Source organism: Canis lupus, chromosome 5 (genome assembly GCF_048164855.1).
Source record: "Canis lupus baileyi chromosome 5, mCanLup2.hap1, whole genome shotgun sequence".
NCBI lineage: Eukaryota > Metazoa > Chordata > Mammalia > Carnivora > Canidae > Canis > Canis lupus.
This window is the reverse complement of record NC_132842.1, coordinates 6091367-6235545: the sequence shown is the minus strand read 5'-3', so window position 1 is coordinate 6235545 and position 144179 is coordinate 6091367. Positions and strand designations below refer to the sequence as shown.

The window sequence follows — 144179 nt, the reverse complement described above, 5'->3', positions numbered from 1 at the left end:
TACAAAAAAAGAGAGATTTGAAATAAAAGCCACCACATAGAAACAAACACTATTAACAAAAAGTAAACGGATAGAACTTTGCATAAACTTGGTGGCTTCAAACAACAGAAATGTATTATCTTATAGTCTTGTAGGCCAACTGATATCCAGCTCGTTGGGTCAAAATCAAGGTGTTGACAGGGCTCCATTTCCTTTCTGGAGGCTCCAGGAAGGAATATGCTTCCATGTCTTTGCCAGCACCCAGAGGCCTCCTGCATTCCACGGTTGTGGCCCCTTCCTCCACCTTGAAAGCCAGCGATGTAGCGTCTCTCTGATCCTGTTTCTGTGATCACACCTTTCTCTGATCATAGCTGGGAAAGGTTCTCTGCTCCTGAGGACTCATAAATTATTCTGGGCCCTCCAGGTTAATCCAGAATACTCTCCCCATCACAAGATCCTTAACCTTAATCATATCTACACAGTCCATTTTGCCATGAAATGTAACAAATTCACAAAGTCTGGGGATTAGGACATGGACTTTTGTGGGGGGAGGGGGATCATTATTCTGCCCACTAGATAGACAAAATGCATTTACAAAAATGCAATATATGTTATATTTAAAACGTGTTTAGTTTCACTTAAATTAACAGATTTCAGAATTAATTATTGCAGTGAGAACCCTGCAGTCAAAACTCTGCACCTCAACCAGAGAAGATATTGTGCAAAGTTCTTGCAGTGTGAAAGTAAGCATAAATAAGATTTCCTTATTCTGAAATAGTGATTCATTTCTTTAAAATGGTATACCCTGTAATTGCTGGGTCCATCCCCTTCCTCGCCATCCCCAAAATGTTATGAGCTCATCTAGTTATAGCTTTTGAGTTTCCAAACATTAGGCCTGGTGGGAATGGAAAGGAATCATAACATATTCAGAGTAACAGCTAAGTCTTCCTGCCCCTTCATCTTCTCAGTGCCTGCCACCATGATGGGAGGAAGCTCCGTCAGTCATGCAACATGGCCCATTAGAAGAGGATTGAAGGCCTTGGCTGACAGCCCTGTGGAAGGTCCCAACCAGAGCCAGCACCAACTGGCAGCCAGATTAGCACTGATATTTGGGACCTTCCAGCTATCCCAGGGCTCCAGCCAACATCACCTGAATCAGAAGACCTACTTCGTCAATCCCCCAAAATTATGAGAAACTATAGATTGCTGTTGATTTATGCCACTAAGTTTGGGGGCAGTCTGTCAGGCAGCAATTAAGTCAATGAAATGGTGTGAAGATGCTGGTAGAGACCTAGCCTTAGATAAATATGGAAGAACAAACAATGTGCTATGGCCCAGTTTGATATGTGACAGGCATTATCTCATGTCTGCTCACACCACAGTAATTGTTCCTATCATCCAGGGAGATTCCTATAGAGTTAACACAAACTCTGTGGAGAATGGAAAACAGTGTTGACTGTGAAATTCACCCTACAAATCTTCAAAGGAATCAGCAGATCGGGGGCTCCCCAAAATACCTTTGTCCCTCTGGCCAAGTGCAGTTGGCAGGAAAGACAACTCCCTCTCTTGCTGGATCACATTTTTCAAGTGACCTCTGGTTGTCATATATGAGCTTTTTAAAAATGCCATTATGGATATGCCCTGGGCCCCAGATGGACATGACATTTTGGCCAGCTCTCTTAGTGGCCCTGTGGTCTTTCCTAGATTTCTCCATGGATGAACCTGGAGATCCCCCTGAATGAGGAGAAGAGTCACATCCATACATAGGTTCACTCACAGTGAACCTGCCACAGTGACTGAAGTCCACATTTCTATGACCACTTTGGAGAAAAACAATATTTCTGAGAATGAGCCGGGACAACAAGAGGATCCATATCTGAAGAGTATGATAGAAAACACAACACCTGTGTCACAGTAGCAAGGCTGTCCAGCGGGAAAAGTATTCAAAGACTCTTTTGAAATAACAGGCCATCACACAAATGGCAAAAGTCAGGGAAGGACGACGTATGTGTGCTTTGCCAGATGTCTCTGAGTTCCCCTCTCACGGTCAGCTCTAATTGTCAGCCTTCCCATGGTGCCCACTTGGTCAGCCCGCCTTGCCCTCCCCACCCCACCACATCCCTGGCATCTGCTCAGCCCTGCTCATCCTCATGAGGTACCAGGACTTATTGTCTCACTGCAGAATGTGACCTTTCAGCCCCTGATATCAGTCCTCATGGGGGAATTGTCTGAGGAGACTTTGAATTACTCGTAACTCAGAAATTTAAGTCTTTTATGGCTTTAGCCCTGGACACAGTCATTTATTACCATGCCATGTAACACAGGGGACCTGGCATAGGGGCGCTCATTGGTGAAACCACCAGCCCAAGTATCAGAGAGGGCAGGGCCAGCCCTCTTGGCATAGACTTAACCCAGAGCCACATTCTACCTGATATAGATCTGTCTTTTGAGGAGAGAGCCCAGAGAGCCTCCGTTCCCACTGACCCACTGTGTATTTCAGGGGAGGAAGCCATCAGATTTGTGCCCTCCAGTACAATTGGATGGAACCTGACTTCCCAAGGACAATTTCTGCATCCAGTTTGTGTTGTGTTTCCATCATGTCCCTAGACCAGATACCTGGAAGGATGGGGGCTCTGTCCTGGATCTCTACAAGCTTCCAGATAATTTCTAGGGTGAAGAGCGTGGAAGGTGTGAGGCCAGACCCCTTTGGCCTTTTGCTGAGCAGCACAGCAGGTGTGGTGGGGAGATGCAGCCTGCCTCCAAACAAGGCTGTGCCCATGAGGTGACTAAGCCACATGTGGAAGATAATATGCAAAACTACTCAGGTTTTAATGCATCTAAATGTCTGACCTGTGACCTGTGTAAAAACCAAACCTGTCTTCTAACACTGGCTATTTTTCTATTAGAGTTTACTACCTTGTTAAAGTGGACTTTTCTTTTGGTTACAGTTGAATTTTAGTCACTGATAGAAAATTTAAATTCTAAGGACACTGGGTGGAGCAGTGGTTGAGTGCCTGCTTTCGGCTCAGGTTAGAATGGGACGGGGCGAGGGGTGGGGGGTCCCGGGGTCGAGTCCCCCATCGGGCTCCCCGCATGGAGCCTGCTTCTCCCTCCTCCTATGTCTCTGCCTCTCTCTCTGTGTCTCTCATAAATAAATAAATAAAATTTTTAAAAAATTAAATTCTAATTGTGGTAAATAGGTTGTGCAATAATTATAGTAAAATAATGTATCCATTCGAGTTTGGGGTTTTTTTTTTCTGTTTTGTTTTGTTTTTTTTAACGGTTACCAAAAGAGACTTTCTCTCCTGGAGAGGAGCAAAGACGATGAGCAATTCTTTGTGCAATTTTCACCTGCTGTACGACACCGGTGAAAATTCTGTGAAACCCCGCAGAGGCGTGGAGGGGAGGGAGTCCCCGGGCCCTGGTGGCACTCAGGGCAGAAGCGGCCCTCCGGCCGCCCTGACCGGTGGTCTCGGAGCCCCATGTCGGGGTCCCCCAGCGACCCCAGAGGCTCTCGGCAAGCTCCCGCCTGGAGCAAACCAGCCCCAGGGCGGTTAGGCCGGGAGAGAAAGCAGGGCCCGGCGCGGCCGCAGCCCCGATCGCCGAGCAGGTCCTCCTGCAGGTGTCGGGGCTCGCGTTCCACCCCCGCCCCCGCCCCCACCCCGGGACCCCCCCCCCCGCCGGGCGTGCAGACTCCCCCGCTCCCGCAGCCACCCCGCCTTGGCAGCGGGGCGCAGGGGCCGCGAACTCTGCGTGTCCCTCGGAGGACCTCGGCTCTGGCTGTCCGCAGGCGTCCTAGGTGTGAGGACACCGCTGTGACTGTGGCCTGAGCTGCCGCCCGGGCTTTTGGGGTTAGGACCACCTTGCTCGCAGCCGCAGCCGGGCCTTAGGGAAAGAGCCCCGCTTAGGATTACGCCGCAGGCTCCCGCTTTGCTCTCCGGGCCCACCTGCTAACAAAGCCACTTAGAGTCCAGCCCTTGAAAAGCCAGTGACCTCCACGCCAGCCACCTCAGACGCAATGAGTGACAGCCACCCAGCCCGCCGTCCCTCCCTGGGGACCTGGGACAGACGACTGCCTTTCTGCAGAACCCGGAGCCCCCCCCCCCGCCCGGGGCCGGACACACACACTCCCCACCCCTCCCTGCTGCTCGGACCTGTAAGCAACTCCTGTGTGTATGTGTATTGAGACTTCACCTCCGGTCAAAGCCCCCCCCCCCCAGGATTTTCGCTTCCCCAAAGTGGGAGCTCGGGTGCTGAGGGAGCTACCTGCCCACCGCTGTGGGTGGCTTCCGGTGTCCTATCTTGGCAGGTCATGATCTGTGATATTCTTAACACAATACACCGGCTACAGGCCTCCCACCCTTGGTGGTATCCCATGCCGCCCTCTGCCCCCACCACCCCGGAGTCAGTCTCTGCAGGGAGGCCTGGACCCGCTGCCATCCCCCCACCATGGGCCTTTGCAGAGCTCCTCTCTTGACCTCACCTCGTGGCAGTTTTAGCTTTTGATCCTTTTGCATCACATCCTTCCAGATCACACTCAGTCTGAGGCCAAATCCCTGTACCCTCCACGCTTCCCTGAAATCTCCCTTTACTGATGGTTCCTTGGGGCCACTGCCTCCTGCAGCCCTCTCAAGGGGGAGCTGTTAGCTCCTCACATCAGCCTTGTGGGGCGAAGGGTGGGAAACACACTTCATGCCCCCAGAGCAACCCCAGACCCTTTGCGTTTTCCCTTCTGAAATGGTCCTGTCCTCAGATGGCCACTGCTGCCCTCTTTGGCGCAGCCCTTTACAGAGCGCTGAGCCACCCTCCCCCTCGCTTCTTCACGAGGGCAGCTCCTTCCCTGGCCTCCCTTCAGTGGTGTAACCATCAGCATTCTTGGTGAGTTTGTGTCCACAGATGCCCTGGCCTCTCACCTTCCTCCTCCTCAGTGACCTGGGGGCCCACACTGGCCTCTCCATCACACCCCATAGGGTGTCACCTCGCCACTCTCCCTCCAGTTGCAACTGCAAATGCTACTCTCTGACCACCTCCTCCTTCCCTCTGATTTACCTAGTCTACCATCCTGGCTTCAAGAACTCTTTGACTTTTTTTTTTTTGACATTTCATTTTTCACTTGCTCTTGAGGATTCTCAGTCTTAGATAGAATTGGGATAGATCTGGATGCCCTGGGAAAGTTTGGAAGTTGTAGATGTGTACTTGTTGGTGGGGGAGTGGAGGGTGGTAGGAGTGGTGGTGATGAAGCAAAGAACTTAGAAAAGGGTCAGAGGAAGGTATACTTGGGTTGTGATGGGATTAAGGCTGGCTTGCCTGAATTTTGGGATGAAATTGTGGGAGAAAAATCAGTTATGACACCATCAGACTAAATGTTGGGCTGAGCCCAAGCTCCAATTCATGCATGAAGCATTCTCTGATTATTCCAGTCTCCAGGGCATTTATGATGCACTCAGTGTCATGTGTTTATTATCTGATGTGTGATGTGCTGACTGACCACTGGACAGGGCGAAAGGGGATATGGTTCCTGTGATCAAGGTAACTGAGCATCTATCGGAAATAATAGATCAAAGTCATAAGCACTATCATAGAGATATGTATTGGGGCCATGAAAGAAAAAAGAAGGTTGTCTGAATCAGACAGATAGGTCAGGAAGGCTTCCTGGAGGAAGAGATGTTTTAGCTGAGTTTTGAGGGAAAAGAGGAGTGTGCTTGACAGACCAAACCTCAGAACGCTTGTGACACTCACCTCTCACCCTGACAGAGGCCACCTCCTCACCCATGGCCCTGAGGCTGCAAAGATGGGGATCACAGCTCCGGGCCCCCAGACTCTCCCCCATGCACAACAGTCACAGGAAGCCAGCATCCTTCCATACAACCTGGTTCAGGAAGGCCAACCAGATGGTGGTTCTAAAGTGTTGGACATGGGGGCACCTGGGTGGCTGAGTGGTTGAGCATTTGCCTTTGGCTCAGGGCATAATCCTGGGTTCCTGGGATTGAGTCTGCATCGGGTCCCTGAAGGGAGCCTGCTTCTCCCTCTGCCTGTCTTTCATGAATAAGTAAATAAAATCTTAAAAATAAATAAAATAAAGTGTTAGACATGATAAATACAGAGATAGAGAATCAACAGAGGGGTCAGAAGCTTTGAAGTTTCCATGAGGTGGAGGCCGGGCAATAATGAGCCACAACTTTGGGAGAGCTGCAGGTATGAGGACGCAGAAATGCACATGCCGAGGGAGCCAGCAGGCAGAGAAGGGGATAGGCAGTGAGGAATAGAGCTGCTACAAGGGAGACCTGAGCCCGTGGGGAACATAGAACCTGGGTGGGACCTGGTATTGACACCCCCACCTCTCTGTTCCAGCTTCAGATCCCATGTATTCTTACAAAAACAAAAACAAAAACAAAACAAAAAACAAAAAACACTTTCTTAAGCCTTAAAATGGCCCAACAAATATAGTTCCAAGTATACACTGAATGAAAAATTTTGCATGTGTGCACAAGGAAACATGTAGAATGATGCTCACTGGGAAAAGTGAGTAAAAGCCAACAAAAGAATAAATAATTGCGACATATTTATTTGTTGGATAAGGATTCTGAAGTTAGAAGAGTGAACCAGTTGTCTCAATAGATAGGTGATAGATAGGCATATAAATATTTATATACACATTCAGATGCATCATACACATCACACGTGTATATATCGACAGGGATAGATCCTAGGTTATAATGACAAATGATAAAAATTTCATTTAAGATATGTATAACATCTTTTCTATAAATTTAAAGCAACAGAGTACATGTTGTTTGTTCTGGATACCATTATGTACATGTAACTGTAATAAGCATTAATCTGAAGGTTCTAATTGAAATTCAAAATAGTAGTTGCTTCAAAAGATAAGAGAATAATTTGGGAAAATGAAATATTTCTTAACTGGATAAGGAATTCATTGAATGACTTACTAAGAATTAAAGCAAATGTGACCAAGAGTCAAAAGAGTTAATTCTTGCATTTTTAATGTGTTTTAAATCTAAGAAAATGAACAGGGTGGAAATGAACAGAAGGGAAGCAAGAAAGAAGTGCGGTCATCTGGATGATGAGGTCAGAAGTGAGAGCTAGACGGGAGAGCAAGTGTGGGAGGGGTTAATAGACACACCGAGCAGAAAACAGTCTGCGGCATGTTTGACTGTGGGACTCAGTGAGGGGGAGAAATCTAATTTGGCTCTGAGCTTTCTGGCTGTACTGATTACAGCGAGATACAGCCAGGAGCGGATTCGGGAGGAAGCTGATTAATCTGGCATCGGACACGCTGGGTGTGAAGGCTCATGTTTCATCCACGTGGAAGGTATGCAATAGACACATCCAGACTAGGGGCAGAGGCGAGGGATCATTTGCATCAAAGTTGAAGTTGAAGCCATGGGACATGGGTGACCCAGGGAGTAGAGGTAGAGTAACAACAACAGATGCCAAAGAACGGGACCTTGCACTAAAAATGGACTAGAGGTGGCCAGAAAAGGAGCCGGTGAGGTTTGCGATGACAAACAGTACACAACCTGACAGAATGGTTTTCCAGAAGCCCAGGACAGTGAGCTCCTTAAAGAGAGGGCTTCACCATGAGGAAAGACACAAAGAAATGTGAAAACATGTTTATTCCATTTGGAGGTGCCAGGGGATGCGCCACAGAATCTCTTTCTTGGGCCAGTCTTAGCCAATGGCCTTTAGAACTCCCTTCTTTGTGTGGCTACATAGACGTAAGCAGTGTAAGGACCTAAGGCCTCAGAATGGAGGTGAGGTAAGGCTGTCCCTTGTACATGTCCAGTCCTTCTTTTCTTCAGTTCAGGAAACATGTCCTGACTGACGCTATTATAAATCTTTTCCCTGGGTAGGGAGGTGTTATAGGATAAATTGTGTTCCTCCTCAATCTGTGTGCCGAGGCCCTAACTCCTAGTACCTCAAAATATAACTGTATTTGGACGTGGGGTCTTTGAGGATGGAATTATATGAAAATGAGATCATTACCATGAGCCCTAATCTGGTCTGAGTGGTGTCTTTATAAGAAAAGGTGATTAGGACACACACGGGGACACCAAGAAGAGAACAGGCCACCTGAGGACACAGGGAGAGGATGGCTGTCTGCAAGCCAAGAAGGGAGGCATTGGGAAAAACCAACCCTGTTGACATCTTGATCTTAGACTTTTAGCTTCTAGAACTGTGAGAAAATAAATTTCTGTTTTTAAGCCACCTAATCTGTGGTATTTTGTTATGTCAGGCCTGGCAGACTCAAATGAGAAGGATGTACAAGTTCGGCCAACAGCCATGCCTGTCTGGCTGTGTCTGCTATGAGGGTGCATGTGTACTGGAGGGAGCTGTGTTGGCACACAAAGAGGCTGTGGCACCATTGCACCCTCAGGAACCAAAGGGAATGGAAGAGGGAATGAGGTAAGAAAGACAACACAGAATTAGATTATGTAGATCATTTCAAAAATGATCTCTGTTGAAATGTTTTTTAAGATTTTATGTATTTACGTATTTATGTATTTACGTATTTATGTATTTATGTATGTATGTATGTATTTATTTATTTATTTATTTATTTATTTATTTATTTATTTGACACATGGGGCAGAGACACAGGCAGAGGGAGAAGCAGGCTCCATGCAGGGAGCTCAATGCAGACTCGATCCCAGGACCCCGAGATCATGACCTGGGCCGAAGGCAGACACTCAACCACTGAGCGACCCAGGTGTCCCTGTTGAAATTTTTTTAAGTCCCAATATCTTAGATGGCCAATGGGCACATTAAAAGATGTTCAACATCACTAACTGTTAGGAAACTGCAAATCTAAACCACAATGAAATATCACCTCACAAAGGTTAGGATGACTGCTATCAAAAGACAAGAAATAACAGTGTTCATGAGCGTGTGGCAAAAAAAGAAATGCTCGTGCATTTTTGGTGGGAATGCAAACTGGGGCAGCCACTGAGGGAAACAGTCTGGAGGTTCCTGAAGTTACCATATGATGCAGCTAGTCCACTTCTGGGATCCAAAGAATACAAAAACACTAAGTCAGAAATATTTATGCACCCCATGTTCGTTGGATCAATATTCACATGATATATATGGAAATAAATCTAAGTGCCCATTGATGGATGAATGGATAAAGAGGATATGATATGTATATGACATATCATATATATACATATATATCTATATCATGGAATACTATTCAGCCATAAGGAAGAATGAAATTTTGCCATTTGCAACAACATGAAGTACCTTGAGGATATTGTGCCATGTGAAATAAGTCAGACAGAAAAAGATAAGTATTATATCATTTCCATTCACATACGGAATCTAAAAACACAAAACTAACAAACAAAACAAATGCAAAAACAAGCTCAGATTGATGGTTACCAGAAGGGAAGGAGAGGAGGGTAGGCCTAAAGGGTGAAGAGGGTCAATTGTATGGTGACAAATGGTAACTAGATTTTGGGTGGTAATCACTTCGTAGTATATGCGGTCAAATCATAATGCTGTACACCTACCACCTGTAAAATGTTATATGCCATTTTTACCTCAATAAAAATAAAATCTGGAACAAGAAACATTCAGACAAATCTTAAAAAATTAAAATAAACCAAAAAAATGAAATTATAACACCTTGGCATGATCAACTCCTGGAAAAGAGCAAGCTCAAATATCCAATTAATTGTGCTGATTTAAAATGACATCCATCCTTGGTGCCTCTTCAAAAAAGTGACCAAGGATCAAATGGCACAAATCTGGAATGCCAGGCAGCAAAGTTTTGATATTGTATCAGGAGACTGTCAAGGCATTTTGGCGTGAATAACTGAATAATGCATGTGATTTGAGCAGGATCAAGGAAGGGCAGGATAGAGAGGAGGTGAGGGGAACGGCAGAGGATTTTGTCACTCCCAGGTCCCAGCCATGTCTTCCTGCCTCTTACCTCCTGTCACATCAGCAGTGCTCAGAAATGTGTGCCTCCAACTCCATACTTTACAACTACTCTGCCCTTCCTTAGCTGGGCTTCTCACCACTGGACAGGACTCCAAGGGGCCAAAAAGCCATGGCCCCTGGAACCAAGGCACTCCCTTCTAGACCACACATTCTGAGAGCCTGGGACCCTGGAATTACCTACTCCAAAAGTCTCAAGTCAGCACAGCATCTCTGCCTGCTTCTTCCCAGGGCCCATACTCTGGAGGACCAAGTGGCCTTCCAGTGTGCATACCCCAAGGCCTGAGGCAGGTTGGGGGGATGTGAGGCTGGGTTCGCCACACATTTAGCCACCTCCCCACCTGGGAGGGAGCCAGGCATCGGAAAAGAAAGGGCTATATGGAAAACGAAAGAGCACAGTGGTTGGTTCTCCTTGCAGGTTGGCATTCTGGAGCTCAATATTGAGGAATTTGAGTTCTGAATTCCAACCTGGCATGGCATGTCACTGTGAAGCTACACTTGCCAACAAAGGAGGACAGGATATTTTATATAACACTTTGTAGCTTTATTTCTCATTTTAAGTTTTGGACATAGGGTTAGTCGTCCTCCATTTGCACAGGCTGGGGGCAGCCTGCCCTCCTCGGACGTCTCTCCTCCATAACCCCACCACCAAAACTGCTTGGATCTCACCTGTTTATTCCCTTTTTTATTTTATTTTATTTTATTTTATTTTATTTTATTTTATTTTATTTTATTTTATTTATTTTATTTTATTTTATTTATTTTTTAAAGATTTTATTTATTCATGAGACAGAGAGAAAGGGAGAGAGAGAGGGGTGGAGACACAGGCAGAGGGAGATGCAGGCTCCTGATGTGGGACTCAATCCTGGGACTCCAGGATCACATCCTGGGCCAAAGGCAGGCACTAAACCACTGAGTCACCCAGGGATCCCTATTCCCTTTATTTTAGATCATCGTGTCTACATTTGTCATTTCCTCCTTAAAGCATTAAATGGTGACATTCTCAACTACTTTTTTATAAATAGGTATTAGGATTTGTGATATTTGCCCTTTGTTTATGTATGTGAGGAGGCAAATGCTGGATGCCTTTTTGTCATTAGTTCAAAGATTTAGCATCTGTGTGCTCCTTTTCTATTTTTAAAATCTCCTACCAAGCCACCCCAGACTTACGGTTTCCTATCCTAAGACCACGATGATCGCACTTGAACAGAGCCGTCTATCTTAGTCTGAATTAATCCGGGAGCATCAGCCCGTGGCCCCCCACATGCACCCCCCCCCCCCGGGGGTCAGGCTTTCAGTATTATTTGTAGTGACGGAGTCTGGTCAGCAGATGGCAAGGGGCATCTTGCGAGAAAAGAACAATTACTTAGGTTGGGTTTAAAATAAGGAGAAAGAGAGGGAAAGAGAAAACACCATCTGCAGAACTCCGTCCTCCCCGGGGGGCTGTGGGCGCCCACGGGTCCTGATCCCTGCAGCCCAGCCAGCCCAGCCCGCACTCGTGTTCCGAAGACGTTTACGTGAGATGCTCAATTAATGGCACGGTCAGACTGGGAACTCCTGGACCGGGAGGGAGACCGAGGTTGGGGTGGCTCACAGCACCTGCCTCCCTGCCCCTGCTCCCAGAAGGGCCGCCGGGGGGCGCCAGGCCCTGCGAGCACCCGAGCACCCGAGCATCCCCCCATCCGCACTGACGGCCTCGGGGCCGCTGCTCTGTATGCACCCAGCGTCCCCGTCTGGCTCCCAACTGCAGCAGCGGTCCTCCCCCTGGGCAGCCCCGGGTGACAGGAGACAGCTAATTTAACCTGCGTGTCCTCGGCTCCCTTCTTATCTGGCGGTTGCCATGGCAACCCCCAAGGCTCCTCAGGCCTTTTCTCTCCCTGATTGACCAGGCCCCCCTCCCCAGGCCTCCCCCCTCCCCCAGAAAACCATTCTGGAATTGACGCTGCTATATTTGGGAAGAACTTAATAAAAGGACAAGTTGACCTAGTTTTAATGCTACACAACGAAATGGCAGGGACACGAGGCGGTACCCAACGGAAGGGATGGTCGCCCCTCCAGGAAGATGGGAAGGTGACACGGGCGGCGATCGTGACCTTGGTTGCTTCCTCATCTTCCAGAAAGAAAAGCTCATCACTAAAGTCAGGGGCCAGTTCTCCCAGGTAGTGGGTGGGTGCCTTTCAGGAAATGCAGAAAGGTGCCATTCCTTTCCTGTGTTTTAAGAAAAATAGAAATGTTAAAATGATTCTCCTTATATCTTAAAGATTTTATGTATTTATCTGAAAGTGAGCAAGCGAGCGAGGGGGCAGAGGGAGAAGCAGACTCCCCGCTGAGCAGGGAGCTGGACGTGGGGCTCGATCCCAGGACTCTGAGATACTATCTGAGCCCAAGCCAGAGGCCTAACTGACTGAGCCACCCAGGCACCTCTGCTTCTTTAAAAGAAAAAGAAAAAAAAAAAAAAAAAAAAAAAACAGCATTATCCATTATCCCTGACAATTTGGATCTGAAGTCCACCGGTGTTGAGTTCTGCTCCGAGTGATTTGCCCAGTTTCCAGAGGCTCTTGCAGCTGCGGATCGGCTCTGCCTCCTGGTCCTCCTGCCCCTGCGTGGCCTCCCCCTGCACTTGTTGATTTGCGGCTAATGACTGGAATACAAAAGGCATGTCCGTTCCAGAATGAGGATTACAAAGACTGTGCTCTGCCTCCCCTGCTCTTTGTGGCTGGGAGCAGTAAGGGCCACGCAGTGAGGACAGTGGGGGTGTGGCTGATGGGGAGGAACCAGGCCTGCCAGCAGCCCTGACAGGAGCTGGAAGGACACACGCTCTAGGCCCCGGGGTCCCCAGCTTACAGCTTCACTGGAGCTCCTGGGGGGCCCAGCGAAGCCGCACCTAGAGTCCTGCCCCAAAGAAACTGGGGTTGATGAATGTCTGTCATTTCCAGCCACTAAGTTTTGGAGGATTTCTGTTATACGGCAATAACTAATACAGACATTTGTTTGTTCTCATTCTTCTCTTATGACGGCTTGGATTGTCATATCTGAGGCTGGCCTTCATCTCTTACGGCTGTGTGATCTGGAGTGAATTTACCTGGTCTCTCTGGGCGTCGGTGTCCTTATCTATAAAATAGGTTAATACTTGCAAAGGGCTTAGAACATACATAACTCATAGAAAATGCTTAGTAAACTAGTCATTATAATTACTGAATACAAGTTACATTTCTGTTTAACTAATTTCCCCTAGATTTGTACCAATCATTTGCCTTCTGTACTGATTTCCCATGAAATGTAATAATAACTCATCATTTCAGAGCTTTGTAGATCTTCTATGAAAATGTACGGATATACCCTAAGCGTAGTGACCAGGCATTGTGACCCCCACATCCTTCTAATTCTGTGAGCTCTGTCCTAAGAAGCCTGCCTATGTTCACAGAAGGGCAGAAGCAATTTGCCCCAAAGGACATATAACAGTCAGGTAGAAATTCTGTGGACAGTCTATCATTTTAAAGAACAGGCCAAAAAAAAAAGAAAAAAAAAAAAAAAAGAACAGGCCAGGCAAATATGTCTCAGGTAGATTAGGATTGAAAAGGAGTGGGAGGCCTAAGTCCCGACCAAGCTAGCATTTCACTGAAACATGAATTCAGGGCACCTGGGTGGCTCAGCCAGTTAAGCATCTGCCTTCGGCTCAGCTCATGATCCCAAAGTCCTGAGAGTGAGCCCTGTATTGGGCTCCCTGCTCTGAGGGGAGTCTGCTTCTCCCTCTCCCTCTGCCTTCAGCTCCCCCTGTTTGTGCTCTCTCTCTCTCTCTCTCTCTCATTCTCTCTGTCAAATAAATAAATAAAATCTTTAAAAAAAAAAAAAAAAAGAAAGACCTCCTTAAAAAGAAAGAAAATGTGAATTCATGCACTGGGTATAACAGATTCCAGATCCAAAGGGAGTAGAAATCACCACTCCTGGATTCCTGGGTCCCTGGTCAAATTGAGAGACAACTGGGTAATCCTTAGGAGGAAGGAACCATATATTATGTGTGAAGCAAGTTCAAAGAAGGACTAACGCCTGTTTTCAGAAGTTTCCAGAGGCCTCTTCCAAATGCCAGTTCTACACTTTGGGGATTGGCATTAAAAAATCAGTGACTGTGTCTGCTCACCCTTGTGTCACCTTCAGTGTGCATCCATGACAGATAAAATCCAGGGACTTAATGAAGTTTGTTTGCTCAGAAGCTGGTAACTTGCAGTTGAGTGTCTACCTTCAGCTCAGGGCATGATCCTAGAGTCCTGGGGTTGAGTCCCAGTCAGGCTCCCCTCGAGGAGTCTGCTTCTCCCTCTGCCTGTGTCTCTGTCTCTCTCTCTGTGTCTCTCACAAATAAATAAAATCTTTGATTAAAAAAAAGAAGCTGGTAAATCTAAGAGCATGTGTGGACCTCAAATTCAGGTGTTTGATGCTATTGATGATAATGCTTCGTTGCTAATATTTATCAAATGTTTAAAGTGTATTGACTGAACAAAACCACTGGGCAGGTACTATTAGATCCATTTTCCAGATGAGAAAATTAAGGCACAGGTGGTCAAGCGGCTTGCCCAACCACACACAGGTAGTAAAGGCAGAGCTGGAATACAAAATCCAACTGCCCATCAACAGAGCCTACACTCTTCTCCAGTAGGGGCTACATACTCTGGCCTGCTCATCTACGATTCAACCTCCTTTTAATCTCCAACCTGTACTCTGCTCTGTTGCAGAATCGCAGTCAAAAAACCATGGTGTCACCCATTCTCCCGAGGGTCATATCTGAGTTTGTTGGGGGGCTCAAATAGTGCTTTGGGATCTAGGTAGAAGTGGAAATCTGATCCGTGGCCATCAAACCACAAAAGCTATTTCTGCTTTGTTCTCACACAGGCACTACCCGGGTTTATTCCAGATAAGCCACTTCTATTGGAAGTGGGCCAAGGGGAAAGAAGATGTCCAAGATCCAATCTCATGCTCGCTTGAGAGGATTCAGTGTGGTTGGTTGGGATCAAGGGGACATGCAGGCTGCAGCCAGGATCACAGGCCCAGGATGCCTGCATCCAGCTGCCCAAATCGGACATGCTAAGGACACGCCATCCTCTCCTGAATCTTCATTTATGTACAAAGCCCTAGAGGCCCCTCACCAAGGTTTTCCTTTAGACAGTCCAGGCTCCTGACTGGTTCAAAGGCTTTCGCTGACATTTCAGTTTGGATTTTCCCAAACTGAAAGGTTCTGGGTGTTCTAGAGATTTTTAAACCCTAAATACTTTGAAAGGCGATGGTTTGCTGGAAGCGGGACAAGCCAGTGTTAAAACGTGCGGTGAAAGAAGAGGGAGCAGAACAGATCAAAAATCAGGTTGGTGAGCACTTCACATCACCTCCTTAATGCCCTCACTATCAACCTTCTCACCCCCACCCTCATCAATAGCATTTATGGAATGCCTCCTTGATGCCACGTGTCAGGGGATTTGCATGTGTCACCTCTAGGTCACATAGTGGTGGTCTGACGGCGGGATAAACTTCCCAGGGCAGACAGTGACAGCTCACAGCTGTCCCCTTCCAAGCACGGTATCCTTTGGGATCCTAGCAGGCCCCCCTGGGAACTGAAGGGTACAGACTCTACCCATTGTGTGACCCTGCTGGTATTGGGCACCAGCAGTAGTTGAAGCCAGCCTTCCTTTCCTCTCACACACAGGCACAAACTCATGCACACACTCGTGCACCCATGCATGCACGCATATACACACATAAACACATGCTTCAGCTCCGATGCTGGGGCAGGCTTGTGTAGAGGTTGCACCTGATGTCCATATGCATGGAGTTCACATGCATCTCTGCCCAAGAGTGGACTCCAAACAAAAGTTTGAAAACTTCACTGAAGCAGAGGAAATCCAGGATCCCAGGGCTCATCTCCCTAATGCCCCTTCCCCACTAACTGTCTGTTGGGTGGTGGTCTTATGAGTGAGTCAGAGCTGGTCTTCACTTCACCAGCAGAGGTTAGTGTGGTGTGTGGATGACTCCTCCTCACCCTCGAGAGCAAACAAGAACCAGACAACCACAAAGTACCCTGCTGGTCCTGAGACTGACCCTTTAACCTAAAGTCTTTAGGGGGTATAAAAAAAAAAAAAAGAACCTGAAAAAAAATTTTCTAAATACAGTAATTTGTTTAGGCATTGACAAACTTTAATGTGTCATTAAGAATTAATTTACCAAATTAATCAATCAATTTAGTTGAGTAATCAGATCAAGCAGATAACAGGCCAGTGTGATCTGGTCCAATTAAATTAGATGAGTAGAAAGCCCAGATGATTAGATCGGATTAGTCAAATGCTTTTTGGAAGCATTCACAGATGGAAAGTGCAAGGTCTTCCCAGGGTCTTCTGTATGAGGGTTGGGCTGGTGGTGAGGGGCTGCCTGGGATCCTAGATGCTGTCCCCTCTCAGGTTTTAGGAGTCCTGTAACTTCAGACATACAACTTAGTAACCAGATCACTGAACAGCCATATAAGTTCCCTGTACATGCTGTGATAATTTATCACCACCATAGTAGCTAAAACAACACAACTTTATTATCTTATAGTTCTGGAGGCCAGAAGTCCAAAATGGAGGTAAAATCAAGATGTTAGCAGAACTGCATTCCCTCTGGGGGCTGGACAGGAAAATCCACTCCTTGCCTTTTCCAGCTTCCAGAGGCCACCTGGCTCATGACCACATCACTTGGACATCAACTTTGGCCATCAGCCACATTTCCTTGCACTCTGATGCTCCTGCACTCTTTCACTAATGGGGACCCTTATGACTATACCAGGTCCACCCAGCTAATCCATGATAACTTCCCCATCACAAAATCCTTAACTCCATCACCTCTGCAAAGTCTCTTTTGGCACATAAGGGAACATACTCCCAGATCGGGATTAGGATGTGGACATCTTTGGAGGGCCACTCCACCTACAACAACCTAAGGCCATTGCCAGAGTTTTGGAAGTTATGATGCCATGTCTGGTCCCTTGCAGACACCTCCATGCTTAGAGATTCTAAAAGGCTTAATGGGATACAACTGTATATCCCTGATTCCGCCACAGCAACTAAAACTCTTACAATTAAAGTAATCCGTTTGCATTAAGGCTTGGCTTCTAGAAAGCTCCTATAATCATAAGAATATATGACCTATGAGGATAAATAACATGCTTCCATTAACACCAATCACCTGTGACTAGAAGATGATGGGTTGGTTTACAAACTTCCTATGATTAAGAGGTGCCTTAATTAATTGCATGGCATAATTAATTACATGTTAGAAGGAGATCAGCTGATAATGCTCAGAACTTGGGACTCCAAGTCCTTGCTCTAGACTCTAAAAAAGACAAAATAACATTGCATATACAACAGTTACTTCTGCCATAAAATATGTTAGCTGGAGACAGGGTCCAATAATAGACTCTGCTATACTAAAGTACCTATGTATATACTTGTATCTAATCTCATATTTTTCTAATGGTTTCCCTCTACCGACAAGTATGTGTTTAGTAGACCACTGCTTGGAACAGAGGATAAAGTCCATAAGGGCAAGACAAAAACCTTTTTTAAAATATTTTATTTACTTATTTATTTATTTCACACACGGAGAGTGGGGAATGGGCAGAAAGAGAGGGAGAGAAAGAATCCCAAGCAGACTCTCCCCCTGAGCATGGAGCCCAAGGCAGGGCTAAATCTCAGGACTCTGAGATCATGACCTGAGGAGATATCAAGACTCAGATGCTTAACTAACTCAGCCACCCTGGCACCCCAGGAATAAAAACAGTTTAAAATATGCTATGTCCTGGGTAGGGAATGATATGGCAGTTAAAAGTTGGTTCTGCCTTCAAGAAGTTGTATTTGTTCGCCGGGACTGCCCTAACAAAGCACCATAGGCTAAGTGGCTTACACAACAAAAGCTTTTTTTCCCACAGTTCTGGAGGCAAGAAATCTGAGGTCGAGGTGTTGGCCGAGTCATTTCCCTCTGAGGCCCTCTCCTTGCCTGCTAAGATGGCATCTCCTCCCTGTGTCTTCACATGGTCCTCCGCCTGTGTGTGTCCATGCCCTCATCTCCTCTTGTCATTTCTATCGGGTCAGGACCCAACCTAGTGATCTCATTTCAACATAATTAACTTATTCAAGACCCTGGCTCCAAAATACAGTCATATTCTGAGGTCCTGGAGGTTCAGATTTCAACATCTCAATTTTTGAGGAATACAATTCAGCCCATCCCAGAAATGTCATATCTCATGGAGCAAAGAGGAGGTGGCAACAGAGATGGAGGAGGAAGAAATGCATATACATTTGTGGAAGGGAAGACTCAAGAGATGAGCTGTAACTTGACCAAAAGAGAGTTAAATTTGTCCTTAATTGGGAAAAAGACACCAATTACAAGGAGAATAGATAGTAAGGAATCCCACCTGCTTCTCATTGATTCACTAATAAAAGTTTAATTTCAAGATTTTAGGTCTTACTTCATCTGTATTCTGCTCGTCATCGCAGTTTATAGTCCACCCACATTTCAAGAGTACCCAGAATATGTCTGTTTCCCCCATGAATAGAAAACTCCATCTTTAACCTTCAATTATAAGGCAATCAGTCAAAATGGAAGAGATAATAAAGTTTCCACTTTATCTCCATGGGGACAGAAAACTGCCAGATGTCAGCTTTGCCCCTAAACCTCTCTACCTTAAGTCTCTCATCTATAATAAAATGAGATACCCTGGATCATTCCACAATTCCATAATTTAGTGAGGTTGGACTCAAATCTACTTAGGACTCTAGAGAAAATCATTTCATATACATTTCCCAGGGAAATATTAAATTAAAATCATGACCATTTAATGGCTAAAAACCAAATGAGGATAATGAGCATAAATATCAATGAAAAGAAAAAATTAGAAAAATAATCAGTAGAGAAATTGTTTATATTTCTTATTAACATGAATCACGTCCTTAAGGCGATTACTGCCCGTGTCCGTCTGCCAGGGCTGCTGTAACAAGGCACTGCCAGTTGACAACTGAAACAACACAAATTTATTGTCTCACGGTTCTGGAGCCCAGAAGTCTGAGATCAAGGTGTCAGCAGGATTGGTTCCTTCTGAGGACCCTGGAGAAGAACCTGCTCCAGGCCGCTCTCCCAGCTTCTGTTGTTCCTGAGCTTTTGGCAGCATAACCCCCGTCTTCACATGGCATTCTCCCTGTGTGAGTGTCTGTGTCCAAATCACCTCCTTTTCTATAAAAACACCAGTCACATTGGAGTCTGCGCCCACCCGACTCTAATATGACTGCATCTGAACTAATGACACGTGTAACCACTCTGTTTCCAAATATATCACCTTCTGAGATTTGGGGGCATCAGGACTTGAACATACAAATTTTGGAAGAACACCTTCAATCCATAATACTGTCCGTCAACGAATTTAAAAATTAGACTATTTCATTTTCCCATCTCGTTCCTTTCAAAAGAAAGACTCAGTCTTGGCATGTTACCTACATTTTCCATAATGACACTTTTAATCAATAACTAAATCAAAAGCAAATTAAAAAAAACCTCTATGCCAACTAAAATAAGAATCCTGATTATAAGATGGATCCCACTTTATGTGTGCATAAAATCTGTTTGCCTCTAGAAGTACCCTGGTCCTTTTAGCATATCTGTTTTTCTCCTACTCATGTATGTGTTAGGTTTAGCAGTTATTTTCAGAACACCTTCCACTTAAGGAATCCTTGAGGCGATAAAGTATCTAGTGTAGACCATCTGTCATGATTCAGGTATAGGTGAGATACCTGTAAGGAAGAAAACTGGTTCTCACTGGTAGTGCAGAGCAACCACAATTAAGATGTGCTTGATAAAATCAAGAGAAGCCTCCTTGATTCTTGTATAGACTTGCTCGGCATCCTCCAGAGCACATATTTAGAAATAAAATATATTTGTATTCCTCTTATAGCTCACAGTAAACATTGCTAGCACATATTTTAATTCTGCTTCACTTTTAATTAGCTTTTACAGAGAATAATATTGCAGGTGAATGCTATCCTACAGTAGTAACATTTTTCTGATAACTTCAGAATTCAAGGTGGCAGCAAAGGAGTCCCACAGTTTAAGAAAGCCATAGTTTAATATGGACCTTTAAAAGATAAACATTGGGCTGGCATTTGAAGATATGCCTTTAGCACAGGTTTGAAACTGTCTGCTATTCTGAACATTTAATGCATATTAAATTATAGGCGTAACATTTTAAAAGCAGGTTTAGAACAAAAATCTCATTAAACATCACCTGGCCAGCCGTCCTCAAACTAAACCAATTGAACTGAAAAAAAGCCTGTCTAGGGCCACATAGAAAGCATCTTCTAGAGCTGTGGGGACATCTTGTGGCCAATTTTAGTAAGGATTTTAAAAAATGAGATATTTCGACTCCAATACAGTGAATGATTACAATTTGTTAGTAATTGTGGTCTATGTAGAGAACATAAAGATGAACAAAACATAAGCTGTGCTTTGAAAAATCTATCAGAATAGAAAAACAGTGAGCATTTTAATATGGCCAGGCCTCATCTTATTTAGGTATACACAAGAAATACAGGTATCTTGTAAAAAAATGTTAAAGTACAGATGTAATAAACACCTGTGTTTTTGCCTCTCCTCCGTACACCCACGTTCCTTACCACTTCAGTGCAGTGTTATTTTGGAAGCCATTTTGCACTCATCCATTGGCCATATGTTGGTGAGGCTTGCTGGTCAACACCTCTGGTTTCAGGCCTCCCTAGTCCTCCTCATATTCTATCAGGAGCACAGGCCCCAAACTAGGTAAAAGTCGTTCACTTCTGGGAGTGAATTTTTCATTAACCTGTGGAGACAAAGATGACCTTTTCTGCTGGTTGCTTGTCAGCCTACAGCTGCTGCTAACCAGCTAATATCATGTTGGGGGAGCACATCTGGTAATGAAGGAGCCTGGAAAAAGCAAAGGCAGGAAGTGAAGAGCATTTGGGATAGGACCACAAGACCAAGTCATACCACCGTGGACTGTTCAGGAAAAAGGGTTGATCCTGTAAGGAAACCAATTGAATTAATGCAAAAGATAAGCATAAAAAGAAAGAGTGAATGAAAAACATCGAACTAATGGAAAACTAGTAACAACTTTCAGGTAGCTAGGTAGATAGATAGATAGACAAATACATTAACATAAACACAAATAAATAAAATAAATTTAAATATTTTTATTTATTTATTATTTGTTATTATTAAATAGTTCTGAAAATCAGCTTTCCTGGCTAAATACGATGCAAAAAACTTTCCACATACGTGGATGTCACAATGCTCTATACTTAAAGTTTGCAATTTTCCATTCTAGAGAGGCAGCATAATTTAGACAATCCATTGTCATTTGCTGGACCCTTTGAACATTTAGTCTGTTGGCAATCTTTGAAGCTATCAACAATTCTCCAACCTGTCATGCTTTCCTGAAAAATTGTCAGAGTATTTCCTTAGAATTGGAGAGAATTTTTAAGTTCCATCAGCAATTATTTAATTGTATTTGAGATAAAATAAAGATAAATTGGTTTTATTCAGATGGTTTCTATTGCCCTTGGAAAACATAGATGCCAGTTGGGATCATACTAATATTTAAGATTCAGGCAATGATGGGCAGCCCAGGTGGCTCAGCAGTTTAGTGCCAACTTTGGCCCAGCGTGTGATCCTGGGGACCTGGGATTGAGTCCCGCATCGGGCTTCCTGCATGGAGCCTGCTTCTCCCTCTGCCTGTGTCTCTGCCTCTCTCTCTCTCTCTTTCTCTCTCTCTCTCTCTGTCATGAATGAATAAATAATAAATAAATAAAATCTTAAAAAAAAAAATTCGGACAGTGAAACTTTGGCCCCAAGAATTAAAATATCCATTCTGAGAGAAAAAAAAAATATCCAAATCCATGAATGACTGGTACTCTGGTGCCAGAAATGGGAGATGGGGGACTGGGTGAATGGCACCATTTGTTTATTTTTTCTTTTTGCCTACACACCTACAAATAAATTCATGAAAAAGTGGCTCAGGGATCCCTGGGTGGCGCAGCGGTTTGGCGCCTGCCTTCGCCCCAGGGCGCGATCCTGGAGACCCGGGATCGAATCCCACGTCGGGCTCCCGGTGCATGGAGCCTGCTTCTCCCTCTGCCTGTGTCTCTGCCTCTCTCTCTCTCTGTAACTATCATAAATAAATAAAAATTTAAAAAAAAAAAAAAGAAAAAGAAAAAGTGGCTCAAAGTCATTGATTGGGGTAGGAGGGGTAGTGTAAACCACAATAAGATGTCTTCCATGATCATTTACCCTTTAAAAGGGCTAAACTTAAAAAGATTTACCACATCGAATGTTTGTGACGACATGGAGCAACTGGAACCCTCCCAGCTGGTCAGTGGGAGTGTAACATGGCACTACCACATTGGAGAACTGACAGTCTTTCTGAAAGTTAAACATACTCCCATCACAGGACTTAGCCATTTCACTCCTAAGGACTAACCCCAAATCAATAAAAACATATTTTAGAAATCTTTATGAAGATTTATGCATAAATGTTCTTAGCACTTGTTTTTTCATTATAGCCTACACTGGAAACAACTTAGACATCCATATATATTACATTCTCATAATGAAATACTACTCAGTAATAAAAGAAGCTACCGATTCGCACACCACAGGAATGAATTTCAAAATCATTGCTCTGAGTGAAATACTTCATCACAGAAGAGTACATACTACCATAGGATTTCTTTTTTTTTTTTTAGAATTTTTTTTAAAGATTTTATTAATTTATTCATGAGAGACACAGGGAGAGAGAGAGAAGCAGAGAGAGAAGCAAGAAGGCCGATGAGGGACTCCATCCCTGAACCCCAGGATCAATCCCCAGGTGGAAGGCAGGCACCAAGCCACTGAGCCACCCAGGGACCCCCTATAGGATTTCCTTTATACAAAATTCTATTCAATGTAGCTTAATCTGGATTGGCAAAAGGCAGGTCAATAGTTGCTTAAGGCTAGGAATGGTAAAAAGATAGTCTATAATGTGGCATGAAGAAGTCTGGGGGCAATGAAAATCTATATCTTTATTGTGGTCATATTTTCATGGGCGTATGCATGTCAAAACCCATGAATTATACACTTGAACTGGAGAGAACTTATTATACATAAATTATACCCCAATAAAACTGATAAAATAATTTAAAAATTTAAAAAAATTTGCTGCTTGCAAATGCTTCTTTAAAAGTATGTATAAAGCTTGAAGTATTAGCATGGAATATAATATTCTCTTAAAACACCAAAGGAAAATAATATCACAAAATATGGATTCTAAGTCAAGAAGCACTATTAAGAGAAAAAGAAATAATTCGTTATGATAGAAGAGTCAGTACTTCAGGAAGGCACAATTGTAAATCAGTATGTACTCTATACCATATTTTCAAGTTATTTAAATGATATAAAATTTAAAGATAAATTACTCAAATTTACAATCATATTCAAACATTTTTATCACTCCCTTTTCTCCCCATACTAAAGACCGAAAAAAAGTAACGTTATAAAATATTAGAACAAAATGATTAAACAACTTGAATGATTTGGCATTTATAAAATACTGCACCAGAAAATTGCATTATTTTCATAATACTTGATTAAATTGGCCTTTTGGTGGACCATAAGACAAGTCCCAGTATATTTTAGTGAATTAAAGTCATAGGGAATGTGTTCTCTGACCACAGTGAAATTAGTCTAGAAATTTATTACAAAAAGATAATCAGAAAATCCCCAAGTGTTTAAAATTAGACAATACATTTCTAAATAATCATAGATCAAAGAAGAAATAATACTGGAATTTAGAAAATAATAGGAATGAAGAATAATAAAAATACAGTATTTTTCCAAAATGTGCAATACAGATAAAGCTCTATCCAAAGGGCCTAAATAGAAATATTAAAAAGAAGAAAGGCTAAAAATAAATTAATTTGGGATTTGGGTCTTAAGATAAAGAATAAAATTAAGACCAAAGAATATGAAAGTAGAAAAAATATAAAGAAAAGTGTAAAACTTAACGATAATAAAGTACAATAGATAATAAGACAAAAAGTTGAATCTTTGAAAAGACTAAAAAAATTCATAAATTTTTGGCAAGTGTGATTTTTTTTAAAGCAAAAAGTAACCTGGAAACATGGGAAGAGATATGAATCTAGACTCTATCCTAAACGAGCAACGTATTACGGACAAAATGTAAAAATTAAGATATTTATGAGACAATTAGAAATTTGAGCATCAAACATTGGATAATCAAGGAATTGTCACCATCTTGTAGGTGGGATGATAATAAAGTTAACTAAAAGGTGTATGTATCATGTAGAGATGCATACCACAATGTCACTGTATGGGATGAGCTAATGCTTGGGATTTGCTCCAATATATTAAGGAGGGCAGAATTGGTGGTAGGTGCATGGAAGGGAAGCACTGGCTCTGCACTGCTGGTTGTTGGTGGGGTGGGGAGAGTGATAGGTACATGGGATTCATTCAATAACACCATTTACCTATGTGATAGTCAAAATTTCCATAATGAGCAAATTCCTTAAAAAAAAAAAAAATGTACTATGGGCAGCCCTGGTGGCTCAGCGGTTTGGCGCTGCCTTCGGCCCAGGGTGTGATCCTGGAGACTGGAAATCGAGTCCCGCGTTGGACTCCATGCATGGAGCCTGCTTTTCCCTCTGCCTATATCTCTGCTTCTCTCTCTCTCTCTCTCTCTCTCTGTCTCTCATGAATAAATAAAATATTTTTTAAAATACTATGAACCAAACTGACACAAGAAACAGAAAAAATATATTCTTCTGCATATTAGAGAAATAAAAAACCATGAAAAACATTTGTCCCCCAAACACAAAACTTTTTATGCAGATGGCTTTAATTGCAAATCCTTCTAAGTATCTACAATTAGCCAATCTTACACAAATTACTCCTATAAAGGGAAAGTGAGAACAGGGTTGCTTGGGTGGCTCAGTCTGTTAAGCACCCAACTCTTGATTTTGGCTCAGGTTACGATCTCAGGGTTGTGAGACGGAGTCCAGTGTTGGGCTCTGTGCTCAGCATTAAGTCTGCTTGAGATTCTCTCTCTCTTTCTCCCTCTGCCCCTCTCCCAGCTCATGCTCACTCTCTCTCTCTTTCTCTAAAGTAAATACATAAAATCTTAAAAAAAAAAAAAAAAAGCAACGAGGTGCTTGGGTGGCCTGTCAGTTAAGTGTCTGCCTTCAGTTCTGGGCATGATCTCAGGGTCCTGGGACTCAGTCACACATCCGGCTCCCTCTGATTCTCCCTCTGCCTCTGCCTCTGCCCCTGTGCTCTCTCTCTCCTAAATAAATGAATAAAATCTTTTTTTTTTTAAAGTGAGAACAATTCTCAGTTAATTTTATGAGACCTGCATAATTTTGATAGTAAAACTTGACAAGAACATTGTAATAAAGGTAAATCAAACATAAATGTGCTTCATAGACATGGAGGCAAAAATTTTTAAAGAAAGCATTAGAAAACCTAACCTAGCAATATTTTTTTAGAAAAGGAAAAAAGAAAAAGTTGAGTTCATTTTAGGAATGCAAGGTTGCTTTATCACTCAAAAATCCATTACCTCCCCCCCAAAAAAATTAATAATAATATAAAATCAATTACCGCTTTAGGAGAATAAAGAACAAATATCAGGTCCGAGCGAGGCAGAAGATGGGACTCGGGATTCTTCCGCGGAACAAGTGCAGAACAGGATAATCGGTTCAGCAACAAACAGGAGAAGCTAGTGAAGCAGCTGAAATTTGCAGAATGCCTAGAAAAAAAAGGCGGACATGAGCAAAGTAAATTTGGAGGTTATAAAGCCTTGGATAACAAAACAAGTAACGGAAATCCTTGGGTTTGAAGATGATGTTGTGATTGAGTTCATATTCAACCAGCTGGAAGTGAAGACTCCAGACTCCAAAATGATGCAGATCAACCTGCCTGGGTTTTTGAATGGAAAAAAATGCTAGAGAATTTATGGGAGAACTGTGGCCCCTGCTCTTAGGTACACAAGAAAACATCGCTGGAATCCCTTCTGCTTTTCTAGAACGGAAGAAAGAAGAAATAAAACAAAGACAGATTGAACAAGAAAAGTTGGCATCTATGAAAAAAAGCAAGATGAAGACAAGGATAAGAAGGATAGGGAAGAAAAAGAAAGCAGCAGAGAAAAAAGGGAGAGGTCTTGAAGCCCAAGAAGACCCAGATCCAGATCTCCTTCCCCTAGAAGACGATCTTCCCCTGTCAGGAGAGGGAGAAAGCGCAGTTATTCTTGATCTCCCCATCACAGAACCAAGAGCCGGAGTCCTTCCCCTGCTCCAGAAAAGAAGGAAAAACCTCCAGAGCTCCCAGAACCATCAGCGAAAGTAAAAGAACCTTCAGTACAAGAGGCCACTTCTACTAGTGACATCCTGAAAGTTCCCAATCCCGAACCTGTACCAGAGCCTAAAGAACCTTCTCCGGAGAAAAATTCCAAAAAGGAGAAGGAGAAGACCCGACCAAGATCTCGGTCACGTTCCAAATCAAGATCCCGGACACGGTCTCGCTCTCCTTCTCCTACCCCACCTAGACGGCGTCACAGATCCCGATCAAGATCAGACGCACCTAGAAGGAGGCCAAGTCCGAGAAGGCGGCCATGCCTCGCGGAAGAGCCCCTCCAAGACGAATGCCACCTCCACCCAGGCCTTGGCCTGGAGTAGAGCTCCAGTGAGACGGAGACGACGTCCATCAGCATCCTTGTCTGGAAGAAGCTCATCATCCTCTTCATCTCGTTCCGGGTCACCGCCAAAGAAGCCTCCTAAGAGGACATCCAGTCCCCCTCGAAAAACTCGTGGGTTATCTCCTTCAGCAAGTCCTCCGAGGCGAAGGCGTGGGCCATCACCTCCAGCAACTCCCCCACCCAAAACCCGCCATCCCCCAACACCCCAGCAGGCAAATCGTACAAGAAGTCGTGTTTCTGTCTCTCCAGGGAGAACTTCAGGTAAAGTGACAAGACATCAAGGTACTGAGAAAAGAGAGTCCCCTTCACCAGCACCTAAGCCTAGAAAAGTAGAGTTCTCTGAATCGGAAGAAGATAAAGGTGGCAGAATGGCTGCGACACATTCTGTGCAGCAGAGACGTCAATCCAGACGACAGAACCAGCAGTCTTCATCTGATCCCGGCTCCTCTTCTTCCTCAGAAGATGAGAGCCCCAAGAGTTCCCATGTGAAGAATGGTGAGGTAGGCAGGCGGGGGAGACATTCCCCTCCCCGGAGTGCCTCTCCATCACCTCGATAGCGCCAGAAAGAGACTTCGCCTCGCGGTAGACAGAGGAGGAGTCCTTCCGTGGGGACCCACCAGAAGGCGTTCCCCTTCTGCCCCCACTCCTCCTAGGCACAGGTCCCCACACCACTACCACAACCAAGAACTCCTTCTCCCCCCCGCCGGCACTCACCATCCCCAAGAAGATACTCTCCTCCCATACAGAGGAGATACTCTCCTTCTCCACCTCCAAAGAGAAGAACAGCTTCTCCCCCTCCCCCTCCTAAACGAAGGGCATCACCAGCTCCACCACCAAAGCGTCGGGTCTCCCATTCTCCACCTCCCAAACAAAGAAGCTCCCCAGTCACCAAGAGATGTTCGCCTTCATTATCATCAAAGCATAGGAAAGGGTCTTCCCCGCGCCGGGGAAACGAAAGGCATTTTCCCTCACCACGGCCTCGAGCTCCTCAGACCTCCTCAAGTCCTCCACCTGTTCACAGAAGAGCATCATCATCACCCCAAAGAAGGCAGTCCTCTTCTCCAAGTACTAGGCCCATTAGGAGAGTCTCCAGGACTCCAGAACCCAAAAAGACAAAAAAGGCTGCCTCACCAAGCCCTCAGTCTGTAAGGAGGGTTTCCTCCTCTCGGTCTGTCTCAGGATCTCCTGAGCCAGCAGCTAAAAAAACCCCAGCACCTCTATCCCCTGTCCAGTCTCAGTCCCCCTCTACCAACTGTTCACCAGCAGTACCAGTCAAAAAGACTAAAAGCCCAACACCAAGCCCATCTCTGACAAGGAACTCAGACCCAAAGGAGGTGGAAAGAAAAAGAAGAAAAAGAAGGACAAGAAACACAAGAAGCACAAAAAACACAAGAAGGAAAGGGCCTTTGCGGCAGCCGCTGCAGCAGCTGTCACTCCCACGGCCCCTGCGGCCCCCACGACCACATCAGCACAGGAGGAACCGGAGGCAGAGCCTGAGCCTAAGAAGGAGACCAAGAGTGACCCCGACGACAACCTTGACGACTTAGAGAAGCACCTGCGTGAAAAGGAGCTGAGGTCGATGCAGAAGGCTCAAGCGTCCCCACAGTCTTAGGCGGGAATGTGTGTCACGATGTACATTTTATTTGGTTTGTACACAATTCAATTTCAAAATTGCTAAAATGTGTTTGAGCTTTAGAGTGGATGGCCACGGACTAGCTAGAGTTACTAAACCAAACCAAGCTCGGACTTGTGTCCCTCATTTACTCATAAGGCTCAGGAGCCCAAAGGTTGAATAATTGGTTGATGCTTGAGAAAGGGCTTAAGCAATGGTTTCCGGAGCTCGCTTTTAAGTGATCGCCCACATAATACAATTGATATAATGTGTTCTAGCCTGGTGGTAAAGTCAACTAGGGGTCTGTGCTATTCTTACTGGTCTGTTAATCATATCCATCGTCCTTTAAAAAGCGTATGCATCTAGAATAGCATGTTTATCTGTTAACTAAAACCCTCCTGTGTCAGTAGGGCCTGTCATGCATGTGGGTATTCCTTTATCTTTATTCTGCTTGTGCTGTATGATACCTTTAAAACCTTAAATAAAGTTGACACTGCTTGGACATCATCCACTGTGTCCCTCCTGTCCCCATCTCTTTACTTTTCTTTTATTTCCTCATCCCCTTACCCTCAGGACCCTATCGTGTTGCCACAAAGTGCACAACACTTTAGACTATAACATTTGTTGTAATAATTGCTAGGTTGAAGTTCACCATGTAAAAAAAAGGGGGGGGGGGCATGGATTTACATTGCAAAAGGTGTCCACAGTGTATTAGTTACATTCTTTCATTGACAGCTGACGTAAATTCATTTAGAGTGAAATATTTTAAGCCAAAAAAAATCCCCTTTTTAAAAAAGGGGTTTCAATATTGTTGTCATTTTTATGGTTTCTTTAAAGGCCTTGGCTTTTCCCAGAGGTTTTCCTTTCTTGTCATTTTTTTCTTTATTTTTTTTTCTCATTTGAGTCTTAGCACCCATTTAAATTATGATACTTCCAACCTTGTATGGTTTGCAAGCTTGCCCAGAAATAAGACCACTGTTGAACTACCACAAAGTATAAATGAATATTTTAATGCCACAATCTTTCCTGTTGCCTGTGGAGTCTCTGCTGAAATGAATCAGGATTCGAGCTCTAGGACGAGATGGAAAATGAAAGCATGTTGTTTGCCAGGACACTGTGGGTTTATATTGATGTGTAACAAGTTGATTTGGAACACTGGAATTCATTCTATTCTGTTGTGGTTTTTTTTGTTTTGTTTTGTTTTGTTTTGTTTTTTGTAAAGGCAATTAACTAGTCCCAGGAAGGATCCTTCAGTTCTATAAAAGTTTGTTTTATGAAATGTCATGGCTCCATTCATAACTTTGTCTTGTTCTTCCAATTGGTATATACAACTTTCAGAGCTCTCAGATTTGGAAGGCTGGAAGGGTCCAGACTTTGAAATAGTGTCTTGTTTTCACTGTTTTTGGTTTTTTTATTTTTGTTTTTAAACTAAAGCTATATAAAGTTTGTGGATTAAACAGAATAAATTTCTAAATTAAAAAAAAACAAATATCACATGATCATCCCAATAGATGTGGGAAAAGTAGATAATAAAAATTTAGCACTTATGATCAAATTATTTAACTACTAATAGAAGTAAAAAATTAAAACTAATTGAAAATATAAAATATTAAAAAATCTACAGGTATCATCATACAGAATGGTAAAGTACTGAAAGCTTTCCTCCCCCTGAGACCAGAAATGAGACAAGGATGCTCATTATTACCAACTCTAGTCAAGATAGTACTAGATATCTTAGCACCATATGGCAAGAAAAAGAAACAAAAGATAGAAGAATTGAAAGTATAGGAATAAAAGTGCCATTATTTTCATTGGCATTATTAAAATAGTCAAATATACGCAGGCAATCCATTTACATTAGAAAGTAAACTTAGTAAGGTCACTGCTTAAAGTCAACACACAAAATTAGTTACATTTTTATATTTAAATAAGTAATTTAAAATAATTTTCAAATGACACCATCTATAACATCTGAAAAAAGTAAATACAAAGGAATAAATGCAGCAAAATACTTATAAATCATATAGACATATAGACAAAGTGTTACTAATCATTATTATGTCCAATAAAAGAAAATACAGCGTCATGTAGAAATAAAGTTCATGAATATACTCATGAACACACTCAGTGTTGAAAATATGTCAGTTCTCTCAAACTGACCAATAGATTTAATAAAGTCTCCCTCATAATCCCAGCAGTATTTTTTTCAGGAAATTGACAAGATGATTCTGAATTTATCTAGAAATGCAAAAGGCCAGAATATCCAAAAACACTTTTTAAAAAAGAGCAAAGTTGGAAGACTTACACCAGACCCCAAAACATCTTTAAAGAAAGATATAATAGAAACATATTACATTATCTAAAATTCCCATTATATAATTTGTAAAATTTTTTTTTACAATTTGTAAAATTAATAGGCATGCACAATAGCAGAAAAACATGATCCATAATAAAGAAAAAATAATAGAAACTCACTCTGAGATGACAAAAGTTTTGGAATAGTAGTCAAGGACATTAAGGCAGCTATTATAAATAGAGTCAAGAACTTAAAGGAAGTTAATGAACAAGATGGGAAATCTCAGTAAAGAAATAGAAACTATAAAAAGAATCAAATGGAAATGCTAAGACTACAACTCACAACATCTGAAGTGAAAAAAATCCACAACATTGGCTTAACATCTGGTCAATTGCACATGGCAAAAGAAATAGTGTGTTTGAAAATAAGAGAAATGACCCAATCTTAAGAAGAGAGAGAGACAAAAAAAAAAAAGAAAGTAAGAAATGAACAGAGCCTCAGTGACCTTTGAGAGACCATCCAAATATAACATGTGATTGGACTGCCCAAAAGAGAAGGGGATGGAACAGGAAAAAAGTACTTGAAGAAATAATGGCTGAAATTTTCTAAAAAGTGATGAAAACTCAATTTACAGAACCACAAATCACAGAAAATCCCAAGCAGGAAAAACACACACAAAACCACATCTAGTCTGAAAAGCAGCCAGAGAGAAAGACATGATTGAGGGGGAAACATACAAATGACTGCTGATTTGCCAGCAGTAACAGTAGAGGTGAATAAGCAATGAAATGACCCGGGAGCACTTGAGTGGCTCAGACTATTAGGTGGCCAGCTCTTGACTTCTGCTCAGGTCATGATCTCAGGGTTGTGGGATGGAGCCTCACATCAGGCTCTGCACTCTGCAGGTTGTCTGCTTGAGATTCTTTCCTTCTCCCTCTGCCCCTCCTCCTGCTCACATGTTCTCTCTCTCTCTCTCTCTCTCAAATAAATAAATAAATCTTTAAAAAAATGACCCAAACAAACCTGTCATCTCAGCATCTCAGATCCCACAAAGAGGCCTCAAAATGAGATTGAAATAAAGACATTTTCAAATAAATAAAAGTCACAGGAATGTGAGGCCAGGAGATCTGCACCACAAGAAATGCTAAGAATAAGTTATTTGAATTGAAGAGAAAGGTTACCAAACAGAAATATGCATCCACAGAAAAATACAAAGGGCACTGCAAACGAGAAGATTGTGAATGAAGATATGTTGGACTTTCTCCTTTTTCATCTCTTAACTTATATAAAAGACGAGTAACTACTCAATCATAAAAAAACATTATATTATGGGTTTTATAGAAAATTAAAACAAAAAGGTGGGGGGCAGCCCCGGTGGTGCAGCGGTTTGGTGCAGCCTGCAGCCTGGGGTGCGATCCTGGAGACCCGGGATCGAGTCCCACATCGGGCTCCCTGCATGGAGCCTGCTTCTCCCTCTGCCTCTCTCTCTCTCTCTCTCTCTCTCTCTCTCTGTCTATAAATAAATAAATAAAATCTTAAAAAAAAAAAGAAAATATAAAAATAAAATATATGATAAATGTAGCATAAAGGACAGGTGGTGACAAAATTATAGTGTTGCAAGGTCTTTACATTTTGTGTAATGTCATATAATTTTAATTACAGATTGAGATAGGTTAAGAATGCATATGCTAATCCCTAGTGCAGCCATTAAAAATAATTTTAAAAAGAAAACAAAATCCAATAAAATACATTAACTGGAATAGTATTAGTTTTCTAGGCCTCTCATAACACAGGACCATAAACCAGGTAGCTTACACAACAGAAATTCATTGCATTACAGTTCTAGAGGCCAGAAGTCCAAAGTCAAGCTGTCAGCAGGGCTCTATTCCCTCTGAAGGGTCTAGGGAAAGATATGTCCCACACCTCTCTCTCTCTCAGCTTCTGCAGTTTCTTGGTCATGACAGACAATTTCAGTCTTCCCCTGCGGCTCTCCCTATGCGTATCTCTTCATATAATGTTCTCTTTGTAAAGACATCAGTTATATTCAATCAGGGGCCACCCTACTCCAGTGTGACCTAATCTCAACTAATTATAACAACTCTATTTCCAAGTAAGTTCACAATGTGAAGTTCTGTGGCATTAAGACTTAAACAGATGAACGGGGAGGGGGACACAATTCAACCCACAACAAATGCTAAAACATATTTGATTGATCCAAAAGAAATCAGTTAAAAAAGGAACAGAGGAATGGAAATACCCCCCAAAAAAATCCAAATCAATAACAACATGATAGATTAAATACATTCATACCAATAATTGTGATAAACATATAGCCTCTAATTAAAAGTAAAAGATCATTAAACTAAATTAAAAAATCAAGACCCAACTATATGCTGTATAAAGAGATACATTTTTTATTAAAGATTTTTATTTATTTATTCATGAGAAACACAGAGAATGAGAGACAAAGATAGAGGCAGAGGGAGAAGCAGGCTCCATGCAGGGAGCCAGATGTGGGACTCGATCCCGGGACTCCAGGATCACTCCCAGGGCCGAAGGCAGGCGCCAAACCGCTGAGCACCCAGGGATCCCCCAGGGATACATTTTAAATATACACAGGTGTGTTAAATATAAATACTAAGCATAAGAAACCTGTTGTATCTAAATTAATACCAGATAAAATAGACTTCAAGACAAGGATGAATTAAAGAGGTAAAAGAAAGTAATAGCTCATACTGATATACACATTAATTCATCAACGTGACATAATCTTAAGAAAAAATGCATTTAAAGCCATAGCATCAAAAACCATGGAGCAAAAGCAAAATTTGACAGAATTAAGAGGAAAGATAAGTCATCTACAGTCATAGTTAAAGAGTTGTCACTAATCTGCTAATTGATACAGCAAACAGACAATGAACAGTAAGGATCAAACATAGCTAACATTATCAGAAACTTTTTTTAAAAGATTTTGCTTATTTATTCATGACAGAGAGAGAGAGGCAGAGACACAGGCAGAGGGAGAAGCAGGCTCCATGAAGGGAGTCGGACGTGGGACTCAATCCCGGGTCTCCTGGATCACACCACAGGCCGAAGGCGACGCCAAACCACTGGGCCACCAGGGCTACCCTCATTATCAGAAATTAATCCAACTAGCATGTATAGAGTACTATGCATAATGAGTCACTGGGGACTAAAAGTTTATATTCTTTTCTTTTCTTGGGTAATCTTTACTTTCAATATAGGGGTGGCGGATAGGTAGAAGAAAACAAAAAATAATCATTTAAGTCTCACCATATGCTCATTCTACACAGGTAAAGGTCAACAGAAGCAATCCTGAGCCAAATTGAATTACGTAGGGGCACCTGGGTGGTTCAGTGGTTGAGCATCTGCCTTTGGCTCAGGTCATGATTCTGGGGTCCTGGGATCGAGTCCCACATCAGGCTCCCCACATGGACCCTGCTTCTCCCTCTGCCTATGTCTCTGCCTCTCTGTGTCTCTCCTGAATAAATTAAAAAACAAAAACCAAATTGAATTATGCTGATCTTTGCTGAAGTCAACAAACAGTCATTTAATACAATGATCAATTGATTTTGGGCAGCGGCATTTACAAATGGTACCTGAAAAACTGAGTAAACATAGGGGGGGGAGATAGATCTCACCCATAGTTTATAGCACACAGAATATTAATTCACAAACAATCATAAGACTAAACATACAAACTAAAATAAATTTTTTTTAGGAGACAGGATAACATCTCTATGAACTTGGGATAAGCATAGGTTTCCTAGATAATTCACCAAAAACTTACTTACTAAACACAGAGATTACATTGAGGAATTGGACTGTGATATAGTTAAGAATTGCTTATCAGGAGACATTGCTAAGCAGATGAAAAAGTCAATCAGAAAAAAAGAAAAAAAAAGTCAATCAGAAGTTGGAAGAAGACTATTCTCGATAAATAAATCTGACAAAGGACTTATGACTAGAATATATTAAAGATGACTGTAAATTAGTAATAGAAAGATAATCAACCCCATAAAAAGGGTCAAAAGGTTTGAAAGATAATTCACAAAAGGAGATATATAAACAAGCACATTAAAAAAAATGGCTTACATTATGAATCATGAGAAAAGAAAGCCACAATGAGATACTCCTTTACACCCACTAAAATAAAAAAGACAGAGAACCGTAATTGTTGCTGAGGATGCGACGACCCTGGAACTCTACACCTCATTTGTGGGAATGGGACATCGCCCTCCCATTTTAGAGAGCTGGTAGATATAAACCTACCCTCCGACCAGCCTTCCACCCTCAGGTATATTATCCAAGAGAAATGGCAACGTGTGCCACAAGAAGACTTGCTCATGAATGTTTACAGAAGCTCTTCCATAATAGTCGGAAACTGGAAACAATCCAATGTCCAACAAGCAGTGAGCAGATAAATTGCGGTATATTTGCACAATGGAATGCTACTCAATTAAAACAAAACAAAAACCCAAAAACTACTGCCATGGACAAAACACAGGAGCAGTAAATTAAGTGAAAGAAGCCAGACATGGAAGATCCTTATACTCTATGACTCCATCCCTGTGACTTTCTGGAGCAGGTGAAACCAATTCTGATGATGAAGTACGGAACAGAAGCTGCCTTTGAGTGAGGGGAGGGACAGCATTGACAGAGGGAGTTCACGAAGGAACTTTCTGGGCTCATGGAAATGTTTCATATTTTGATAGAGGTATGTACCACTCAGGTGCATATATATTTGTCAAAATTCATCCAACAGAACACTCAAGATCTGTGCATTTTACTACATGTAACATTTACTTCAATAAAGAGCGGAGAAGGAGGACAAAGGCATTTTCCATGCATTCAAAGCAACAAAACATATTTTGCAAGAACATATGCATAAAAATAAAGGGTGACTTAGTCTTCAGAAGCAGTTGTGGCTACAATGTTGAATGATTTCCTTAAATGTAACATTTAGTTACTTGTTCATTTTCCAGGGTGAGGGTCTTAAGCCCCTGTGAGGAAAGAAGAGAGAGGGGGTGGGGAGTGGGGAGAGAAGGAAACAAATTAAAAAAGCAAGAGGGGTGATGGGCCTGGCAGCAATGGAGGGGCAGGACGGGCTCACACCTGATTACGGCTCTCCCTTGTTTTCCTGCTCATGGCAAGCCCTGGACCTCTAACCTACTTCAGTTTCCTTTCCCAGTTTCACCATCAGTCAGGGCCTCTGTATACGTTTAAAGTATCTGTCAGTCCCTTCACTGATGTATTTGTGATCCGAGATTATGACTTAATGTCATTAAGTCATAAGATAAGATTATGACTAAGTCATAATCTTAATGTCATAATCTCATAATCATAAGACTATGACTTAATGTCATTAAGTCACCCTTAACAATTTCCAAACTTGGCATATTTGAAAGCATATTGCATCTTGCGCGATACGTTGTACCATGACGTTGTAAAAATATGTCCCAGCAAAACCAACCGAGAGGGACTGGAGATGAAAACTGCCAAAGCCTCTCGGTTCACTGCTTCTTGTTTCATTGGTTTTTACTTGAATTCCTCCGTGACTGCTTGTACCACAAAAGTACAACCATTCATGGCCACTAGGTGGGTCTCTCCTCAAAAACTCTGGCTTTGTTCCTTTTCCTTCCACAGGGCTGAACAAATTACATTAGTATCTGGACCTGTTCTCTCTCTTCCAAATTGGGTGTGTTGAGTTTTCCTCTTTATGGGTTTGCTAAGAACAAATGTAACGATCCTAAGCACCTAGATACTAGAACAAAGTGTTTATTATTCCAAACAAAGGGAACATTTGTGACAGCAAGAATATTCTACTCAGTCAAGCAGGAGAAGGTATTACCAGCCCTGAGTTCAGGAAAACTGCAATCCCTCCCTTCCTACCTTCCTACCTCCCTTCCTTCCTTCCTTGTCTCCCCTTTTGTCTTTCTATCTTCCTTTCTTTTTGTCTGTCTCTTTCTTTCTTCATATTTTCTTTGTTTCTCCGGCACTTTGAGCTTCTGCCTCCAGAGTGTAGACAAATAGAAGAAAGTAGCTACCAGCACTCTGAGGGGAAACAGCCCTGACCTGCAGTTCCTGCTCTGGCCATGCTAGCCATCTTCTCCTCTTGGCTGGTTTTTTACAGAGCCCGCAGAACTGAAGTCCCCCCCTGTGTTGCTCCCTGACCTCGTGCTCCTTGACATTGTCCAGCAGGTGAAATGCGACTCATGCACAGGGATGTCAGCGGCCAGGTGTAGTTCAGGCAAAGGGATAACAAGGCCCACCTGCTTTGGTCCCACTGTGGTGGGGATCACCCCCAGCTCTGTGCCCACAAGCAGGTTACCTAACTAGGCTGTGTCTTGACTTCTTTATCTATGAAGAAAAGATCATGATTTTACCTACTTCATCTGGGTTTTGAGTAATGAATGAGTAAAGCACTTGGAATTGTACCTGAGACATGGTACATGATTAAATACTAATCATACTAATAATAATAAGAAGGATCCCTAGTATTATTAACACAAGCAGACATGAAGTTAAGAGAGTCAGGATTAACAAGTAGCAGATTAGATGATTTATAGGTATTTTTTCATTGTCTTGTTTTTTTGTTGTTGTTGTTTTGTTTTTTGTTTTTTTTTGAGGCTTTTTGGACTGAGGACCAAGGTCTTTCCCTATGTTACAAAGTCCTGCTTTCCAGGGCAAAGGCCAGAGTGAAAGCACATACACTGGCATTTCAAATGACTCAAACAAGTGTTTCCTTAGGCTCAGGGAGGATGGCAGATGTATCACCAAGTATTTGCAAAATTCTTGGAGGTGGTACATAAACTCAGGATTGTCACCTAGAAGAGAGATGCATTGGAGTTGTGGGCCTTGATCGTATAAAAATATAAGATGTCCCAAAATTGGGCAGCCCGGGTGGCTCAGTGGTTTAGCGCCACCTTCGGCCTGGGGTGTGATCCTGGAGACCCGGATCGAGTCCCATGTCGGGGTCCCTGCGTAGAGACTGCTTCTCCCTCTGCCTGTGTCTCTGCCTCTCTCTTTCCCTCTGTCTCATGAAAAAATAAATAAAATCTTAAAAAAAAAAAAATTTCCCAAAATTAAACCACTGCTGTGGAGAAAAAGTGTTCGCCTTAGAGAATATTCAAAGGAGCAGGAACAGAGCAGCATTGACCCTGTGTCACTTGGTTTCAGGATCTCACAATCTAAAATGGTGAGGACCCTGCTATTCTGCTTCCAAATGATACATAATTGTCTTAAGATTCAAAGAGCTTTTCAACCTAGAATAACACTCTTCATATGTGGGGAGAATTGACTATTATTTCCCACAGAGGGAGTTTCAGCCAATGAAGAAATCTTAGTCCTGGAATGGGCCTTAGGTTTAACACTTCCAGAGTAAGAAAAAAAGGTGAACTTAAAATATTTTTAAGGACGCAACACCATACTTTGTCATAAATTGATGATACCTAAGGCTTCTTAATTAACAGTCTCTCTTACAATGAGAGATCTCCTGTAAGATGTGGCCATATCTGAATTGAAAAGGGGAGGCAGGCATGCGTTATTTTTATCGCATAAGGGACCATGTTCAGAAATCAAAACTAATATTCTAGCCTGTCACACTGTATTATTTCCCGTAATTACTTTCATTGCTCAAGGCTTTCTTGTCAGATTTTCAGAAACTGTAGGTTTAAATTTGCATAAGACATCCTGCTTTGTTGCCAAACCCCGAGGACATTTAACTCTTCTCACCAGGCTTATCACAGCTTTCTTAGGGTTCCTTCTAATGGAGAGAGTTCAGTCTCGAACTTACACAACATATCTGAAGCTTTTGACGCCTCCTTTTTTAAAATTTTTATTTATTTATGATAGTCACAGAGAGAGAGAGAGAGAGGCAGAGACACAGGCAGAGGGAGAAGCAGGCTCCATGCACCGGGAGCCGGACGTGGGATTCGATCCCGAGTCTCCAGGATCGCGCCCTGGGCCAGAGGCAGGCACTAAACCGCTGTACCACCCAGGGATCCCGGACACCTCCTTTTAAAACAATTTCTTGGGACGCCTGGGTGGTTAAGAGGTTGAACATCTTCCTTCAGGTCAGGTGCTGGTCCCAGGGTCCTGGGATCGAGTCCCGAATCGGGCTCCGTGCAGGAAACCTGCTTCTCTCTCTGCTATGTCTCTGATTCCCTTGCTGTGTATCTCATGAATAAATAGATAAAAGCTTAAAGAAAAACCAAACAATTTCTTATTTTGCTCCTTAGTCTTCTGACCCCTTTGCTGAGTACTGCTTCGGATGCACATACGACTTCTCTTTCCTAGTCAAGTCCAGAATTTAGGGCAATGAGAAATTCTGCCAAAGACTTTCTAATCACACTACATGGTCTCTAGTCAATCGCTGCTTTTATCTTCAGAGACAATCACTGTTCTGCTCTTTCTCTACCACAGATTGGTCATGCCTCGTGTAGAACTTCCTAAGAATAGAATCATAGAGTATGTACTTTTCATTTGCAGGCTGGCAAGTGACCTGTAGGTAACAAAATGTTCTATTTCTATCATCTTATTGGAGCAAAATGAAATTCATGACTAAAAAGACTATTGAAGAAGAACAAAATTTAAAAACTCCTACTTCAGGGCACCTGAGTGGCTCAGTTGGTTAAGCATCCAACTCTTGATTTTGGCTCATGGTGTCATGGGTTGTGAGATGGAGGCCCCCAATTGGGCTCTGCACTCAGTGAGGAGTCTGCTTGAGATTCTCACTCTCCCTCACCTTCTACCCCTCCCTCTACTTTCTCTCTCTCATTCCCTAAAAATAAATAAACAAATCTTTTTTAAAAAAAGACTCAGACTTCCTGGTTTCAAGAGTTACTTTAAATCTACAGATATCAAGATAATGTGGTATTTATGAAAGAATAGATATATATATCAATGTAATAGAATAGAGATTCCAGAAATAAAGATACACAAATACAGTCAACTGATTTTTTTTATTATGTCAAAATATACATAACAAAAACTTAACCATTTATTTTTTTAAAAAATATTTTATTTATTTATTGATGGGAGAGAGAGAGAGAATGAGGCAGAGACACAGGCAGAGGGAGAAGCAGGCTCCATGCAGGGAGCCCGACGTGGGACTCGATCCCGGGTCTCCAGGATCACGCCCTGGATAGATGGCAGTGCTAAACCGCTGAGCCACCTGGGCTGCCCAACTCTACCATTTAACCATGTTTCAGCATGAAAGACAGTGGTGTTTGGTATATTCTCAGTGTTGTATAATCATTACCACTATCCATTTCCAGAATGTTTTCATCATCCCAAACTGAAACTCTGTCCCTATTAAATAATAATTCTCCCCCTGCCAGCCATAAGAACCTCTAGTCTATTCTGTCTCTTTGAATTGACTATTCTGGTACCTCATATAAGTAGAATCATACAATATATGTCATTTTGTGTCTGGCCTATTTCATTTCAGTAAGCATAATGTTTTCAAAGTTCATCCATGATGTAGCATGTGTCAGAATTTCCTCCCTTTTTAAGGCTAAATAACATTCCATTACATGTTTACAGTACACTTTGTTTGCCTATTCATCAGTTGACAAATATTTGGGGTGTTTCCACCTTTGGCTATTGTAAAAGACATTACTATAAACATCAGTGTACAATATCAATTTAATCCCTGCTTTCAGTTCCTTTGGATATATGCCTAGGTGTGAATAGAGTATATGATCTACTTCTGTATTTAACTTTTTGAGAAACTGTCAAACTGTTTTCCACAGTGGTTGCATCATTTTACACTCCAGTTTCTCCAACATATGAGGATTTCAATTTCTCCACATTTTCACCAACACTATTTTTATATTTTTTCATATATACTTTTTCAGATATATATAAAATAGCCATACTAGTACATGTGAAGTGGTATGGCATTGTTTTTCATTTGCATTTCCCTAATGGTTAGTGGTGTTGAACATGTTTTCGTGCGCTTATTAACCATTCCTGTGTCTTCTTTGGGGGAATGTTTAAGTCCTTCACTCCTTCACTCATTTTTTAATTGGGCTGTTTATTTTTTGTTGTTGTTAAGTTGTTCTTTCTGTATCCTGGATCTTAATCCTTTCTCAGATATATAATTTGCAAATATCTTCTTTAATTCTATTGCTTTTTTATTCTCTTAACAGTGTCTTCTGATGCACAAAATTTTTTATTTTGGTGAGTACAATTTATCTACTTTTTCTATTGTTGTGTTGTGCTTTTGATGTCAAATTCAATAAATTATTGCCAAATATAATTCATGAAGCTTTTCTCTTATGTTTTTTCTAAGAGTTTTATAGTTCTAGCTCCTATATTTAATTCTTTGATCCCATTTGAGTTAATTTTTGCATATGATGTAAGATAAAGCTCCAACATGTTCTTTTGCATGTGGATATCCAGTTTTTCCAGCAACAATTACGAAAAGACAGTCAACTGATTGTTGACAAAGACGCAAAGGCAATTTAATATGGAAAGGATAATCTTTTCAAAATATGACCCTGGAAAAATTGGGCACCCATATACAATTCATTGAAATGAAATGATGAAAGGGGTGATTTTTTTTCCAACAGACATCTATATGCAAAAAATGAACCTAGATACGGAACTTACACAAAATGAACTAAAAACCAGAGTACCTAGGTGGCTCAGTCAATTGAGCCTCTGACTCTTGGTTTCAGCTCAGGTCACGATCTATTAGATCATGAGATTAAGCACTGCATCAGGCTACCTGCTCACTGGGGAGTCTGCTTGAGATTCTCCCCCTTTTTCCCCTCCCCCCACTCAGGTGCATGCGCCTAGTCTCTCAAATAGATAGATAAATCTTTAAGAAAAATGGGCTAAAAATGGATCACAAACCTTTATTTAAAATAGAAAGCTATAAAACTTCTAGAAAAAAAACAAGAGAAAAACTATGTAGCCTTATGTTTGACAATGACTTTTAGAGACACTACCAAAAGCACAGTCCATGAAAGAAAAATTGATAAGTTAAACTTTTTAAAAATAAGAAAACAATTCTGTTTACAATAGCATCAAAGAATAAAATATCTAGGAGTAAATTTAACCAAGAAAGTGAAATATTCATACCTGAATTGTGTATATACAGCACTATACAACACTAAAAATTCCTGAAAAAAACTTAAAGACCTATATAAATGAAATGACATCACATATTTGGAGACTGAAAGGATGTTAAGATTGCTCTCTTAGGATGGCCCAGGTGGCTCAGCAGTTTAGCACTGCCTTCAGCCCAGGGCATGATCCCTGGAGACCTGGGATTAAGTCCCACATCGGGCTCTCTGCATGGAACCTACTTCTTCCTCTGCCTGTGTCTCTGCCTCTCTCTCTCTGTGTGTCTCTCATGAATAAATAAATAAAATCTTTAAAAAAAAAAAAAAAGATCGCTCTTTTAACAATATTGAGTTTGATCAGTCCTCATCAAAATCCCAAGAGTTTTTTTTTTTTCAGAAATGGAAAAGCCAATCCTCAAATTCATATAGAATTATAAGGGGCTCCGAATAGTCACAACAATATTACAAAAGCAGAATAAAGCCAGATGACTCAAACTTCTCAATTTCAAAAATTGAAAGCCAAAACTATAGTAATCAAAACAGTCTGATACTGATCCAAGGGTAAACAGACAACAATGGAACAGAATTGAGACTCTAAAAATAAACCTAAATATTTACAGCCAGTTGAGTTTCAAGTTTAATATGTCTTCAACAAATGCTACAACTAGATATCCACATGAAAAAGAATGAAGTTGGATACCAAAGGTCACAACCCTAGGAAGAAAACATGGGGGTAAATCTTCATGACCTCAGAATTAACAGTAAGTTCTTAGAGTTGACACCAAAAGCAGGGTAGCATTATTCATGATAGCCAAATAGCCATAACAACCAAAATGTCCAAAAACTGATGAATGGATAAATAAAATATGATATATCCATAAAATAGAGAATTGCTTGGCCATAAAAAGGAATGAAGTACTGATATATGCTACAACATATGTAAAATGTGAAAACATCATTCTAAATGAAGGAAAACAAATTTGAAAAAATACATACTGTAAAATTCTATTTATATGGAACGTTCAGACTAGGTAAATCTTTCAACATGGAAAGTAGATTGGTGGTTGATGGGTGCTGTGACCAGTGGGATTTGTGGAGTGGCTACTAATAGGTATGGGGTTTCTTTGGGGCACTCTGAGAATGTTTTGGATTTAGAGAATGCTGATACACAACTCTGTAAACACATTAAAAACTATTATATACTTGGGACACCTCAGGGGCTCGGGGGTTGAGCACTTGCCTTTGGCTCAGGGTATGATCCTGGTCTGGGAATCAAGTCTTGCATCAGGATCCCTGTAGGGAGCCTGCTTCTCCCTCTGCTTGTGTCTCTGCCTCTCTCTGTGTGTCTCTCATGAATAAATAAAATCTTTAAAAAATAATAAAATAAAATTAAAAATAAAACTATTGTATGCTTTAAAAGCATGAATTTTGTGATATGTGAATGATATATCGATAAAGCCTTTATTTTTAAAAATGGCCAAGAGATAGCCCAAATTTTTAAATTTGAGCCACCTGGGTTGCTCAGTTAATTGAGCCTGTGACTCTTGATTTCAGTGCAGGTCCTGATCTCAGATCATGAGATTGAGCCCCACATCAGGCTCCTAGCTTGAGATTCTCTCTTAGCCCCTCCCCTGCTCTCTCTCATAAATAAGCAAGCAAACAAACAATGGTAAGAGGAGGAAAAGAGCAAAAACCTGACAAAGTCTACCTCAGACAGGTCATCAAGGTTGGCATCAGAGACAGATCATGTTAATAGAATGGCACTTTACTTCTAGAGCATTCCTCCTGAAAACTCACAACCCATTTAATCATGAGAACAACATCAGATAAGCTCAAAGTGAAGGACAGCCTACAAACACCCATCCATTAAGTACTCAAAACTGCCAGGGTCACCAAAAACAAGGGAAGCTGAAAAACTGTCAGAGCCCAGAGGAGTCTAAGGAAATAAGATGACTAAATGTAACATGTCCTCCTGGTCAGGATCCTACAAGAGGAAAAAGACTTCAGGTAGACAATATGGAAATCTGAATTATGGCATTTAGATAATACTGTATTAATGTATTAATAGGGCTTATTAATTCTTACATGTTAAAATAGAGGTATGAATATGAAGTAGATAGGAACTCTATAACATCTTCATCGTTTTCCTGTAAATCGAAAACTGTCCTAAAATGAAAAATTTATTGTATAAAAATAAAGCATATGGCAATGGGCCATACCCTCTAACAATGTTGCTGGATTGGCTGACTTTGCACATAATTGATTTGCCTGAAATGTAAAATTGTGGGGAATCTGCACTGAACAGACCATGGCTTCACGGAGTTCATAAAAGGTAGGTTTCTAATATGGAGTTAACTCTTCACAACAGTTGAAATGCGATTGTTATTGAGATGTGAAAATGAACATAACATAGAATTTTTAGGTTGGAGAGTTAGAAAAGGGAATCATCTTAAAAGTTTCTGAAAACACACTTGAACAATGGTGATAGATCAAAAACCTCATTTTAAGGAAAAACAAATCTATAAAAATGAGGTCCTCTATAACATTTCCTTTATTCTCTGCCACAGTGATTTCCATACATTTCTAGAGTGGGAACTTCATATTCGATTTTGATGGTTAAGTACCTATGGTAGGAATTTCACTGTTCTGCTAGGAGAATGCCAAAGGAAAGAGACAAATTTTCAAAGGTGAGGCCTTTTGAATAAATATGTGTCTATACAAAGCCATCAGTTTGCTTAGAATGTCCTTGTAACTTCCACTAATTTTTTGAGTTATTTGCCAGTGTTTAATCTTCAAGCTAAATTCCAGATGATACTTTCTTCTCCATATTTGTCCTTAGGAACAACTTAAATTCTTTCTCCTCTCAGTTTAAATTTTAATAACTTTCACACTGTTGAAAATGGTGTGATAACTGATTTAATTATTTTTCATCATGATTAATAACTATTCAAAGTTTGTCCATTATGTAAGCAAAGCATCATCTTAAGCATGAGTATCTATTTCCTTTTTCCCAACTCCTCAATGTACAAACAATGAAATGATATTTTTTAAATGATATTCTAGTATTTTACAGAATAGCATTCAGTGGGGTTTTCCTGTTTTTCAGTCAATCCTGACACAGAATTGAGACAATGATGTTAAAGTTGGATTGACAAAGAAGTAATGAAAATTCAAACATTCTTATTTATATGGATGAGCATGGTATTGAATTACGAGAAGTGATTTAATTTCAAATCACTCCTGCTACTTCAGATCACATTGGAATCATATTTTATGAACATTAGCATTAGGATTTTTCAAAAAGATATTATGGTACTATAACCCTATTTCAGAACTGCATTCTTTCCATCTAAATTTGATTTGAACTGTCTGAATACATAAATGCTATTTATGTTCCTCTAATAACTCTATCAGAGTTTGATGACTTGCCTTCCTATTAATATTTAAGCAAATACAACTTCTTTTTCTTTTCTGAGAGAGAGAGAGAGAGAGAGAGAGAAAACATGCAAGCCAGGGTGGGGGTGGGTGGAGGAGCAGAGGGAGAGAGATAATCTTTTTTAATATTTTATTTATTTATTCATGAGAGACACAGAGAGAGAGGCAGAGAGAGATAATCTTAAGCAGGCTCCACATAGAGCTCCACCCATGGCTAGATCTCAACCCTGAGATCATGACCTGAGCCAAAATCAAGAGTTGGACACTTGAGCTACCCCAGGCACCCCAGCAAGTGCAACTTCTTTTTAACTGGATGGCCTTATTCACAGATGAAAAGTTTAAGGCAGATCTTCAAGATAAAAATGTAATTGGGGAAATGCTGAAGATCACGGATAAGTGTGATGTGTTCTTCTAGTGAATGGCTGATAGCAGACTCGCCAAAAATCTGTGATTTGAGGAAAGCTACCTGAATTATCTTTTGGCTATGTATCTTTTTCCAGAAAGAGTACTAAATGTCAAGCACATCCTTCTGCAGTAATACTCAAAGTGATCTGTGTACTTTAGGCCCCAAATATATTTATGGAAATTCGCATGTCAGAATACTGGGGAATTATCCCCAAGAAGTTAGAGTGGAATTGTCTGGCTCATTATTATTATTATCAGTGACTGAGGTCCAGGAAAACCAATTTGCTTCCTGACACATTGTTTGATTTAGCCACTGAATGACTCACACCAAATTGAAGACCTGAGGCTAGCACTGCCTGCTTTAATTCCAAAGATAAGCTAGGCTCTTAGTTCAAAGATAGCCTGTAGAAGTGGCTGACAAATCACCAAGACTATTAGTGAAGCTTAAATTATAAAGTTGAGACCTGTGATTAAATACAGACCAGTCCCGATTAATCACTAAGGAAGTTAGATTTCCCCTGTGTTCCCTTCACTCACTCTGACAGTAGTGATTCTAATGAAGCTATAGGGAGGATTTAAAGAGAAACCTAAACACTTGAAATTTCGTGTTGGAGAGTCGCCTCAGTCCATGGAGGCTTTCAGAGCCTGAGGGATTTGGGCAGCATCTAATTTAGAAACACCTGATTCAGGATGCCTCGGTGGCTCAGTGGTTGAGCATCTGCCTTTGGCTCGGGGCGTGGCACATGAGGGTCAACAGTTTACCCAAGGCCATGCCTCTTTCTCTGTGTCTCTTGTGAATAAATAAATAAAATATTAAGAAAGAAGAAAAGAAAGAAAGAAAGAAAGAAGAAAGAAAGAAAGAAAGAAAGAAAGAAAGAAAGAAAGAAAGAAAGAAAGAAAGAAAGAAAGGAAAGAAGGAAGGAAGGAAGGAAGGAAGGAAGGAAGGAAGGAAGGAAAGAAAGACAGACCTGATTCCTTCAGAGAAGGTGAGGATGTGCCCAACCCCCACCTGTTATCCCTCCCTGTCACCTTTTTTTGGAAAAAGAAATCTCTTTTATTCCTCTTTGCACAGAGCAGGATATGAAGGTGGCTATCTCCTGGCTCCACACCTCTCTGACACAAAAATGCTCCACTTCAGTCTTGGAGAACTGGCAGTTAGTGGGTGGGATGGAAGGCTAAAGTCTCAGGAAGGTTTTTTTGAGACATTTTTGTGGGAAGTTTTGGGTCAAGCAGTAAGATGAGACCCAAGAGTGGGTGTTCCATCTATGGAACTATGAGAACTAACAGCTGGGTTAGTAATTTTGAAGCAGTGGTGAGTATAAGTTATATTTTGAGATATCTGCAATAACTATCTTGTGATTTGAAGATATCTGTGATCTCAATTGGTGACCAAGCCTTGGGTACTGCTAACACAGGTGTGGGCTGTTACCTGCATTCATCATGGAAGGAAATGCTCAATTTCAGTTAATGAAAATAGAGGAATTTTTCCCATCCTAAATGACCAGCCTCTTAGACTTTCTGGACCACAGAACAATGTCCCTGAGCTTTGCCTCCCCAACTCAAATGGGAGCTGAGGACAGAGCTGCTCTTATATTGAATGTCTGGGAAGGGCTGCCTACCACACGGCAGGCATCCAGCACTACTCTGCTGAGTCTTGGATCTTCTAAGTAGATGATCACATAGATTGCAGATGAGAGATTTTCTCTTTTCAATCTTTGTCCTCACTTCTTTTCTGGTCCTTGGGCCTTGGGAAGATGACTGCCAACCTCACAGATTCCAGAAGCAAAGACAAGAATAAAGTTTGAACAGACAGAAATGGCAGATGCAAAGCAAAACTACAAAACGTTTTTTCTTGTCTTACTTTGAGAAACTCTGATAGTCCACCAACTTAGAAACACATTCAGGGGGAAAAAAATGGGACTATTTCTGGGCTGTTGAAGAGCAAGGACTATGAAGTTAGTTAGTTGAATCAATCTGCATGGCTCCTAATGCCCAATTTCCCAGTGTACTCAGGGAAAGATCATGTCAATAAAGGGGAGTGTCCAAAATAATTTTGCAGTCTGAGTCCCTGTGGAAGAATGGATAGGAGTTACAATGAGGTACTCAAGACAGCATGAAGAAGGGCTCAGCAAAGGACAGAGGGGAAAACCAATGCCAGGTGCCCATTTTTTTTTAAAAATATTCTGTTTATTTATTCTGAAGAGGGTTCAAAGAGGAAGCCAAGGGAATGAGATGAAAACTTCGAGGCTTTCCATAAATTCTTCGGTGGTTGATACAAGTCATTGTCAGTAGAGATTTGTGAGGCCCTCAGGTCTGTGCACAGCTCTGGCATGACCGTCATGGGAACAACAATACACATAGTGAATGCTTTGCATGTGCCTGACACTGTCCAGTGTCACTTCATTGAATCTTCACAAGATTATTTCTGGTAAATCTTTGAATCTCCCTACTTGACAGATGAGAACACCGAAGTACATGAGGATCAACAGTTTGCCCAAGGCCATGCAGCTAGCAAGTGACAAAGCTGGGATTTGGCTAGCTCACACTACTTCCAGTGGCCAGGCCTCATTTTCCACCACTAAGATCTGGAGCTTCTAGTGATGAGTCATTCTGTCAATACCTATTTTTTAGAGAACTGAGTCAGGTACTTGGGATGCAAATGGTAAATCAAAACTTGTATTGGTAAACTATCAGAGCTTCTCAAAGATAATTAGTATTAACTGAATGCCGACATGGTAGGTAGTTCCTCAGTGATGGCCCCAGTGAGCCAGCCTTTCTGGTGTCCTCGACCTTCTGGATTCCCCTTCCCACACTGAATGTGGGTTGGCCTGTGAAATTCCACTAATCCTAGGCCAAACACATAAGAAGGCCTGATGGTTTTTATTTTTGCATTTTGGGTAGCCCTAACCCACTCCGTGGACTTACTGCTCTGCTGGAAACACCATATGAAGAAGAATAGGCCCTGAGACTAGATGGAGAGAGAGGGGCTCAGCCGTTGCAGGGACCCAGCTGAGCCAGCTTTCCAGTCATCCCTGCACAGTGGATCATCGTGGAGGATTTAGACCTGCCTGCCATCTAATTGCAGCAGCATTAAAGACCTCAAGACCAGCAGAACTGCCCGGCTAAGCCCCATCAACCATAGAGTTGGGAATGATAATGAAATAACTGGGTTTTTTAATTGAATTATGATTGGCATGCAATATTATATTGGCTTCTGGTATAAAGCATATTGATTCAGCAATTCTGTATGATGGGACACCTGGGTGGTTTAGAGTTTGAACGTCTGCCTTCAGCTCAGGGCATGATCCCAGGGTCCTGGGATTGAGTCCCACATCGGGCTCCCTGCAGGGAGCCTGCTTGTTCCTCTGCCTATGTTTCTGCCTCTCTCTGAGTCTCTCATGAATAAATAAATAAAATCTTAAAAAAAAAAAAAACAATTCTGTGCATTACTCAGTGCTCACCCTGATAAGTGTAGGCACCATCTGTCATCATATAATATTATTACAATATTATTGACTATATTTATTTCCTATGCTGTACTTTTCATCTCTGGGACTTATTATTTTGTAACTGGAAGTCTGTACCCCTTAATCCCTTTTATCTATTTCACCCACCCCCTACCTACCTCCCCACCAGTTTGTTCTTTCTACATAAGAGTCTGTTTGTTGTTTGTTTGTTCGTTGGTTTTGTTTTTTAGATTCCACATATAAGTGAAATCACATAGTATTTGTCTTTCTCTCTCTGCCTTATTTCACATAGTATAATACCCTTTAGGTCCATCCAGAAATGCCTGTTGTTTTAAGCCATTAGGTTTTGGGGTGGCTTGTTATACAGTAATAGTCAGTCTACTTGGAGCTGAAGGTTATAAATATACTAGCACTAATTCTCACAATAATCTTGCCAGTGCTCTTCAATTTACATGATATGAATTAAGACTCTGGAATATTAAATTAGGTGTCAGGTAAGGCCAGGATTTGAACCTCGTCTGTTAGCCCCAAATGCCTGCCCTGCCTCCCATTACCTTTGAGGAGCTCAGAGTCCAGCTGAATAAGTGAGGTTTCTGTCTCCAGCTCTCCGAAGGCCCCTTCAGTGGCCCAGGGCATCAGGGAACAAAAGAGCCCTGTGCAGGCTATCACTTTTACCCCACATCCTCTCTCCATCCTTCTCCACCATGCACCATGTCTTGGGAGGTTTCACACCATAGACTCTCTCATCTGGGCTCACTTGTCCTCTGGTGGTCAGCTGGGTTCGGCCAGCAGTGTGAGGTGCCCATGGATGATGCAAGGATGTGGGAGAGAGAATGTAAGGATATTTTTTCTTTGATTCCTGAGGACTAGTTGTGTCCCTCTCGGCTTCTGTCTGGTGACCCCTCTGGCACTCTGGCTCTCACTGGGCTCCAGTAACATTGCTTTCTCTCCCAGTCCCTCCAGCCCTCGCCATGGTAAGGCCTCCCATTGCTAGTCTCTGTGTTCCTACCAACCCCAGTGTGTTCCTTTAACCCTGCACATACTACTCCATGTCTTCCTTCCTAGGAATAACCTGAGGTACCTCGAGTTTGCTGCCAGGACTTCAACTGATGTAAATGTTTTTGAAAGGTAAATAGCAAGCATGTTTATTCCTGTTACTTAAAGGATAAATGGTATCAACCCAATCCTTTACACCCTTCCCTTCCCATAGGGATATGGTTGTCTTCTGCCTTAATTTCTAGAACCAGCCCTGAGCTCAGGTTAGTAGGATTTAGGAAGCCTCAGACCAAAATGGCAGGGCATACCTCAATGCATTCTTACTATGGGGTCGGCTCTCATCCCTTGAGTCCCAACTAAGTCCTGACCACAGTGCTGCCTTGGTTACATGCTGAGTACCCACTACCTCCCATCCCACCAGTTAGGGAGCCTGGCTCTTTTCTGCCAAACATTCACTCCACCTGAGGACTAGAGTTGGGTTATGAAATACCACTGGCCAGTGAATGAGTGGGGACTTCATATGCTGAAATGTTGCTTGCTTGCTAAAATTTCTGAGTAATTCCTGGGATGCCTGGTAACTCAGTTGGCTAAGTGCCTGCCTCCAAAACAGTCACCATCTCAGGGTCCTGAGATTGAGTTCCACATCGGGCTCCACAGTCATCAGGAAGTTTGCTTCTCCCCTCTCCCTCTGTGATCTCTCTGGCTCTCTCTCAAATAAGTAAATAAAATCTTCAAAAAATAAAATAAAATAAAAATTTTTAGTAATTCCTGACCATCAACTCTTAGAAGAGCCCTAGTTCATGTTGAATCTCCATGAAATCACATTATTATCAAGATTTCTTCCTGCTTCCATTGCTAAATGCCATATATTTTCTACTTGTCAGACCAGGATTTCCTCACTTTCTGTGATGGGCTACCTCTGAGTTCTGGTTTTTAACACGTGGAGCCCAATCAGTCCGGCTCCCCGGCACCAAAGCTCACACATCACTTCCTGTAAGCTAACAGTTTTGCTGAAACATATTGAAAAGAGTCTTCCTGTGATTGTTTAAACCAAGTACACTTATAGGTGCCATTTGCTGCAGCATGACAGTTCTGAATTAAGTAAAAATGGATCAATAAGAGTAATCGTTGGGTTTTTATCATAATGGTTGTTAGAAGCCACAGAGTCACCATCTGGTAACTTAGGTATTTGAGGAAGATAGGATTTCTTGGCTAGAGTGAGGCAAAAATGATTGTTATACATCCGAGAGAGCATGGGAAGTGAAGAAGTATGAAGAACCAGAAAAGACAAATATTCTAGGGAATTTCTTTTTCAAAAGAAACAAAGACATGGAGGAGTAGCTTGAAGGGAAATGGAAATAAGGGAGTCCTTTGAAGATTTTTTTGTAGAAGCATTATCCTTAGGAGGGGAGAGACACTTAGTGATGGGACTCAAGGTCCCAAGGGGAAGGGCTGCCCAGAGCTAAAGACAGTTTATCCATCATCATCGGAGGGAAGGCAGGATTATGGGCAGAGATGCAGATAGTTTGGGAAATGTAAAGATAGGAAGTGGAAGTTTTTTTTTGATGGCTTCCATCATCTCAGGCAAACAGTAAGCAGGAACCAGCTGAGAATGAAAAAGAAGAGTTTGGGAAGAGAGAAGCTGTGCAGGGTCCCATGGGAGTGTGAGTGAAGTGACCAGGGGTGGTGGACAAAGCCGAGTTCCTCAAGAAATTTGGCTCCCTAAGCTCACAACCACACATCCAGCATGGCTGTGTTTTTCCTCCAGCTATATTCAACTCTTTGGATATAAGAGTGGAATAAGCAGAGAAGCGGGTTGGATCCACATGGAGGTCTTGCCGGATGAGCACAATGAGAACAAGAGACCGTGTAACAGAGCAGAGTTATAATGATGGGCCGTGGAATCGAATTTGAAGAAGAAGAGTAAGCAGCAAAGAGCAGAAAATGGAAAAAAAAAAAAGGGATAAAAAGGATAAAATGAATAGATTAGAAATCTCATATTGAAATTTCACAGATTACACAGGGAATTCTAAATGCAAAAGGGTACTAAGATTGAATCCTTCTTTGGGATTAAAGTATGATGTCAGAGAAATTTCTTCATCCTCTCCTTCTGCTTCTCCTTCTTCTTCTAGAAATATCCTATAGGCCTAAAAGTCCTCTTTGAGTAGACTAATTACTGATGGAAAAGCATGGATTGAAATCCTTTGATAAAGAGGCATAAATACTAGTAGGTAGAGCATGAAAGAAACATAAATACCTACCCCTTCAGCCAGAGTGTGAACAACTTCTAATTGGGTTACTTCCAAAATTAAAAAAAAAAAAATTATTTTAAAAGGAGAGGTATAAATTCAAGCAAATAGCACTAGAATGATATTGGGCCTATTGGTTTCTACAATTTTCAGAAAAAGAAAAAAAAAAGTTTCTCCCAGGGAGAAAGAGCCCCAGGAAGTTCAGAGCAGCTGACCAAACTGCTTTGGTTCATTTCCATCTCCCCATGCAGGCACAGCCTGAGTCACAGCTCACTCCTAAGTTGCGTACTTAGAAAAGCAAATTAACTATTTCAAGTCAGCAGGGAAATTACACTTATAGCAATAGTAATTGTAGAAGTGCGAAATTGTGTGGCACTGACCGTATGCTTTCCAAGGGGACTTTGCCACCATGCAGAAGTGGTCCATGGAGTTCTGAGAAGTCAACAGTAGCTTTAAAAATATTTAAGCAAAGTAGAAGAAAGTGGTAAACCGGGTTTCCCCAGATATGACCTAATCTTACGTATGGTAATGAATGGCTCAGATAGACTTGTAAATAAGCTATGAATCTGATCTAGGAAGACCTTGGTAGCTTTTCTTTTTATCTTTTATGGACAGCTTCTGTGTTTTCCTCAACTGCATTCCCAAGAGTATAGGAATTAGATCAGAGACATTTGTGGAAGGGAACTAATACATTCTAGGCAGGTGTGCAAAGGTATAAATTGCATACTCTATGCAACCGTGGCATCCCCAGTAGCCTGGGTGTGTTATAAAAATTCCCCTTGGAGAAATTCCAGGTTCTGTAGCTTCATCTTTGTCTGGATTTGATACTCATCTCCCATGAGGGAGATAGAAGAAGGGAACTAACATGTTGGCTGCCCCACCATGGACCAGACATTCCTCACACAAGTCTGATGCATAGTAGGGATGGGTTTTATCATCAGAAAAGGAAACTGGGTTTAAGTAAGTGATGGAGCTGGGATTCAGACCCAGACTATAAATCCAGTTGCAACTGATTAATAACACCTTGTTCCTTTGAGTGAACCAAACAGTGCTTTCATTTTAAAGCTTTCTGACCCCATGGGGCTACCTCCAAAGGCATAAAACTACCTTCCCTAGCATCCTGTGGCCTTAAAGCTTATCAGCTGTGAACAAAGGCAGCTTCCTGCTGTTGAGTGAACCACTCTTGGTCTTGGCTCAGGTCATGATCTCAGGTTGTGTGATCCAGCCCCGGGTCAGGCTGCACTCTCAGAGCAGATCGGCTTCAGATTCTTTCTCCTGCTCCCTGCCTCTCTGCTCCTCCCTGCTCCTGCCCAATCTCTCTCTGCTCTCTAAAATGAATATTCATTAAAAGATTAAATGAATATTCTAAAATGAATATTCATTAAAAGATTAAAACATCTTTTTTTTAAGATACACTAGTACTTTTTTCACAGGGTTACTTGTACAGACTGAAAGAAATTACAAATGTAGAGGATTTTACACTGTGCCTAAAAAATGATGTTGTATGTATTATATTTTTAAAAATAAGCTACGCGGATTAGAATGTTTTATGGTGTTATCTCTGGTGACATCTATTAGTCATTTGTATTTAACCTTCAATCCACTCTTGTCTAACTTGTTTAAAAGCCTTTAAAGTCTTGGAACGTGTTCTATTTCTTTGTATCCCCTACATAGCACGGGACTTTGCACAGAGAAGATTCTCCGAAGATATTCATTGAGGTGATTTCATTTCATAAGATATTCTCTTTAAATAGCAAAGGGAAGGACGATTCAAGATATACTGTGGATTTTGATGATGTGTTTGTTTCTTTTTTATGCTAAGGAGCTCTTTGTTTTGCCTTTTCCCTTCTGTGCTCACGTTTTGAAATGCCACTCGGGGGCAGCATTGAGTCAGCTTGCACGTGAACTAGAAGAAAATACAAACCTCCCAAGGTAAGAGGCTGACAGATAGGAAGTGAATAATTCTCAAAAGACGTCACTGGCTTTAAAATGACTATGCACTTTGCTACAGAAATCTATTTAAAAGCAGCACACCCTTTCCCATGCCTCATGGGAGCTTTTGAGGATAAATGATTTGTTGTCTTTATCACCCTGGGTGGCAAAGCAAACTGCAAGACATTTAACCGTTTACTCACACAGCCAAATGGAGCCAATGTGCGTGCCACCTGGGGAAGGAAGACACATTTAGTATACATTTATGAAGTGAAAAATGTATCTGGACTGTTCTGGTTAAATACTATCTTAGTGACTAGAATCAATTAAATCGGTTCAACGAAACACAGGTGTAAAATGCTCCATTAGTCAGATTCTTGCCTTGCAACACCAAAGAGAAAAAGTTAAGGGTAGTGGCACAAGTTAATAGCAGAGGTTTATTTAGCCAAGCAGCCCCCTAAAATGCTCTATGCCCAGTACAATCTCCTACAGCTACATTTACGTCACTGCAAATATATGCTTAGAAGCTCTATTGATGCCCAAAACTTTTGTCCCTGGGTAATGCAAGATCCTTACCAGACAAAACCAGACTTTTTTTTTTTCTAGATTTGAAAAAGGTACAAAAAGAAAGCTTCATAGAGAAGCACCCTGCCCAGTAACTCGGCCCCACCTCCATCCTCACCAGAATCTGAGGAAATAACTTATACTTTCATACCAATAAGGTTTCCATGAAAACCAAAAAGGAAAGTACAATAGGATATGCCAGTTTCTTCACAGGCTCACAACCTAATTTCTGTTATATCTATTCCCTGATTTATTAGAGAGGCATTTATTCTTCACTTACTCATTTAACAAGCATTCACAGAACATCCAATATGTGTCCAGTACTGGGAATATAAGGATGAAAGGCAAATCTGTGTTTTAAAGAAGTTCATAGTTGAGGGAGAAATGAACACATGCCCACACAGCCCTGCCAATAATTGCAATCATATTGATTTATTTTAGGTTTGGAATCTATGATTCTTCTCATACTGAAACAAAATTGCACATCAGAGTATAGTCCCGAAGAGCACAGATCTCATTTGACAGATGAAGAAAGTGAGTCCAGAGATGTTAAATGTTGTCCACTGGTATTTGTGTCCTCCTAAAATGCACATGTTCAAATCTTAGCTCTAGGTATGTTGGTTTTAGGACGTAAGGCCTGTCAACTGAAATAAAACCAACTTCAAAGTAGGTTAGTAAATATTTTATTCATTGTCTTACCACAGACCACAGCCTGGGAGACAGTCTTCAGATTGCTCCAGAGAGCTGCTCCCAAGCTTGTTAGCTATGGAGGATTACACATATATACAGAAGGGTAAAGAGCTTCCCACTGGCAAGCAGCTCTCCAAATACTTGCACGTCACAAGGCATAATCTGCTAAGGTTATAAAAATTCAGGTTTACCAATTTCCACGTGGACACAAGAAAGACTTAGGTCACCTTAACACATCATGTTTCCGTATCTGATTTTTCAAAAATATTGCTTTCATACCTCAGCCTAACTGGCTTTCCATTTCTTCTTGCTTTTTATTTCTCCTTGAGGTCACTTGAGATGGTCACAGAAGGCTGACACCAGTGGCCTATATTATGCATCACAGTTTTAGCACACAGGCTTTTGGGAAATGATTAGGTCATGAGGGTGGAGCCCTTGGGAAGGGGACACAGGAGAGCTTGTTCTCTCTCTCCCAGGTGAGTACAGGGCAAGAAGGCCGCCATCAGTAAATCTGGAGGCCATTCTCATCAGAACTGAATCTGATCTTGACTAAGGACTTCCCAGATTCTAGAACAGCTAGAAATAAATGTTGGTTATTCAAGCCACCCTAGTCTATGGTAATTTGTTATAGCAACCCATACTGAGTGAGACAATGGGTATCTACTGAAAATCCATTTTTGTGTTTCTGTGACTTTATATATTTAGAAAGGGATTTCAAGTAATGTAGAAGAATGAAAGAATTTACACTAAGATATCCATCTGTTGAAAATTATACAAATATGATGCCTATTCTCCTCTACCTCAGGGGGTGTGGGGAACCACAGGACAGCTCTAAATCTCAATCTGTTCTGGTGGCTCCAACCAAATGCTGGGTTACCCGGTGCCCAGGAGAAGCGCCCCTGCCTCTTCCCAAGGGGAAGTTCATTATTACCACCACCAGCCCGACCTGTCCGTGGGGAAGCCACAGTCCCCAGAAATTCTCAAACCTCAGGCTGGGTTTAAGTATTTATTCAAAACCAGAAAATAACCTTTATTTATTTCCTTTCCTGACTCCTCCCAGGCTTCCATCTGCTTGGGGTAGTTTTTCCAACAGTGTTATCTACCTGGGGACCCATCAGACCTGTTTTCAACCCCTTTCCTACCGTGTTCCTTTTCTATGGGCAGTTCCTGAGTGTCCTGGTATCATGTGCTGTAGTGATCCTAAACAGGCTGCTTTTCTTCCAAATATGAGCAAACTGTAAAATGCACTGTGATCAAAGCTATGTAACGCCCTCATATGTTTGGCTTCCATTTCTTTTTAAGATTATATTCATTTATTTGAGAGAGAGTGAGCACAAGCGGGGGGTGGGTGGAGAGCAGCAGGCAGAGGGAGAGAAAGAAACAGACTCCCTGCTGAGCAGGGAGCCTGATGTGGGGCTCAATCCCAGGACCCTGGGATCATGACCTGAGCCAAAGGCAGACACTTAATTGACAAGCCACCCAGGCGCCCCTGGTTTCTGTTATAACTTTTTTAAAATCTACCTTTACATTACATCCCTAAGCAGATATGCCTGGTGTTTTCACTGTCCTTATATTTTTCACTCTCCTTTTTGAATTTAGATTATGAAGTACGCATATTATCTAAATACAAGTGAATATATTTTATCACAATGCTGGGCCTCATGCTTTTAATCCTTAATAGCACATGTTAACATTGTTATGTATTCTGCTGGAACATGGGGAGGTGCTTTGCCTCCCCTGCCATGTGTGGATGCGCCCCCATTTGACAGCTAAACCAGAGAACATCCAGGGTTATACAGACTATTCCACATGCTTCAGCTTGTTGAGGGGACACTTGAGACATGACACAAGAAAAACCTGAAATGAAGGAGGGAGATTTTATGGAAGAAATTCTGTCTTCCACCCAACCCCCTCAAATTGTTGCAGGGACAGGAGGCTGGAGGGACAGCACTCTACCAGTTGAAGAAACTACCAAGAGAATGAATGTCTCTTCAGTTCCTTCTCTGGGAGTTGGCATCCTACAGAGATATCGATGAGGGGATTATGGGGCAATGTTGTGCCTGCTGACAACCTTGAGTTTTCCCCAAGGCTCAGAGCCTCAGCCAGAACAATCACCATCTATAATGGACAACATGTGACTATGGACTTCCATCTGCACTGATACAAAACGTTCCCCGGACCTAAATGTCTTCCTCTCTCCACCCTCCAGGAAAAGGTGTGATAGAAGCAGAACTTCCACTTGACTGTGTGTGAGAACTGTGCGATTAAACCATGGATTGGAACGAATAAGAGATGAATAGTGTAGAAATAAGATGTAGAAATGGATTGACAGAAAAGTTTCTGGATTCAATACAAGAAACATCTCAGAGATGACTAGATTACATGTTCTGCCAAGAACAAAATTAGACACTGAGAATTGAAAATCAAATCTGATATAACTCAATAGAGTTTTTGTTTTAAGCATATTTCCAGATACCTGGAGTTTTGTCAATTATTATGATGATAAAAATGTATGTCTATCATGCAAATAATCCATTGTAAATATAGTCAATTAGCACTGTGTCACCCAAAAGACTTGCCCCCACTATCCTACTCCCTAGGATGAATGTGGCCTGCTGAATTTTAAATCTGTTTTTATCACTTAAAATCCAGATGTGATGGTGCTATTTAGACACAGACCTAATTGTTCTCTTAGTATAACTTGATTCTTTCCAGTAGGTGGGTGTTAGGCCTGAGTCTAAAAGCAGAAAAGAAACACTTATTGAAATATATTCATCTTCTATGGGGTGCCTGAGTGGCTCAGTCGGTAAGTGTCTTCCTTTGGCTCAAGTCATGATTTCTGGGTCCTGGGATGGAGCCCTGACTCGGACTCCTTGCTCAGCAAGGTGTCTGCTTCTCCCTCTCTGCCCCACCCCCGTTTGTGCTATCTCTCAAATAAATAAAATCTTAAAAAAAAAAAGCCAAGGCATTTTTATATTATTATCAAATATGCATTTAAATTCCTTACCCATTAGGAATTCTCAAACCTCTATATGGATTGTCTTCTAAGAAGAAAACACCCAGGGAGGGGGTTGGATGTAAGTTGGTGAACCTAAGTGATCCTAGGGAGTCTGAGGTGTCCACTAGAACCAACTGTTAGCCAAAGCATGGTTTCCAGAAGGTCCTGGATGTGCAGGACTCCTGTAAAAGGGCTTATGTTTATTGAGTTCCAAAGAGAAGGGAGATGAGAGAGATAGCTGGTGGAGGTGGGGATGAAATGAAAGGGGAAACCTTCTATGTGGTACATCAATGATGGCTTTTTAAAAAATCCAACAGTAATCCATCAAAGTAGAAGAACTGACTGCTTCCATAGCCTTGCTTCTATTGGCAAAGGTAGGACGATAAACCCGGATGAAGCGAAATCATCCCTAAGTGGTGTCTGAGGGATCAAAGTCATGAGACAAGAGAGGCACAAAACTAATGTTTTTCCAGGCTTCAGATATTCCCCCCAAATTGGCCACCTCAACTATTTGACCACATGTGAAATATCTGCTACTTACAAATAATTTAAGACAACGTTACAAATAGTTCTGGTTTGAAAATCTTTGTTCTGCTTGTCTGTAGTCTATAGAGTATCTGTTTTAGGGGGAAAGCATTTAAAATTGTATCCCCACTACAGCCACCCTAAATGCATGCCTAACTTGTTTTCTGTTGAGGTGGAGGGTCACCTGCACTTGGCACCTTATTACCACACCCACGCCAAGGATAGTCAGGAATTACAGATTGTCCCCCTAGAATATGACAAAATTCCCACCTCTCCAGTCCCCCATCTTCTTCTTCTTTTTCTTTTTTCCAAAGAGGAAAGACACTGTGGGCTTGGGAGGACCATCCCTCACTGTTGGGAGCATCACCCCCTCCCCAGACCTCCCCACGGTGCCTCTAAAAGTGCTGTCTGTAACCAATTGTTCCTGTTGAATGACAATGCGACCTGCAGGGCTTTTCCCGCCTGCCTGCAAATAGATGAGGCTGCGTGCTTCCCTGTGTGTGAAGAAGCAAACGCGAGCCCCCAGGAGACCATTATCAGCCGCCAACAGATGGAGCCTATCTGCGCGCTGACAGTCATCCGCACCTGTGGATTGCGCGCCCCAGCCAAAAAATTAATTGCTTAGAAATATAAACTCGGCAGACTCGGATCGGAAGGGATTAAGAGAAAGATGGTTAAGCAGAGGAAAGAGGAAAAACCATGCTCTGCTAGGAAACCTTATCAAGGCCCGCATATCTACATGTATGACGTGTGCAGCAGTCGATTTGGTTTCCAAGCAGCAGAGAAACGCAGGATTAGAACTGAAATGTTTGGAAAGGCAGGGGGAAAAGGCAAACTTAAAAGAAGGCATAATGCCCATTGCTTCAAACTGGGTCATCCACATGCATTCTGAAGAAAACACCCACCCCACCCCCACCCCCATTATTCATTTTCTATTCTTCTATTTTGCTAGTGAATTTCACATTTAATCTGCTGGTTTCTTCATTCTTCTCAATTCTCATTTGCCATGTTTTTCAGTTTTTCATATTTTACTGCTTCTAAGATTTCAGTACCAACAGGGAGAGCTTTTCAGATTTCTTTTGTTTTCCATAATGGTTTTATGGGCCTATTTTTGTAACTCATGTTTTCTAGCTTTCCTTAAAGAGTTTTATGCAAAAAAGTAGTCTTGATTCCATTCCAAAAACCTTCCTTACTGTGTGACCTTCGGTTCTTTTATCTTTTTTGATCTCAGTTATCGGCAAAATGAAGCTTGATTGCAAAGATCCTTTGCAGCTCTGAAATTGCAGGACTCTATAAAATCAATTTCCTCCAGTATTTAGAAACGGCTTAGACAAAATATCAGGAATATGGAAATAAGGGATATGGGGGGAAAAACCAGACTAGGAGGAGTGTATGTTACATTGCTGAGCACCGCACTCTTCTTTGAAAATCTCTCCAATGAAACAACAGATCGTTATTACCAGGGTCATAGGGAGGAAGCATCGTTCAGTAATTATGGTGTAGTAGTTGGGGTTATCTTAATTGGAAAATTAAAAATACTTTTTACTTGTCAACATTTTGCCTTATTTTAGTTTTAAAATAAACGTTATCTTTGATTCTGGTACAACAAAGCAGTTTTTAGTCTACGTTTCGAATTGAAATAATTTTTTTTTTCCCTCTGCAAATAGATTTTTTAGGGGCAATTTAATTCAATTAAGAACAAATTAACTTGACAAACTTTTTTCATTTACCATGTGTCAACTTCTAGTGTATACTGGAAATAAAATATAGTGCCTTTCCTCAAGGAATTTGAAATCTAGAAGTTTGAATAAAAACAAGTGTGCAAATAAAAATGCCAGAAATAATACTAGACGCCACTTATCAAGCACTTACGATGTGTATTTAGTCACTTGATTTATCTCCACTGTATCTAATCTTCAGAACAACACTGCAAAATAGCATTATCCTTTCTTTTTTAAGACTTCAGTCTTTAGAGCCATTTTGGATTCATGACAAAACTAAGAGAAGGTACAGAGATTCCCCATATGTCCCCTACCCCCACACATACCTAGCCTCCTCCATTACCAACACCTCCAATCAGACTGCTACTTTTGATACAACTGATCCACCTACAGGGGACACATCATCATCACCCAAGCCCACAGTTTACATGTAAACTATGTATCCAAATACAAACCTATGACATGTATCCATCCTTAGACTAGTTTTATTGTCCTAAATATTCTCTGTGCTCCACCTACTCATCCCTTCCCCTACCCCATCCCTGACACAACTGATCTTTTTTCTTTTTTTAAGATTTCATTTGCCTATTTGAGAGAATGTGGGTGCACACAGAGGGAGAGGGAGAAGCAGACTCCCTGCTAAGCAGGTAGCCCAGCCTGGGGCTCAGTCCCAGGACCCTAGGATCATGACCTGAGCCAAAGGCAGACGGTTAACCAACTGAGCCACTGGCCACCCAGCGCCCCTCCACTGATGTTTTTAATATCTCCATAGTTTTGCCTTTTCTAGAATGGCATATATTTGGATATATATGGTACATGAACTTTTCAGAGTATATATTTAATAATATGTACTTAAGGTTCCTCCATGTCTTTCCATGGCTTGATAGCTCATGTCTTTTTAGCACTGAGTGATATTTCATTTTCTGGATTCCATTGGTCACAGTTAATTAATCCATTCACCAACCCAGGAACATCTTGGTTGCTTCCAAGTTTTGGCAATTGTGAATAAGGCTGCCATAAACATTCACGTGCAGATTGTTGTGTAGACATGAGTTTTCAACTCCAGGGGTAAAAATCAAGGAGAGCGATTGCCGAATCATATAGTAAGAGTATGTTTAGTTTAGTAAAAAAACTGCCAAATAGTCATTCGAAGTAAGTGTACAATTTTGCATTCCTACCAGCAATGAGTGAGATTTTTTTGTTGCTCCGCATCCTTACCAGCATTGGATGTTGCCAGTATTCTGGATTTTGGCCATTCTAAAAGGTGTGTAGTAGTAGGTCATTGTTGTTTTAATTTGCATTTCCGTGCTGACATGATGTGGAGAATCTTTTCATATGCTTATTTGCATTCTGTATATATTCTTTGGTGAAGTGTCAATGAAAGTCTTTGGCTCATTTTTTAACCAAGTTGTTTGCTTTCTTTTGTTTAGTTTCAAGCATTCCTCATATGTTTTAGATAACATAGTCCTTTATCAGATATGTATCTTTTGCAAATATTTTTTCCCAGTCTGTGGCTTGTCTTCTTATTTTCTCAGCATTGTCTTTTGCAGAGTTTTTTAATTTTAATAAAGTCCAGCTTATCAATTATTTCTTTAAGGGATCATGCCTTTTGAGTTATATCTAAATAGTCATCACCATACCCAGGGTCATTCAGGTTTTATCCATGTTACCTCCTATGAATTATATAGTTTTGCAATTTATATTTGGTTCTGTGATCCATTTTGAGTTAATTTTTGTGAAAGGTATAAGGTCTGTGTCTAGATTCATTTTTTTTCACACGTGGACATCCAGTTGTTCCTGAACCATTTATTGAAGAGACTATCTTTGCTCCATTGTATTGTCTTTCTTCCTTGGTCAAAGATCATTTGGCTTTACTTATGTGGGTCTATTTCTGGGCTCTCTTCTGTTCCATTGAGCTCCATCATCAATACCATATGGTCTTGATTACTGTAGCTTTATTGTAATTCTAGAAGTTGGGTATTATCAATCCTTCAACTTTATTCTTTTCCTTCAATATTGTGTTGGTCATCTCAAGTCTTTTGCCTTTCCAAATAAACTTTAGGTTCTGCTTGTTAATACCCACAAAATAACTTGCTGGGATTTTTATTGGGATTGCACTGAATGTGTGGATCAAGTTGGGAAGAACTGACATTTTGACAATATTGAGTTTTCTTATCCAGGAGCATGGAATATATCTGCATCTATTTAGTGTTTTTTATTATACTCAACAGAGTTTTATAGTTTTCCTCCTAGAAATCTTGTACATATTTTGTTAGATTTACACCTAAATATTTTATTTTGGGGCTGCTAATGTAAATAGTACTGTTTTTATTTCAAATTCCACTTGTTAATTGCTAATATATAGGAAAGCAGTTGACTTTTGTATATTATCCTTATGTCCTGCAACTTTGACATAATCAACTATTAGTTCCAAGAGATTTTTTTTTGCCAATTTTTTTTCTACACAATCATGTCATGTGTGAACAAAGACAGTTTTATTTTTTTCCTTTCCAATATTTTATTTCCTCTTCTAGTCTAATTGCATTTGCTAGGACTTCCACTAGGATATTGAAAAGGAGTGGTGAAGAGACATGCTTGCCTTGTTCCTGACCTAAGCAGGAAAACCCATTTCTCACCATTAATTATAATGTTAGCTGTAGGTTTCTTGTAGATATTCCTTATCATGTTGAGGAAGTTTGCTTCTATTCCTAGTTCACTGAAAGTTTTTTTGTTTTTTTTGTTTTTTTAATCATGAATGGGTTTTGGGTTTTCTCAGTTGCTTTTTCTGTATCTGTTGGTATGAATACATGATTTTTCTTTTTCAGCCTGTTGATGTGATCAATTATGTTCATTGATTTTTAAATATTGAACCAGCCTTGTATACCAGGGATAAATCCTACTCAGTCATGGTGTATATTTATTTTTATACATTGTTGGATTTTATTTCCTAATATTCTGTTGAGGATTGTTGCATCTGTGCTAATGAGAGATTTGTCTGTACATTTCTTTTTCTTGTAATGTCTTTGTCTCATTTTGGTATTAGGATAATGCTGGCCTCACTAATAAATTGGATATTATTCCCTCTGTGTCTATCCTCTGAGAGAGATTGTGACAGCTGGTACAATTTTTCCCTTAAATATTTGGTAGACATCAACCAGTGAACCCATCTGGACCTGATACTTTCTGTTTTGGAAGGTTATTAGTTATTGACTTAGTTTCTTAATAGAAATAGCTCTATTTAGATGTCTACTACTTCTTGTGTAAGTTTTGGAAAATTACATCTTTCAAGAAAGAAGTCATCTAGGTTATTAAATGTGTGGGTGTAGAGTTTAGAACTGTTCATGGTATCCCTTCAGCGTCCATAGAATCTGCAGTGATGTCCCCTCTCTCATTTCTGATAGTTCAATCAGTATCCTGTTTTTACAAATGAAAACACTGAATTCAGTAAGATTAGGGCCTTGTGCAGAGACAAACCACCTGGCAAGTGTGGGAGCTGCACGTTGAGTTCAAATGTCTTTGTAGACCACACCCTGCCTGTAACACCAGGTGGTATATTATTTCACAAGAGAGATATAAAATGGGTTTAGAAGTGGGATACAGATCAGTGCTGAGAACATCTTAAGAAAGAATATAACTGATTTTAAGAAGGGATGTAGCTGATTTTTACTTTAAGCACCCTGAGATAAGCTAGATCTCCTTGTCACACTCTTACTGCATCCTCTACTTCAACTTTTCTACTGCTCATCACTTCTAATTATGTTATATTATGTTAAATGTTTTTATATTATTTTATGATTATGCCATAAATTCCTTTCTCACTACAGTGTAAGTCTTACAAACATGGGAATCACTAACACGCTGCTAAGTGTTAAACAATCAGTCCTCTGAGTTTGTCTCTAGGGTTAAATACTCACAAGCTCACAACATGTTGACTCCCAGCTTGTAAAGTTCCTGAAAATTTAACAAATCAGCTATAGCATATCACTGATGGGAACTGTCTATATCGCTTATCAGTATATCCCCAGTGCTGGCACTTAGTAGACATTTGACATTTCTGTGGAATGAATGGGGTTCCTTCCAAGCTGAAGTTTCTAGAAGGCCATATTTCTTCAGTGATCTTGTCTTTGGTTAGGAGGTCACAATCCATATCTGCCCAGTGCTAACAGTCTGAACCTGGGAAAAGCTGTGAAGAAATTCCAGGAGTTATAATCACATCATTGTAAGCATATTCACACAACTGTTGCCAAAACACTCACCAGTGCTATGGATCTGTTACTGAACTCAAACTTGTTGGGGCACCCAATGGGCAGCAAAACAATGCTGGAGACATGAATTTTGAAGCAAAGGAAGCTTTATTGTCAGAAGGGAAGCCCAAAGAGAAGGCAGAGGAGCATTTCCAAAACTGCGTTGCCCTCTTGAGCCTAGGAGTGGTGTATGCATGTTTGGAGAAGAAGATGAATACATGAGAGGAGAGTAAGGGGTTTCTTGAAACCTGGAGGTGGGGGGGCTTAAAACAATCTGGAAGTGTGTATTCTCCCAGAAAATGAGGTGCCATTTGGGACCTGGTACACCTCAGGTACATCAAATAATTTCAAGACAAATGTTACCATCTAGTCCCCATTAGGTTTCTACAATCAGCAGGTAAACAGGGAGTAGGTGTGAAAAAGGCAAAGTTAATGACAGACGGACAATGAGGACCATGAGGTTAGGAGGTACATAAAACATAGTTAAGTAGGGACAAAACAATGTGGAGCTAAATTAACAATGCAGCTGATATAACTAAACTTCTGCTTCATGCTTTCAAAACAGATGGTCCAGGCACCAAGCATCCAGCTGCAGACCTCTTAGGTCTGGATGGATGGGAGGAGATGAGAAAAACATAGCTACTATTTACAATCTTCAGGAAAAAAACTAATGTGCTGGATTTATTAAGGTTGAGTCATAGCCACTGTAAATGATGATATTTAGATTTACTACTCTTAAATCTCATAGGCCTCACCAGCATAATTCCAAAGAACTTAGCTAGTACCTTTGCTGGAGACGATACCATTCTCTCTCAATTTTCAAAATGCATAGGATTAAAAACAAGGACATAAAGCATACCCAAGACATCCCTCCAGGCATTGCATACTATTGATCATATCAGCCATTCTTGTTGTCTTTGTTATTACCAGAGGCATATGTGCACATCACCTCCATGGAATTGTGAGGCCCTGGAGAAAAAAAAGTGTAAATATTCTTTTGTGTGTGTCCCTTATTTCCTTCCCATGTGGTTTCCTCAAGAAGTCCTCAAATTAAATATACTTTTCCATCGTGAATTGACTATACTAACAATCTTATTAAGGCGTATGTCCTCACACTGTCCAGGAAATAGCAAACAAAACCTACATTTTGGAATCCATTATAAGTATGTTTAACTGTGACCTTTGTACTAGGCTTATAGATAGAAAGAGAGATCAGGGCTTATATTCAGGGCCTTACTCTTAAATTTCTCAGCTATTCCTTTTCTCTTTTTATAAGTCCTATTTCTCCCCATTGTTATTAAGGGCATAGACTAGGGTGCCTGGGTGGCTCAATCAGTCAAACCAAGTCTGGCTCTTGGTTTCAGCTCAGGTCATGATCTCAGGGTCCTGGGACTGAGCCCCATATCAGGCTCTGCACTCAGCACAGAGTCTGCTTGTCCCTCTCTCTCACTCTCTCTTTTTCCTCTTCTCTCTCATTCTTAAATAAATAAATAAATAAATAAATAAATAAATAAATAAATAAAATATTAAAAAAATAAAAGAAAGAAAAAGAACATGGACTACAGAGCCAAACTGTCTTGGTTAAAATCCTGGATCTGCCTTGGTCTACCTAACTTAAACTCTATGTGCCTCTGTTTCCCTATCTGTAAAGTATGGGAAATAATTATACCCACCTCATCAGGCTACTGTGAAGATTTAACAACATAATGTGTATAAAGTGCTAACACAGTGAATATGCTCAGTAAATGCTAGCTATCTTATACATATTTTATTCTTCAATCTGCCCTCCCACCTTAAAAGTATTTCTAGATTTTTTTTTGAGATGTGATTGATTTACTACCTGGATGTATCTGAGCTTTTGTGTATATTTATGATCTCTCATACGAGGCTATAAAAATCCCATTTAAGCAACATTTGACATCTGTGAAAAACCTGTAGCTTTAAGCTAGAAAAAGTCACTACCCTTCTATAAAACATATCAGAACTTTGATGATACAGGTCATGCTGGAAAATGATGATCTTTAAGTTCTTTAGAATTAACTTTAAAGGGTGTTTTATAATACTCAAAGTGAAAATGACCCATCAGAGTGGGTAAAAATACATTTCACAGAAAGATGGCATTTTTAGATAACATGTTATTTACTACACCTGCCACCCAGGCTCATTTGCTAGGGTGGTGGGGACATTCCATGACTACATACATAAATGAAACAGATCAAATAAGACATTTCTCACTACAAACCAGTGTGTTGTAGTGGAATGAGCATGGCCTAGAAGTGAGAAGACCAGAATTCTCATATCGATTACTATTAAATTGTTGTGTGATCTTGTACAAAGGCTCTTCACCTCTGCAGAGTCTGTTCTTTCATCTATAAAAGATGATGATTGGGAGAGACAGTTTGTGAAGCCTTTCCAGTTCTATGATGCTATAGTTTATTTCTATTCAGCATTGTCAGCCTTAGGATTATCTGGATTTAATGAAACTGGGAAGGCAGGACAACCTGATCTTTGATTAGCTGATGATGTGCTCAAGGTTTATTTTTATCTCTCTCATTTCTCAAACTGACTCATTTGATGTAAGCAAAAGCCTTTCATGGACAGTTTTCATGAATTCAAGATCAGATAAATTAGAATAAATAAGCATATGATGAGTGAACATTTTTTTCATTACCTAATTCAAATAGATTATTTCAAAGCCCATGTCCAGGTTCTGCACCTGATAGACAATGTGAAGAGAGGACTCTGTTGTTTCCTGGTGCCACAGGCTTCAATTTTTCAGATATGATAGGGCATTCTCCTTCTTAGATAAACATTCACTCGTTATTTATTTATACCTCTAAGTGGCATTGACCCAGAGAGCATACTTCTCAACCAATTAATGCAAGGCGCAAAGAATTGGCTCTTCTTACTTGCTTCATGCCCCTGTCCAATGTAGGTAACTACATTCTGAGTCCCTGGTAGGAAGAGACCCTGTGGCATTTCTCTGTTATCCCCTTAGGGATTACATACTTAGACACCATGAAGGGATAGCTCCCTAATTAAGGTCCTTTAGGAAATAATGTTTACTGCCTTTCCAATTAGAAAAATATTTTAAATAGCATTTATGGATTATAAAAGTAACACCTGATCAATAAGATTCATGCCATATACAGTTTTGTGACCTGATCTTTTCACCTAAAATTATACAGACGGTATTTTCCAACACCCTTAGGTATTAATAAAGGCATTTTTTGAAGTGGTGGTGTAGTGTTACATATATAAATTTATCATATTTTGAATTAAATATTCATATTTAATTCATATTTGAATTAACCTTCCATTGTTAAATACTTAGGCTATTTCCTTTTCTCACTGATAAATAAAACTATAGTGTATATTACTATATATAAATTATAGTTTACATCTATGATTATTTCCTTATAACAATTTAATATCAATGGATATTAAAGTTAGTTCTTTTCTCCCTCCAGCAGTCACTGGGAGGATCTATTTTATTGCATGTTCATCAAGATTCCAAATTATCACTGAAAAAACATCTGTCAACTTGATAAAAAAATGAAAAATTGCATTTCTACAATTACTAACATAGTTTTATCTTGTGTATGTAGGTCTTTTTTTTTCTTGGTACGTGAATTAGCGACATGGGTTCTTTTATATTTCCAATGAACCTGCTTAAAGAGTCTCAAAGAACCGATGAGTTGCCACATGTTGTAGCCATGTTGTAGCCACTACGTGAGTGGTAGCTTCTAGCTCCATGAAGAAATTCCAGTTGAGAGAAACTCCTACAACAAATCTTTTATATCACTGTCCTGTAAAAGGTAGGACAAGAAGGCAATATATCAGATGGACAGTTGATAAATAGTGTCTTGGACTGAATATCTGTGTCCTGCCAAAATGCATATGTTGAAACCTAATCCCCAAAGTGATGCTTGGAGCTCAGGCCTTTGGATGTGATTAGGTCATAAGAGGGGAGCCCTCCTGAATAGGATTAGCGAGCTCCTTTGCCCCTGCCACCATGTGAGGTTAGAGCAGAGAGACTACTGTCTATGAAACAGGAAGGGGGATCTCACCAGACATTGAATCTGCCAACACATTGATCATGGACTGCCAGCCTTCAAACTGTGAGAGAGAAATTTCTAAGACAGATTGACAGGAGTTTTACTCTCCAAAGTTTTACTATGTGCACACGGAGGCCCAGTAATGAAATTAAGACCCAAAGAAATGGGCAAGGCAGGCAGTTTTTATACATTTTAGACAAAGAGATAATAAATTTGTGAGGAATTTACAGTAAAAGGAAAACAGGTGTTTGGGAGTTTCAGTTAAAGAATCTGAAGCAGAATTTGGTCTGAGGTAGTAGATTAGTAAAATGTAACGAGGTTAGAGGTCCCCGTTCTCTGTCCAAGTCACCTTCTTCACCTTGCTCTCTAAGTGCACTCCCTTGTCTGATCATCCCAAACTTGCTGCTCTGACTGGTGACTCCTAGGCAGGAGAAGAAGAAAAGAACCAGAGGTCAGATGGTGCCGTTGATGAAAGAGGAGCCAGAGAGGTCAGGTCTTAGCAAGATTTTTCTATTTAATTTCAGGTAACTGCTCATATGAATGCTTTGACTCATGATGGCACTGGCTTTAATGTTTTTAGTTTGAGCTCCTGTGTCTGTGTTGGGGCGAAGGGCAGGCCACCCCAAGACCAGCCACTTCGGCATGGAGATGATTTTAAGTGAAAAAGCAATCAAAACCCGGCAGATTCGGGAAAAGATCTTTACCTCCCTCGGTACTGCCTAAAAGACTTTAGATAAAGGACCTGCTCCAGGCAGGGAGCTAGCACCAGAGAACCACACTATACTATGTACTAGGTGGGTAGACAGGTAAGAAGCCAGCAAGACCTGTTTGATCAAAAGTCTTTTAGGTCCCATTGTTTCTGAGGGCCCAGCAAACACTTGATTACCAAACATTTGCTCTTTTTCATCTTCCTGTGAACTGCATTCCTTTCCTGTAGAAGTCCCAGATCTTTACTTCCTTCTCCTTATTTCAGGATGACATGCATCCTTAATTTTGCCTGAATTCCTACCCTAGGAATGTCTCTATCTGTGTGGATTCCTTCTACATACAAAATTAAATTTGATTTTCTCCCATTTACCTGTCTCTTGTCAATTTGATTCGTAGTCCCCCCAGGACTTGAAAGGGGACAGAGAATTCTTGATCCTCAACATATGCATTCCTGATACTATATTTTGAACAAAGCCATGGCTGATTTCATGGATCTGGACACAATCTTTGCATAAGAAAGAGTGATGACATTCGCCTGTTAAGAGAATATCCGGAGATAATAAACATCAATGCCATAACAGAGAATGGGATGTTTTCAGAACCAACTCTGAATCAGTTCCCACTGTCATTTATTACATAATGGATAAAATCCAGTGGATTTATTAAGCAAGTGGCATTCTGCTTGCATGGCTAACATTAAGGAGCACACCAATTTATTGAATGTACTCATTTGACAGCCATCTGTTTATCCTTTGACGTGTTTCATCTTAAAGGAAGATCTATACTAATTAAAAAAGTGAAACTGCCAATAAAAGTTACACTAATATATCCCCACATGCTCTGTCAAACTTCTGTGTGTAATTTTTAAGGCCTGTTTAAATGACCCGAATTGGATTCATTTGAACAAGCCCGCACCTCCCACTCACTGTTCCATCTGACCTTTTTATGAAGAATTTCCCGTTTAACCTCAAATTTCCTCTCTGGTGATAACGGCCACAATAGCAGTGTAACTCCAGAAACACCTGGATATTTACCACCTGTTTGGTTCTCTTCCATTTGGTTTCAGATCAAGTCTTGGCACCACGCCTTACGAGGAGGCTGTGTCGATCACAGAACAGATCCTGACAAACAGTCCGTGAAAAACAGACAGCAGCTGGCTGACTGTGAAGGGAGCTCTGTCCCCCTGCCAATTGATACACGAGCCCCGGCAGCAGGTATTCAGTAAGCGCCTACTTAAAGCGTTGAATCTGGAACATCTAAAACGTGGTGCTTGCCCAGACGCCTGGCCTGGGACTGTGCACCACGCACCGCAAGGCTGGTGGAGCTGCCCGTCACTCCAGTCTCTGGAGGTGGCCTCAGGTGACCAGTGGCAGATCACGCTTGTCCCCCGACGCCATCCCCACCACTGGTCCTCAGCTCGTTACAAGGAAGCGATTGTTTTTTTTTTTTTTTTTTTTATTGGTGTTCAATTTACTAACATACAGAATAATACCCAGTGCCCGTCACCCATTCACTCCCACCCCCCGCCCTCCTCCCCTTCTACCACCCCTAGTTCGTTTCCCAGAGTTAGCAGTCTTTACGTTCTGTCTCCCTTTCTGATATTTCCCACCCATTTCTTCTCCCTTCCCTTATTTTCCCTTTCACTATTATTTATATTCCCCAAATGAATGAGAACATATAATGTTTGTCCTTCTCCGACTGACTTACTTCACTCAGCATAATACCCTCCAGTTCCATCCACGTTGAAGCAAATGGTGGGTATTTGTCATTTCTAATAGCTGAGTAATATTCCATTGTATACATAAACCACATCTTCTTTATCCATTCATCTTTCGCTGGACACCGAGGCTCCTTCCACAGTTTGGCTATAGTGGCCATTGCTGCTAGAAACATCGGGGTGCAGGTGTCCCGGCGTTTCATTGCATTTGTATCTTTGGGGTAAATCCCCAACAGTGCAATTGCTGGGTCGTAGGGCAGGTATATTTTTAACTGTTTGAGGAACCTCCACACAGTTTTCCAGAGTGGCTGCACCAGTTCACATTCCCACCAACAGTGTAAGAGGGTTCCCTTTTCTCCGCATCCTCTCCAACATTTGTTGTTTCCTGCCTTGTTAATTTGCCCCATTCTCACTGGTGTGAGGTGGTATCTCATTGTAGTTTTGATTTGTATTTCCCTGATGGCAAGTGATGCAGAGCATTTTCTCATATGCATGTTGGCCATGTCTATGTCTTCCTCTGTGAGATTTCTGTTCATGTCTTTTGCCCATTTCATGATTGGATTGTTTCTTTCTTTGGTGTTGAGTTTAATAAGTTCTTTATAGATCTTGGAAACTAGCCCTTTATCTGATATGTCATTTGCAAATATCTTCTCCCATTCTGTAGGTTGTCTTTGAGTTTTGTTGACTGTATCCTTTGCTGTGCAAAAGCTTCTTATCTTGATGAAGTCCCAATAGTTCATTTTTGCTTTTGTTTCTTTTCCCTTTGTGGATGTATCTTGCAAGAAGTTACTATGGCCGAGTTCAAAAAGGGTGTTGCCTGTGTTCTTCTCTAGGATTTTGATGGAATCTTGTCTCACATTTAGATCTTTCATCCATTTTGAGTTTATCTTTGTGTATGGTGAAAGAGAGTGGTCTAGTTTCATTCTTCTGCATGTGGATGTCCAATTTTCCCAGCACCATTTATTGAAGAGACTGTCTTTCTTCCAATGGATAGTCTTTCCTCCTTTATCGAATATTAGTTGCCCATAAAGTTCAGGGTCCACTTCTGGATTCTCTATTCTGTTCCACTGATCTATGTGTCTGTTTTTGTGCCAGTACCACACTGTCTTGATGACCACAGCTTTGTAGTACAACCTGAAATCTGGCATTGTGATGCCCCCAGATATGGTTTTCTTTTTTAAAATTCCCCTGGCTATTCGGGGTCTTTTCTGATTCCACACAAATCTTAAAATAATTTGTTCTAACTCTCTGAAGAAAGTCCATGGTATTTTGATAGGGATTGCATTAAACGTGTATATTGCCCTGGGTAACATTGACATTTTCACAATATTAATTCTGCCAATCCATGAGCATGGAATATTTTTCCATCTCTTTGTGTCAAGGAAGCGATTGTTAATGAGCATTCATCTCCGATCTGTGGATTCGATTCCAAAGTCTTGTAAACTTCAACCATGTGAATTCATGTGTGGTTTCACATATGACAAGAATGCCTCTTTTAAGGGCGCCTGGGTGGCTGAGATGGGTTAATCATCTGATTTTGGCTCAGGTCATGATCCCAGGGTCCTGAGATCCAGGAGGGTCACTCCCTCTGCTCAGCGGGGAGTCTGCTTCTACCTCTCCCCCTGCCTCTCTGTCCAGTTGTGCTCTCTCTCGCTCTTGCTCTCAAAAGAAATAAATAAAATCTTTAGATAAATAAATAAATAAATAAATAAATAAATAAATAAATAAATAAATACCTTTCCTTTTCTTTAGCTCTTTGGAGTTCGGCGCCGCCTGCTGGAAAGGATGCTGCTTGATTCATGACTCAATTAGTAAAGCCAGTTAGATCTTTAAAATTTACTTGGCTGCATTTTTGTTATGTAACAACCCCAACCTCCCATTGCTGTTGCTGAGGTTCCTCCTCATTGCGTCTTTTTTTTTAAAAAAAAGAATTTATTTAGTTACTCATGAGAGACACACAGAGAGAGAGAGAGAGAGAGAGAGAGAAGCAGAGACACAGGCAGAGGAAGAAGCAGGCTCCATGCAGGGAACCTGATGTGGGACTCGATCCTGGGACTCCAGGATCTCGCCCTGTGCCGAAGGTGGCGCTAAACTGCTGAGCCACCCAGGGATCCCCCCTCATTGCTTCTTGAAAGCAGGACCAGTTCCTGGAAACATCGGGGGTTTTCTCAGTGAAGTGAGAATCTTTGCGGTACAATTTCTGCTGTCTGCCTACTTAGGAGGGGCCTAGCTTTGTGGCCTTGAATTGCTTCACTAGGGCCGTTATGTACACCCTTCTCCAGCAAGCTGGTTTTACTTACTCCTGTCTCGCAGCCCTGTTGAGTTTTGAAGTTTTCCAAGAGAACACCTGCAAGTCTCGTTCAAACAAATTCATCCTCTCCAAGGTGATACCAAGTCATGCAGCCTCGAGTCTCCCTCTCCTCTGTGAAACCGTAACACGCTCTGGAACAAAAGGCTGTTGACTATTAAAAGGACACAGTTTCAGATACTGATGGCTGTAAGTCAGCTGTCCCGGCTGCTGCCTGCCCTGGGCTGACACATCCCTCAGAAATGCACTTTTCCTGGGAAGACCGACCATCTCCTAATCCTCCTGGACTGTAAAAACAAAACAAAAAACCAAGGGCAATTTCTCAAGAAGGAGATGTCTCTTTGAAAAACACCCTGAGGCATATAAATAAGTAATATCTAGTTAAAATGCAGATTCTCAAACACCACCCCAGCAATTATTCATTTATCTGGGATGAGGCACAGGACCGCATTTTCTGACGGGCCTGGGGGCACCCATGCAGCCTTGTTTGGAGAAACACTGATAAGGCTTCAAGTTCTGTGTGGCATTCTGGAAGCATACTTTACATTTTAAGAAGAGAAAAATATCTACTTAAATTAGATCAAGGCAGAGGCCTCAGAGACTTAAGGTAACCGAGATAAGGGAGAAATATACTCACCTGCTTCACCTCCACTGCTTCACAAAACCATTTTTCCCAGTCCACATTTTTACTCCTAATTATTTACCACCTCACCTCAGGAAGATTTGAGGCAATGGACTTGGCCTTCTTAGCACTCAAGGGTCATTAACCCATTCTCTCATTCAGGGAGACAGGAAGCAGTTATTTGAAGAATTGACTGGAAACAAGGGGGCAAGGTACGTGTTACCCTGACCCCCCTCCAGGGAAAGGAGTCTGAGCTTCTAGTGAACATCACCTATGCTGCGTCTCTCTGTGCTCAGAGACAGACACGTTCTGAGAACTGTTCTCTCTGTTGCCTCCTTGTGAGTCCTTGTGTTACCCTGGCTACACCTTAGGATCACCTGCCAAGCTCTTCAAACAGACTAATCCTAACTCCAGGCCTCCCCGATTTAAAGGTCTAACTAGGTTGCTGAAGAGAACACTGTCTGAGCTGCTTTGAAGGGTGACCTGCCCACCGGGGGAGGAACACGTTTGCAGTGGCAGGGAAGTATTCATTTATTTAACAAATGTTTATTGGAGGCCTACTCTCGGCAGGGCAGTGCCCTAGGAGAAAACTATGGGGAAATGAGACACAGAGCCTGGCCCTGAGGAGCTTGGAGCCTGGAGCCATGAAAGGACATCTCTGGTATAGACAATGGCACTCACCTCCGGTTTCTCTGCTTCTGCCCCTGCGCCCTGCAGCAACATGCACCTGCTAAAACCCGGATCTGATAATGATGCTCCTCACTCAACACCTGCCTGTGGTTTTGTGAGAACAAAATCTAAAGTTCCACAGTGATCTGGGAAGCCCTAAATTATCTGGCCCTTTCTTGAATCACTGACCTCATCTCCTGGGTTCTTCCCTTGCTACCCAAGGCTCAGCCTCCGCCCTTCCATTTCTCATCCTCAAACCAGCCGGCATCCTCCTGACTTCTCTTGCAGCGCTCTCCTCTTCCCTCTGCCCTGAAGGCTCTGCAGGACTCCCCACCTCCCCAGGGGTCTGCTTCAGGTCTCTGCTTCTATTTGACATCATTGGCAGGGGCACCTTGGTGGCTCAGTTGGTTGAGCGTCTGCCTTTGGTTCAGATCGTGATCCTGGGGTCCTGGGATCGAGTTCTGCATCGGGCTCCCTACAGGAAGCCTGCTTCTCCCACTGCCTATGTTTCTGCCTTTCTCTGTGTCTCTCATGAATAAATAAGTAAAATCTTGACCTCGTGGGCAGGCAGCACTGACCATCCAACGCAAAAGAACAAATAGCCTTCCTACCTTGCCAGCCTCTCTTTTTTTATCCACTTTATCGTTCTAGAGTACCTCACCTGTGTGACACACTGTATCTTTCTTTTTTGACTTCTGCATTTCTCCTACACTGGTCAGCACCCTTTGCATTGGTGTATTCCAAGCTGGGCCTTGCCACCTGCTGTGCTGCTAAATGCCTGGCAGTGCAAGGCCCATGGTTGGCATGCAATATGTACCCATTGAATGGAAGAATACCTGGGAATCCACCCACGGGGGCAGGAAGTGGGGCTGGAAGGGAGCCAACAGAAGCCCAGAAAGGGTGATTTTACCTTGTGGAGGAACTGATTTTTTTGCTTTAAAGGAAGAGACAGGGGCAGCCTAGTGGCTCAGCAGTTTAGCGCCGCCTTCAGCCCAGGATGTGATCCTGGAGACCCAGGATCGAGTCCCACATCAGGCTCCTTGCAGGGAGCCTGCTTCTTCTTCTGCCTGTGTCTCTGCCTCTCTCTCTCTGTGTCTTCCATGAATAAATAAATAAATAAATAAAATCTTTTAATGAATAAATAAATAAAGGAAGAGACAGGGGGCACCTGGGTGGCTCAGCAGTTGAGCGTCTGCCTTTGGCCCAGGTTGTGGTCCCAGGGTTCTGGGATTGAGTCCCACATCCGGCTCCTCATGGAAGCCTGCTTTCCCTCAAGGTCTCTGCCTATGTCTCTGCCTCTCTGTGTCTCTCATGAATAAATATATAAAATCTTTAAAAAAAAATAAAGGAAGAGACAGGATCAGATCCATGATTTAGAAAGAGTCCTCAGAGCAGAAGATAAGTGCACTTATTTCCCCATTTTATAGATGAAGATGCTAAGACACCAAGGTAATACAAAGGGCCCATGTTTGCAAAGCTAGTAAGCGAATTAGCAAGATTCTGTCTGGGGAAGTTTGCCTCTAGAGGCAGCCTTAATCACCAGGATCTGCTCCCATCGGATTAAGACATATTTTTCTGACCCATTGTTTTTGATTCATTGTGTACTTTAAACCAATACACAACACCAGAGCTTAAACACAGTAGGTATGCATTTAATTTCCCTTTTCCAAAGGGAAGAGAATCACGAGACATATTCTGTGCATGATGCCCCAGTCTGGCATGTTCTTCTCTGTCCTCTCAGCTGCAGTCAGGTCTTGAGGAGTGGTTTCCAGATAAGACACTACTCCAGGTGTGTACAGGTATTGCATTAGGCTCTAGGAGGCACTGGCAAGGAAGGAACATTTCCCCCTGTGGCTAGCCACCTAGGGCAACTGTCAATTAACAAAGAAAGATTACAGTTTTGAAAATGATGCTATCAGAGAGCAGGGGTGAGGGGTGAGGGGCTGGGGGGTACTGACCCTGAGAGGTGAGGCATTTGTACCAAGGCAGTGAAGGTCAAGAATGAGAAAGGCAGGGAGTTTGGGGGAGAATGTTCTAGAACAGACAGAATCAGAAAAAGGAGATGGAACAAACTGATACGTCTTACTAAAAGCAAGAGTTAGGCTGATTCATGGAGTGGTGTCTGCTCCTCAGTATGAGGTTTCCAAAGAATTCCAGCAGTAGATACAAATAAGTAATTTTAGAGAGTCCATTGTAGGTCTCACTTAAATGTATTTGGCCTCAATTGAAATTCATTTTCTTCTGTCTGGCCTTAAAAATAATGGAATTTTCTCATAGTATGGGCTGTGTGATTCTGTGATTTTGAAAGAGTCTGAGGCATTTGCAGACATGCTGGACAGATACTGGAGATTATTGTAAGGTTTTTTTCCCAGGCAATTCTGCTTACATCCATCTCTCTGCATGCTTTGGGAAAAACTGAAAAATTAGGCTAATTTTATATCTATTTAAGAGATGCCTGTTTTGTTTTGTTTTGTTTTGTTTTTCTTCTTTAAGGATTTTCAAAAAAAATCAACTAGTGTATACAAAGCCTTCACCATGTTGGACATCAGAAACCTTAAAAAGAGATGACTTAAAAAACACATAGACCCTTATCTCCAACCATGTTTTAAAAGCAATATAACAGAAAACACTAATTTGAAAAGATATATGTATCCTGTGTTTATTGCTGCATTATTTACAATAAGCAAGATATGAAATCAACCCAGAGGTGAATGGATAAAGGAGATGAGGCATATATGTGTGGCGGAATATTACTCAACCATGAAAACCATGAAAAAAGAATGTGATCTTGCCATTTATGATAACATGGATAGACCTAGAAGGTATCATGTGAAGTGAAATAAGTCAGATAGACAAAGACAAATGCCATATGATTTCACTAATATGTGAAATCTAAAAAACAAAACAAATGAATAAACAAACAAATAACTAAAAGCAAAAACAGGCCTGTTAATACCGGGAATGGATGGCTGCCAGTGGGGTGGGACGTGGTGGAATGTGCAAAATGGAAGAAGGGGAGTAGGAGGTTCAGACTTCCAGGTATGAAATGAATAAGTCACAGGGATGAAAGACACAGCATAGGGAAGATAGTCAGTGGTATTGTGCTAGAGTTCTATGGTGACAGGTGGTAGTTACACTTGTGATGACCATAGCTTAGTACAATGAGTTGTTGAGTCACTACGTTGTCCACCTGAAACTAATGTAACATTGCGTGTCAATTAGACTTCAATAAAAAAATATAATACATAATAAATAAATGCAAGCAACATGTCGGGGTGGGATAGGACAGGGCATAGTCAGATTTTCCCTCAAATCGAAAATGTCTTTGCTTAGAAACCTTCTGAGAAGTAACAATGAGTCTTATCACTGCACATCCAGAAAAGCTAAGTTGTTACCCTCTGTGAGGGATGGACAATAGATATTATGTGTCCCATTTGAGATGAGAAAACTGAGGAAGTATGCTGAATTGATTTGCCTAAATTTACATGTTTTGCCCATGAAAGGTCAGCCTGGGGTCAAGGCCTGCTTTCCTTAAATTCCAAATGTCTTTCTTCCACAACTTAGATCATGTCTCATGACAAATAAGCATACTTAGGTTGAGAGAAGGCATTTTTAAAATGTAATCACTTCCTCAGTGTCTTCCATTTGACATTAAAATATGACCTCATATGTCAGAATCTAAACACTATCTTCTCACGAGCAATGAAGAAGATAAAAAAAAAATCATTTTCCCCTCACAGTGCAATGTCTGCCTCATAGCAGATCTTCAGTAAGTACTTAGTGAAAATGAGTGAATAAATGATGGAACAAAGGTAAGGGAAATCTGAATTCAATGCACAGTTTCCATTTCTTGAGACACATGGACTATGGTAGAAGACTTTGACCTCTACGACCTTGAACCATTGGTGTGTGCAGTAGGCAAAGCTGCAAGTGCCCCTCACTTTGTGCCACCTTCTCCATCACCACCCCTCTGCCCCAGCCCAGGCAAGAGAGCTCATATTTCATGTAGCTTTAGCCAGGTGAGTCAGGGATGGGTGCCTGACCTCAAAAAAGCCAAGTAGTTTGGGTAGCCAGCTTGTCATAATCTGTGATTATCAACAATTTGAGAGGCCAGAAGCTGTAGTCAGAGATTATAGGTCACCATGGGGAGTCACAACCACTTGCCATAAGAGGAAATCAAAGTAAGAGAGGAAGGAGAGAAATTCAAAGTGCAATGATGAAATTGTAGGAGAGTACAGGGACCGAATGGGGAGAGGAGAGACCATGTGGCAAGAGAACCCCACACACCTGGAAGACTGAGCACAGAAGGAGCATAGGGAGAGACGTGGCTCCTGACTTCCCAGATTTGAAGTATAGCTTTCATGAAACTCAACTTTATTTCATTTCCTTGAGATTTCCTTATATTGTTTCAATAACTCTTCCTCCTCTTATTATATTTCATTCTGCTCTTTTCTGGTTTGTTTATTGTGTTGTTGTTGTTGTTGTTGTTGTTGTTTTCCAACCAAGAACTTTCATGAGAGCAGCCTATTTGCCTATTTTAGAGTTAAAAACTAAAATTTCTAATAAAGCTGAATATGAAAAGTAATATATTGATCAGTTTTGTTTTAGGTAGACTATTTTAATTAGGAATTTTGTGCCAGTGGCTTTAGCCATGCCCGTCCTAGCTGACATTGGTATCTAGGGCATTTGAGCAAGTAAATATGTTTTGTCACCTTGCTGACAGGCAAGGCTATTTGAATTGGTTTCCAGAGAATTCTGGCACTTCAAACTAATGAGTATTTTTATAGATCCAAAGCATTTATGGGAGGAAGTTTATTGTCCAATCTTTGGGCATATAAGAAAATATTTGGTTTCCTTGAATGTGACAAATAACTAATTTGCTAATAAATGGATAATGTCACCCTGCCACCTATGTGGATAAATGATTACCTCTGTTAGCCATTTGGGTATACTATTTGCTTTCTTGCTAGTGCAACTATGATTTATCATAGCAATACCTCCTACATAGTAATTCCTTATTCTATTAATATGGTTGGTATGGGGCATGATGAACTATTATTTACCTATGAGATATATATGCATATATATGTATATATATCACGTTTTTTTCTTTTAACAAATTTTGATGAAGGGTCTGCTGTATATGTAACACTAGGTGTTGGTTGGGGAAAAGGAACACAGGTCATCATCCCTACTCTTAATGTTATATTTAAAAAGCAGAATGGGGACACCTGGGTGGCTCAGTCAGTTAAGCATCTGCCTGTGGCTCAGGTTGTGATCCCGGGGTCCTGGGATCAAGCCCCACATGGGGCTCCCTACTCAGAGGGGAGAGTCTGATTCTCTCTTTCCCTCTGCCCCTCTCCCTGCTCCTGCTCTTTCTCTCCCCTTCTCAAATAAATAATAAAATATTTTTTAAAAATCAAAATAAAAGGCAGAAACGGTTATTGATTTTATAAAATGTTCTGTTACGACATAGGTATATTGTATTGCTCCTTAGAACAATTGGAGAATTAAGGTTGTTTTCAAGTCTGGAAGTCTAGATTCATTAGGAGAAGTTGATGTGGATGAAGATTCTCTTCTGCTCTATTCATTGGTAGTAATCTATCAGGCTTAGCCCAAAAACTGTTTAATGAATACATGAGTGAATGGGTGAAGAAAGGAACTGGTAAGATTACAAGCAGAAAAATTTTACATGGGGAAATCTGGCATATTGAGAGTAGCAGCTAAACCCAGTGTGACCAAATTAGATTGAGTTGTTTTTCCTGGTGCCTCCTTGGAGCATCAAAATTTTGTCTCTACTTGGTCTTTCTCAGTATCAATCCTTGTTTGTGTGCCCCATACAGCCTTTAAAAAATTTTTTTTTGTTTAATTATTCATGAGAGACACACAGAGAGAGGCAGAGACATAGGCAGCGGGAGAAGCAGGCTCCCTGCGGGGAGCCCGATGTAGAACTCGATCCCAGGACCCCAGGATCACAACCTAAGCCAAAGGCAGACACTCAACCACTGAGCCACCCACATGCCCCCATACAGCCCTTCTAGTAAAATATATTCACCTAGGATCCCTTGGCCAATTCCAGTAAGGGAGTCTTACTTTCCTCCAGGATGTTCTGAAAACTTCTGTCTTCCTCCCTTTGAAAGTTAACACCAAGGAGAGATAATTAGGGAGCTACTGGCTGCTTTGTCTCCAGCTCTATCCATTTCCTTCTATGGGTCATTTTAAACTCCTTACTGTGGTAATAGTAATGACCTGCAAGTAGGGCTAACTGAAAAAGATCCTCCCACCTTAATGATATTTTCCATGGAACAAGTTTAAAACATTCAGACTCTTGTGTTTAGTACCATCTGACCTGCCTATGGTAGAGGTGATTTACCCCTATTAATGCATAAAAGCTTCAGTATTAATGGCCAACATTGTGATTTCAATAAATCTAAGGTTATTAAGTCTTTAGATTTGGTCTGTATTATTAGTGAACTTAATCTTAAAAATAAATCCAAAATTTCATGTTTAAAATGGCAGACTTGAAAACTTCATTGCATTTTCTCCTTTAAAAATCATTCTAAAAATCACAGAGATTGAAGGTAAAATCATAAATTTCACCTAGGAGACAGCTATAGCCTCAACAATGTAAAAGGTGGTCTTTACAAGACAAAGTTGAATTTGGGTTTGAGAAAAGTCAGGGCAAAAATGCCTACAGCTGTGTCTCTCAGGCCAAGGGTGGAGGAGCTCCAACGTGTTGGCACATCTGACGAGACAAGACCTCTGTCCACTGGTTGAAACAATGGGAACAGATGCTAGTGCTGGGGGCTTATATGGGTTGGGTTTGGCACCAAGGAGAAGCCAGGGAATTGAAATTGAATGAAAAATTGCAGGAATTGGTGTCAAAGATAAATAAGGAGGGGGGGCACTAGTTAGGATAGCAAGGACAGACTTTAACCAGTAATAAGTATTGTTAATAAGCAGAGAGCCCAGCATGAACTGAACTCAACTTTCATCTGTATGGAGTGATAGGGCATTTTTCAGAGAGAATGAAGGTGAAGGGAGGTGGAGAGCAGGGACTCAATAGAGTCAGAGAAGTGAAAAATTTTAACAAGTGGGAAGGGAGAGCTTGGTCTATGGGAACCTACCTGGGTATGCTGACTGGTGCTTATCACAGTTAGGCTCCCACCCACCAGCAGAACCTGGGAAGTGGAGCCTTATCCTTATGCACTGGCTGGAACAGTTTTCTCAGGTAGACATTTTAGGGAAGGCTAGGGTCATCCTAGGGATACAACCTTGAGCTGTTAGAATCTACAAACTAGTGTCTGTTCACACCTTTATAGGCCAAGGTTAAGGCCTAGTTGAGAAGAGGGCTCAGAGAAGCCTGGCTAGAGTTCAGTCAAGGAGAGAGTCTTTGTTGCCTCCGAATCCAAGCGGGAGAATGTGCTGTATTAATGAAGAAAGGGGACTGAAGAGCCTGCTTGTCTGGGTTTGAATTCTGGCTCTGCCACTTACCAGATCTTGGGGGCAAATCACCAGACCTTAGTCTCTCCATTTCATAGCCGATAAAATGGAGTTTCATATAGTATCTACTCCATAGGGATGTCACGAGAATGACATGAATTTGTGTTTGTGAAGCACATAGAGCAGTGCCTAGCACAAAGTATATGTTGTATAAGTATCTGCTATGATTACATTTTCATAAGCAATCTAACTACGATGCAGGTGGGATAAGAGATTCTGTATAGCAAGTGGGCTTACACCTGCTGATCTTGGCTGACTTGGGAGAAGGAAAGCATGCACAACTCTGTGTTATAAAAAACTTCAGTGTAAATCCGAGAGAATCTCTGTCTGCCTGGAAAATGTCCCTGACCAAGCAAGGGCCTCGTCCAGGAAAAACTCCACCTTATTCAAAGTTGAACACTAATCTGAAGGAAACATCCAAAAGATCCTATATATGAAAATGAGAATTGAAGAAAAAAATGCAAAAGAAATAGAAGATGAGAAACATTGGCCAGAGAAAAAAAAATGTTAGAAAAGAGAAGAAAACTTAAGTCAAAGAAACAACAAAATAAAACAAAAAAAGCAAAGCAAAGCTGTCTAATCAGGATGGGACCATATTATTCTGCAATGACATCAAGCCCCTAAATCTTGGTGGCTTAAAACAATTAATCTTAGGGACACCTGGGTATTCAGTTAAGTGCCTGACTCTTGATCTCAAATCAGGTCTTGATCTCAGGGTCTTGAGTTTGGACTCCACGTTCGGCTGCATGCTGGGTATGGAGCTTAAAACAAAATAAACAATAAATTTTAATCTCTCACTTAGGCTAGGTGTATTTTTTGGTTTGACTGAGTCCTGCTCCATGACATCCCTAGTTAGGAACTCAAGATGAAGGAACCACTGCCATCTGGAATGTCCTAAATTTCTCTCACCAGAAGTAAGGAAGACTTATCATACAATGGCTCCTAACATTTCCAGTAGAAGTACTGCATGCCACTTCCATGAACATTCCCTTGGCCACTTGCAAGTCAGAGAAACACAATTAATTTCAAATGGGGAGGGAAGTTCAAATGAGGAGGGAGGTACCTGGAATGGGAACTGCAATATTTGTGAATATCTCTAAGCACTACTACAAAGCACTTTAAAATATAATTTAAGAAAACTTCCCATAAGAAATTAGACTTGAGTCTATAATAAAGAACATATTGCATTCCACAAGAAACTAATCCAGGAAGATAAACAATGAGATCCCAGAAAAGTTTTTGGGATGAATTCTGAGAAGGATAGGATAAATACACACACACACACACACACACACACACACACATAAGATGGGCTTATGTTTTTCCCTAGCAATATCCAATGCTATGAAAAAGTAGAAAATAGATAATGTGTTTTCTTTCTTTTTTAAAGGTTTTATTTATTTATTTGACAGAGAGAGAGCACAAGTAGCAGGAGCAGCAGAGGGAGAAGGAGAAGCAGACTCCCCTCTGAGCTGGAAGCCAGATACCAGACTTGATCCCAGGACTTCTGGGATCATGACCTGAACAGAAACCAAGTGTCAGATGCTTAACTGACCATGTCACCCAGACCCTAGATCATGTGTTTTCTGAAAGAATGATAGTAAGGTACTTTTTCGGTTTCCAATGTTTACTTCAATTTTTGTGTTTTTGACAAAAATACATTGAAAATGTATATTTATTGAAAACAATTGCATTTTATTTTCTTATATCTTAGGGTACTAATAGCAACCTAGACAGAAAACACAATAGTACAGGTCATTAAAGAAAGCTGAAAAGAAAAAAATGTAATTTTTTTTCAGAAATTTCAAAAGAAATTCTGTTCCAATTTTTGAAAACTTTAAACAAGGAAAGTGAGCAAGCTTCTTTTAAGCATAGCCCACATACAACTCTCAAGTAAGGTTTTATTAATTTTGTATTTCATGAAGATTTAGTTCTTGATTAAAACAATGAAAAAGAAATAAGATATCACCTTACGAGAATGTGGGGAAAAAGGAACCCTTGTGCATTGTTGGTAGGAATGCAAACTGGTGCAGCCACTGTAAAAAACAGTATGGAGTTTCCTCAAAACGTTAAAAATAGAAATACCATATGATCCAGTAATTCCGCTACTAGGTATTTACCCAGAGAATACAAAGACACTAATTTGAAAAGATATATGCATCTTTGTGTTTATTGAGGCATTATTTACAATTGCCAAATTATAGAAGCTGCCCAAATGTCCTTCAATAGATGAATGGATAAAGAAGATGTGAGATAGATAAATATATATACACATACATATACAATGAAGTATTACTCAACTCTAAAAAAATGAATGAAACCTTGCCATTTGCAACAACATAGATGGGTATAAAGAGTCTAATTCTAAGTGAAATAAGACAGTCAGCAAAAGATAAATAACATATGATTTCACTCATATGTAGAATTTAAGAAACAAAACAAATGAACAAAGAAAAAAAATAGACACACCAAACAACAGGCACTTCACCATAGAGAACAAACAGATGGTTACCAGAGGGGAGGTGAGTAGGGTGTTGGGTGAAATAGGTGAAGAGGGTAAAGAATACACTCATCATGATGAGTAAGCACTGAGTAATGTATAGAATTTTTGAATCACTATATTGTACACCTCAAACTAATATAGCATGGCATGTTCACTAGACTGGAATTTAAATGAATGAATGAATTTTTTTAAAAGAAAGGAAAGAAAATAAAGAAAAAAACAATGAAAAAGATCAAGACAATCATATTGAGTCTAGAATTTGAACAAATCAAATATCTGCAATTTTATCTTCTTTATTGAATGAATAATTACTGATCAAACAATGAGAATGAAAATTAATTATTCCTATGAAAATCATAAGCCAAAAACAACAAAAGGTCACTCTTAACTGCCCATTAGAGGATGAAAAAAATGACATCCAAGACCTGTGGCATGTGGACCTGTACTCATACTCTCGAACTAGACTCCTCAAATGTTAGGAGTAGGCCTATAGATATTTACTATATCAAGAAATACAAATAACTACACTCCCCAATAAAAGAAAATAAAAAGATTCTAAGTTTGAATCACAAAACAATATTTAACAAAATGATGCATACAAAAAATGTAACTTTTTAAAAATGGATTCAGAATGTTTAAAAATAAAGTTTGTCAAAGATATACCAGAAATATTCAAATAAAAAGAAAGGAAAAGTTGCAATCTAAAGAAACAGGGTTGAATCAGGGTAAATAGGCATGAAATGAATCAAAGTGTTCTATATAATGACAAATGATTCTATCAGCAGCAGTGCTTAATATTTGTGATTAAGCACCAAACATCACGGCATCAATATTCATAAAGCCAAAATGCAAGAAATCTAGAGAAAGATAGAAAAACAATAGTAGTATAAAGCTTCACTTCTCTTGAAGTGATCACATGGAAAAAATGAGACTGAATTATATGTGTGAAAATCACCTGAAAATGAATGTAGATAATTTGATACAATAATATAGAAGACAGATGCAATAAGGTATACGTAATTGGTGTACATCCAACTCTACATTCTGAAAAGACAAAATATACTTTTCTTTATTTATCCGTGGACTGATGTCAAAAATGACCACAAATCATAAAGAAATTATAAAACATAGAAATAACATTAGACAATGCAATGCAGTGAAAAGAGCACAGAAAGTGGTAAAAACAACCACCACCATATCAAATCCACTCTCATCTGGAGTAAAACATCTCTTCACTCTTGGGACACTGCATAAATGAACACTGAAGTTGCAGTGTTTCTAGAAAAATAAATATGAATCTACCTATCTATCTACCTACCTTTATACCAAAGGAATACACATTATCCTAAATACTTGAAAAATATGTAATATTAAATACTTACATGCAAAAAAAGAGAAAGATATCACCTCAGGTCTGTAATCACAGTATCAGAAAAATAAGAGATGACATGTGTTGGAAACATGTGAAGAAAAGGGAACCCTTATGCACTCTTGGTAGAAATGTAAAATGGTGCAGCCATTATGGAAAACAATATGGACATTCTTCCAAAAATTAAAACTGAAACATATGATCCAGTAGTTCCTCTTCTAGGCACATATCTGATGGAAACCAAATCAGTATATCAAAGAGATCCTTGCACCCCCTGTGCATTGCAGCATTATTCGCAGTAGTCTAGATATTGGAAATAACCTAAATATCCATTAATGAATGAATGGATAATGAAAATGTGATGTGTATATATATAAACAAATATTATTCAGCCATTAAAAAGAAGGAAATCCTGCCATGTGGGACAACATGGCTGAATCTTGAGTGCTTTCCTGTAAGTGAAATAAGTCAAAGACAAATACTGAATGATCTCACTTATATGTGGAATCTAAAAACATGAAATCCTAGCAACAGTGAATGGTGGTTGCCAGGAGCTAGGGGGTGGAGGAAACAGAAAGATGTTGGTCAAAGGGTACAAATTTTCAGTTATAAAATTAATAAGTTCTGGAGATCTAAAGTATAGAATGATGACCATACTTAACAATACTGTATTGCTTACTCAAGATTTGCTAATAGAGCAGATCTTAAATGTTCTCACCATAAACACACACAGTAACAATGTGAGGTTATGGATGTGTTAACTAACTTGATTGTGGTAATCATATGTAAAATCATCCTCTTGTATACCTTAAATGTATCAATTTTGTCAATTATGCTTTAATAAAGTTAGGGGGTCAGCGATTGTTTCCAATTCAAAATGTTTGAGAAAAATTTAAAAAGGTATGTTTAAAGAAAGCAGAAAAAGGGAAGAAATGGTGAGTATAACAAAAATTAAAGACAATGAAAAATTTATTAATTGTTTCTTTTCATTGGAAACAATCATTAAATAAACAGCTACTTAGCAAAGACAAAGTTTAACTATACAAATTAAATGAAAACAGAAAGATAATTACAGATATAGGAGAAATTAAGAAAATTATGACACTATATTATTAATGCTACATGAATAAATTTGAAAAATTAGATGTAATGCATGAATTTCTTTTGGAAACTATAAATTATTAATATTGACCATATATAAGACAGAAAACCTAACAGTATAATCACCATAAAAGAATATGTAAAACTTGTCCACAATTTATAAAGTTGTTTGTTTATTCTTAGAGAGAATGAAGCAACTGTATAAGCACTGGTGTGGAAAGCACTCTAAGATCTAACATCAAATAAGAAAAGTAAGGTACAGGATCCTTGGGTGGCTCAGCGGTTTGGTGCTTGCCTTAGGCCCAGGGCATGATTCTAGAGGCCCAGGATCGAGTCCCACATGGGGCTGCCTGCATGGAGCCTGCTTCTCCTTCTGCCTGTGTCTCTGCCTCTCTCTCTCTCTCTCTCTGTGACTATCATAAATAAAATTTTAAAAAAAGTAAGGTACAGAACGATGTGGAGATCTTTGTTGTTATTCTCTTATTTTGTACAAAAAAAGATTAGGAATATCTATACACATATGCTAATTGGCTATACATATAACATTTCTGGAAGGATAGAGAAAAAATTTTCTGAGGGATCCAAGTTGGTTTCTGAAATAGGAGGGTGATAAACTACCTTGCTCTAGGCTCATCATCTTAACAATGATAGACCTAGAGAAAGCAGAGAGTGAAAAAGTTAAGAGTCCCAGTGGACACAAGGAAATCCACTTAGCTGTATGACTAAAGAAACTCAAATGCAAAGGCAAAATGGGGGAAATAAACAGATTTTCTAGGAGAACAATAAGCAGTTAGAAAACATTGTCAGAGAGGAAAAATATCTTTATATAAAAGTATGAGGTAAGTGTGAGAAACTCAGCAAGGCCTGTTGTTCCAATTCCTCTGTCTTCAAAACAATGATGCGTCTTTACTCTGGGGATAGAGAGAGCACCACTCACTTGAATGGTTTATGACCTGCTTTGGGAGAAAATCAGAAAATCCTTCCAGAACATGCCATTTCTCAAATTCCTTTAGCTTGAAATATTTGATATGCCACGGTGCTACATTTTGGGGTAGTGTGTCCTGAACTCAACATGGACCCTCCATTTTTGAAAGGATCATTAGATTTCTAGACCCCTATGGAAAAGAATTTTTATCTCTGTTGGTTATTATTACTCTTGAGTAATTCTCTTGGGAGACCCAAAATACCAAAATATGTTAATTGTGTTGTCTAATACTTAAAATTCATAGTTTGGGGGATTCCTGGGTGGCACAGCGGTTTAGCGCCTGCCTTTGGCTCAGGGCGGGATCCTGGAGACCCAGGATCGAGTCCCACGTCGGGCTCCCGGTGCATGGAGCCTGCTTCTCCCTCTACCTATGTCTCGGCCTCTCTCTCTCTCTCTGTGACTATCGTAAATAAAATAAATAAATAAATAAATAAATAAATAAATAAATAAATAAATAAATATAAAATTCATAGTTTGAAAGTACACACATATGCTCTCAATACCAATGGCTATTACCTATTAATTAGCTTGTTTTTGGTCTCCTCAATGCAAAATTCTTTTTTTTTTTTTAAGATTTTATTTATTTATTCAGAGAGACACACAGAGAGGCAGAGACACAGGCAGAGGGAGAAGCAGGCTCCATGCAGGGAGCCTGACATGGGACTCAATCCCAGGACTCCAGGATCATGCCCTGGGCCAAAGGTGGTGCTAAACCACTGAGCCACCCAGGGATCCCCGCAAAATTCTTATTTAATGCACAACTATACTCAATTAAGGGATCTTATTTTTCTCAAGCTTTAAATACTATATCTAATAACATCTTAGATTTAGTCTTTTTTTTTTTAAGATTCTGTATTTATTCATTTGAGAGAGAGAGAAAGCGGGGAGGGACAGTGGGGATGGACAGAAGGAGAGGGAGAAGCAGACTCCCTGCTGAACAGGGAAGCCCCATGTGGGGCTCGATTCCAGGACCCTGGGATCCTGACCTGATGTTCCAGCTCAAGCTGAAGGCAGCTGCTTAACTGACTAAGCCACCCAGTCACTCTATCCTAGATTTAGTCTTAATAATTAATTCATAAAATATCCCAAATTGAGCTTTTAAAAATCCAAAGTATTCTTTATGATAAAGGGTTACCTCCTAAAGGTAAAGATCCACTATGGAATATGCATAGAACAAAAAGCATATTTGAAACAAAAAAGTAGTCATAATATTTATCAAGAGAATATGCATTGTGTATTTTATTGTAATATGCAGTTTATTAGTGTCCTATGTGATCTATAGATTGTGCCAGAGATAGAAATGGTTATGTAATGCTGTGGCCCAGAACTATAATCTATATTCTTCAAAAAGAAAGTCTAATTGCATTTGATTTGTTTGTCCCCTACAGGAAACTCAACATGCCAGGTAGTCACTAACTGCTATTGCCACTTCTCTTGAGCTATACAGCAGAAAAATAATTTGCCGAAACATCTGCCAAATGAGAAGGGTTTCTGGTTGCCTGAAATGTTGCTTAGAGCTATGTTTGCAGAAGAAGGAATGAGCTGTGTAGAGTCACCAGTAAGCTTCTAGCCAACAGGTCCTGCTGACCTCCATCTGCCAGCAGGAGAATTACCCACTCCTCTTTGTCAGTTTTGGAAAATAAAGGTTGCTGCTAAGACACGTGGGCCACCTCTCAGCTGACAGCAACAACACAAGGGGCTCCCAGGACCAGCCGTGTTGATTTGATCGGTGACACTGTGCTCCACTAGCAAAGGGGTCTGATCCATGAAAGGCAGACAACAGAGGGGCTTGCAGAAGCCAGTGTCTGGGCTGCATATGTTATCTTTCTGTTAAAGAGATTAAGAAGCATATTTTCCTAGTTGAAAAAAGTTCATTTGCCATTTAAGAGCACTTTTTACAAATCAATCATCTGTTCACTAGTAGTTGATTTACCTCCCCCACCATGACACTTGTCATTGACTATTAAAATACACTTGCCAGATGAATTGGAGAAATAAAGTCTCCTCACCAGGAATCTTCTGCTTAATTTAGAACAAGTCATGGAAGGGGTGCCTGGGTAGTACAGTTGGTTAAGTTTCACTCTGGCTTCAGCTCAGGTCCCAATCTCAGGGTCCTGAGATCGAGTTCTGCACTCAGTGCAGAGTCTGCTTGAGATTCTGTCTCTCTCTCTCTCTCCCTCTGCTCCCCCTGCTTGTGCTCTCTCTCTAAAATAAATAAAATTTTTTAAAAAGTCATAGAAGGTAGGGTTCATTTTATTACTTTTCTCTGCTCTTATTTTTACTACTGGATTCTGCTTTTCTCCTTCTTGTGCTCATCTTTATAATTTATCAGGTTTACTAGGATAAGATATCCTAGGTTACAAGTTGACTGTATAGCTACCATATTTCCAAATGTTCTTCTACTGTTTTAAAGCAAATGGCATTGAACACTATAAATTTACCTTCACACACTGCATTAGGTACATCTTACTCATTTTTTAATGTAATGTCAGTGCAGTGGAATCTTGAAGCACAGACACCTAACACAGAAGGTAACGTGAATCTAGTTTGTTTGCAAGACCCAGCTTGTGTCATTTGTATTCAAGTGAGTTTGTTTGAGTGTGTGGCAGTCAACCAACATGCTCTCCAGTGACTTCTGAGGGAAAATATCAGACGGGTAGCACAGAATACTGATCCTGTTGGATTGGAGGGAACTCAAGGACATTTATTGTCTGAGTGCTTCCATTGGATTTTTTTCCGAAGCTGGAGATTGAATTGCTATGACCACCAAAAATTGCTATTAAGATTCCATTTGGAGCTGAGTCGTTATTTCTGCCAATCATCCACTCCCTTCGAGTAAGGTAAGCATCCAAACATGGAACACGTGGAATCTGGAGTTGGAAGGACTTTATCATCTGGCGTGATCTCTTGCTATTTGGAGGAATTTATTATTTCCCACATAGGAAGTCTGAAAATAAGACCATCTTCCTCAATCTCTCTTCTGTCTCCCTTTTTATTTTCCTGTCTCCTCAGTCTCTTTCACTCTATCTCTGTCTCTGTTTCTGTCTCTCTCACATACACTATACATATGCATTCCTTTGCCTCTCTGTAATGCAGTTCACTTATTGACTACTTTCATTTACATAGCAAAGAGAGACATTTTTTTCTTTTTCTTTTGCAAGGTAGTTCTTCAAATATCATGGCATTTGGATTTACTTCCTTCTAGTTAACTAAACACTCCTTGATTGCTTAGTCTTACACCTGCACTGTCTCAGTCAATCCTCCCTGGATATTATTTTGAGAGAAGAAAAACTTTCTCTAGTTGATGTTATTTCAAGATACTCAGGAACACCTGGGTGCCTCAGTGATTTAGAGCCTGTCTTTGGCCCAGTGCATGATCCTGGGGTCTGGGGATCAAGTCCCGGCATCCAGCTCCCTATGTGAAGCCTGCTTCTCCCTATGTCTCTGCCTCTGTCTCCGTGTCTCTCATGAATAAATAAATAAAATCTTAAAAAAAAAAAGATACTCAGAGGTTTAGAATAAATAAATAAAATTCATTTTGGCACCAAAAGTGACCAAAATTATGAATATTATATTAAATGCAAACTTGGATTCTTCTGTATTTGGCCATGTTTTAACCACAAACTAGTTCCTCCTTGTGTATTTCTTGAAGCATTAAGGGTTCGCCCATTTGTGGCATTGGGTCCTCTAGACTGAGATAGACCTTCTTGGTCTTAAACTTAGGATCTATATGTGATGACTAGGCTAGAGTTCCATGCTTATAGTCCCTTGTCACCACTAATGTGGAGAACATTAATAGTGTTAGTCATTTCATTTATGTGCTTCATAGGACACAAGATGTATTAGACATTGCTTCAAATAATTTGCCATCTATTCTGGGAGGAAGGCAAGAAATAAACAGGAGACATATTTATAATGAGACAAAATCAAAAGCCACATTATGTAATTATTTTATTTTTTTAATATTTTTTAAGATTTTATTTATTTATTTTAGAGAAAGAGAGCACAGGAGCAGAAGCAGAGGGTCCTGGGATGGAGCCTTGAATCGAGCATCCCTCAGCAGGGAATCTGCTTCTCCATCTCCCTCTTATCCCTGCTCATGCGTTCTCTTTCTCTTTCTCTCTCTCTCTCGCTCTCGCTCTCGCTCTTGCTCTCCCTCTCCCTCTCCCTCAAGTAAATAAATAAAATATCTTCTGAAGACATATATTTATTCTAGAGAGAGAGAAAGAGAAAGCAGAGCCAGGGGCGAGGGGCAGAGAGAGAGGGAGAAAGAGAATCTCAGGCAAACTCCCCAATGAGCATGGAGCCAGATGCAGGGCTCTGTCCCTTGACCCTGAGATCATGACCTGAGCTGAAATCAAGAGTCAGACACTTAACCCCTTGAACCATCCAGGTGCCCCTATGTAATTATTATAAACAGTTTGCATTTTTTTCAGGGTTTGTTTTTGAGTATGTATGATAGTCCATGTCTACCACTTATCTCTCACAAAGGCAAACAGAAGGTTATTCAAAACTACTTATGCCTAAAAACGAATTTCAGGTATGTTACTGGCTTGGAGCTGATGTAATGGTAGAATAAATACCCCGACTGATCTTGCGTGGGTAGGAAAAGAAAAGAGCTAATTGACAAAAAGCAAATTACCAGGCAATTGCAGTTCATTCCCTTCAGCACAAGACTCTTAAAATAATACCATTTAGGGGAAATTCCTCCTAAAACTTTCCATACTCATCTGGCATTTTAAATAGATGAGCATGATTTAACCTTTCACTGATGACTCATTGTCAACACTGAACATGAGTCCTTGGCCTGCGTGATAATATGGCCATGCTGCTGGGGCCACTGAGAAGGGTAAGATGGTTTTGTCATATCTGAGCCTTGTGTCCCTCAAGGGGTCAGCTTTTGGCTTTCCTTTGTGACCTTGAGTTTACTGATTCATTATTGATTCAGTGCAATTTCATGAACAATACTCTCTGGACCCTCCTTTTGAATGAGATAGGGCCTCTGAGAAAAGCAAGGTTCATGGTTGCTGACATGGTCAAGAACTCTTCCTAATTAGCAGAGGAACAATATGAATTGTTAGCAAATCACCCCAAATTGTACCTCACGCTCGGGATTCTAGATTCAGGAGAAAATATTGGATATGGAAAAAAATGTTTTGAAAAGGCAAGATGAAGTCTGACCAGTGACTATGGATTGGCTTCTTGTCCATGTGCTTCACCCCAACACATGAGTCGCAGTCTGCAGGTTAGCCTCCGAGCCACAGAGTTATGTCCCTTTCCTTGTCAATAATTCTGCTATTCAGAAGACTGTTTACCCAGGATTTCTGCTGCCAGAAATTGAACTAGCCAACACGTGATTGTTACACCAAAGATGTTTATTGCCATAAAGACGAGAAATGTCTTGAAAATTGAAATACTATTATATCAGAAAAGTGGTGGTTTTTTTAAAAAAAAAAATTTACTTCTTATTTTAAAAGGAAAAATATGACATCAAGTTAGAATATCAAATATGATCATCTGTGGTCACTCAATTCAACATGTATTCCCTAAGAGTGGGTGATATGTCAGGTACTGAGGCACAAAGATGACTGAACAATATCTGCCCTGGAGGGGTTATGGACTAAACCAGGAAACATACCCATCAGCCAACAACCACCATTCAGTGTACTAAGTGCTATAATAGGCACGGAAATTGAGCTAGGAGAGCAAAGGGAGCAGAAAAAATCAAATGGAGAAAGTGTTAAGTAAGGTTAACTCGCTTAAGGAATGGAATGGAATTTAAACAAAGAAGATGGGACTGAAGGTTGTTTGTAGATGATGTTGAACAGTGGAGGGGGATTAATAATCCCTTGCTAAGAAATTTGAAGAATTCTCTGGGGCGGGGTTGAGGATGGGCGGTATTATGGTTTTTTTTTTGTTTTTTTTTTGGTATTATGTATTTTAAATCAGAAGAATGACAAAGTAGTTTTTAATTTTTTTTTTTTTAACTAAAAAAAAAGTAAAAGCAGTGTGGGAAATGGCCTGGAATTGAAGAAACTGGAAATGAAGAGACTTAAGAGTTTGTTGGAATATATTGTGCAAAGGATATAGCAGGCCTGTAGTGGTTTGGGGCCCACAGAGGTGGAAATCTATTGTAAAGAGCAAAACAGAAACGGCTGGGTTGGGCTTGGTTGTGAAGGGAAAGATGGATTCTGGGACAACTACGGTTGACCCCTGACACTGCAAGGATTAGGGGTCCCAAGCCCCCACCCCCCCACACAGCCAAAAATCTGCATGTAACTTTTGGCTCCCCATAAAATTTGCTACTAGCCTTTTGCTGGCTGGAACACTTGCAAGCACATGAGCAGCCGATTAACATATCGAGTATAAATATATATATTGTATATATATACAATTATATGTTGTATTCTTAGAACAAAGTAAGCTACAGAAAAGAAAATGTTATTAAGAAAACCATAAGGAAGAGGAGCACGTGATTGGCTCAGTCAGTGGAGCATCTGACTCTTGGTTTCAGCTCAGGTCATAATCTCAGGGTCGTGAGATCAAGACCTGAGCCCTGCATCAGGCTCTGAGCTCAGAGGGGAGTCGGCTTGAGAATTTTCTCCCTTTCCCTCTACTCCTCCCCAACACTGGCATACTATATATCTCTCTCTCTGGCTCTCTCTCTCTCTTTCTCAAATAAGTAAGTAAGTAAATAAATAAATAAATAAATAAATAAATAAATAAATCTTTAAAAAAATCATAAGGAAGAAAAAGAATCTTAAGGAAGAGAAAATACATTTGCTGTACCATCCTGTAAAAAAATCTGCATAGCAGTAATCCCACACACTTCAAACCCATGTTGTTCAAGGGTCAGCAGTACTAGTTTTCTGATTTGTGAAATTTAATGGACTATAGCACTAATCTGAGAAGGAAAATGTCGAGGTCATTGTTCTCAATAAAACACCCTGTAGATGCCCATGGGGCATGAAGGCTGCCAGTTTTAATTGGCAGGTAGAGACATGCTGGATCTGGGGGGTGAGGTGAAGGGACTGGCCCCATGGACCAGGTAGGATAGGGAGAGATGACAATGAGTGATTATGGGGGTGGGTGGGCGCTATGTTTGAATGCCACACAGGCCTACTGTAAGTTTAGTGACCATAGTTCCTCAAGCTCATATTGGGGTGCTTATTCTTTTAATGGACAAATCATTTCAAGTAGAGACTGCCCCAGAAAATAATAATCACATATGGTTGCCTTTTAAGTCAACAAAAAATAGAGATGCTGTGCGGTGGAGATTGCCTTGGGTTGCAGAGGAGCCTATTGAATTGCTCGCCACTCATTTGCATATAAATGCATGGACATAATATTCCTAGGTCTTTATTTCTATAATACTTTTATTCAGTTGATTTTCGCGGAGATGGTAATTCTGGAGGGGGGGTAGGGAAAAGTGGGGGAGAGGGGTGCATGGCAGACACAGCTAGCCTGGAGAGGCTGCTGCAGCTACCTTTCTGAGGTCCTGGCTAATTGTTCTGGCTCCTGTTACTGGGCTGCCCAGCCAGCGGCGATGCGAACTACAGTGACCTACTTTCCCTGAATCAGCCAGTTCTACATTTTTAAATCTTCATTAAAAAAAAAAAAAAAATCTTCTATTTCTTTGGAAGAAAAAAAAAAAGTTGCTTTCTTACCACTCTCCTTTGTGGACTTTTAATTTTTGGAGGTCTGATCTAGCTTTCATTGGATAGCAAAACACATATACAACAAATAGCTGGTCACCCCCCTCCTCAGAAAGGACCAGGGGCTCCTGTACTCACGCTGTTGCAGCAAAATAGTCATGGAATCGGCTCTCAAGTGCAATCGGTTTTACTATGTCATCCACGTCTTCAAAGGAAGATTGTCTGAAATGGGAAAATCGGAGACAGGGCTTGATAAAGCCCCAGAAATGGAGCCCACACACCAGCAGACACCTCCGCCAGCCAATTCTAAGCTCGCAGTCACTACCCGCTTTGTCAGATGAAAGACAGGGGGAAATGGGAACAGCATTTGTGTGTGTGTGTGTGTGTGTGTGTGTGTGTGTGTGTGTGTGTGTGTTTGCATGTAAAGTATCTCTGCGTTCATCAGGCTTTCTAAGGCAGGTATTCATTTTTACAAAACGAAAAATGTCAGAAATGCGAGAGCCCAGTACCGTTGAAGGGAGCCAGCCGGGGACGCAGGACGAAATTAACATTCCAGTCACGGGCTGCAAGCAGTGTACTCGGGAGTTCATTCTCAGGAGGTAATGACTAGGAAAATGACAAAGAAAACTGTTATTGACCATTAGTGAGCAATCACTCTGTCATATTACCGAGATAATTTAGATAAATGTGGGGGGTTGCAGTCTCCCAGGGAGACGGGCTGCTGATTTCTTTGATGATGGCAGCCCACTTACAGTTTGCTTGCGACAAATCTATTCTGTCGTCGGGCCCAGGGGAAGTAGTCGGGTCCCTCGGCCGGCTTGCCGGTTGGTCGGCTGTAGCAACAGCTCGTTTGGAAAGTTCATCACAAAAGTCAGTCGGTTCTCTGTGTCTGGTGCCCAGGGAGGGATACTTGCTGCGATGCCCCTCCAAGGCTCTTCAGCCGCTGTGGAGCACAGTGTTTGGAAACATAAGGTATTTAATAAATGAAGGCAGAACGCGCCACATTTTTGTTCAATTGACTTCCATTATTTTAGCAGCTGCTAATTATGCGCTGTTGATGTTCAGAGGCCGGTAACAGATTTCTCTGTTCCATCTGGGTGATCGGGCTTGAGAATGGACTTTGCCTCACCCGGTACTAGGAGGCTTCGAGCTGCTCTACATTGAGGCCGATGATCCGACCAATTCACAAGAAGCAGGTAGGAGCAGTCTGCCAGGCACAAGGTGACATTTACCTGGTGGTGTTGGCCGCGCAATTCACTTTATCTCTGACATCACAGCGCACTCTTCAAGCCACCTATGTCCTTCAGAGCCAAGAGGAAAACAGGGCGACCACACCCATTTTCAAAGCAAATAACAGACATGTGAATTCTGAGAATATTTCACCTTGCGAAAATATTGAGCAAAAATGGCCATGGAGTCTATTTGGTCTATTAAGCACTGGCTGCCCAGGCTGTGGCATTGGCCTTTGTTTGCAGTGGGATGGAGTAGGGAAGGGGCTGAGAGCCAACTACTGCAATGCTGCTGCTCGTGGGAGTGGGAACGCTTCTCAGATTTTCTAAAGTTTGGGTTCCTCATGTAGAAAAAGGGATGAAAACAGCATCTTGTTTTTAGAACTGCTCTAAGAGGATAGTAGAGAATGGATGTATAGCTATGATGGTAAGAACAATGACCATGATGCTTTAAGAAGGCCAAAGGGCGCCTGGATGATGAAGTCAGTTAAGCACCTGACTCTAGGTTTCAGCTCGGGTCATGATCTCAGGGTTGTGAGATGGAGCCCCGCCATGAGCTCCGAGCTCAGCACAGACTCTGCTTAAGGTTAGCTCTCCCTTTCCCTCTGCCCCTTTCCCCTGCTCTCTCTTTCTCTCTCTGTCTCTCAAATAAATCAATCTTTAAAAAAAGAAAGAAAGAAAAAAAAGCCAAAGTCACTCGGAGTAGCTGAGTTTGATCTTACTTACTATGATGCAGTGTCTTTGGGATTAACAGATAGGTGCCCCCTTCCTTGTCCACCCTAATAGACAGGAAGACAAGGCACTATGGAGAAATTCCAATTTATTAGCCCTCATTCTCTTTACCAACTATTTTGCTTTTTACTTTGTCCTTGTACAAGCTGCATGCACATTCATTACCTGCACATAGGTGCTTCATTTTTATTTTAATGCAGCGAATTAATTGAAATGCCAGCTATGGTAAATGCTGCCTCAGTCCGGAAGCCTGGACAGTGCAGCCTTCTGCCAAGGACAGGGGACAAGGGACCAACCATGCATTTAGAACTGTCCAGTGCGTCACAATGGTGGGCCCAGGCATCACATTAAGTCTGCTAGGGCCGTCATAAAAAAATACCATAGTCTGGGTCCCTTGAACAACCGAAATTCACTTTCTCACAATTCTGGACACTAGAAGTCCCGGATCAGGGTTCTAGCTAATTTGATTTCTTGTGAGAGCTCTCTTCCTGGTTCACAGATGACCATCTTCTCAGTAGCTGCTCACATGGCCCTTCCTTGCTGCATGGACACAGAGAGATCTCTCTCTCTTCCTCTTCTTATAGGTCGTATTGGATTAGGATCCACACTTCAGACCTCATTCAACCTTAATTACTTCCTAAAGACCCTATCTACCTCCAAACACCATCACATCGGAGGTTACAGCTTCCACATATAAATTCAGTGGCGGGGGGGACAAAATTCAGTCCATAGCTCTCATATCAAAGAAAAGTACATTTTAGATCTCAAAACTTCTTAGAAACTGTAAGTATCGGGACGCCTGGGTGGCTTACTGGTTGAACATCTGCCTTCGGCCCAGGGCAGTCCTGAAGTCCCGGGATCGAGTTCCACACTGGGCTCCCTGCATGGAGCCTGCTTCTCTCTCTGCCTATGTCTCTGCTTCTCTCTCTGTGCCTCTCATGAAAAAATAAATAAAAATTTTAAAAAAGAAACTATAAGTAAAATAAAATGCAGGAAGTTCCTATAGGCTGACATGTTGTTAAGTGAAGATTTCAGTCATGTACAGAGAAAATATTATAAAATGTCTAATTGCATCATTCCTTTTAGGCATAATATCTGATGATATCTTTTGAAGATTTCATACATGTTCTTGAAATTAGGTTCTTTTTAATCCTAAATAAACATGTGGTCTGCTTGATTTCATTTCAATGAGCTAAAGATCTTCGTCTTCAAAACATCTCATGGAGAATTGCTCAATCCTGATAGCACATTAGAATCACCTGGAAAGTTGTTTCTTTGTTCTGGTTTTTGTGTGTTTTTTGAAAACACTGATTCATAGGCTCTTTCCTAGGTTATGCTTAAATCAGAATCTCTGGGTGCCAGAGACTAGAAAAGCTCTCCAGGGCATTCTAATTCATCACCAGGGTTGAGAATGACATACATGATTTCCAACTTTGTCTCAATTGTGTTAGGGCCAGAACTTAGTTTTTATGAAAACAAGAAATCAAAATGCAATAAAATAAATAATTATGCAAACATTCCATGCAGACAGCAACACTGCTAAAACTGAATCACGTAGACTGTTCTTCTGTCAGCTGACGTAAGTTTAATTCAATATGTAAAGGGCTCCACACCCCTTAGTGACTCACATCTCACTCAGAGTAAAAGCCGAGGTGCCTACAGTCCCTGTGATAGCCACCCCCACTTCACGTACATCTCTGGTGTCATCCTTCCTATTCCGCTTTGCTTAGCTCTACTCCAGCCAACTCACTTCCTACTCTCCCTATCTTGTGGCCTTTGTATTAACCATTCTCTCCTCCTGGAATGCTCAGCTCAGAAATCCTCATGGCTGAGATCCTTAGGTCCTCCTAAGGGCCACCTTTCTAATGAGAGCTCCCCCCACTACCCTATTTAAAGCATGAAACCCACACGCCCATGCATTCATGGCATCTCTGATCCCTATTGCTCCACTTTTTTTGGCCATTAGCATTTTTCAGCTTCCAACACACTAGGGCACTTACTCATTTACTTGTGATTGCTGTGCACTACTCATATTCCAACACTAGAATGTACGCTCCACAAAGACGAGGATCTTTCTCTATTCCACTGATGTGCCCAACTGTCTAGAAAAGCACCTCATACATAGGAGCCACTCAGCCTGTCACCATCGAATGAATGAATGAATGGAATGTCTGCCTGGGTTTCTAGCACTCGAGTCCTGCTCCCTTCCCCAGACAGGACCCATGGCCAGACCTGTGCTTATTTCAGCCTTTCAGGTGCCTGACCTCCAGCCCTCATAGGGAAGGATGAAAGACAAATCCTACCTCACAGCCCTCTGATTGTTTCTCATATTCCATCACCGATGGAGAGATAAAACTAAATCCAATTACCCCCAATACAAGGAGAATATCAATTCTAACAATCTGGGAAGTTATGCCGAATGTGGCTTGATTATGCTATTTTATATCTTGGATTTTGCTCTTTGGAAATATTTTAACTTGATAGAAGGAGTAGAGCTAATGACTGGATATTGCCTATGCTTACCATTTAAAGCTCTCAATTCAACATTATTCACTGGGCAAAACTCCCACAAAAAGATTTATTACTTAGCTTGATTTTAACACTAGTGAAAAATGTTACAGAGATAGGTCAATCTGAGCATTAATCCTAATTTCCTATCATTTTGAATTAACTGATTTTCCCCCCAACCCCCTACTTCTGAATCACATTCATCTCAAGAATTTGTTCCATAGAAACACTGGCTCAAAGTAGCAAAATCTGCTCCCTCGGGGAAACAAAAAACAAAGTCTGAGTTGAGAGTTTAGTTTTTTTTTTTTTTTTTTTCCTTTTTCCATCATCATAAAGACAAGCCTGAGGGCTCATCTTTAGAGAATTCAACAATGTCAGAAACTAATTGGATCTTACTGGGGGTTTTCCAATTTCAGTGCTGTGGTTTTAGGAGGAAAAGGTTGTCATATAATCTCATCTTTAGCACTATGAGTAATAGGCGGGAAAATTGCAGTCAAAGGTAAATGGCTTTGAGTACACATTCTTCTCGCTCGCCCAGGTTTGACACATTATAGAATAACCTTTTAGTGAAATTACGAAGCTTTCATGGTGCCCTCTCCTCCTTCCTGTGGATGGCTGGTGAGAGAAGAATATTGTGTGTAGCTACAAAGCACTGCTTTTTTTTTACTCCACGGATTTTTTTTTTCCTCCTTTCATATAGCTATATTTGCCCATAGCTCTTCTGTCTTTCATTCTTCACGTAATTTGGTGGAAGTGGCCATGCAGAGCATGATGGGGAAGGATGAAGAGGAAGAAAACACTCCTTGTTATTTATTAAGGCAATGAAAATTGAAACTGAAAAATGAAGATGAGCTAGCATTATCTGGAAGGTTCTGGCTCTTGATGAGCTCAGAATAGCAGAGCGGGCAGGAATAACATGGAAACAAAGGTCACACCATGTATGTCTCTCAAACTCTGGCATACGAGGGAGCAATGAGGGCTTTCAGCTGCTGCCTCAGCGTGTGAGCAGAAGAGGGAATCGATAATTTAGATTGCCAAGTGAACCTGAAATTAGTAAATTAATATGTGCAGATGGTAGAGGAGGTTTTTCTACAGAAGGAAGTAAAAGGGCCAAGCCCTTCCTTTTCAGCCAGTGGCATCTGAAAGTCTTTTGAGCTCTGAGGAAAATTGCAAAATGTGGGGGAGGTGGGGTTTTGGGGCTTTCTTGTTTCCCCTTTCAGGAGCTGCCCTACTTATGTCAGGGTGGGACCCCTCTTCTGTTGGAACTGGACCCTACTTAAACCAAGAGGTCTTGAATCTCATGTGCCCCCCTCACCCTAGACCTCTGCCCTCCTCAGAGCACTCTTAAGGACTGAATCGGTTTTCAAGGCCCAGACTCTTCTGGTATCACGATGGGACAGAGTGAGGGATGGGACAGGTAAAGGGGCTTTTATATAAGTGCCTCTCAAGTCACTGCAGGTAAGTTGTCAGCTTTCTGTCCTGCCACTGGAGCCATAACAGGCCTGCACATGAGTCTAGAAGGTTTCACCATTCTTCAAAGCCATGCCAGTGACTTCTGCTTCCATCTGCTTCCATCTGCTACATCGTATCTGATGTGGACCCACGAAGAGATACAATCATTGCTGAAGTTGTTAATTCAAAGTGGTAAGAACATCAGGTGCCTGGTGGGTCTCACCTTTGGTTGGCTCAAGTGTCTCTTGAGAATGAGATACTCCAGAAAACAAAGCACTTACATCATATAGTATTTACAGTTGGAAGGAAACCAAGAGTGAACCGATTTTATTGATTCAGAGTTGAGAAATGAGATGATGTATGCACAAACAAGGAAGGAAGAGATGAAATAATTTTCCTAGTCACCACATTGTGCGCACCAGATCCAGGGAAGAATGCAGATTCCCTGGGTCCCTCGTTCTGCTTTTTTCCCACTGAATGGTGAGAACTGTCTTCTAGCATGCACTAATCCTTTCAGAGACCAACTTTATCATTCGTGCATGGGGGTGCTTTCCATTTGAGGCTGAGAGATACATACCCGATCACGTCTGACAGCCTGGTAGTATGAGCCAGCCAAAGATTTCTTTAACACCAAGAATCAAGGACTTGGTGAAATAAGTCATCCAGGGTGACTGGGTGGCTCAGTCAGTTAAGCATCTGCCTGCGGTTCAGGTCATGATCCCAAGGTCCTGAGATTGAGTTCCACATCAGGCTCCCTGCTCCACGAGGAGTCTGCTTCTCCCTCTACTTCTCCCCACTGCTTATGGTCTTTCTCTCTCTCTCTCAGATAAATATATAAAATCTTTTTTAAAAATATCATCCAAAGGATGAGAGAATTAAGCTCCCTAATAGGACCAGTAAGAATGTGTTATGTTCTAAGGAAAAGGTAGATTTCTCTGTTGGTCAGTGAACAACTTTCAACTCAATCCCTATATAGTAGTACCTGAGTTCTAGGGAGGAAACTGGATTCTCAAAAGAATCTACTTAAGAGCAAACAGCAGGTAACAGCTGTCTCCCTACCTTAACTCCAGGGGTCAGTGGCACAGTACAAGTCCAGGGTGGGAGGTGGCACTATCCATCCTCCTGTTTCTTAGTCTATATGATGCCTTTACCTGGAGTTGTGCAGTGCACAAGCCGTGCAGCTAAATACAAAGGTCCTTGTGTAGAACATTAAATTCTACTTACTGGCAGACTAGGAGTCAGAGAGATGGAGAGGAAAGGCTCAAAACCAGGAAATTTGGTGCTGAAACTTCATTTAGTCACTAAAAACTAAGAAACCTTTTCTTTTTATTATTTTTTATTTATAATTTTACTTTTTATTTTTTTATTTTTTTTAATTTTTTATTTATTTATGATAGTCACAGAGAGGGAGAGAGAGGCAGAGACACAGGCAGAGGGAGAAGCAGGCTCCATGCACCGGGAGCCCGACGTGGGATTCGATCCCGGGTCTCCAGGATCGCGCCCTGGGCCAAAGGCAGGTGCCAAACCGCTGCGCCACCCAGGGATCCCTATAATTTTACTTTTTAAATTTAAATTCAAGTTAGTAGTGTAGTATTGATTTCAGGAGTAGAATTTAGTGATTCATCACTTACATATAGCGCTTACATCCAGTGCTCATCATAAGTGTCCTCCTTAATGCCCATCACCCAGTTACTACTCCCCCCCACTTCCCCTCCAGAAACTCTCAGTTTGTTCTCTATAGTAAAGAGTTTCTTATGGTTTGTCTCCCTCTTAAGAAACCTTAAGAAAAACATTTCAACTTTCCAGACCTCAGCTTCCTCTTCTGTGAAATGACCGGATTAGTAGTAAATTTCTGGGGTTGAAACTATGTGACTGGTTGTACCCTTCAATGTGTTTCACCATTATACAAGGAAGAGCTATGTCCAAAGAACCAGTTTTGTGTTTTTTGTTTTGGTTTGGTTTGGTTTGTTTTTTGTGTAGCATTCTGGCACATTTGAGAACTTTTCTGCACAATCTGCGGAGTGTTTCTCAGGAAGAGCTGTCCCAGAACAGGCATCATTTTGTACATAAGCCAGAGCTGCTGAAGCGATGGCTCAGCCACTACACCTCACAATAGACCTCTGATTAGCACCGGGGAGTCATGAGCAGGAGTTGAGTCAGCTGTACTTCCTGCTAAATACAGGACTGGGTCGTGCCTGAGCCTGACGGGACCCCCTCCCATTGACTTCAGAGAAGTAACCTCACTAGGAGATATGCACCAGGCAGCTGTGTGGTTGATCACAGGCTGTATCCCAGAGTCAGAAGACAGCATAGTGAAAGGAATTTTCTGATTTTCAATCCTGTGCCCTCTTGTCAGATGGCGTGTTCAATTTTGGGTTCAGACTGCATGGCTTCTAGAAAGGGAATATCACGCATGACTGTTCCAGGGACCTGCTCATCCCCTTGAAAACTAACTGTGCTCACAAGAATATCTTTTAGGATAGTAAGATGAGGAAAGAAGACCATGGAAGTCTTTCCACACACCCAACAAAGGAATAATAAGACAAATGGAATTAAGCATGGACACTGAGCCCTAATTTGAGCCAAATTATCCATGTGAATGAATGCTGGCTCTGCCATTTCATAGCCATAGGATCTTGGGCAAATTACTAAACCTTTCTGTGCCTCCATTTACTTATCTGCAGGATGGGAATAATTATCTACTTGGTGAGTTATTGTGGGGATATAATTAGTTACTGTGTATAGAGAGATTAGAATAGGGTCTGGCACAAGTTAGCTTTTATGCTTGTTACAGTTCTTATCGGAATACAAGTTATGGGACGCTTGGGTGGCTCCGTGGTTGAGCGTCTGCCTTTGGCTCAGGTCGTGATCTGGGGATCCCAGATCGAGTCCCTCATCAGGCTCCCTGCAGAGGGCCTGCTTCTCCCTCTGCCTATATCACTGCCTCTCACTCTGTGTCTCTCATGAATAAATAAAATATTCAGAAAAAAAAAAAAGGAATACAAGTTATGAGGCACACATCAAACTGTTTTTCCTAAATAAAATGACCATTTGTTGGGTGTCTGGATGGCTTAGTTGGTTAAGTGTCTGCCTTCAGTTCAGGTCATGATCTCAGGGTCCTGGGATCAAGTCTCACATCCGGCTCCCTGCTCAGTGGGGAGCCTGTGTCTCCCTATCCCTCTTTCTCTCCCCCCTGCTCATGTGCTCTCTCGTCCTCTCTCTATCTCTCTCTCTCTTGCTCACTTTCTCATAAATAAATAAAATCTTTTAAAAATTAAAAAAAAAATTTAAAATAAAACGACCATTTGTTTCAGCAAAATATATTAAATATGAGTTTATTCTCTGGCTTATTTGAAATAATAGGCTTTGCCACATCCTAAGTATCAAAATCTATTCCTGAACTTTCTATTCTGTCATGTTTATTTGAAGGTCTACTCTTGAACCAGTAGCATGCTGTTTATATTATTAAAATAGGTTTTCATAATTTGTATAGTTCTTCCCTTTATTTTAGTTCTAAATTATCTTAGTCATTTGCCTTTACTATTTTTCTCTTTTTCTTTTAAAGATTTTACTTATTCACTTGAGAGAAAGAGCGAGAGAACACAATATATGTGAGGAGGGGAAGGATCAGAGGGTGAGAGAGAATCGCAAGCACACCCCCTGCTGAACATGGAGCCTGGCTCAGGCCTCCATTCCATGACTCTGAGATCATGATCTGAGCCAAAACCAAGAGTGAGATGCTCAACCAACTGCACCACCCAGGTGTTCTGCCCTTATTATTTTTCTAATAGTACAGAAAAGAAAACTACAAATCAATTTCACATATGAATATTGATGCAAACACTTGCAATAATATAATAGCAAAAACCTCAAATATTATTAGAATTTCTTTAACCTGAAAAAATTTTTAAAATAATATTTGATATCCATTATATTCCAGGTAATTATGTATTTTCCAGCTACTCAAATTTTTCTTTTAGTTATCTAAGTATGCATTAAAAATTTTTAATAATGAATCTTCTACCTTTATTGTTAAATTGATTTATTGTTGGTTTTGTCATTATAGTTTAATTGGCATTTGTTTCCCTGTCGTACATTCTAACTAGTTATTGCCCATGTATAGGGAAGTTGTCCACTAATGCTATGTATTTATATTTTAATTAAGTGAGTCTCTCTTTTCTTAATTCTAGTATGTTTTCCTTCTTTATTTTCTGCCCTTGAGCTTTCTAGATAATCATATTATTCATAAATAATGAAAAATTGGTGTCCAAATTCTAGCTTGTCTATTGCCATCATTCCTGACTAGCCAATCCAAGAAATGGTAAATAGTAAATAATATTAATCCTCCCAGTCATCTTTCTTCTTTCCCTGACTTAATGATTATGTGCCTATATTGTTTCACCATTAAAGATGGTGGTTGTGTTGAGATATACTTGATAAACTATGCGATATAAATATTTTTCAAAATTTACCTAATGCAACAATTAAAAAAATAAGTACAGGGGTTAAGTTTCTAAATGCCGTTTTATTGTCTGATAATTTTCTCCTTTTTAATCTACTTATGAAATGTGATATATTTGCATACATTAAATGATCATGATATTCTGATAAGAAAAAGATTATGACATCCTATTATTTTGTGATATTGATGAATGAGATGTATTAATTTTAACTTGGAAATTTTTACATTCATGATAATATTTATCACTGAACTTTAAATAAGTTTATGCTGGCTAGTCTACGGCCATACCACCCTGAACGCACCCGATCTCGTTTGATCTCGGAAGCTAAGCAGGGTCGGGCCTGGTTAGTACTTCGATGGGAGACCGCCTGGGAATACTGGGTGCTGTAGGCTTTAAAAAAAAAAAAAAACATTATGCTGGCTATCTCAGACTTATAATTCACTTCTGTGAGAGAATCATGAATGGATTTTTTAAAGATTCTTTTCTCTCTCTTCATGCTCTTGATCACTTTGTATAGCAAAGTAGTGAATTATTTTTGAAAATATTTTAAGAAAGGGGATCCCTGGGTGGCGCAGCGGTTTGGCGCCTGCCTTTGGCCCGGGGCGCGATCCTGGAGACCCGGGATCGAATCCCACGTCGGGCTCCCTGCATGGAGCCTGTTTCTCCCTCTGCCTGTGTCTCTGCCTCTCTCTCTCTGTGTGACTATCATGAATAAATAAATAAAAAATCTAAAAAAAAAAATAAAATAAAATAAAATGCATTAAAAAAAAAAAAAAAAAAAAAAAAAAAGAAAATATTTTAAGAAAGAACCAGTAACATTATATGGGGCCAGAGCCTTTGTGGAGATAATTCTTTTCTTACAATATTTAAATCTTTCTCCAGTATCATTGGTCTATTTCTTGAGTTAATTTTGGTACTTTATAGTTTTTATTTTGTTATTTTTTTTAAATTTATGATAGTCATACAGAGAGAGAGAGAGGCAGAGACACAGGCAGAGGGAGAAGCAGGCTCCATGCACCGGGAGCCTGATGTGGGATTCGATCCTGGGTCTCCAGGATCGCGCCCTGGGCCAAAAGCAGGCACCAAACCGCTGCGCCACTCAGGGATCCCGGTACTTTATAGTTTTTAAAGGATCTTTTCAAATACATAATATTTTGTTATAATCATAACTGTCATTCCACCAATACTACATTATTTTGGTTTCACATTTGCTACATTTGTGTTTTGCCTTTCTTTAATGGCACAGATATGTCTACCACCCCCACCCCAACTTAAAACAAGAAAATCCTTTGATTTATTTACGTTCTTTTTGCCTCTTTCCTTTTCAATAATTTCTGCTTTTATTTCAGCTTTCTCAGGTTTCCTTATATTCTGTTGGTATTACTTTTCTAGTGTAAATCATTTAACACTAAGAATTTGTCTCTGAGTATAGCTCTTGTCTCATGATATAGGTATGATTTGTAATATTCTTGTCATCTTCTTGATACCTCACATTTTTTTCCTTTGGCCCTGATTACATAGATACAACTTATTCCAAATTGTCAGGTTGTATTGAAAAGTATAACTGAAACGTGACATAAAGTATAAGCTGGAGTAATCATTTTGCACATTTGTAAGCTGGTGAGTGGAGAAAACAGTTTCTCAAAGAGATAAAAGGAACAGAATCAGAAATCTACAAAAAAAAAAAAAAAAAAATTCCAAGTGTCTCTGATGTAATAGAACCAGAGACTATTTAAGAGCCATCAGAGTAAACCACAACAGATTAGACCTTGTCCTTTTGACCTCTCCACCACTTCATCTCTCAACACTTCCAGGCCATACCAATAATTAAATATTCCACAATGTTAATAAAATCAAGAATGACTCCCATTTATTAACTGCTTATTCTTGACTTTAAGGTTATATAATTTGTAAAATGACACAAAGCAAGTACATGGCCAGGCCAGGATTAAAAACCCGATTGGGTTAACTCTCACCAGTGCTTTAAACCAGTAAACGTGGATGTCTCCCTAAGACTCGGATTCAGATTCCAATGCTCCCTGAAGAGCGATGTTTGGTTGATGAAATGTCTAGTTATGTAAACATAAATGCTAGGTGTAGTCAACTAAAGAGTTGAAATTGCTGTTCAGGCTTCTATTAACGCCCACGAGGTCCAGGAAAAAACAACTCTCAAATCAGCTATTTACACACTACAGATGGACAGGGGCAGGGGAAAAAGATGTATTTTCATCAACATGAAAATGGATGCATACAAAAAACTTCTTAAAAAATTTCTGACTCATCATGTCTTTCAAAATCCTCTCTATATACCTAGTTGCATTCCAGTATGTTGACAGTAATTTTCACATTTTCAATGACTTTTTGCCTCAACAGTACAGATAATACAAATTTTACTTATATAAGCAAAATTACCTCTATCATGACTTCAACTGTAATAACCCGCCAGCAGTGAATATTAACTAAACATTTTACTCCACCACCTCCCACGGTTGCTGCTTACCTCAAAGCAAAGGATTAGCCACAAGACTTGCTGTGTGAATTCTTGCCTTATGATGCATTTGATATATTTCAAAACCCTTTCACATAACAGCTTATAAATGCATCTTCTGACAGCCGTCCTGCACACTCACCTATCATGTGAAAACCAATAATTAAAGAAAATAAAGAATGTAACATTGACCACATGACACTAGAGGTCAGGGCCTCAGGAAGTGGCAAGGACTCTGTTGACTCCAAGGTTTGTTTTTTATTTTCCATGATCAGTTCACATCTGAGGTATACACCGAGCTCACTGCAGATTTTCATTCTGAAAAGTCAATGTCCAAGGGCATATTTTAAATTAATCAAATCTGTTTCAGAGAGATAAGCTAAATTAATTCTTTAAAAGGAGAATGTGAAATGCAAACTTATGTATTCATCCTTATATTTAGCTTCAAGAAGTAGCCTTACATAACCCCGAAGTGGATTTAAATGACTAAAACCCAATGTCAAGTTTGAAGCTGATATTAAGTCTCTTAAAAGAACACACTGCTATAATTTTCCAAAGTCATAGATTGCACTCAATATGTTTCTAATTGTTTCATGCATTCATGTAATAATTTAAATTATGAGAGTGATGTTAAATCAATAAACATGTAATAAACACCCATATGTACTATGGATATATAAAAGGGATATAGGATATAGTTTGTCTACCTCTTGAGTAAAGTCTTGCTGAAGATGAAAGACTTAGCCACATGGAAACAGATAAAAGAAAATTATATAGAAATGATTCAAAATTCATAGTTTCTGAAGGTTCTAATAGACCCTTACAATCTCTGAGACATCTGCTTGCCTCTGCCCCCCCTTTTTTTTTGGTCATGGCCTGAAGCCTTGATCCTTTTGATCTAACTACAGCCTACAGAAACCTTAAATTGAGGCACATTTTCATTGCCAAATGGGAGACTTCAATTATCCCTTGAACCTAGTTTTACTAAAAGATGAACACACAAGCCTAAGAAGTCTATAAAAAAGAAGAGCGTCCAGGTGGCTCAGTCAGTTGGGTGTCCTACTCTTGATTTCAGCTCAGGTCATGATCTCTTAGGGTCATGAGATCAAGCCCCACCCCCACCCCTTCACTGGGCTCCCTGCTGAACAGAGAATCTCCTTGAGATTCTCCCTCCCTCGCCCTCTGCACCTACCCTGCCCCAATAAATAAGTAAATAATCTCTAAAAAAGAGAAGTATCTGGAGTCATTTCAATTGGTAGCAAACTTCCTTCAGCAAATACCCTAAAATATTTAGCTATCCATTGATTTATTAACCACTGGGAACTTGAGGGTTTCTAGGCTTTAGAAACCTCAGGCTTCTGATAATGTTGTCTCAGTGCCCACCGAAGTATTTAGCACATGCTGGACTTTTAATATTCTCTGCTTACTTGAAAAAAAAAATAAATGAATGAAAAGTGTCTTTTTTGATAGCAGTGCTAAAATATAGAACAAGTTACTACAGTCTAAGTTTGGATAAAGTATCTTTTGATTCTTCTAAGTAAGCAAAAGACTACATTTAAGGCTATAATCCATAAAGTTATTTCCAATGTTTGCCTTTGATAGTGGGTTGTACCATAGATCAACAAATTCTTGTGTATCAGAAAAATTATGAAGAAAGATTGCTGTCTACTTTGGGCTTTTTATGTACAATATGGAGATTAGATAATTTTTGCAAATGTAGTAAGATTCCAACTGGTGAAAAAAATCTCCTAATTCAGGTAAAGAAAGGCTATTACTTCTGGCCTTTCCCTCTGGTTTCCAGGTATTATCACTCCTATTGAAGTTTTCGTGTCCAGAGCTACAAACTCTCATCTTTCAAATTTAGGGTTAGCAATGAAATAGATGGCTTTATAAAATATAAAAATATAAAATGCCACTGGTATATTCCAATATTTTTGTTTTTTTATAGTAACAGTAGTCCCTGATAAGAGAGCTCTCTGTGACCCACAAAATAAAGTGACTTTTTAGAGTCTGAAACAAAACTAACTTCTAGTTGATCAAGTGAAATTAAAAGATCAATTAATGGGGGCGCCTGGGTGGCTCAGTGGTTGAGTGTCTGCTTTTGGCTTAGGTAGTGATCCCAGGCTCCTGGGATCGAGTCCCACATCAGGTTCCCTGAAGGGAGCCTGCTTCTCCCTCTGCCTGTGTCTCTGCCTCTCTCTGTGTGTCTCTCATAAATAAATAAATGAAATCTTTAAAAAAATCAATTAATGATCACAGATATTCCACAGTCTGAACATTTGTCTCCCCCAAATTTATAAGTTGAAACCTAATTCCCAATGTGACTATATTTGGAGATGGTGCCTTTGAGAGGTGATTAGGTCATAAAGGTAGAGCTCTCATGAGTGAGGTTAGACTTCAGGGGCCCCTTGCTTCTTCTGTCATGTGATGACACAGTGAGAAGATAGTTTTCACCAGATACTGCATCTGCTGGAGCCTTGATCTGGGACATTCCACTTTCCAGAACTGTGAGAAATAAGTATTTCACATTTAAGCCACCCAGAACAGAATCTATGGTATTTGTTAGAACTGCCTGAACAAACTAAGACAAGATAATGTAAAGATTCCCAAAGCAATGAGGTAAGTATACATAATCCCTCCTTGATTACACAATACATCAAAAGCTAATTTTTCTGTTGCTACATCTCAGCAGTCAGCATGGGCTCCCCCTCCATAACCATAATGGCCATTACTAGTGAACGCTCAGCAGCTCCACTGTGGATGATCCCATACCACAGGCAAAAATTGTAAGCAATTGCCACCTGGAAGCCTGGACATACTAAAAGCATGTCATTATAGCAATCATTTTCATGGAGGTTGCTATGGTTTCTGTGCTACACTATTTCCTTTCTCTATAGTTGGATGATTTGAGTTAATCAATGGCAAGCCACAGTATAATCATTTTCTCTTCAGAGAACACAAGAAAAAAGAACCAAGCCTGGAGTCTCCTGCACAATGTCACTGCTGACAGTTACTTTTTTGGCTGCAAGAGAAGGGCATGTTCTTATTCTAAATGAAGAGCATAAAAGGAGAGCTAGGAGAAAATGGAAATCACTTTCCAATCCAGGCTAGCCTTTTGAGAAGCACCAGAAAAGCTGTTCTCCCAAATGATCTTTCTAATATTTTTTTAAAGATTTATTTATTTATTTATTCATGAGAGACAGAGAGAAATAGAGGCAGAGACACAGGCAAAGGGAGAAGCAGGCCCCATGCAGGGAGCCCAACATGGGACTCGATCCTGGGTCTCCAGGATCACACCCTGGGCTGAAGGCGGCACTAAACCACTGAGCCACCCAGGCTGCCCATAATATTTTTTTATTATTAAGATGATCATCCAGGAGGATGTGAGGAAGAAGTAGTCTCTCCTCACAAAAAATCTTGGAATTTCCTTATTGCCTCTACAAGGTATTTGGACAGTAAGAAGCCACAGTGAGGCTTAGTGTTGCTCTACCTAGAGTCAACTGCTGCTTCAGGGTTTTATACTTTATTGGGTATTAGAGAAAAAGCCACTACTCCACATAGTGACACACACAAATAAAATATTGGAAATAATTCTATTAAAAGAAGCAGAGAAAGAAAGAATCATCACAAGTAAAACCACAAAAGAGACTTAGGAAATTATTCAGAAACGTGAGTATTCAAAAATTAGCACAAAATTTCCTTTCTAGGCCCAAGAGTCAGTTGGATAAAATTTAAGTTTGTCACGCTCATTAGATTGCAGGTGTGTTTAATAAATTTAAAATTTCAGAGAGACGTTGGCAAGAGGACCGACAAGACACAAATTTTCTGTCATCTTCATACAGAGCCCATTCCATTCTCTCCCCCCTCAGACAGTGTAAAGGGCATGCAAAAGTCACAGGATGGGGCTCCTAGGTGGCTCAGTGGTTGAGCATCTGCCTTTGGTTCAGGTCATGATCTCAAGGTCAAGTCCCACATCAGGCTCCCCAAAGGGAGCCTGCTTTTCCCTCTGCCTGTGTGTCTCTGACTCTTTCTCTGGGTCTCTCATGAATAAATAAATAGAATCTTACAAAAAAAAAAAAAAAAAGAAAAGAAAGAAAGAAAGTCAGTCACAGGATATGGGATCTTTTCAAAGTTGTTCCACTCTTCTAGATTGCAGTGTCAGAGTGGATGAGTGCTGGGAATTATGAAGATGGAAAGCAAGGTTCACATTTTGAGGAACTTTGCTTTTGCATGATGAACGATTTAGAAAATATTTCTAATTGTGAAAAACACAGAAACATAAAGCTTAGTCAATTTCCATTTTACATTTTGTAAGAAGCAGTCAAGGCCAGAGTTCTGTGGTCACATCACTCCCAAAGGTTCTTATTTGAAAGGATGTGTTTAATTAAATCTGTAGGAGTTTACTTCATCTTTTTTTTTAAAGGTTCACATTTGAAAACAGGCCCATTTTGAGATAAACATAGCTCTCCACAAAAGGGCTGTGTTCCTTGCCTAGGTGAAGAGAAATTCAGAGCCTTGGCAGACACTATGAGACCCATAAGAGAAACAACAGATTTACAGTTTCGAAAGACAATGTGGATTTAGTGTGAATATTAATTATTTTCTCCTTAATTTCTCTTATATTATTATTTTTTTAATGATTGTATTTATTTATTTGAGATAGAAAGAGAGCAAGAGAGAGGGAGAAGCAGACTTCCTGCTGAGCAGGGAACACCATACAGGACTGAATCCCTGACCGGGATCATGACATGAGGTGAAGGCAGACCCTTAACCAAATGAGCCACTCAGGTTCTCCTAATTTCCCTTAGTTTAAAACAAAGATAAGATATAGATTGAAAATTTTATTACTTTAGGAAAGTGTATTAATCTATTAGGAATCAAGGCTGCCTTTGGCTTTAGTTATTACCATTACATCCAAAAACCTACAACAGTTTTACTTCCGGTTTGCAATAAGGTATGAATCCTTGATTTATATGAGAAAATGAGATTTTCTCCTTCTTTAGCTCATCAGACAGGCTGAGAACTCGTTAGACTTTGCATAAGTGAGTTTCTTCTGTTCACAATATTTTACATCCTTTGAGCACTAGAACCATACAACTTTTCCAATTGAGATTCCCTTCAAAAGTGCACAGAGTTCTTGACTAGAACATGTAATCTGTTCATTTTGAGGTCTGCACTCTTTGAACACTTTTAATGAAAACACACAGTATGCATCAGAAGTTCAAGTTCACTTGTGAAATTCAAATTTAAGGATTTTTTTTCTGTGCTAAGTCAGCTGTCATGTGTTCTTTTCAAATGCATGCACACTCAATTTCTCCTAAAGGAATGTAAGATGGTGAATGTTGTTCACACTTCTGCTTGGGTTTGGAGGGGTTTTCTGGGGTTTTTTTGCAGTCTCTCTATGACTACTTCTTTTATATTTACTTTTGTGGTTTGCTTATAAGAAAATACTTAATTATCAGAATATTTGGAAAATATTTAAAAAGTTTTTAAATGAACACTAAAAGCTACCTAGAATCACACCACTTAGCAATCACTCAGGTTAACATGTGGTATATTTCCTTTACAATTTTATACACACACACATACATATATCCAAAATACACATATATACAACAAACTCTATTAATGACTGTATATATAAACTATATATATAACTATATATATCCCCTTTTCTCACTTATTTAATAGTATGAACATTTACCCATATCATTAAATATCCTCTTAGATATGTTTTTAACAGCCACTTAATATTCCAACATGTGATTGTGCCAAAATTTAATCATTTCCCATTTGTAACATTTAAAAAATACCTTTTTTTCTATTATTGTAAATAAATGCTCTACTGAACATCCTGATACACAAATATCTAGTCATATCTCTAATCCACTCACTAATAAAAGTTATAATAAATGGTATTAAAGAATCAAAAGAAAGAACGTTATGGAGACTCTTTTTACATTCATCTGTATAATCTTGCTGTATCCATTTTGAGAGATGTTATAATTATCAATCTCACCAACAGTTTGTGAATGCCCCCTCAACCCATTTTCATTAGCAATGAGTAGTATCATTTAAACATTTTTACATCTTGACTTTTGAAAAATCTATCTAACTGGCATTGAAATGTCCATTTCTTGTACTATTGGCATAGTTGAACAGTCTTTGCAATTTTTTTAAAGATTTAATTTATTTGAGAGAGACAGAGAGCGCACAAGCGGGGGTGGGGGTAGAGCAGAGAGACAAGCAGACTCTTTGCTAAGTGGGGAGCCCAACACAGGGCTTACTGAGATCATGACCTGAGCTAGAAATCAAGAGTCAGCTACTTAACCACCCCTCTTCACAATTTTATTAATTATTTTTATCTTTTTCCTTTGTGAATTATTGGTCCATAACTTTTCACTTTTTGTTGTTTGACTGTATTCTTACTATAGAAGACTTTCTAGTAAGGATATTAATCCCTAGTCTGTCATAGTTATTGCAACTATTTTATTCTTATTTGACATTAATCTTTTGGTTTCTAAGAATATTGATGTAAATGATTTCACATTTTATATCATCAGTTTCAAAAAGTTTCTTTGTGATTTCTCTAATCACTTTTATGTTTAGAAAGCTTTTTCACATGCCAATATCTACTAGATTTTAAGTCTTACATGATTTCATTTTATATCTTTCTCTTGAATACAGCCAGACTTCTTTATTTTAAGATGAAAATAAAATATAGAATCTAATTTACTAAATAGCTTACTAATATAATGGTCTCAACACTATGTCTTGACTATTCCTTTCTTTATCCATTGAGTTATATTATTTTAATCATATATATTTTTTATATCTTGAGATTTCTTTCTGTGCAAAGTGTTATGCTATGCTGATCTATGTCCTTATAAATCCACTCATTTAACAGATTATTCTGCAGGTCTGTTACGTGCCAGGTATCATTTTTGGCAATGGAGATAGAGCAGAAGTAACACACACAAGAACTCCTCCCCTTTTGGAGCTTACATTCTGGCATGGGGAAGAGATTAACAAATACAAGATGGATAAGTAAAATATATACTGTGCTAGGTAGTAATGAGTGCTATGTGGAGAAAAATAAAGCAAAGAGAAAGGACAGGAGGCTTGTGTGTGAAGGAAGATTAGCAATTACTAGCTCACTAGCAGACATCCCGTTGTAACTCCCTCCCCAGCTGAAGGACATAAAATATCTTGAAACAGGAAAGACTCATGTCTTGGGTAATATCAGAGAATATTCTAGTGGTGAGGGCAGTACCCAGACTAGTTCTATGGTAAAATAAGATTGATTTGTACACTAACATACTATTTTATCCTTATTTGATGTTATAAGCAGGTAGAATTTTTCCCCTAGGATTGACTATGCGACCACTGCAGGAGCTTCTGGATTTTATTACCTCCTTGCACAGAGCCCTATAAACAGCTCTTGGCTGATAAAAAATAAAATAAAAAATAAATAAAATAAATTTAAAAAAAAAGAAAAAGAAAAAAGCTGCTTGGTTTATGGATAGGGGTTCCCAGGTAATCAGACAACATCCTGTTTGGAAGGCTGCCACTCGGATCAATGAAGGCAAAAATAAGCTCCAAGGGGTGACTTGCATGATGTTTTCTCTATGTTTGGGTTTTTAATCGACTCATGGGCAGTAGTCAATGGCCTATCCATATGTTTAGGCAGAATGGGAGGGAAAACCTGACCTACTAAAGGATGCCTATGTGAGAAACAGCTCTATGGAGGTCACTATGGGAATTTGAGGGGCGCACTAAATTAACACATATTGATGCCCATCTGAAGAACCTCCTTTCGGGAAAGAAAGTAATTTGAGCTGGCGAGTGGATGTTTCATTGTACTCAACTGAGATGGTCACCTGGATCCATGAAATGGCAGGATATTGAAGGGTTGTAGCAATGCAGAGATGAGTTGCTACAATGGAGTGAATATTTGTGTCCTGCTACAATTCATGTGCTGAAATCCTAACCCCCAGTGTAATCTGCTTAAGAGGTGGAGCCTTTGGAAGGTGATTAGGCCACAAGGGTGGAATACTCATAAATGGGATTAGTGCCTTCATAAGAGGGACCTCACAGAGCCCTCTCATCTCTTTCTGCCACATGAGGACACATGAGAAGCTGACAGTCTGCAGCCTGGAAGAGGTCCTCACCAGCACCCTGATGTTGGACTTCCAGCCTCCAGAACTATGAAAAATACATTTCTGGTATATATAAGCCACTCAGTCTATGGTACTTTGTGACAGGAGCCTGAACTAAGATAGTTGAATCTAGACATATTCTTTTTATACTCTGACTCACAAAATAAGTGTCCTGTTTACCAACAAGAGTCAGAGCCTGCAAATGACCTGGGGTAGATTTCCAGAGGGGGAAGTTGCTGCACAGAGCTGCCAGATTGATGTGATGTCAACTACCAGTGAGTTCTGACGGAAACAGATACTTACTCTGGACTGGACTTCATAGACCTGGTGGTAGGTGGAGGGGCTCAGGGTACCATAAGAGAACTGGATCTAAAGATACTGTACCAATTAAGACTTCTGAGTTACACTACCTTGGCCCGAGGAATTCACTTTCATCCTCTTTTCTCAGAAAAGAACAAAAATAAGGGTTGATAGTTTCTGTCTGTTTCATCCAGCTGGGAAGAGGAAAATTCTGGAAAGAAAAGGTAATGTATGTCATCTGACACTCTTGTCAAGATGCTTATAGACATGGGGCACCAGGACCCAAATTCCCTAGTGAGTCTTCCTACAGCCATGGCTGCCCCTGCTGCCACCAGTGGTCCTGGGGCAACCTTATCCCTGAACAAATTGCTTCCAAAGGGATGTGTGCCGAAAACTGAGAAGGAGCTAGAAGATGCTGGTCCTTCTTGTTGTCCTTGAGACTGAGAAGGTGCAAGTAGAGTGGCACAGCTACCTCCAGGTCTCACATGGGGCTGTGAGGAGGAATGTCAAGGTCTCTACCTTCAATTCCTGGAAAGATCTAGACTGCTGCTGCTATATTTGACCTGCCTTTGTGGGAGAAGTTAAAAAGCCAAAAGGTTGGAACTGCTCATTATTTAGATTTTTTTTTAAACTGTGGATTTTGTTTAAAAAGACTTCAGTTTTTGTTTTTTGTTTTTTGTGTTTTTTTTTTTTTTAACTATGTAAACCTAGTGGAGAGAATTCTCTCCACATTTTCTCATGGGAGAGATTCCCAGCTTGCAACTGTGACCTCGACACAATCCTGACTTACTTCTATCTTCACTCCAAAACCAGAATGTAGCCTGCAGATGGTTACTCCGACTCTGGCCCTTTCACTCAACTACTCCTCAAAGGAAGACCTTCTCACTGTCCCATTGTGGGGAGGAACTAATGACATTGGAAGGATGTACCCTTGATCATTAATGACCATTTTGTTTTGTTTTGAAAAATGGAGATGTTGGGGAAGAACACACACACAATATGAAATACAAAATACAATACAGCTGTAGTATAAAAAAAACAAATCCCCAGGGAAAGCACATGGATTATTGGACCACTAAGAACAATTTCCACCACCACCATGAGTTGTTTCAGTGGGAGGAGTGACAAGAGGACTAGAAACTGTCTTTAGTCACCCACAAGTGACCTGCAGAAAACCCAATGCTTGACCATGATTTGATTAGGGGTAATCAAATATTGCTAATTGATTCACTTAAAGTATTTATATTTTATTAAATGAACATATATTCATTTAAAATGTTTATATTTATATAAAATATTCATATACACAATACTTGCAAAAAATATATGAATTAACTAATCAATGACAACTGAAAAAAATTCTCAAAGTTTGCTAAATTACTTTCCAAACAGTTGTTGAAGCTCATAGGACATGGCACAAGTTGTAACTCTCCATAAAGCACTGCATTATCCTTTAAAGTCCAATTATCATTAAGTACAATCGCAGAGTTGAATACTATTTTAAAAGTTTCTTAAAAAAAAAAAAAAAAAAAGTTTCTTGATTTGTAAGTTTAATTTGGTTTCTACATCTAAGATTGGTCTTTCACAGGAAACATTTGCTAAAAAGAATTATAGTTATTACAATCTATGGTGAGAAAAGCAACACAATTTTTTAATCTTTTAATAATTTGTGGCTTTTTTTTTTTACTTTTTATGCATGAAAAATCAGTCAATATGGGGGCACCTGGGTTGTATAGTCGGTAGGACATCCAACTCATAGTTTGCACTCAGGTCATGGTCTCAAGGTCCTGGGATCGAGCCCTGTGTCAGGTTCTACACTTGACACTGAGTCTGCTTGAGGTTCCCTCTCTCCTTCTCTCTCTACCCTTCCACATCCACTCCTACACATCCATGCGTGTTTTCTCTCTTTCAAATAAATAAGTAAATCCTTAAAAATAATAAGGAAAAGAAAAAGCAGTCAATATGTTGTTACTGGAATACTCCGGACACCCTAGACTAGTTTCAGGTGATGCACAAGACCAGATCCTGCAGCTCTGATGGGAAATTATACCAAACCCACTAAACTAGTAACTTGTTATACTGATCACTTTTCTTGGAAGCATTCACTTTCCAGCCTTTAGCGAGAAGTGTGTTTTACCTTCCTTCAAGCTCTTTAGTTGTTCCAGGACGCTTGCTCCTTTGCTTCTAAATGCCTTATCTTAGACCTCATCGCTACTCATTCTTAACTGTACCGTCTTACACAAATACAATGCAAGTTGCACGTGCAATTTTAAATTTTTTTTTATTTTTTTTTTATTTTTTTTTCTTTATTTATTTATGATAGTCACAGAGAGAGAGAGAGAGAGAGAGAGAGGCAGAGACACAGGCAGAGGGAGAAGCAGGCTCCATGCACCGGGAGCCCGACGTGGGACTCGATCCCGGGTCTCCAGGATCGCGCCCTGGGCCAAAGGCAGGCGCCAAACCGCTGCGCCACCCAGGGATCCCCAATTTTAAATTTTTTAGTAGCCATATTAAAAAGAAACAGAAAGATTGAGGTGAAATCATTTTTCATAATATATTTTTGTAACCAATATATCCAAAATGTATCATTTCAATATTTAATCAATATAAAAATTACCAAGATAGTTCACATTCTTTTTTTTTGTTTTCATACTAAGTCTTCAAACTCTGGTATATATTTTACACTTAAAGCACATCTCAATTTAGACTATTCTTATTTCAAGTGCTCAAAAGCCACACATGCTTCATGGCCACTCTACTGCACAGTGCAGGTCTGTAACTCCATTCTAGGTGATCTCATCTGTTACTATAAACTCCCAAATCTTTGTCTTAAGCATAGATATTTCTTTTGAGCTCCAAACTTACATGTAGGATGGCCAAAGAAACATGCCATACAGACACCTGGAATTTTTAAAAAGTTAATGTAAATATGATATCATTTATGCTGTTCAATGATATTTTAGTTTCCCTCTTTCTGGCACATGGTAGGATTGTACGTTCCTGCACCTTTGAGCTTAGGTGTAGATATGTGACTTTCTTGGGCTAATGAAATTTGAGCCAAAGAAACGTGTGTCATTTCAAGACAAAAGCTTTTAAGGATCAGGGCTGATATACAATGATCCTTTGCTCTGAAATAGACCATAGATGCGGGGAGGGTGAGGTCTCCAACCAGCAACATCACTTAGCATGGAGCAGAGTCCCCAGGTGTCACTGTTAGTATGCACTGTGATCGAGAAATAAAGCTCAACTTTAAAGTCAGTGAAATCTTAATAATCAATTAATTAATTAAGTCAGTGAAATTTAAGAATCCTATGGTGCTGCAGCATAACCTAATCTACACTGATTAATACAGTTAGCAACATTACATCTAGACCTAGTGATCTATGACTTCACTTTTGACAACTGAGTGACCACACAGGGGAACAAAAGTAAAGTCCACTGACAATACAATTTGCCAAATAAGGTACTAAAGTGTCATCAGAAAAAAACATGAATTGGGGGGTGGGGGAAACTCTCTTCAAGGAAATCAAGAAGAAAACTAGCCTGTCTTACAGTTACTGTGGTAGAGAGAGGTGAAATCTCAAATAATTCAGTTTTCACTTGAAATTCACAATCCTTGAGCCAGTTGCTGTGTGGTAGTACTTAGCTCTACCCAAACCTTACTGAGCGCTCCTCTAGCTTGCCTGGAGCTATGATCTTGAAAACTACGTTTCCCAGATTGTCTTGCCACTTGGTTAATGATTGAGTTCTACCAAAAGAAAGTGCTGGTAGAAGATTGAAAGGAAAAAAGAAGTTGTTTTTCTCCTGGCTTGAGCCGTAATAGTGTGTGGCTTCAGGAAACTACATGATGTACTTCAGGAAGAAAAGGAAGAATCCCAGCGTGAAAGTCAGAAGCAACAAGAGAAAAGAAAATGGTAAACAAATGGATAAATATTTTTAAAAGATTTTTCTTTATTCATTTGAGAGAGAGAGAGAGAGAATGAGAGAGAGTACAAGTAGTGGGAAGTCAGAGGCAGAGAGAGAAGCAGACTCCCCATCGAGCAGGGAGCCTGACTCAGGGCTTGATCCCAGGACTCCAGGATCATGACCTGAGCCAAAGGCAGACGCTTAACCAACTGAGTCACCCAGGCACCCCAACAAGTGGATAAATATTGATTATAAGACAATAATAATGTTGAATTTGTTTTGTAAGATAAAACTGAAATATGTAAAAGCAATAATATAGAAGTTGGATGTAGGCTAATAGATGTTGGGTTTTTTTTTTAATATTTTATTTATTTATTCATGAGAGATACAGAGAGAAAGAGAGAGAGAGAGACAGAGACACAAGCCGAGGGAGAAGAAGGCTCCATGCAGGGAGCCTGATGTGGGACTCAATCCCAGGTCTCCAGGATCACACCCTGGGCTGAAGGCGGTGCTAAACCACTGAGCCACCCGGGCTGCATTATAAAGTCTGCATGGTTTAGAGGAAGTTAAAGAAAAAGACACTGATTACTTTTAGAGTTAGGGTACATGTTAAAGTTTCCAAGGTAACCATTAGCAAAGAAGAAAAGGATTTCATAATTTCCAACCTAGTAAGAGAAAAAGTTGGAGTGAGATAAACAACGATAAAATCATTTTTTAACAAAGCAGAGTGGGCACATTATGTTAAGTGAGATAAGTCAGAGAAAGACAAGTACTGTCATGATGTCACTTAAGTGTGGAAGCTAAAAAAGCCAAACTCTTAAAAACAGAGGGTCAAATACTGTTTACCAGGGTATAAACTATGTGGAGGAGGGTAAGATGGATTTATAGGGGTACAAACTTGCAACAAGTAATAAATAAGCCCTAGAGATCTAATGCATAGTATAATGAATAGAGACAAAAATATTCTCCTATTCTCATTAAACTTGTGAAGAGAGCATAACTTAATTATTCCAACCACTAAAAAGAAAGGATAATTATGTAATGTAATAGAGATGCTACCATGGCAATCATATTGCAACATCTAAATGTATCAGATAAACATGTTGTATACCTTAAATTTACAGAATATGTTATAGAACTTTAGGGCAAAAGTTCTATAACAATAAGGAGAATCACTAATAATGATAAATGATTACATTCACCAGGAAAACTAATAGTTCTAAACATGTATCACTTATTAACATAGGTTCAACATCCATTAAGCAAAAAAGGAAAATTCACATAATCTATTTCATTTTTTTTTTATTGGTGTTCAATTTACTAACATACAGAATAACACCCAGTGCCCGTCACCCATTCACTCCCACCCCCCGCCCTCCTCCCCTTCTACCACCCCTAGTTCGTTTCCCAGAGTTAGCAGTCTTTACGTTCTGTCTCCCTTTCTGATATTTCCCACACATTTCTTCTCCCTTCCCTTATATTCCCTTTCACTATTATTTATATTCCCCAAATGAATGAGAACATATAATGTTTGTCCTTCTCCGACTGACTTACTTCACTCAGCATAATACCCTCCAGTTCCATCCACGTTGAAGCAAATGGTGGGTATTTGTCATTTCTAATAGCCGAGTAATATTCCATTGTATACATAAACCACATCTTCTTTATCCATTCATCTTTCGTTGGACACCGAGGCTCCTTCCACAGTTTGGCTATCGTGGCCATTGCTGCTAGAAACATCGGGGTGCAGGTGTCCCGGCGTTTCATTGCATTTGTATCTTTGGGGTAAATCCCCAACAGTGCAATTGCTGGGTCGTAGGGCAGGTCTATTTTTAACTGTTTGAGGAACCTCCACACAGTTTTCCAGAGTGGCTGCACCAGTTCACATTCCCACCAACAGTGTAAGAGGGTTCCCTTTTCTCCGCATCCTCTCCAACATTTGTTGTTTCCTGCCTTGTTAATTTTCCCCATTCTCACTGGTGTGAGGTGGTATCTCATTGTAGTTTTGATTTGTATTTCCCTGATGGCAAGTGATGCAGAGCATTTTCTCATATGCATGTTGGCCATGTCTATGTCTTCCTCTGTGAGATTTCTGTTCATGTCTTTTGCCCATTTCATGATTGGATTGTTTGTTTCTTTGGTGTTGAGTTTAATAAGTTCTTTATAGATCTTGGAAACTAGCCCTTTATCTGATATGTCATTTGCAAATATCTTCTCCCATTCTGTAGGTTGTCTTTGAGTTTTGTTGACTGTATCCTTTGCTGTGCAAAAGCTTCTTATCTTGATGAAGTCCCAATAGTTCATTTTTGCTTTTGTTTCTTTTGCCTTCGTGGATGTATCTTGCAAGAAGTTACTGTGGCCGAGTTCAAAAAGGGTGTTGCCTGTGTTCTTCTCTAGGATTTTGATGGAATCTTGTCTCACATTTAGATCTTTCATCCATTTTGAGTTTATCTTTGTGTATGGTGAAAGAGAGTGGTCTAGTTTCATTCTTCTGCATGTGGATGTCCAATTTTCCCAGCACCATTTATTGAAGAGACTGTCTTTCTTCCAATGGATAGTCTTTCCTCCTTTATCGAATATTAGTTGCCCATAAAGTTCAGGGTCCACTTCTGGATTCTCTATTCTGTTCCACTGATCTATGTGTCTGTTTTTGTGCCAGTACCACACTGTCTTGATGACCACAGCTTTGTAGTACAACCTGAAATCTGGCATTGTGATGCCCCCAGCTATGGTTTTCTTTTTTAAAATTCCCCTGGCTATTCGGGGTCTTTTCTGATTCCACACAAATCTTAAAATAATTTGTTCTAACTCTCTGAAGAAAGTCCATGGTATTTTGATAGGGATTGCATTAAACGTGTATATTGCCCTGGGTAACATTGACATTTTCACAATATTAATTCTGCCAATCCATGAGCATGGAATATTTTTCCATCTCTTTGTGTCTTCCTCAATTTCTTTCAGAAGTGTTCTATAGTTTTGAGGGTATAGATCCTTTACATCTTTGGTGAGGTTTATTCCTAGGTATCTTATGCTTTTGGGTGCAATTGTAAATGGGATTGACTCCTTAATTTCTCTTTCTTCAGTCTCATTGTTAGTGTATAGAAATGCCACTGACTTCTGGGCATTGATTTTGTATCCTGCCACGCTACCGAATTGCTGTATGAGTTCTAGCAATCTTGGGGTGGAGACTTTTGGGTTTTCTATGTAGAGTATCATGTCATCGGCGAAGAGGGAGAGTTTGACTTCTTCTTTGCCAATTTGAATGCCTTTAATGTCTTTTTGTTGTCTGATTGCTGAGGCTAGGACTTCCAGTACTATGTTGAATAGCAGTGGTGAGAGTGGACATCCCTGTCTTGTTCCTGATCTTAGGGGAAAGGCTCCCAGTGCTTCCCCATTGAGAATGATATTTGCTGTGGGCTTTTCATAGATGGCTTTTAAGATGTCGAGGAATGTTCCCTCTATCCCTACACTCTGAAGAGTTTTGATCAGGAATGGATGCTGTATTTTGTCAAATTCTTTCTCTGCATCCAATGAGAGGATCATATGGTTCTTGGTTTTTCTCTTGCTGATATGATGAATCACATTGATTGTTTTACGGGTGTTGAACCAGCCTTGTGTCCCAGGGATAAATCCTACTTGGTCATGGTGAATAATTTTCTTAATGTACTCTTGGATCCTATTGGCCAGTATCTTGTTGAGAATTTTTGCATCCATGTTCATCAGGGATATTGGTCTGTAATTCTCCTTTTTGGCGGGGTCTTTGTCTGGCTTTGGAATTAAGGTGATGCTGGCTTCATAGAACGAATTTGGAAGTACTCCATCTCTTTCTATCTTTCCAAACAGCTTTAGGAGAATAGGTATGATTTCTTCTTTAAACGTTTGATAAAATTCTCCTGGGAAGCCATCTGGCCCTGGACTCTTGTGTCTTGGGAGGTTTTTGATGACTGCTTCAATTTCCTCCCTGGTTATTGGCCTGTTCAGGTTTTCTATTTCTTCCTGTTCCAGTTTTGGTAGTTTGTGGCTTTCCAGGAATGCGTCCATTTCTTCTAGATTGCCTAATTTATTGGCGTATAGCTGTTCATAATATGTTTTTAAAATCGTTTGTAGTTCCTTGGTGTTGGTAGTGATCTCTCCTTTCTCATTCATGATTTCTCTCTCTTCTTTTGCATAAGGCTGGCTAATGGTTTATCTATCTTATTAATTCTTTCAAAGAACCAACTCCTGGTTCTGTTGATCTGTTCCACAGTTCTTCTGGTCTCGATTTCGTTGAGTTCTGCTCGAATCTTTATTAGCTCCCTTCTTCTCTTGGGTGTAGGATCTATTTGCTGTTTTTTCTCTAGCTCCTTTATGTGTAAGGTTAGCTTTTGTATTTGAGTTCTTTCCAGTTTTTGAATGGATGCTTGTATTGCGATGTATTTCCCCCTTAGGACTGCTTTTGCTGCATCCCAAAGATTTTGAACGGTTGTATCTTCATTCTCATTAGTTTCCATGAATCTTTTTAATTCTTCCTTAATTTCCTGGTTGACCCTTTTATCTTTTAGCAGGATGGTCCTTAACCTCCATGTGTTTGAGGTCCTTCCAAACTTCTTGTTGTGATTTAGTTCTAATTTCAAGGCATTATGGTCCGAGAATATGCAGGGGACAATCCCAATCTTTTGGTATCGGTTCAGACCCGATTTGTGACCCAATATGTGGTCTATTCTGGAGAAAGTTCCATGTGCGCTTGAGAAGAATGTGTATTCAGTTGAGTTTGGATGTAAAGTTCTGTAGATATCTGTGAAATCCATCTGGTCCAGTGTATCATTTAAAGCTCTCGTTTCTTTGGAGATGTTTTGCTTAGAATACCTATCGAGTATAGAAAGAGCTAGATTGAAGTCACCAAGTATAAGTGTATTATTATCTAAGTATTTCTTCACTTTGGTTAATAATTGATTTATATATTTGGCAGCTCCCACATTCGGAGCATATATATTGAGGATTGTTAAGTCCTCTTGTTGAATAGATCCTTTAAGTATGATATAGTGTCCCTCTTCATCTCTCACTACAGTCTTTGGGGTAAATTTTAGTTTATCTGATATAAGGATGGCTACCCCTGCTTTCTTTTCAGGACCATTCGAATGGTAAATGGTTCTCCAACCTTTTATTTTCAGGCTGTAGGTGTCCTTCTGTCTAAAATGAGTCTCTTGTAGACAGCAAATAGATGGGTCCTGCTTTTTTATCCAGTCTGAAACCCTGCGCCTTTTGATGGGGTCATTAAGCCCGTTCACATTCGGAGTTACTATTGAGAGATATGAGTTTAGTGTCATCATGATATCTATTCAGTCTTTGTTTTTGTGGACTGTTCCACTGAACTTCTTCTTAAAGGGGAATTTTAAGAGGCCCCCTTAAAATTTCTTGCAGAGCTGGTTTGGAGGTCACATATTCTTTTAGTTGCTGCCTGTCTTGGAAGCTCTTTATCTCTCCTTCCACTTTGAATGAGAGCCTTGCTGGATAAAGTATTCTTGGTTGCATGTTTTTCTCATTTAGGACCCTGAATATATCCTGCCAGCCCTTTCTGGCCTGCCAGGTCTCTGTGGAGAGGTCTGCTGTTACCCTAATACTCCTCCCCATAAAAGTCAGGGATTTCTTGTCTCTTGCTGTTTTAAGGATCTTCTCTTTATCTTTGGAATTTGCAAGCTTCACAATTAAATGTCGAGGTGTTGAACGGTTTTTATTGATTTTAGGGGGGGATCTCTCTATTTCCTGGATCTGAATGCCTGTTTCCCTTCCCAGATTAGGAAAGTTTTCAGCTAGAATTTGTTCAAATACATATTCTGGTCCTCTGTCCCTTTCGGCGCCCTCGGGAACCCCAATGAAACGTAGGTTTTTCTTCCTCAGGCTGTCGTTTATTTCCCTTAATCTATCTTCATGGTCTTTTAATTGTTTGTCTCTTTTTTCCTCAGTTTCCCTCTTTGCTATCAACTTGTCTTCTAGGTCACTCACTCGTTCTTCCACCTCGTTAACCCTCGTCGTTAGGACTTCTAGTTTGGATTGCATCTCATTCAATTGATTTTTAATTTCTGCCTGATTAGCTCTAAATTCTGCAGTCATGAAGTCTCTTGAGTCCTTTATACTTTTTTCTAGAGCCACCAGTAGCTGTATAATAGTGCTTCTGAATTGGCTTTCTGACATTGAATTGTAATCCAGATTTTGTAACTCTGTGGGAGAGAGGACTGTTTCTGATTCTTTCTTTTGAGGTGAGGTTTTCCTTCTAGTCATTTTGCTCAGTGCAGAGTGGCCAAAAGCAAGTTGTATTGGGAAAAAGAGAAAAAGAGGAGAGAAAGAAGGAAAGAAAAGAGAAAGAGAAAAAAAAAGGGAAGAAAAAGAAAAAAAAACGAAAAAAAAAAAAAGAAGAAGAAAAAGAGAAAGAAAAAGAAAGGAGAAAAAAAGGGGGTGGGGGAAGGAAACAAATCAAAAAGCAAAACAAAACAAAAACAAAAACAAAAACAAACAAACAAAAAAAGAACCACCGGGGAGTATCTTCTGATTCTGTGTACTTTAAGTCCCTTGGCTTCTCCTGGAAGTTGTCCGTCTAGCTGGTGTTCTGGGGGAGGGGCCTGTTGTGCTGATTTTCAGGTGTTAGCAGTTGGGGGAGCTGCTGTGCCCCTGCCTGGTGCAGGGCTCAGTGGGGGTTGTTTACCCCGTGAGGCCGCAGGAGGAACAGCCCCAGTGGCGGGGCAGCTCTGGAAACCTGGATTCAGCTCCGGCAGGAACTCCGTCTGCAGGGCCTGGAGGCTCCGGGGCGGGGCCGCTGATGTGCTCAGCTGGGGCAGGAGCGTCCTCGCTGTCCTGGGCCCTCCCGGCCTCTGCCTGTCCCGGGGGAGGCCGGATCCTGGGCTGTGTCCCGGCGCCCTGTGCTCCGGGGCCTGCGCTGTTGGATTCGCGCTCCCGGGTCGCGCAGCCCCCTCCGCGGAGCTGCCGCCCAAGCCCCTCCGAGCTGCTCCTGGAACCGCGCAGCCCCCTCCGCACGGAGCCTCTTCCTCCGCCCGAGCCCCTCCGAGCTGCTCCCGGGGCCGTGCATCCCCCTCCGCGGAGCCGCCCCCGAGCCCCCCGAGCTGCTCCGGGTCCCGCCGTGCGCGCTGCAGCCCTTAGGGAGCTCGGCGCACTCTCCTGGGCGCGCAGTTGCTGTTACTGTCCCCGGGAGCCCGAGGGCATCCCCGCCCTCCTGGGTCCTGCTCCAACTCCCCGCGAGCCCCTTTCCGCCCGGGAAGGTCGGTGCAGCTCCTGCTCCTCCGGGACGGGGCTCTCCTGTCCTGGGGACACTCGCCCCGGCCTCAGCCCGGCTCGTCGCGGGGCCCCTCCCCCTTGGAGGCCTTTGTTCCTTTATTTCTTTTTCCCCGTCTTCCCACCTTGATAGAAGCGCGAACTCTTCTCACTGTTGCATTCCAGCTGGTCTCTCTTTAAATCTCAGGCCGAATTCATAGATTTTCAGGATAATTTGAAGGTTTTCTAGGTAGTTTGGTGGAGACAGGTGATTTGGGGACCCCGCTCTTCCGCCATCTTGCTCCTCCCCCACATAATCTATTTCAGTAATGAATGATTAAGCAATTTAAAATTTAGTAAATATATAGAATATTTGAGCATATAATTGGCAAGCTTGAACCAATTAACATATATAAAACCTTTACACACAGTATTTGAAGTGCCTACTTGCTAAAATTGCTCATATATAGGCCACTATGTACGTTTCCATAAATTTAAAGAACTGATCTTGTACAGATCTTGTTTGAGAAACATAATGCAATTAAGCTAGAACTTGAGAACAAAGTGTAACCGGAGAAAATCCACACATTTGAGAATTTTAAAACTCATGCATTTTTAAAGGAGCTTAGAAAGAAACACATAGGGAAGAAACATTTAGGTATTATCATGTCTACGAACATTGTGTCAAACTTCCTCTCTTGTCCAAATAATACCATTCACCATGCAGAATAAATCATTATATGGCTATTTAACTTTGGACCTCTTTCAATAGAATCTGATTATCTCATTAAAAGCTGGGCCTCAAGGCTCATGGAGCATATGTGTGTGCATGCTCATATATCTTGTGTGTTTGTGTGTGCACATATGTGAGATCTATTCTAAATGAAAATTGTATACATATATGAAAAGAATTTTGTCAATATCTGTAAACTAGTATCAAAATTTGTGGAAGAAGAGAGCTTAAAGGTCACTTGGTTTTACTTTATTTCCTCTAATTTTCAAGCTTGGCTATTTCTATTAAGTGAAATCCGTTTCTGTCAAAGCTCTTCTGGCTAACATAGTGTGTCCCTACCAATGAAGACTATAATTTGACTTATGTGAACGGTGTAAATGAATAAAATATTAAAACAGATCCTGGCAAGAAACAGTGTGAAATGTTAAAGGATCTTATGGAACCAAAGAGAATACTCTCAAAGCAAGAGCGGTCCTCCGTGGTGACTGGTCAGCTGTGACACCCCTCTACGAGCACAAAAGAAGTTCGCCCGGGCACAAATCTGGGATGCTGACGTCCCCACAGACGTGCTGTGTCCGCTAGCCGAAGGGCTTGCACGAAGCATTAATGCCCTCATTTCAGATTGAAAAGTATAGACATCTGGCACTGTTATGCTCGACTGGTGCTAGCTTGTGGCAATATGAGCCGCCCAGGAATAAATTTAAGGACATTAGTAACCAAGACCAAAATGTGCCACTCTATTTCACTGACTTAAAATAACAGCTCCTGTTTTTCTAAAATGTAGCTGTCTTAATATTCTATTCTGTGCATTTCAATATCAGTTAAAGATACAGAAACGATAATAACATTTTTTTTAATTTATTTATGATAGTCACAGAGAGAGAGAGAGAGAGAGAGAGGCAGAGACACAGGCAGAGGGAGATGCAGGCTCCATGCACCGGGAGCCCGACGTGGGATTCGATCCCGGGTCTCCAGGATCGCGCCCTGGGCCAAAGGCAGGCGCTAAACCGCTGCGCCACCCAGGGATCCCCGATAATAACATTTTAACAGCAGATTGATGTAAAACACGAAAGCAATGACTAAATAGAGAAATAAAGCAAATTTCATAAGTATTGTGAAATTTATAACCAAATAACTCATAAACCAGTTCTTTGTAATATGTGTCGATTTCCTAGCAAACCGAAAAAAAAAAGTGAATTCAGGAATTTTAAATGGATCATTTAAAAGACATATAAGGGCAGCCCGGGTGGCTCAACGGTTTAGCGCCGCCTTCAGCCCAGGGCCTGATCCTGAAGACTCAGGATCGAGTCCCGCGTGGGGCTCCCTGCATGGGGCCTGCTTCTCCCTCTGCCCGTGTCTCCCTCTGCCTGTCTTTCCCTGTGTCTCTCATAAATAAATAAATAAATAAATAAATAAATAAATAAATAAATAAATAAAGTCTTTTAAAAATAATAATAAAAATAAAAGACATATAAGGACATTTGAATTGGAGACAGAGCCATGCTTTGTGCAGGGGTTTCAGAATGCAAAATAAAAACCCTCTAATGAATATCTTGAGGGTCTCTGTGAGCAGATACCATCCTACCTGCCAGGAGATATAAAAAGACACAAAATATGATGAGTGTTTCCAAAGATCATACAATCCAGAAAAAGAAATTATTTATGCAGTGAAGGCTTGCACCAGGTTTAAATCAGCAAGAATGAGGATAAGACAGTGGATGCAAGAAATATTTTTTAGGCAGAATTCAAAAGACCTGGGGATTCATCTGATAGAGAAGAAGGTAAGTGTAATATACAGATTATGTATGACAGGTGACATCATTAACAGGATGAGGGCCAAGGAGGATCAAGTTTGGACGGAAGGCATGATGTTTGTACTTTGGTGTTTAAATAGTTTAGTTCTTCCTACCGCAAGTAAAGTATCTGAAGTTTCAGGGGGGTGGGGCAGGGCGGGGAAGGGAGAGTTTCTAACAATGGCTAAGTAGTACAAAGATTAGGAGTAAGAGCGACTGTTTCTTAACTCTTCAGTAGCCCACCTGGTGAGAAAATAAAGAAGCTGCCTTCCCCCCATGCCTCTTCCCTCTTAAGCAGGGGGTGTGGGAATGGAGGAAGGCACTATAGTTACTGTGCCTCCAAAAAGGGAGCCATTGGACTGAATTCTGAACATTAATTTATCTAGTCTCTGATTATATTGGGGTATATCACACTAAATATTTGGTCAATAAATTTAGAGTTGAAAGTTTCTATTTTTTCTCATCTCCAGAAATTTAGAAAAAATATCTGAGCTCTGTCTTGGAAAAAAAATAGTTTAACTGAATATACAGCAGTCATGGGATGGTTAAAGGTACAATTTCAAATCAATGATGAAGCAAAAGGCTCAAATGATCAAATCCTACTGACTTGTTATACACTATACATAAAGTTATATGATCAAAAAGGCAGATGGTCTTTGCATGAAAAAACATACTTTGATTTGTTGTAGATGTCCATGTCAGTTACCAACTACTGATTACTAAAAATCAAGGATTATATCTTTTTTTTTTTTTAAGATTTTATTTATTTATTCCTGAGAGACATAGAGAGAGAGAGAGAAACAGAGACACAGGCAGAGGGAGAAGCAGGCTCCATGCAGGGAGCCGGATGTGGGACTCAATTCCAGGACTCCAGGATCATGCCCTGGGTCAAAGGCAGGCGCTAAACCACTGAGCCACCCAGGGATCCCCTCAAGGATTATATCTGATAAAATTTATCTTCACAGAGCTTAGTCTAGAATCAGAGGCATGAGGACTTATAAACATTTGTGAATGAGAAATAGTTTGATAAGTCATATAATATCATAAAAGTTTTCCACTTCAAACTGAGATTTGAACAAATGTGATAAGTCATGAGGACAATAGGTTCTACTTACCTATTCTAAGTCACAACTTTGTCCACTTATACATTATCATCCGTAGTCTGAACTACAGTGGGCAAGTCCAAGAGAGAAATTCTGGGCCATGAAGTCACTATTCACATTCACTGTTTTAGCTTCCGGGCTCACATCTTTCATCCTTTTACAATGTCCTGATTTTCAAAGTAGCAAGAGGGGGATCAAGTATTCTAAAACCCTTCCCCATTCATAAGTTGAGCAAGTGCCAGGGACTGACGGATTTCCATGTCAATCCAAAGTCATGATGAGATTTCTCTTGCTCCCCTTACCACAACCAAGCAACAGAAGAAAGCCCAAAATGTGAAGCTTCTCAAGCTTGAGACTATAGCCAAATTGCTCTGTTGTCCATTACCCTGTCTCTACAGGCGTGGAGATGAATTTGGCCCAGTGTTTCCCCACCGGCAAAGATAGAAAGAGACATTTTTTTAAATGATGTATTTCCAATCACGAAGGATCCTGAGTTAAGATTTTGAGGGTTTTTGTGTATGTACATGTTCTGAAGTCAAAGAGCTTAATTTGAGCAAATTATAATCTGGAATGAGAAGTAAACTTATTCAATTATAAAGTCATCTATAATTACATCATTTTCATCTTGTCAATTCCATGAAATGTATACTACTTTTTAAAAAAATTGTCTCATGGGCCTGCATCTCATCAGAAAATATAAAAATAGTAAAAAAGAATATGTTTTCATATACTGGGCAACAGTTAAGCTTCTATTCACTCTAAATCAAATGGACGAGCTACCCAAATTAAACGGTCAGCACTGCTTGTGCACTTCTCTCTGGAAAGATGCTCCAATGTTGGCCTTACATCCTGTTATGACTTTTGAGTTAACCGCATCTCTAACTGTGTTGCCTCTTAAGCCCAGTATATGAGGAAAGAAGAATATGAAGGAAACTAAAGAAATTGAATGTCCCAAATAGCAGGAATATGAAACTGGGTAAAGATTTAGTCAGGAAAGCCACTCCCTCTAAGATAGAGTGCTAGGTAGCATGGTCCATTCAAGAACCATGTGGGTATTGCCCACCACTTCTTGACCATTGTCTTTGTGTCTCACTCTCCCCCCAAGTGGGGGCAGAATTTTGATTTAATTTTAGATGCTTAATTTAGATGCTTCTTCAAAAGCGCCTGCACAGGAGGAATACTTTAAAGAATTTCAGAAGCTGCCTTGACTCTCCAAATACCATGAGTTTTGTGAATAGTCCACAACTAAATCCATGGCCCTAGAAGTGGAAATTATGTCTTCAAGAGATTCTCAAAAGCATTGCTCAGAATGAAGACTTAGGAGTTTGGGATATATGTACAATTTTTTTTCTGGAAGAATGCATGCACACCAGTAAAGAGAATTAGCAAGAGCAGTAGTAAATGTGGTAGTAACACTAGTAGTAATATTGAACTTCCACTGAGCTCTCGCTCTGGACAGGCACTGTTGGAAACACTATTACTTTATTTGATCTCATAGCAACCCTGTGAAGTGTGAGCTGTTTTTATCACCATCTTACTGAGGTGCCAAGAGCTTAGGTCACATACACAGGGTCACATAGTTTGGAAGCAGCAGAGCATAATAGTATCTCTCATCATTATCAACCTGCAGTTATTCTCTGGGATATTTTTAAAATACATTGTTTACCCTTAACGTTACAACTCCATTAATCTTTGATCATAACATCCTACATCTCCTTGGTACTTTTCATTGGATTACTCTACTCTGTTTAATGTTTATGTGCTGTCTGCAAATCTCTTCCAATAGTCAGATTTCTGAAATCATCTGTTATTGCATACTTTCCAGTTAAACATTTGGTCTTGTATTGAGTCCTATATTTAAAAGTAAAAGCAATTAAATTATGGAACGACCGACTTTAAAACAAAAGCTATTCAGAGCGCCTGGGTGGCTCAGTCGGTTAAGCATCCGACTTTTGATTTCAGCTCAGGTCATGATCTTAGGGTCGTGAAATCAAGCCTCGTGTGGGTGTGGGGCCTCCGCCCTGGGCATGGAGGCTGCTTAAGATCTCTCACTCTCCTCTGCCACCACCCCCACCTCCACTCTCAATCACACCCCTTCTCTGTATAAGACAAACAAACAAAAGAAAAATTCAAAAACTATGAGCTGTGGCTCTTATCTCTTCTTATTCAGTTTTAAGTGGGTGACTAGATATCTATGCCTCTTATGACCTTAGGAACCCCTGCAATGAATGACAAACCCATTCGTGCAAAGCATTTAGTTTCCATTTCTTTGGATATCTTAAAGACCGGCACACTCTTGCTCCAGCATATCAGGCTTCAAATAGGAATGTCAAAAGGCAACAGCCATCCCCCGTAGAGTAACTTCAGAGACCAGAGATCAAGCTCAATTGATATCTTTGAGCCCGCTGATCTCCTACATAATAATGTAGAGAGATTGATTGACCTTAAAGCTTAGCCCTTTCACCAGAAACTGCTTGGAATTCAGTCACTTAAATTTTACTCCCACCCCCCCCTACCCGCCCTCCGCTCCCTCTTAAATATTGAAAAGCAATATAAATCCATTTTAAATCTGGCCAAATGTTTCTTCGGGAAATGAGAAACGCTCCCCAGAGGCTATTCTATCTTTCTAGAATGTGGACAATGTATCAGGAGAGATCCTTAGTGCTAAAATGTACTGGACACCATTACGGGATTTCCCATGTAATAAATTGTGCTAATTTGTATGCCATTAATGGAGCGATAGGAACAAAGGGAAGTGTATTAATGGAAATAGGACTCCAACAATTAAGGCATTTGAGGTTAGCAGCTGCTCCTGCATAGCTGGCTGTGGATATTTACATATAGGCAGGCTCTGGAGAAATTAGACTGGCTTCTCGCCAGCAAACAGGAGCCAGACACATGACCCAAGTGTCTGGTCTTATTCTTACTATTCCTTTGAGTGTCAGCCTAAGTTGGAAGAGAGCAAGGAATAAAACTGGAGTTCTGGAACAGTCTGGTGCCAACCCTCTCTCTCTCCCCCATTAAAAGCTCCAGGTATGTGGGCAGCAGTAATGCTACGCTGGCATTGGGTTGCTTTCCTGCCCTGAGCCCAAGGGGATTAATCTGAGAACAACACAAAATAAGTGGCAGAGAAAAGCTATTTGATTCTAGTCTGCTTCCTCTAAGAAATATTTGACAAGGAAGAGAAAGGTAAGGATAATAAAACCACATCAACAGCTGCAACAGAAATGAAAATGCACCCTATGTAATGTGCCATTCTTCAGTTTTACCCCATGAGAAAGAAAATTCTATTCCATAATCGTTAATACGAACTTAATGAGTAGAGCCCACACAGTTCCCTTAACAACTATCTGGCTTAAGTTAAAAAGATAAATAATGCTTTACATTTATTAATTCCATCATCTCTAACGGATCAGGTCCAAGTTATCCTACAGTGGAGCACATCTTGCATTTCTCAGATCTTAGAGATCTCGGTCATTTTATTCTTTCCCACAACCTCGTGCATGATCTAGTTTCACCCTTACAGCAAGCTGGTGAGTCGGACCCTGCGGGGATCATTTGCCATGCCTATATTTCAGATGCAGAGACTGAGATGAGAAGTGGTTTGGTGACTTGCTCAAGATCAGGCGGGCAGATGTTGATCTTGAAGTCTTGGGTCCTAAAACAAAAGCTAGCCTCCTCTCAGACTCAGCAAGCTGTTCAGTATTTTTAATGCAGGTTACACATTTTCAAGGCCATATTTCGACGATAAGAAAAAGTCGCTGAAAAAGCCTAAACATTCATAGTTACGGTTTGTTGTACCCTCCTCAACACACTGATCTGAATTAATTCAACTTATTCTGAACTTGGCATAGTAGAAACTACACTTCCCTCAAATGTCCCCTGTTAGGCCCCCTGGGAGTGGGATTGTGGGCACAGTGCTCAGATCTTATCACCCAGAACCCAGTGACTCTCAAGCTTTTATTCTGACTACTATTTGCAATCTACCTAGGTTTTTGTGATAAAAGTCCTCAAAGTCAGTATTCTGAGCCTTCAAATAGGTCTTGTCTTTCTTCTTTATCAATGATTGATGAGCCACATGAACTTGCCTTTGGCTTTTCTTATTTTTTTGGTTCTTCATATTTTACAATGCACATAGCCTTGAGTAATACAGGCTTATCCAAGGAAAAATTATTGGCCATTCATCTCCTGGCCATCTATAAATCTTCTTCGTCATCCCAGCTGCCTTTGTGTTTACTCCTAAATGTGCTTTCTGCTCTCTTTCTAACAAATATTCTTCACCTCATTTCACCCCCACTTCAGCCTTTCATTTTATTGGCCAACTCTCAGCTTAGCAACTGTTGCTTATCTCAGCTTTCATGGGCATGTGTTCAAGACCTGAGGCGACACATGATGAAAAAAAAAATGTTTTGCTCAGAGAACCATTGCTATTTTCAGTATACAACTAACCATATGCATGCATATATTCTTTCTTCAGAAGACATTCTGTCAAGAGATGCTAGTGGCATGAAAGCTTGAATGATATTTCAAGAGTGATACAACTTAGCAGTATGAGCTCCCATCAGGAAACCTGGGATCTCTCCAATGGATTAGAGTTGATTAGACCTGATTTCAGGTCCGTTACATTGTGCTAAAAGAAACTATAAATAAGTAGCTAAACAAAAATATTAACATAAATACACAAAGCGTAGTAACAGTGGAACTGTTGCCAATTCCACAAAGCCTATCCCATCGCTAGTGGAACAGAGATGAGCCTGTAAGGCTTCCTACAACTGATCTGTGTCAGTCTGACCTCCTTATCTCTAGCCAGTGCCACTCCAGGCATGGCCCCTTATAAGGTAAGATCAGAAATTGAATGTAAGCATTTAGAAGCTCTAAAGCAATTTTGTGTCTATTTGTCTGATAGAAAAAAAAAAGTTATTCTAATTATATGTTTTTAATTTTTAAAATTTTTTTTCTGGTAATTCATGATCTGTTTTATAAAAGCATTAGCCGGGAACCCTGGGTGGCGCAGCGGTTTGGCGCCTGCCTTTGGCCCAGGGCGCGATCCTGAGGACCCGGGATCGAGTCCCACGTCGGGCTCCCGGTGCATGGAGCCTGCTTCTCCCTCTGCCTGTGTCTCTGCCTCTCTCTCTCTCTCTGTGTGACTATCATAAGTAAATAAAAAAAAAAAAAAGCATTAGCCTATGATGGATTGGAATTTTGTTAATGATCTTTCAGATGATTTGAGAAACATAATTCTGACAGGCCAAAGGCAGGACCTTGGTTTGCCCATCATTTGATCACCTTTAATATAGAATGGTAACACCCATGTGGCCACCCCTATGTAGAAACCCACCCTTGCCTCTGCTCAGGTACAATGGTATATGTATTCACAGGGTGTTTGCAAAAGTGTGTGGTCAAAGGAGTGACTTGTTTGAGGATCTAAAAATGGTCCTGTCTGTCAAGCACAATTCAGGCAGGGCTTGAGGGGATAAGAGAGGGAAAAAGACAGCAAGGAAGTTGGTTGCCTAGACCAGCCTAAAAGTGGCTATGGAGACAGGTTGAGGAGATAAATGAACGGGACCTGGTTATTGACAGGGGATGAAGATGAAGGAAAAGAAGAAGTCAAAGGGAGATGTCCAGGTTCTTCCATGAACACAGGTTGATGGCTGAGGCATACTTGACAGTAGTACAGCGTGATTTTTATAAGCTGTATTGTTCACCTCTGCCCACAGCCAAGACAATGTAGAGCTTTGTATTCTGCAAGGTACATATGAAAAGAGTATTTTTCCATTTTCCAAATATAAAATTGCATCATAAGACCTACCATGCTGTTTCAAACCTTACAGAATATTTTTTTTATTTAAATTCAATTTGCCTCAGGATGCCCGGGTGGCTCAGTGGTTGAGTATCTGCCTTTGGCTCAGGTCGTGATCCCAGGGTCCTGAAACCGAATCCTACACCAAGCTCCCTGCAGGGAGACTGCCTTTCCCTCTGCCTGTGTCTCTGCCTCTCTCTGTGTCTCTCATGAATAAATAAATAATTCATTTGCCAGGGCACCTTGGGTGGCTTAGTTGGTTAAGCATCTGCCTTCAGCTCAAGTCATGATCCCAAGGTCCTGGGATCCAGTCTTGCTTGGGCTCCTTGCTCAGCAGGGAGTCCACTTTTTCCTCTCCCTCTGCCCCTCCTCCCGCTTGTGCTCTCTCTCTCTCTGTCAAATAAAGAAATAAAATCTTTTAAAAATAAATAAATAAATTCAATTTATCAACCAACATCATTAGTTTCAGATATAGTTTTCAATAATTCATCAGTTGTACATAACACCCAGTTCTCATCACACTGCATGTCCTCCTTAATTCCCATCACCCAGTTACCCAATCCCCCCACCCACCTCCCCTCAGTTTGTTTCCCAGAGTTAAGAGTCTCTCATGGTTTGTCTTCCTTTCTGATTTTCTCCATTAAGTTTCCCCTCCTTCCTTTATGGTCCCTTGCACTATTTCTTATATTACACATATGAGTGAGATCATATAATACATATCTTTCTCTGATTGACTTATTTCACTTAGCATAATACCCTCCAGTTCCATCCATGTGGGTAGGAATGGTAGGTATTAATCTTCTCTGATGGAGGGGTAATATAATCACACTCTCTGTGGTTTGGGCACCATCTTTCTGCCCAACCAAGAATGGCCCAAAGAAAGGGAAATAACTGGGCAGCCCTGGTGGCGCCACCTGCAGCCTTGGGTGTGATCCTGGAGACTCGGGATCGAGTCCCACATCGGGCTCCCTGCATGGAGCCTGCTTCCCCCTCTCCCTGTGTCTCTGCTCTCTCTCTCTCTCTCTCTCTCTCTCTGTGTCTATGAATAAATAAATAAAATCTTAAAAAAAAAAAAAAAAGAAAGGGAAGTAACTGCTGGAAGCTTGGAGGCAGGCCTACCAGGGCTCAAGCCCTAGATTTCTTTCAGGTAACAGTAAGACGAGCCAAGTCACTTCTATTACAGAAGTTTTTGGTTTTTTTCTCTTAAAATGAGGATAAATATACCTATTAATTTTAACTTGTGTAGTGGTTATCAGAAACAGTACTTCACTCACTCAGTGCTATTTACTCTGCCACACTTATGGGCCAAACACTGTGCATCAGGTGGAACGTGTTTATTAGTGAACAAAACAGACAGGGTGGACAGCTGGCAGTCTAAAGTAATAATAATAACAATAAACAAGTCATCTAACAATGATATGATCCCATATATGGTAAATGCTACAAAAGAAATAGTAGGATGCTCTAGGAGGGAATAACCAAACTGGGTGGTTGGGGAGCCTATTGAGAGGACGTGGCATACACAGGTAGATGCACCAGGGAAGGTCTCCCTGAGGAGATGACATTTCAAATGAAGCCTGAAGAGTAAGAAGCCCCAAAACTCCAACGACTGAAAGAAAGGGTGTTCTCGGAAAAAGGATTGGCAGATACAAAGACTGAAGGAAAGGAGCCATGCATTTAAGCTGAAAGAGGCTGTGTTGCCAGAGGTAGCAAGAGAGAAGCATGAGATAAGGCTGAAAAGAAAATAGGGAAGTTATAGATCACTTCTCTAGTTTTGACAACTAGTCAGGAGGTTTTATACCTTCTTTTTTATACACTTGAGAAAAATAAAGCTGAGACATTAAACAATTTGACTGAAGACCTGAAGCTGCTGGATGCTGAATGTGAGAGCTGGACCGGGGCCTGGCTGGGTCTGATGTCCTTCCTGTTCCCCATGCCATGCGGCCTCACAACCACCGAAGATATGCAGTCTGTACCATGGGAGGTGTTCTTGTTATAACAGAGAAGACAAGATGCTTTAGGGCTGGCTCCCCCAAGGAATGTGTTATTTGATTTCATACAAAGAAATGCACACATAGAGCCCCACTCCTCGTGTCAGGAGCTCATCTAGTGGGAAGGGAAAATGAGGTCAGTGGCTCACAGAGAACCTCTGGCTTAAGAGAAAGGAGAATTAGTAACATGTCCTTGAGAAATGCAGAGTGAGCTGGACTGCCAAAGTATAGCTTTATCTGGAAAGGCTTTTATTTCTCACTTGTGAACACTCCGGAATGACACATGACTGACATCATTTACCTGGCATCAGGGACAAAACCCACCATGTCGATTATTTAGTGTAATTTAAATTAAAGATAAATGATTGTCATGCTGACCCCAACTTTATAAAACATCTAATTTAGTCTATAATTGAGGATGTGGCCTGATATCTCTCCTCATCTGGCATCACACCAGCTCTGAGAAAAAGGGATGCCTGGGGCCGGGGATGCTCCCACAGCCTGACAGACAAAGTTGGTGGGTGCTGAAGGGTGAAGCGCTGTGTTTGGAGGGCACAAACACAGCAGGTTTGAATCCTGCTTCATTTGGTTCCTTGGAGGGAGCTCCTCCTGATTTGGTGATGTTGGGAAATCTGTTGGAAGACCAAAACAAGAAACATACCAAACTGAACTAAATTTCCTCAGAAAGGAGGTAGGGAAACGGCATTCAAAAACATTAAAAAAGACACGATGAGTGACATCATTGTGGTCAGTGCCTTGATTTATGATACTGGTTCCTTGTATATGCCTCACACATTAAGTCCAAATGGGGCACAGAAAACCAATTCCTTCACCAGAGTCTTTCACATAACATCATTATAAAGTGCACGCTGTCACCGGGAAGGCAAAATGCATGTCATTGAAATACATTTCTGAACATCTCAAAAAATATCCTCTTTTGAGGGAGAATTTGTTTCTCAAACAGCAAATTAAATATGCCTCGCAGGAACTCATTTTCTTTTCTTCTAATGACATCTAATGGTTCTGCCTTTATTTTGCCACCTTTCTTTTCCACCAGTTTCCATGATGCCAGTTTTTAAATGCCTATTGTTCCTTTAGCTCACCAGAATAGAAAAAATGTTACTCTTAGTAAAAGACCCATTGTTAAGACATTATGTATGCAATAACTTAAATTTCTGCTAATAGAACAGAAATTTATATAAGGAAATATTTTTTTAAAAACCTTCCATATCACTTATCTTATATGGTTCTACAGGTTTTATTTCTATATTGGATATAACTAACTTCTGGGCTTCTGTTCTTAAGGGAATGTTTTTCATGATAGCAGTAAAGAGATATCAGATGACAAATTGGCCAGTACCTTGTAGCATCAAGTCTATTGTTTCCTGATGACCTGAAAAAGTCTATGTTTTAGTCACCCATCAAATTGACAGGAACTTTCTCCAAATAGGGATGGCAACTTAACACGTAGTTCTAAGCATTACTGGAATAATTAAAAGAGGAAATGCAGTAAATTGTTTTGTAAAGCAAAGTAAACTATCCAGGTGCCTCTATCTTTCTGTGAGACTCCTAAGATTTTAAACCTCAAGCACACTATGCAGGGAAGCAAAAAATGGGGGGAATGGAAAGTGGGTTTTCCTTCTGAGAATTATGATGCAATGAGTCACTATTTAAATAAATCTGCATAGCTTTGCAAAGTCTTAAAATGGACCGTTTAATTGCAAAAACTGAGTCCTTTACCTTAGAGTGTCTGGAAGAAGATAGTCTCTGTGAAGTGATGGGAAGTAAATGCTGCCATGTGACACTGGGATGAGAGCAATAGCTCAAGATGTGAGGAGGAAATCGGTGTATTGAATTATTAAATAAATTGCAGCCATCAGGAGCTCTTTTCTATGTATGCTCAGGAATGATGTGTTAGGCAGAAAGGCTCTATAAGTGTTTTCCTGAGAATGGTGGGTGGATTCTTTTTGCTTTAGGAAAATATCTTGACCAAAAGAATGTCCTAAATGCAATCAATAGGAATGGATCATCCTAAGCCTCTTGCTTTTTTTTTTTTTTTTAATCTTTTTTCCTACTGGGAACTCTTTTCTCCAGTTTTTGTTTTTACTGGGAATTCATTTCTCCAGTTTTTGCTGACCTGAATCAGGTAAATTAAATATAGTGTGAGTTTAAGGCTGTGATTCTCAACCAAAGTGATTTTATGCCACCTGCCCTCCCCCAGGGGACATCTGGTAATGTCTGTTGACATTTCTGGTTGTTACAAGTGAGAAGGCACTACTAGCACCAAGGGAGTAGAAGCCAATATACTGCCAAACATCCTAGAATGCACAGGACTGTCCCCCCAGCAAAGAATTCCTGGCCCCAAATGACAGTAGTACTGAAGTTGAGAAACCTTTGTTCAAGGTCAATTCTTTTAGTGTTTTTTAAATTGTCCAGGTGAGTCATATTTGTAATGACTCCCAAGGCTAAAAAGGAAGCCTCCACTTGTAGGTAATCCACACTTGTGATGTCTATTTCTTGTAAATTTATGAAGCATATATTTGTTCCCCTAAATCAGGAATCACACCACACTGTTGTTGCTATCTGTCTCATGTAATTTCATGAGAAGCCAGGCAATCATATTTAAATAAAATTATAATGTATCATTTTATATATATATATAATTATATATATTAGTGATATCTAATTTTATAAAATATAAATATATAAAATTAGTATCAGTCCCCCTTACAGAGCAATATAACAAAACACATAGCACAGCAAAACACATCATAAAGGTAATACCCATATATTCAAGATTACTTGGGATAATCTTGGACATATATCAGGTCTCGGTGATGTAAATGTATTTCAGAATCCCAGAAATATTAATAACTGCACAGAAATATTGCCAGAGCCTCAGAGAAAACTGCTTCAATTCACATAAGACTCTTGGTTTGGTAAACCAAGAATACTTACCATTTTCTCAGTGTTTGTTTTGTTTTGTTCTGTTTTGTTTTGTTTTGTTTTTCTCCTCAGTGTTAGATGTGATTTATTTTGTCTTATACTTGAGAGAGTCCTGAAAGGTAGGCATTAGTAGTCTTATTTTAGGGCTGTGTTGTCTCAGGCCTGGAGTAGTAAAGGAATTCACCTAATTATAGTGAATTCCAGCAAATAATCATGTTTTCTATCCCACCCTCATCCCCTTTTGGGGGACTGACAGGTACTAAGAAGGACATAACTGAGGGAACCTTTAGAACCAGAGTTCAAAACAGAAAAATAGGGTCATCGTAGATGGATGGATATTTCTGCACAGTGAAGGACTGTTTTTCTCCACTATCTTTAGTCCACTAGGTAAGAAGCCTTCCTTCCCCTGGCCCCAAATAGAAGCTGTATTAAAAGGAACTAATATGGCCACAACCCATGCTGCAAGGGACAAGGAAAAACCGGTTCTGGTTCTGAGGAACCAGAAAGGCATCAGAGATAGGATCCAAGGAAAGTTACTGGGAAGCTCTCTACCAAGTGGGAGGGAATGACTACAGGTAGCATCCTGAGAGACAAAAATAGGAGTAACAAACTTGAATTCCCTTGGCCATCTGGTCGTGGAGAGGCAATAGAGTAGAATGTTTAGCGTCAGGGATGTGATTCAGCTACTTGGGTAACATCTGAGTTTCACCACTTACTGGCCATGTGACATTGGACAAGTACTTGACCTTTCTATGCCTTAGACAGTGTTCCCTTTCTTTTAACCCTTTAGTGAGGCTAATTGAAATTAACCTTAAAAAGCCACTCGTCATTTTACAGAACTAAGGATTAATCTCAGATCTAACTCAATGTTTGCATGTTTATCCCGTGCCACAAAAATGCCCCTAATAAGGATAGGTTTGTCACTACTGCTATGGAAAATGGTATGGCAAAGGCAGATAAGGAATAAGGAATTGAGGAAAAAGAAGGAGAGGGGTAGGGAGATAAGGTAACAGATAGTGAAAATGAGGAGAGAGGTGATACAATTAGATGGGAAATGAGAGGAAGTAATAAAATGAGTGTCAAATATAGACAGAAGGAGAGAATGGTTGGTGATTAAACGACATATTTATGCATCTTAGTGATGGGTGAAATGAGCCTTCTGCATTAAAGTATTTCTAATTTGAACA

At 40.5% G+C, this 144179-nt stretch overlaps 2 long non-coding RNA genes and 1 other non-coding gene across 10 annotated transcripts; 1 reads left to right on the top strand and 2 right to left on the bottom strand.

Annotated features, from left to right (window-relative positions):
• Positions 1 to 16097: 16097 nt before the first annotated feature.
• LOC140633177 (uncharacterized) lies at positions 16098 to 35863 on the bottom strand. Its single transcript, XR_012030800.1, has 4 exons — positions 35764 to 35863; positions 25627 to 25774; positions 20619 to 20800; positions 16098 to 19185 (listed from the first exon to the last, which is right to left on the bottom strand). It is a non-coding gene; the product is annotated as an uncharacterized lncRNA (long non-coding RNA).
• A 25309-nt stretch (positions 35864 to 61172) lies between these two features.
• On the bottom strand, positions 61173 to 97179 carry LOC140633176 (uncharacterized). 8 transcript variants are annotated; one of them, XR_012030795.1, is made up of 7 exons: positions 96900 to 97179; positions 96657 to 96753; positions 96286 to 96369; positions 73733 to 73894; positions 70086 to 70250; positions 65809 to 65918; positions 61173 to 64888 (listed from the first exon to the last, which is right to left on the bottom strand). It is a non-coding gene; the product is annotated as an uncharacterized lncRNA (long non-coding RNA). The 8 variants fall into 8 exon arrangements; XR_012030794.1 differs by lacking the exons at positions 96657 to 96753; positions 96900 to 97179 and adding exons at positions 68535 to 68758; positions 69366 to 69428 and having other exon boundaries at positions 96286 to 96519; XR_012030797.1 differs by lacking the exons at positions 96657 to 96753; positions 96900 to 97179 and adding an exon at positions 69357 to 69428 and having other exon boundaries at positions 96286 to 96519.
• A 9625-nt stretch (positions 97180 to 106804) lies between these two features.
• Positions 106805 to 106923, top strand: LOC140634506 (5S ribosomal RNA). Its single transcript, XR_012031954.1, has one exon. It is a non-coding gene; the product is annotated as a 5S ribosomal RNA (ribosomal RNA).
• Positions 106924 to 144179: the final 37256 nt, after the last annotated feature.